Source organism: Kogia breviceps, chromosome X (assembly GCF_026419965.1).
Source record: "Kogia breviceps isolate mKogBre1 chromosome X, mKogBre1 haplotype 1, whole genome shotgun sequence".
In the NCBI taxonomy this organism is placed as follows: domain Eukaryota; kingdom Metazoa; phylum Chordata; class Mammalia; order Artiodactyla; family Physeteridae; genus Kogia; species Kogia breviceps.
The window spans coordinates 36,398,245-36,541,056 of record NC_081330.1 but is presented as its reverse complement, the minus strand read 5'-3'; the positions used below and the strand labels follow the sequence as shown (position 1 = coordinate 36,541,056).

The following is a 142,812-nucleotide window of genomic DNA, read 5'->3' as shown; positions in this document are numbered from 1 at the left end:
CTGTGGGACATCTATAGCCAAGCACAAAATCTCTTTCCCAAGATGGAGTTTAGGAGACCTTGTGAGTATAAAATGGGAGCCCAAAGAAATATGGGTCTCATATTAGATGTTTTGGAGTTAGTCACCCAGGCTATGGGCTCTGTGGGTCATGAAGAAGATCCTTAAGTCCTCGAATAACTCCCCATTGAATTATGTCACCAGGCTCTATTTTGGGGGGTTAAGCATGTGCCTGTCTGTCTCTCTGTGTCTCTGTCTCTCTCTCTGTCTCTGTCTCTGTCTCATGTTGGGGGAAGTGCTCTTTTAAAAATATATAGCTAGAACAAGAAGGGAGTAAGTGGGAGTGCTGGAAGCTTGGAAGAGAGCCAGAAAATGTAAGTTTGGGCTGATGAGATCAAATCTACCAACTCTAGGAAGGGCTGGCTTAGAGCTTGTTTGCTTGCTCTCTGTACTCAGCGTGAGGGCTTAGGACAGGGAGCATCTATCAAACCCAAAGGAGGCATAGAACCACAAATGCCCTTATATTTGTCTCTTCAGGATGAAGTTGAAAATGTGTTAAGCAGGAAACAGCTTGGTGCATAGAAAGAAGTAATTTGGGACTCCTCTTACAGAAGAAGAAAAGACCTGGGTAAGCTATGGTCTCCTGCTGGCCTGAACTGCAAGTATCTTCGGGCTTTTAGCACTGTGAAAGGGGGCAGCTCCTGGCAGGAGAGTGAGGGAAAGGAGTGGAGATCATATGTTGTTAATTAGAAAAGAAGGAATGAGAAGAATGTCACGCTTTAGCTTAAGCTCTCCTTGTAGGTTGATGACAAGCCACATATAAAGTTTAAGATGGGTATTTTTGAACTCATCTTTCTGCCCCACTGGAGCAGCTCCAGCTGTATGGTAAAGAAACAGATCTGGGGCTTCCCTGGTGGCGCAGTGGTTGAGAGTCCGCCTGCCAACTCAGGGGACACGGGTTCGTGCCCCGGTCTGAGAAGATCCCACGTGCCGCGGAGCGGCTGGGCCCGTGGGCCGTGGCCGCTGCGCCTGCGCATCTGGAGCCTGTGCTCTGCAACGGGAGAGGCCACAACAGTGAGAGGCCCGCGTACCGCAAAAAAAAAAAAAAAAAAAAAAAAAAAAAAAAAAAAAAAAAAAAAAAAAGGAACAGATGTGGCAAAAGAACAGGATGTTTCAGGCTTTGGGTTTCAAAGGGCCACATGGAAGTGGAGATCTGGTCCTTTGGTCTTCTGAACACTGAAGATTGAAGGGTTTGTGGCTCTCTGGGGCTGTATTTCTCAGCCTGAGTAAGGGCCCTGTTTTTTCAGGTGTGACTATAGGACAGGAAAAAAAAAAAAAAGAGAGAAATCAGGTTGAGTAGGCCCTGTGAGGGGAGAATATGGGCTTTCTCAGGTACAAAGGCAGAGATAAGTGGCCATTCCTGGGTCTGCCAAGAATCCTTGGGTAGCTCACTGAAATAGTCACTCAAGATTCCCAAATGGGACAATCTGCAAGTCTTCAAACAGAGAGAAGGTATTTCCCTGTATTGAAGGCTGCTAGATTCCTAGATCTCCTCTGGATAGAAGGAAGAGGGAAGACGCTTGACTGGGTATGCCTTTGCCTGGGGAGAATATATGGAATTTTAATGACTTCCCGTGTAAAGTCTTCAGGGGCCTTGTGTAGCCAGTATAAACAGGAGGCATTTCAGTTGATTGGATTTATGTTTCTGAAATCAGGAAACAGGCCAACATGGGCCTCTGTTTAACTCCATTCCATGGGATTTTAAGTTGGAATGCAAGGAGATGCCACCTCAGATTTCATCCTATAATCAGTGGCTACTCTGTCTACTTAGTTTTTATCTCAGCTACTTAAAAATATGTATGTGTGTGGGTGTGTGGGTACATATGTGTATATGTATATGTATTTACAAACTATGTATCAATCTATATAGTTGCCTCCATTCTCAGGGAGGTTGGGGACTGTAAGAGGGTCTGGCTTCCATGGTTGGACTGACTGAGTCACAAAAGGATCTCCTTCAAGCCTGAGACAATATTTCTGTAAGGTGCAGGAATTGGACCAAATGGTCTTGAACAACCATTTCAGAAGATCCCTTGTATAAGAAGCACAAAGGGCATTCAGGAGATTCTGTACTCCAATTGCTAGCCAAATCTCTAGAGTTTAGGCCACTTTATCTCACACTCATTTCTACCTTGTCTTGTGCAAAGAATTTGTCACTTAAAGTTAGCTCTGGATTCCATGTCGGGCTTTGCCACCAGCTAGCTGTATAAACTAAACAATTCACTAAATAATGAATTGATTGATTGAATGCTTACTTACTACGTCAGCCCTATGCTAAGTGCCTTACATAGATGATCACATTTCATCCTCACAATAACCCTAGGAGGTAGAAACTATTATTATCCTCAGTTGAGGAGGATATTGTTCCTCTGTTGAGAAAACTGAAGTTTAGCGATTAACTCAAGGTCAATAGCTAATCAGCAGAAAGTCCAAATTGGAATCCAGAACTATCTCCAAAGCCCATGCTCCTGAATACTCTGGTAGACTTCTTCCACCCCCATACACACTGTACTCTTTGTGTCCTGGGTCCTTGTAAAATAGGAGTAACACCTTGATTAATACCTTGTCTGCCTTTTTACAAGGATGTTTCAAGGATAAAATGAGAGGTTAGCTATTCCATTCCATGAACATTTATTGAGTGTTATGGGTGAGGCGTTGTTCTAGGGTTTGGGTATTCAAAAGTAAATAAGATGGGGTTCCTTCACTCCAAGAGATTATTATCTGATACGAAACTGCCTCGAAAAACATAAAGCATTATACAAGTGCCAGTTTCCTATGGTATAGTTTTATTGCATGTACAGTGAAGGGAAACTAATAGCCATAGGTACAGAACAAGCTAGGGTAAAAATCCCACATGGCTTTCAGCTGCTCCCTACAAAACTTGGCAACTAGCTGTTGCCAATCCCCATTGAGAACGAAAGGAGAGGAAACAGGCAATAATTTGAAATACAACCATAATGTAATATGGCTGCTGCTTTTTCACAAGCCTATTAGAACGTGCACATCCAAAAGAGTGGTGTTCCCTTCAGACTAGCACCTTGGGAGGCTAAATCCCTGTACACTTAGTGCAATGAGGTTGCCATTGCTCAAAACATTTTTTGGAACTCCTCTTTAGTAATTGAGTTCAGAGCCTGCACCACATTCTTTTGAATATCCTCAGTGGTGATAAATCTTTGTCCTTTGAGGGTGGATTTGATTTTAGCGAACAGCCAAAAGTCACACAGAGCCAGGTCTAGAGAATAAGGTGGGTGATCAAGCTCAGTGATCGAGTTTTTAATTTAAAAACAACCCACTCCCTCTCTTCACCATTCCTTTCCCCAACTTACTACATTCTACCTGCCCCTCTCTCCCTCTCTCCTGCCCTTCCTTCCAAGTATAACTGTGAACCATTAAGACCATTTTTCTTGCATGGTTCATAACCTAGTGCAAACAGAGATTAAATGACTTCTGCCAAGGTCACAAGTTTAGGTAAGAAGTGAGCTAGGACTAAACCCTATGTCTCCTGCAAATCATAGCATGAAAAACGTCAGCTAACAGAGAAACTTGATGATGACAAAGGGGTCTAATTAATGGAAATGGATGAGCACAGGACCATAGGCTCTCCATTGCTAAAGGTCTTTCCAAATCCCTCACAGAGAACGTAAATATAATGCTGCTTGATGGCAGCAGGACTGCCCTGTGATTTGATGCTTCTCTTCATGCAAATTCAACTGGGGATAAGCCAACATCTCTGAAAACTGACTTTCCAAATAAGGTATAATTAGAAGGAGGTAAGAACTCTCTACTTCCTTATCCACTCTGGAAACAAAACAACAACAAGAAGACTAGAAAATCCAGGGCTCTCCCTGAGTAAGATTGTAAGGCAGGAAAATATGCATCCTTGGCAACCACTTTTCCAAATCTGTACCCTTCCCCCATCACTTTCTCCCTATTTCTCTATCCTCCAGTTAGGGAGAAGTATGTCTGATTAGTGCATTCACACAAAGGGGTTACACAGATCATCTGTGTTTTAGAAAATGACATTGGAGCTGTAACTATCCCAAAGGAAGGGAGACCAGACTAAGCAGAGGCTCTTGATACATCAATGAGGGGATACCTTTAGGCAAGGCAAGGGTATGCCAAATCACCCCAGTGAAACAAACTCCACTCCTCCTGTGCATGAAGTTATCCCTGGAGTGAGCTTTCTCATAGGCTGCTTTCCCTCAAGTGTTGGCCACTGCCTAAAGAGCTGGACTTTGAATCACAGAATTTCAGAGCTGCCAAAGCTCTTAGAGAGGAGGCTGTTCCCTCATTTTGAAAATTGGGGCCCAGGGTAAATGGGAATAACTAAACAGGGGGAAGAGTGGCCTGCTCCCAGATCACACAAGGAATTCATGGCTCCACTGGGGCTAGAGCCCAGGTCCCTAGCTTCCCACCACACCAGAGGTCTCTTCAGTAAACGCCTGACCTTTCCCAGGCCTCCTCTGGCCAGCAGTTGTTGGCAGAAATGCCCAGCTTCTCATTCAGTGTACCCTGAAGGCTTTTTGAAGTAGATCATGGTTCCCATGCTAGCTTCCCCTTGCTATTTTTTTTTAACATCTTTATTGGAGTATAATTGCTTTACAAAGGTGTGTTAGTTTCTGCTTTACAACAAAGTGAATCAGTTATACATATACATATGTTCCCATATCTCTTCCCTCTTGCGTCTCCCTCCCTTCCACCCTCCCTATCCCATTCCTCTAGGTGGTCACAAAGCACTGAGCTGGTCTCCCTGTGCCACGTGGCTGCTTCCCACTAGCTATCCACCCTATGTTTGGTAGTGTATATATATGTCCATGCCACTCTCTCACTTCATTACAGCGTACCCTTCCCTCTCCCCCTATCCTCAAGGCCATGCTCTAGTAGGTCTGTGTTTTATTCCCATCCTACCCCTAGGCTCCTCATGACATTTTTTTCTTAGATTCCATATATATGTGTTAGCATATGGTATTTGTTTTTCTCTTTCTGACTTACTTCACTCCGTATGACAGACTCTAGGTCCATCCATCTCACTACAAATAACTCAGTTTCGTTCCTTTATATGGCCGAGTAATATTCCATTGTATATATGTGCCACATCTTCTTTATCCATTCATGTGTTGATGGATACTTAGGTTGCTTCCATGTGCTGGCTATTGTAAACAGTGCTGCAATGAACATTGTGGTACATGACTCTTTTTGAATTATGGTTTTCTCTGGGTATATGCCCATTAGTGGGATTCCTGGGTCGTATAGTAGTTCTATTTGTAGTTTTTTAAGGACCCTCCATACTGTTCTCCACAGTGGCTGTATCAATTTACAATCCCACCAACAGTGCAGGAGGGTTCCCCTTTCTCCACACCCTCTCCAGCATTTATTGTTTCTAGATATTGATAAAAGAAGCTCTTGTGTTTCTCAGGGGAGGAGAGAGTGAGAGAAACGTCAGAATCCTGTGCCCTTTCCAGAGGCACAACAGCTTCTTTCTTTTGAGAACAAGGAATCCCCTCGGGAGCCCAGGTGCCTTGCTTTTGAGCCCAGGCAGCCAGCATCCCTTCCTCAGCACCTTGAGTTTGTATTTGCTGTTGAATCCCCAAGCTGAACTATTGGAGAAAGTACTCCACCAATTATGTTTCCGTGGGGCCCAGAGCACATGGTCTTGATTAGAACGAGCCAGAGCACAGCAGATTTCCCCCTGTGATGGTCTGAAAGCAACTTGAAATCCAGCCAATGTTGTTTGAGCAGCCAATGCCTGCCTTCCAGCTGCTGCTTGGTGAATTTTCCAAGTTCAAGGATATGATACCTGGAGGGGTAGCTGGAGGTGCAGAAGGCCAAGCTAGGGAGGAAGAGAACCACAGGAGGACTGCAGTTAGAAGAGTTCTAGGTTATGGCTCCCCACCCCCCACCCCTCTGTCCCTACTCCAAACCCCAATACACCCAGGCAGAGCTGATCGCCAATCCATTGCAGTATGGGGCTCGATGGTGAGTCTCACTGGATACTAGGTCAATTCCCACGTCCTATACAAAGTCTTCCCAAGCTCTTCTAGCTCACCCGGAAGCTTCCATGCCCTCTCGGCTCTTTCAGCAAGAAGGAGGTTACTGGCAATTGTCTCTCCACCACTATATCCAGTTTTTCAGTCTCCAGTGAGTATGTTAACCTCTTCCTCCTCAGCTCTGTTGTGAGATTCCTGAGCTCAGAACCTGTCTCCTCCTTCTTTGCACAACCCATAGTGAAGGCGCCACAGGTGACTGATGGCAGAGGAGAGTCCAGACAGGGCACAGAAGCATGAACAGCCCTCTCAGCTTTTGCTGACTTTTTCCATCCAGGTTGCCACTCTGACCTGCACAGCTATGCTGGCCAGGAGAACTGGAGGAGAGGCCAGCCTCTGGAGGAGCCACCAGACAGAAGGCAGGTGGAGGACAGGTGAGTGCTTTAGTGGGATGTGGCAGTGAGGCCAAGCAAGTTGGGCACAGGGCATGGAGAATATTAAGAAGAGGAACCTAACAGCCCTATTTTTATCTAGGGATGACCTTGCCTGGAGGAACATCTGTGGGAGAGGAGAAGACTCTAACTTCCTTAATCCTGATGCTTGTTATTCCAGATACGAGCCCTATAGCTCTTATTTGGGTACATCTGGGAGGTCAAGCTTTGCTTCCATGGCTGTTTATGTGTGTGTGTATGGGAGGGGTGCTATGGAGGGGAGGTTAGAAAAGCCCAGAACCTTGTGGATGGGTGTATGTGTGTGCATGTTTCTATATATTTGCACTTTCTTTTATTTTTCATACTGTGTCCCAGCTTGGATGCTGCTTGACAAACTAATGCTTCTGTCACACCTCCTCTGAAATGTCACTAACAGGTCTCAATCCACACAGCTTCCACCACCAATAAGATGGCATGAGAATAATAGTTGACTGCCACATGCTAAGTGGAAACACGTGGCCTATCATTCAAACAAGAATCCATATTTCCTCTAAGATGCAGAGCATTAATAGAAAGGGAGCCCCAAGCTACGTGCAGAGAACTGAAAACAACCCTTCTACACACAAGCTGGAGAGAGAAGCTGCTTTCTTGACTGGTTTTCTTTAGTTGGGCCAGGAATCTCTGAAGTACCCAGGAAACAAAGAAGTGCTCTGACTCTTTTGTTTTTAAACATCTTTATTGGAGTATAACTGTTTTACAATGGTGTGTTAGTTTCTGCTTTACAACAAAGTGAATCAGTTATACATATACATATGTTCCCATATCCCTTCCCTCTTGCGTCTCCCTCCCACCCTCCCTATCCCACCCCTCTAGGTGGTCACAAAGCACCGAGCTGATCTCCCTGTGCTATGTGGCTGCTTCCCACTAGCTATCTACCCTAGTTTGGTAGTGTATATATGTCCATGCCACTCTCTTACTTCGTCACAGCTTACCCTTCCCCCTCCCCATGTCCTCAAGTCCATTCTCTAATAAGTCTGTGTTTTATTCCCGTCCTACCCCTAGTCTCTTCATGACTTTTTTTTTCTTAGATTCCATATATATGTGTTAGCATACAGTATTTGTTTTTCCCCTTCTGACTTACTTCACTCTGTATGACAGACTCCAGGTCTATCCACCTCACTACAAATAACTCAATTTCCTTTCTTTTTATGGCTGAGTAAAATTCCATTGTATATATGTGCCACATCTTCTTTATCTATTCATCTGTTGATGGACACTTAGGTTGATTCCATGTCCTGGCTATTGTAAATAGAGCTGCAATGAACATTTTGGTACATGACTCTTTTTGAACTATGGTTTTCTCAGGGTATATGCCCGGTAGTGGGATTGCTGGATCATATGGTAGTTCTATTTGTAGTTTTTTAAGGAACCTCCATACTGTTCTCCATAGTGGCTGTATCAATTTGCATTCCCACCAACAGAGCAAGAGTGTTCCCTTTTCTCCACACCCTCTCCAGCATTTATTGTTTCTAGATTTTTTGATGATGGCCATTCTGACGGGTGTGAAATGATATGTCATTGTAGTTTTGATTTGCATTTCTCTAATGATTACTGATGTTGAGCATTCTTTCATGTGTTTACTCTCAATCTGTATATCTTCTTTGGAGAAATGTCTATTTAGGTCTTCTGCCCATTTTTGGATTGGGTTGTTTGTTTTTTTGTTATTGAGCTGCATGAGCTGCTTGTAAATTTTGCAGGTTAATCCTTTGTCAGTTGATTCGTTTGCAACTATTTTCTCCCATTCTGAGGATTCTCTTTTTGTCTTGTTTATGGCTTCCTTTGCTGTGCAAAAGCTTTTAAGTTTCATTAGGTCCCATTTGTTTATTTTTGGTTTCTTTTCCATTTCTCTAGGAGGTGGGTCAAAAAGGATCTTGCTGTGATTTATGTCATAGAGTGTTCTGCTTATGTTTTCCTCTAAGAGTTTGACTCTTGAGGACTCCTGTAGGACTACTCAGTAATAGTGAGAGCGAAGACGGTTCTGAACATTTCTTGGGCAAGTGTCACACATCTCAGTGGGATCCGCTTGCTGGTTCTTGTTAGCCTGGCCTGTCATTCCCTCAGACTGAGGCTCTGAGCTGTCCAAACTGCCCCCAGATTCTCATATTAAGCAGAGAGGGTGACCACATCTTGGAGGATTTCCTCCTTTGTATACGCCATGGTGCCTCACCCAGGACAGCCGACTCATTACTACGTACATCATCACCCACAAACCGAGAAGTAAGTAGCACAGGAATAGAAGTCAACCAAAAGGGAGCACTTACAAACAATAATTAAGGGAATTTGTCAAGAAATTTTAAAACTAGGGGTGCTGTGGCATCTGTCTGGGGTGGTTTAAATGTGACTCTATTTCTCAGTCCCTTCTTACGCCTAGACCTTGTCACCTCAATGCCCTCCTTCTTAAAGACCCAGAGGAAAACCAACTTTAATCTAAGAGGGGCAATGCCCTACATCTCATTGCCCTCTTTCCTTCAGGTCATTTTGCTTACTTGCTTATTTCAACACCTTTCAGCCCTGATGGCTTTGTTGACAGTGCTTCTAAAAGGTGGAAGGCAACATAAAGAGCAATTTCAAGTGTGTGCTGGGGGGTACACTGGCTTCAGGAATCCTTAGAGTTCGAGCCTATCTAAGCGTGTGGGTTGAGGGTGATTGAGATGGGGGGGACCTTTAGGTGGGTCTCTATAACTCTTCAGGAATCTTTTGTCTTTGGAAAGAAATAGACACACACTTATAGAGACATGAGCACGTGCACATGCATGCATGTGTGCGTGCGTGTGTGCGTGCGTGCGTGCACACACACACACACATTCATGCACACACAGCATTCTCAAACAGGCTGACTACTACAGGGAAGCTGAACAGAACTATGCCCTTATCATGGAGGGCAAGAGTTCAAGGAAGCCAAGTTTAAACTTTTCTAAATAAAAGTTTTTAAATGATAGTACTAATTACAGGATTCTGGAACTGAAAGAGATCTAGAAGAAAAAAAAATCACATCTGTTCCAGCACCCCTGCCCTCAGGTCTTCAGAGAATGTGCTTATTTCATCTCTATCCATTGAAGATGTACCTGCTACTTCCTTTCAGTGACACCAGAAACAACACAGTTCCTCATAATGTAGGCCTTAAAGTCTCCCCTGCTGTATTGAGTGTAATGGATACTGGGTTGCTGGTGTCTGGTGTTTCTCCAGCAACCTTAATGAGGTGTCAGAGCTCCACAAAGCTGCTGCCAGAGGAAGACTATGGCTGACTCCAAGGTGGAGCCAGATAGCAGTTTGAGCCAATAGGAAAAACAGTGGGACTTAAGAAATCCAGTGGTCCATACCCGGGTTGGGGTGCTAAGTTGCATGAGGGAAATTATCTAAGCACTTCTGTACATCCATCTGGACTCTATTACGTTACATCTGCTACGCTTTCTTGGAATTGTCCTAAAGTCCTTTTGGGTCTGTTTAGATAGCAGGAGAAGGCACACTAGGACAGGGAGGGCCTCCTGGTTCTTAAGTTCCTGCCATAATTCCAGAGCTCGGAATTTACCAGGCACACACATTCTGGTTGTCTAGCTATGTGCAGATATAATCTCAACACGGCTCATTGTCATGGCCCAGAAACACTCAGAGGCAAGGTTTGCTTCCTTTTATTTCATTTCCCCTTTCCCCCCTTCCTACCGCCCTCTCTCATCCTTTCATCCTTTCTTTATATTTCATTTCAGTACCTCTTTTAGGATCAGAAACTAAAGGCAGTTCTTGGAAGTCTGCACTGCATTCAGCATGGCTGCGTGGAAGCCAGTGTGCTCGCTTGGCTGCAGTGACTCCTGCATGGCACACAACTGACTGGCCTGAGGACTGGCCACCTGACTTGTCAGGTCAGGGAAGCCCTGCCGTTCTTGCACTCTGCCCTCCGTTGCTCTGGCTCAGCTCGAGGCAGAGCTCAGTGGCTGGCCTTGTGTACTTTGGCAAGGCAGCACTGTTGTAATAGGCCAGGATGAGGTTTTCCTCAAGCCACTCTACAGTCCCCTGGGAGACTGTGGATGGCCCAACCTAGCTGAGAATTCACTTCCTCTTCAGACTTCATCAAGAAGTTGTAAAATCTTCAATGACTTCCATAGACATTGGAAGCAATACAGCTGCTGTCAGGCTCGGAATACTCACCAAGGGAGGCTTTCCAAAAAGGGAAGTTTTCCTAGGTTAATGAAAGGCAGTTAACTCAGCATCCTAGGGGAGAAGCTAAGCTGGGTGGAGGCAATTAGCCAGAATGGGTAATAGGCATTCCCCATTTCTACTGACAACAGCATGAAAGGAAATGCTCTTAAACTGTAGCATGTGGGCTTTAGGGGAACTTTAAAGCAACAGCCTGGATTGCTAGCAGGCAATGGCCCAGGCTTAGAGGAAGACACGGACAGCTGCTCCAGCATAGATCTTTGGCAGGTCAGGGGCTAGATGTGCATACCTGGCATGGCATGTAGAGACCACTCTCCAGTGTAACATTTGGGGCCTCTGATCAAGAGGACAACCTGAATGGATTGGCCCATGGTACCCAGCCAGATGAGACTTCTTTTTGTCTATTCTTAGGACATAAAACAGGAAAATTCCCTTCTTCTAAGGAAGATTTAAGGGAAAATACACTAAATGATCTGCAAAATGGCTTTTAGCTCAAGGGGTTACTGAATATCAGCATCTGCTCAACCATGATGCGATTAACATGTGAGCCTAATCTAAGATATTGTGAATGTTCTCTCCCAGCATTGCTTTGTCTTTCTGGATGGGGGAGCAGCTTCAGCAAGAGCTGAAGATAAGGTTTCTTCTTACCTGAAACAGGAAGCTTAGAGGGCTAGGCATCCTCAGGTTGTTTTGATCTTCACAAACCCCCTGCACTGGCTCCTCAACCTTTGTTACTCCCATCCATGTTGTCATTCATCTATTCCCCCATGCGTGACAGGCCAAACCATTTCCCCTGTCATCTCTTTCTTTACCTACTCTTTTGAGTATGCATATACTTCTAACTATATATGACTGATATATACATTAGTCAGGATAAGATCAGCTACGCGACAATAACAAATAGACTCTTACATCTCAGTGACTTGGCACAACTAAAGTTTATTTCACGTGGACATAAAATCTGATGAGAGTAATCAGGGGCTCTCCTCCAACTTGGGCAACGTGGGGATCCAAGCTCTTTCCATCTCAACATGGGGCTCCAAGCTCTTTGCAGCAGGGGAAGAGAGGGCTGAAGGTTCCTGTGAAATATTTTAAGGGCCAGCCTAGGGAGTAGTTTACATCACTTCTTCCACATACCTCTGACCAAAACACATTCACATGGGTCCCATCTAACTGCAAGGAAGGATGGGAAATGTAACCTTCCTGTGAGCCCAGAAAGAGGAAAATTAAACAGGACTTGGTGAACATATAAGATTGTCTTTCCCCGTGTTTATGTCTGTGGTTTTGTGCCTCCTTTTTCATCTTGGTGTTTGGCCTCTAGGGAAGTACCTTATCTCCTAACCCACACACACAGAAGGATGGATGTAACTAGCTAGCTGTGGACATGAACCTTACCTCAAAGCTGACATAATAGGTAGAGCATGGCATAACCAAGGCCACAGTAACATATGAAACTAATCTGTGCCTCTTTCTCTAATGGTAAAGTGCGGATGTAATGCTTATCTTACAGTGCTGTCAGGATTAAAAATACCATATGCCGTATTTGAAAGTTGCTAAGAGAGTAGATCTTAAAAGTTCTCATCACAAGAAAAAGAAAATTCTGTAACTATGTATGGTGATGGATGGTAACTAGACTTATTGTGGTGATCATTTCATAATACATACAAATACTGAATCATTATGATTATGTTGTATACCTGAAACTGATATAATGTTGTATGTCAATTAAACCTCAATGTAAAATTAATTAATTTTTAAAACACTATATGCCAGACATAGATAGGAAATAGATACCCTTTCAATCTTCACTTTGCCCTAGTAAAGATTCGTGATCCCCGAAATGGTTCCAGAAGCGTTCAGTCTGACCTCCCCAGGATGTAGTGAGGCCTAGAGCATCTTACAGTGAGCTCTTCTCTGATACGTAGGCTGAAGATGGTTCCCTGCCTGTCACCGTCAGCCTGGGTGTATATATTCTCACCTCTCTGAAGAGACTGACCTGTTTTCTGATAAGCATGCCTAGCTAGGGAGACTAGCCAGCTCTGTGCAGCAGGGCAGTAGGGGTTTCATTAAATAGCAATAGAGAGCTCCACAGAGCTGCTTTAAGGAATTGCAAGAACTACCATTTATTGAGTGCTACTTTATATGTATATTCTCGTCTAATCTGTATAAACATCCTCCCAACTTTACAATTGTGGGAAACTGAAGCTCAGAGGGGTTAAGAAAATTTCCCCGAGATCATGCAACTAATAAGTGACAGAGCTGGGGTGAAAATTCAGGTATGTCAGTGCCCCTTGGTGGGAGTATAGCGTGAGGGGGAAAATAACACTTGGAAGAGTGGACCCTTCTGCTTCAACCACATTTTTTCCTTCCTCTTTCCTCTGTTTGAACCCCCCCTTTCTCTACTCCTTTTGGTCTTGATAGCACAGCTCCAGCAATATCTAATGGAGGACAGCAATTAGGTTTAGAAGCAGCCTCCGGATCATAGAGTCATCCACTCTAAAAGGGTTTCTGGACCAAAGGCAATCTTGTCTATCACAAATGGACAAATTGGCCTATTAGAGAAAAAGCATATAGCCAGAGAGCCATGGACAATTAGTGAAGTGACCTTGGGTTCTCAGCTAATAGACCCCAGCATGAAGCACTCTTTGGTGATATAATGCACAGCAGTAGGGGAAACGCAGTCCTGAGCCGACCTTGCTGAACTGGTAATGGGACAGGAGAAGAGTAAGAACAGGGTGAGGAGCCTCCACCACCAATCCAGCAGGGACCAGATAATAAACTTTCTGGTAAAAGAGGGATGAGCTACCAGGAAAGACTCCACCAACCCCACATGAAGCAGCGGCCATGGAATAAACAGAGACCAGCCTGGGTTAGGGGTGGGGTAGTGTGGGGAGAATGACAGAGTTACATGGGCCTATAGACATGTCTAGTCCAACTCCCTCATTATCCCCGTGAGGAAATCAAGGCTCAGGGAGAGGAGGGAACTTGCCAGAAATCACACAGCTGACTAGTATTAGAACCAGGACTGGAATTTGAGTGCTTGGACTCTAAGTAGAAGGCTCTTTCACCCTATCAATACATAATGCAGGCAGCCAGTATTTGGAAAAGAGGGGGCCTCCTAAGTGTGTGTACATTTGGAGGGGTGGGTAAAAGACCATGCTGTGGGAAGTCTGCTTGTGCTACCTTGCTGTATCCAGGAACTATACCAGTTTGTTACTGGAAAACCCTCGATTTGTCTACCCTTAGGACATTCCTGCTTTTAGCACACCCTCATGCCCCAGAAGGATAGTGAAAAGAACCATCCTTCCATCTTCCTGCCTTTTTTGGCCCAGAACTTTCCTACCCTTCCTCATACCTGTCTGTTCTTCTGGAAAACTAACCAGTGTCACTCCAGACCAGCAAGTAGGTGCCTCCATAAGGCTGAGATTGTTAGCTCTCATAGAGACCAGAACTGTCCAAAAGCCAATGTGTGGACCTGTTCTAGTCTATAACTGTGTTTCTACTGGTCTGTGTTGAAATTAGATGAATCAGGACAATGCAGGGGTTTTTTTATGAATTAAATTTACTCTCAATTTATTCTGTCCTTCCTACCTTTTTGGAGTTAAAGTGTCATTGATTAATGAAGTGGTGGAAATTTTTGCTTATAGAGGTTTTTCTTTTTTAACAAAATAAAAGCTGACCACCCTATGCCATTCCCAAATTAAATGATCTGTACTCTTCCATGAAATTCTAAATTCTGGGGAGCACTGATGTAAGCTACCCATCCGGTTTCCAGTAATATATCTAGCCCCTCACTCGCCTTATTTTCTCTGCTTGCTGCTTATTTTCTCGACTTTGCTTCCTGCCCTGAAAGGGCAGATGCCAGGAACACAGCCAGTGTCAGGTATTAGTGACGTTAATGCTAATCACTGCTCTATCAAACGCTTAACGAGATGCCTCCGGGAAGGCACACACACCAGGCGTGTTTGTTAATGGAACTGAAGGTAGCCACAGTATTATTAATAAATTAATTGCCTCGTGATGTGAACCTCACACACCCTTAGGCTCATCTTCCTAGCAACTGGCAAGATTAAAAGAAATAATATATTCCACCGGGGACACCCCAAAGGGGAATTTGATGATAGCAAAGGGTGCGGTTAGAAAGTTGCTCAGGGTTTTTACGACCATTATCATCCTCCCAGCTCAATGTTCTAGTCTGAATAAAAGTAATTTCTTCTCATGATAGAGCTGGGAAGGAAGACAAATACAAAGCTCCTACACGAGAGGAAGAGAGAGGTCCTCTGCTGCTGGGGAGTCCTTGCCCCAACTCCGTTCTCCAACACACTTGAGAATCTCCCGACCTCCACCCGGTTTCCATCCCAGACCCCCTGAGAAAGGGGAAGAGGAGGGGCTTAGGGAGCCCTACCTTTGTCATGTACCATCAGTAAAGTACACTGTACCCAGGAAAAAAAAAAAAAAAAAAAAAAAGCTCCTTGAGCAATGGAAACCTGAAAGCTGCAAGGCAAGAGAAGGACACTTTCTAATGAGTCAAAGCCCTCTGATCTCTGATAGGCCAGTGGTAGCCACAGGAGGGGATGGATGACATGTCTGTGGTCTGATGAGACCCTGTGCCTTGGTGTGCCTTGGTGTGCCTTGGTGTTCCCAGGTCTAGGGTAAAATTAGGGAGATTATATTATGTTTGGCCCCTTCCAGCTCTGCGGTTTTGTGGATCTATACATTATCAGCTGCAAACTGCAGTGATCTTTAGACCTTCTGATTAGACTAGGACCTACCTGAACAAGGCAACATATTTCTTAAAACAGTGAGTTTTCTAACCTCCTGAGCTTTACAGACCCTAAGCCCAACCCTACCGGGCTGCTTGGCAGCTATCCACATTGGAGAAAGAGGCATCACTTCCCATTGTGCAGCACTTTTAATGTAAGATAGAACAGCTGAGATTCTTAACTTCCTCATGTCCTTGGTAAAATGAAGTGGGGAGTGAACAAGTGAACACTTACAAGCAAGCTGAAAATCTGACTCTACTGAACATAGTTCTGAGAAGCAGACATCAGGATGTGCAACTCTAGGCTTCCACTAGTTCTTTATCCCATTGCTGGGGTTTCTGTAGTCCTTATCACAGGTTAAGTACCTGACCTCCACCCTTGCCCTGCTTCTTCACTGGTGACTCAAAGAGGACAACAGCTTATGACATCTGTGAGGCTGTGAGGAGGTGGCAGGGAAAAGTGTTTAATGGTGAAAGACTGGAGGGTGCTCTGAATGAAGTACTAAATGTAAAGATCTTAGACATTCCAAAACTCTCTGACACACGCATCTTCATCCCTTCCAAAGTAAACTGGCTTGGTTAACTCCTAACCATGAACCCATCATGTATGTATGTCACTTTTCTTGGTTGCATCTGAGGTTCTTCTACTAAGAGCTTTCCATTGACTAACTTGACTAAGTTGACTAAGGCTTTTTGTTTCTGGGAGAGGGGCCAGAGCAGAGCAAGTAGCATTGTAAGAGGCACCCATTTAAAAAATCAATATTCCTGGGCTTCCCTGGTGGCGCAGTGGTTGGGAGTCAGCCTGCCAATGCGGGGGACACGGGTTCGTGCCCTGGCCCGGGAAGATTCCACATGCCGCGGAGCGGCTGGGCTCGTGAGCCATGGCCGCTGAGCCTGCGCGTCCGAAGCCTGTGCTCCGCAATGGGAGAGGCCACAACAGTGAGAGGCCCGCATACCGCAAAAAAAAAAAAAAAAAAAAAAAAATCAATATTTCACCTTTACCAAGAAGACATCTTATCTCTCAGACTGGCATGGATGTTTGGCTTCAACCACAGCCCAGAGTTTGCTGGGCAAGCTAAGAATGCTCAGCCTAGGTTCTAGGCTGCTTCAGTACAGCTTCCTGAGGTATAGGTGTCCCACGTATGTCTCAGAAAGCACCCCATTAATGGACAGCCAACTAGTTATCCAACACATGCATTGCCACCCACCAGCAGGGGTCTCAAAGAGCCATGCCATGCTACCCAGGACCTTTTCACCTTCCCTGATTATCCTGTGGTCTGTAGCATCTGGCATTACCAGAATTCAAAATTGAATTTCCCTGGAAATTTTAATGATCTGCTTGAATTGCCTGAACATAGAGTACATAGAAAATTGTCTGGAACTAAATGTACCAAGCCACTTATGGCATTTAGCCCTGGGGTGGAAATTGGGGGATTAAAGGGGATCTTTTCCATTCTAGTTTATACACATTGGTATTGGTTGAAAATTTGTCAACAAGTATGTTTGTCTTTTGTAATTTAAAATATTTAAAGTAACTTAATCTGTGAATGTAATTTTGGTGCCAATTTAAACTGGTTGAAGAAGGAGGGCAGGCTTAGGCCATAAGACACCTGCGAGGGAGAGGTGCCAAGAGTACTTAGATCACTGAGCCAGGGATGGGTGTGGTCAGCTGGAAGCAAAGCAATGAGGGCCCCTCCCAGGCTGGGCAGGGGCTACGAGTTGCAGTTGAGGGCTACTAATGGACTTGTTTCATCATCACCACCCTACTCCCACCACCCCCAGAAACAAAAGACCAAAGGGATGAGTGGCTGAGGCAGAGCTGGAATGCGGTGGGTTGTGAGCAGGGAAAATAAGGAAGTCTATTTCCTGTCCCCTTTCCTATCTCAGAATCTACCCTTAAGTTATCTTAGACTCAGAGGCCTTAGGGATCAGAAAACTCTTTAGATGTGCCTTTTTTCTCTTTTATTCACAAGGCAACCTCAACTTTTACCCACTCTGTCCACTCCACCGCCTTCAAAATCTCTTGCAGCATGAAGTAGTAAGTCTCATTTGGGGTATTAGCTAATGGCTGTGCAGTCGATTCATTTGAAACTTTGGGGGAAAGCAGATTTGTTTTCGTACTTCATCAAAGTAGCCATGCCAGCCTGCGATCCCTAAAGGCATGCCCAGGTGATGGATGGAAAATGAATAAGAATCTTTGTATGTACAGACTATAGCACCTTTCACATAGATTTAATTCAGAGACTTCATCAACAGCTTGTTGTTTAGCTGTATTGGATTTGGGCTTGGAGCCGGTGAATACCTGCCAGAACACCAAGATACCTGGTGACTTCTGATGACTTGTTCAGTGTACGTCCGTGGCAAGCCAGAGGAGGGCAGAACAGGATGCCAGGAAAGAAGTCAACTGCTTACTTCCTTGCGCCTGGTTGTCCTAGGCCATTTGAAAGACTGACGATTGACTGAATCCTGAAGGATTAAGGGGCCTCCAGCCTGGCACATGAGGTCGCTGAACCAAATAGGTCATTGCTCTGAGTCCCTGTTTCAAATGTGCAGCTCATTCCCAGGACCAGCGCAAGTTTTGGCAAAGAGAATCAGTTTGGATTCTGGCTTCAGTTAGACTGGCCTTTTGGCCTTTAGGCACACTCTGCCAAGGAGTAAGGCTGGCCAGGCCCACTGACTAGTAGCTTATTTGCTTTTTGTCCCCTGGAACTTACCTTAGTTTAGGAATATAAGAAGACAAAATGACAACTGCCAGAGTTTAAACAAGTGAAAATGGCTTCTTGCAGAAGACCTGACCTTAACAGTCTGAAGGGAAACATACACAAGTCTAGTACCCTCTGCTTTTCCAAGGACTTCCATCTATATCATTTCTTTTGAATCTCACAACAGCCCCATGAACTAGGTAAAAAAGAATCAAATAGTCCCACTCCACCAGAGAGGAAACATGATTTGTCCCAAACCACAAGTTAATGACAGAGCTTGGACTATATCTGAGGTCTTCTGACTCCCAGAGTTATGTTCATTGGACTATGCCATATTATCTTCTGTCATATTTTTCTTTTTTCCCCAAATGTTTATTGAACATCTACCACCTTCTAGGCACTATTCAAAGAACTGGGGATAGGGCAGTGAACAAAACACTCTTTGTTCTCAAGGAGCTTACATTCTAGTGGTGGGAGAGAATAAACAACTAAAAATAAAAGTATAATTTTTCAAGTAGTGTTGGATGCTATAAAAAAAAAGATGAAGAAGAAAAGTATGATGGGTGCTATTTTTGATGAGGTAATCATAGAAAGCATTATCCATTAAGGTCACATTTGAGTAGAGACCTGAAAAAAAGGAGAGAGCAAAGTATGTGGGGGTAAAGTCTTCCAGGCGTGTGCAAAGACTGAGGCAAGAGTACACACGGTGTGTTTAAGAAACAGCCCTGTGTGTTCATATCTTACAGTGACATTCACATGCATCTTATTGTGTTTGAAAGCAGACAATTCCACTTTATTCTATTGCTTATGCTCTCTCAGAACGTGGGTGAGTTTAGGGGTAATGTGACACAGGGGTCTTGACCGAGTTGCTCAGTCAAAGCAGAGCTGAGCTCTCTAAATACAGAGTAGGGCTCTAACTCTAGGATCTCAGTGGCATCATCAGTCAAGGACTGAAACTGACTGGACTAACATGTATACCAATTAAATTCAGGTTTAATATTAAGATTATGTACTTTGAAGTTCGATGTTAGTTTGGGTTCAATCACTTCAGAATATATACAGCATTGGTTCCAATTTGAATAAATTTACTGTTTGTTAAGAAAAGAAAAACAATAACAACAAACTTTGGTTCAGGTCACAGTTCAGTGAGAATATTTGGCTTCAGTTGGTGAAGTATGGCTTAGCAAATGAGTGTGGCTAGTCCTGGCATTTGGTTCCTGGTTTGATTTCATCCAAATTCCAGTATTCAGTATCTATCAGAGGCCCCTTCTGTAAGCAAAGGTAGACCGTCTTGAAGCATTGATGGTTTTAGTGATATAAAACTTTTTAAAAATTTTGATTCAGTAGATTGTTTTTCTTCTGACTAATGCTTTAAAACAAAACCTCTCTAACAGGCTGAAATTTCAGTTAAGAGCAATGTGATTTAATGGTTTGTGTTTGCTTATTTTGTTTCACATTCTGAAGGAACTCATTTCTACCTACCCAGCCAGGCAAAACACAGGGAACACACACTCTACCTCTGGTTGCTGAATATGCTTGCCCCCCCACCCTTATGTGTTCTCCAGTAGCTGCCTCATCCATCAAGTATCTGTCGAACCACGTCTCAAAGCTAGGAAACTCTTCCCTCGAGTGGGAAATAAATTCCTAGAATTCAGAATTCCAAATAGTCCACTGCCTTGCAAAGTCTGCAGTGAAAATGTTATTTTGGTCTCCTTGGATAATTTTGCCTCATTTGAGTATAGTAGAATGTGAATCTGGTTTTGATTCCACTTGCCACTTACCACCTTTGTGGCCTTGGGCATTTGTTTACCCCCTCTGAGCCTGTTTCTTCATTTGAAAGTCGGAGTTAATAATAGCACCTGCCTCCCAGGACTGTTGTGAGGATCAGGAGAGATCACGTGTGTACAGTTTCTGCCACATAGTAGGTACACAGTGATAGCGCTTTTGAATATGATGAGATTTTCTGCTAAAAGGAATAGATTAGCAATTTCCTGATCTGAAAATGACAGGTTATCTGACTCTTCAGAAAGCTAATGATGCCTGGAGTTAATATCCACAGTTGATGTTTACTCCAAGGATGATGAGCTAAAGCAGAAATACACTTTGGAAATTCCATAGTTACTTGATTGTTCATAAACTGACAATCCAGATCACTTCAGCACCCTTACCACAAACAAAAATCCACTTTGGAGACCATTTATCTGGTTTGGCTGCTTCTGAAGACCTGATGAACAGAGTATTTTCCCAGATCTCTTTGCCATATGTGTCATCCTTGCATTGATTCCTTGGCTCAGAGATGGGATTGGAAAAAAAAGCGGAAAAGAAACACCAACTATTGCCCATTTGCCAGTACCTCTTTGACACTATGATAAAAGAAAAAAAATGACTGGAGAAACTTCCAAGCACATTCTCAGGGTTACCAGGCTGTATGAATATCCAGCTGATCTCACAGGATGCAGATTAACCAATGAGTTACTTTAACAAGTAACACCTTGGACAGAATCTAGACAACTGCCTATTCCAAATTGTTCTATTGCAGTCAGGTAAGTGAATGGTATATTAGACCTCTGGGTAATAGTCTATTTACTGGTTAATATTCAATATATTAAATCATGCTTCTGGAAGTTAAGTTTATATTTATAAGGGACAAGAAGGACAGGTCAGAACTGCAGTTCCATTGAAGTTACTGTCGCCTTTGCCTACAACTGACTTCGAATACATTCAATTCTCTCTTTCCCAGGATAGATAATACCACTCTGGTGAGTGTCATAATTAAATGAATTAGAACTCACTGGCATAAATACAAGGTGGAATTTTAAAATCAGGTAACCTAATATCATGAAGGTATTATTTTAACAAGTTAGTCTGAAAAACTGTTATGTGGGAGATCTGGCAGCTCTTAGCAGATTCTTGTTCTAGTTGTAACCTTTCACAGTCAGAAGATTTGGGTTAGTGGATTTGGAAACTAATTGGTTGATATGTGATCCTAAACTGATCCATAGATTGGCAAATTCAAGCCTCTCTCCCATGGGAGAGGAGAACACTGAATAAATACATTATTCACATAAGTATGATTTACTTCCTTGTAAGGTCTAAAGACTAAGTCCATTTAGAAAGTATAAGTCAGGAAATTCTTAAGAGTGTAGACTAAATAATCAAAAGTTGAGGCCTTTCCTTTCTACTGATGTGATATAACTAACCAACTGAGCTCGTCCAAAAAATAGTTTGTGTAGCTTTTTCAATCGGTGCCAAAGACGAAGGGAGAAAATGCAAGATCATGGAGCAGGCTAGAAATGATAGTGCCATATGAAGACCTAATTAATCACTAATGATTCGTCTGCTTCATAATGGAAAGGGGTCAGAATATATTGAAGTGAAGTGCAGAAGTTATTGAGGACACTTAGTGCGTTTTCAATAGTGGATATTTTGCCGACCGCTAGTGTTTGAATTTAACAGTAACTGTGCACCTGAAACAAGGAGAAAGGAAGTACTAGTCCCAGCTCTGCCACTAACCAGCTGTGCAAACTAAGAGAGGGTACTTTCTTCTCTGGGAATAGTTTACCAGTCTGTGAAATAAGAAGTTGAACTAAATGATCTTTGAGGTCCCTTCCACCTTTGAAGTTATATGAATCTATTTATTGGCACCATAAAAAACACAAGGTATGAAAACTGAATATTGGGGGGTCTGTAGGTGAGATATTTGGGTAGATGATTAAGGATAGATATCATTTTCATCACCGTTAAGCTTGACCTGCTTTTTCATTAATACATGCCAAAGCCTTTGCTAAGTGCTTTAGACATTGTGCCAATACTGATATGAAATCAGAATGCATATCCCATCTGGTATCAGCATCCCATGACTTACATGGAATAGCAAGGTTAGAGTGACTACTAAAGTGATTTACATTGTTAATCTGGGAAGAATCTTGAAGAAATCTGTACATAGTGTATACTTCTTTACCTTTCTAAAATGTACAGAAGCTGGCATTTCTTTAACTCTATAGCCAGTGTTTTAGAGCCATAAATGAGAGGATGAAGATGTTTTCTCCACACCTTTAAGGTGCTTTCAACTCAATTTTCTTTCTCTTAGCCAGAATCTTTGCCAATAGGGAAGAATGACTGGTGCAATCAGTTACCAAAATATTTACATTTGGCTTTAGAATTTAGCGTTGGATTTTTGTTTGAAGAGGTGTTCCTAATGCTTGGGGATTGCATACCACAAGTCAAATATTGAAGCTGCACTACAAAGGGAATACATAGGAAACATTAGGAAGTTTAGCCAACTCCTCCTTGCTCCTTCTACCTGCTGAAGATGACATCTCTTAGAATGATGTATACAACCAGTCCAAGAGGAACCCCAGCCTTTCCACCAGGCTTGCTACCTTTTCTCACCTCATCCACAAGAAGGTTTTGTGATAATCAACTATTGTTTCCAAAGGTCTTTGTTTCCAACTCTTGTGGGGAAATCTATTCTACAAGTTGGAGTGAAAAACAAGAGAAATTGAGTTAATAACAAAAGAGAGTTAAAATGAGTTATTCTGATGACCCATCTGTCCATAATGAAGATCTGACTAAATCTCCATGTCATGGTGTGATGGAGTGAAAAATTATTCATGTGTATATGTTAACAATCTTCTCCCTCTCCAAGTGCATCAAGGAGAAGTTGAGTTTTATTTTCTCGGATTCTCGCCATTCCAACCTCTCCCTCCTATGTTTAACAAAATTGATCTTTGGCCTTTTGTTATACACAATCAAGAAGAGAGAGCAAGAATACAGGAGAGGCAGGGGAAAAGGATTTAGGCTGCATTCTAAACCAATATACATAATAAAGTGCTTGGACAGAGGAAAATATTGAGAAAAGAGAATAACCGTGCCTGGAGGTCCAGGGAAAGTTGGGAGTGGGGTGGATAAATTGAAGCGAGAGACACTGGAGACCTGTGGAATATGATGAAAAAAAAAAAAAAAAACCACACACACACAGGAGAGAAAGGGGAATTTAATGAGTTGTTCTGAATCTCCTTCATGGTTTTTGATTAGCACAAGAATTTGAATTGTTTTGAAATTACTTTTGGTTGCTAGACTATGTCTTTGAATAAGACCTACTCTGATACTGGACAACAAGGGTCCTTACTCTATCAAAGTTTCATTAATTTCACAAAATCGTCTTTCTGTGAGGTTGAATGTCTTGCCCCTGTTGATATGCAATGATGCTTCATAGCAGATCTCACAAATTGGCTTTTCCCAGTAGCTAACTACCAAATCCCTGCCAGAGGCCTAGGCCCTAGTGAGATGCAGTCTGGTGGCAATAGCACTATACCTCATCCCTGACATTTGGTTAGATATTGTAACTTTCCCCAGTGCTTTGACATCAATATTCTCTTCTTGTATCCTCACGGCATCCCTACTGCGTAGGTAGGACCAGGATGCATATCTCTATTGTCCTTTGACAGCAAGTAATTGGCAAAGACCACAAATCTTTAGGTTCCTAATCTCAATCCTCCTTGAGAGACCCCTCAGAGAATTCAACAATGAATTGTCTGTGATCCAAAGGATCACTTGATACAGGAGACACTTGAGAACAGATAAGGATCGTGTCAACTGTCCATTCTTCTAGGTTCTCTGTTCTGGGTCTCCATATTGAGGCACATCAACAGAAAGCAACCTACCTTAACCATAATACCTTAGTGTTCCAACAGAAAAAGGCTCTTACCGGCTTAAGATTTGACAGTTTACACAGATCCCCTTTTTTCGAAGTGGAAGAAAAGACATTTCCATTTGAAGATTATATCTGTATCTTTTGTAAAACCACATTGTCCATTATAATAAACACTACCTACTATACAAGGAATTACATGATAAATTCCTCTTAGAATTCAGTGGCAGGAAAAAAAATCTGGACAGATGAACTCACAGGCATTTTTTTTTTTCTCGACAGAGAACTATGTGACTCAATTTTGTTGTTTTCTTCCATTTTTACCTTAACTGCCAAGAAACTCAGAGTAAAACTTAGTGGTCAAAGACAGTGATTTATCATAGGGCTGTCTGAACTTTCTAGTTCTATTTCCTGTAACTTTTTCTTCTGTTTTTAATTTGAATTGATCTGTTTGTATATGTTCTTAAAATTTGAAAACCGCCTGTCTATTTTAAGTAGGCATATTAGGGAATCATAGACCAAGAGACTCTCAAAGTAGGAAGAGATCTTCAAAGATCATTTATTGCAACCCCCCTACAATCCTAGAAATATCATCTACTCTCTCCCCACCACATGGCCATTCAGCCTCTATCTGAATACCCCTAATAACAGATAGCTCACTGTCTTTGAGAACCAAACATTCATTTTTGGACTTCTCTGATTCCTAGGAAATTCTTCCTTATATTGACCTTATGTTTCTAGCTTCCATCATTTGATTCAGATTCTGTCTCCTGAGACCACCTAAAACAAAGTGAAATCCTGCTCTTCATTGTAGCCTTTCACATATATCAAGACAGCTATCATGCCCCCCCTTAGTTCTTTAGTCTCCACTTTTCTTGGTTGAGTATTATAATTCCTAAAATTGGCTCCTCTCAATGCCTTAAGAGAAAACGATAGTAAACAATAATTTGATTCTTTTCAATGCATGAATGGAGACCATTTTTGCTATCAAAAGACAGTGGCTATCAAGATAAAAAAAGGTTAAGCAACAATGGCATAATAGAAATGTGACTTAATTTACCTCTTGGAAATTTTATGAGGGGAATATAAAAACACTAGTGCTTTTCAAATGAAAAGCAAGATATTTAACCTCAACTTAATAAACACAACAAATGCAAAATATATTTTTTATAATGGTTAACTAAATTATATATATATATGTATAAATTTATATAGAGATACAGATAGGGAAGGGTGGTGAGAGATAGACAGATGGATGGAAACACCGGAAAAACATTAAATAAAAAGGAAAAGAGATGAAAATACACAGAGTAAAGATATACAGAGAGGCATAGAAACATTCATTTATTCATTCAACAGATATTTACTGAGTGCCTTTTATATCAGGCACTGTGCAGAGTACAAAGATGAATTGAACATGGTTCCTGCCTTCAAGAAGCTTGTAACATTTATTTTTTTCTCTCTAGAATGAAGTATAGTAGAGACAACAAGACAAACACAAACAGCTAGAAAACAAGTTAATATTATATAACCATTAAAGAAGTATAGGTACAGTTATTACAGGACTTCAGAAATAGGGACATATCACTAGTGGGAAAAATGAAGGCTTTTTGGAGAAAGTGATATTTGACTAGACTTTGAAGGATTGGCCTCCTATGGTGGTATTCAGAGGGAATTTCAGGTAGAGGGAAAAACATGAATAAAGGCATGGAATCAGAAAAGGTCAGGGGAAAGAGCAAGCGCTAGGTTTGGGCTAGAGCGTAAACTGTAGAAAGAGGATAGAGAAGATTATAAGATCTGATTTTTAATCCCAGAAAGGTACACTGAAATATAGATAGAGATATACACAGAGAGGGAAAAAATTTACTTCTCTGGAGTAACATAACCATCTTTTGACATCCTTTTGGAACACTGTCACTACAAACCATTAAAGTAGTGTTGCACTTTATAGGCATAAATAAGGATATTTCATGTTAATATTTGTCCTTTGGGGACAAGAGACCAAGTCAACCCAAGACTGACCTATGAGACAGGTTCTGCAGACTCACAACCATCCCAGTGAATTTAATCTGACCCTAGATTGCTCCTGGACCAAGGGATACCCAAAAGAACAAGCAGGTCTTGCTTGTTAACTTAATTGGGACATCAAATATGTCCCAGTTACGTTAATATACTGCCACTTATAAGGAACCTACCTCCATCAGCTAGTCCCCTAGAGGATTCTAAGCATTTGCTTGGAGCAATTGCTTTTCCTTTGACTTCTCATTCCAAAAAAGCATGGTCATGAGAAATTCACCTGAGACTACTTCCCATGCTGGGCTCAATCACCCTGAGGTAGCTGGAGCCAGTGAGTGCAGAGGCAAAGTCCCTCCCTGGCCAGACTATTCCCACTGGGTACAGAACTGTACCCACAACTCAGATTTCATGGCTCTGGAGGAGAAAGGTGTTGTCAACAATAGTAATCAGAATTGGTTCTTATCTCGCTTTGAATTTTGCAGGCTTGGTTCTCCTCTGACTTCCCTCCGCTTATACTGGAGCTCTTATTTGGACGATGGGCAGAGTGAAAATATTCCTAAGATGTCCTCTGAAGTCAGGCCTCTTCTCAGGTATTTCTGATACTTTAATTCTATAAATAGGACTAATACCATGTGCTTTCAACTAACAAATGAATCCATAAGGCTGGGCAGAATTGGAGGTTTGTTTTTCACCCACTTCGGCCAAATCAGCATAGGAACATGTATGGCTCTGGATGAGAGCCTGTCTGCATGAGAAAGGTGATTTAGTGACCAAGGAATCTGCAATTATTTTTCTCTCTCGCTCTCTCTGGACTGTGATGTCAATACAGTCACCTAGCTCAAAACACCCCAAACCAAAGTATTCCTTCCAAGTTTATGCCCATACGTACACTTAGAGGTCTTTCCCCAGGATCTCTAAGGAGTGTTTCTAAGGGTCAAGGGTTGTCCTTGATAACTCAGATCTCTTTTTGACTTGGTAAGAGCAGTTCCTCTTTTACTGACTAGATGGTGACTTTAGGAAGATAGCTTCTCCTCTCTGGACCCTAATTTACTTTTCCACACTTCAACATGGTTGATGGTCTCCAGGGCCCTGCCAGGTCTATAACTCTATGTGTGCACATTCATTTGCTTAGAATTAGGTCACCTTTGAAAAATCTTTAGTGGCATCTGGAGCCACTCTAATTTGCAGTGAGCCAAAGTTAGAATATAGATTAATAGTCACCTCTGCTCTCAGTGCCTCTTTGAAAGAGATCCACTATTGCTTGTCCTGCAGCAAATCCAAACTGGAAAGGAGGTAAGATAGCACAGTTTTTACAAACGACTCCAGAGAAACCCAAACAACATACAAATAACAGATGTATTGTAGGTTTTTAAAAGGTACCTTGTGTCTATGTCTGTGGTCTACCTATCAGTCATCTTGAGCTGAGAAGACGGCATGGACCAGAGAAGGGATAAGAGAGAATCGTATTGCACAGATTCCATTATTTTAATGGGCTAGGGGTAACCAGCCAGGTGGGAAATGTGCTTGATTAAGTCGACTAGCTTTGGCTGAAGAGGAGGCTAAAATAAAAGGGCCAATCCATGGTGGCCTTTTGTCTAATTAATGCTTACTTGATTCAACTGAGTTTTCAAGTTACATCCAATTGTTTGATGTCACATAGATGTGACCACCCAGTGTACGAAGTATTACCATTTGGCCGTGTGCCACCTCCCACTCCTTGCAAGTTGATTCCACTTGGCTTAAGGACAAGAATGTGATGAGATGAGTAGCTTGGTAATAAAGTTGTTTATACTAAGTCTAAGACAAGGTAGGCAGAATGGGAGTCCTTAGAACAATACTTTTTGGTAGAGTAGTTTTGTGTAGTAAACCAAGTTACAGATGAGGTAGATAGCCATCTGCTATCTCCTCCTGCTTAGCTACATCGAGTGAAATAAAGAATAAGTGGATCACTGAAAGCTGCCCGTAATCTAAACAGATTCAGCCTCCACCACCAGACATATGAGTAACACTGCCAGCAATAAAATAAAATAAAAGCAAAGTGGACTAATTTGAGAATCAGGCTGACTTCAGGTATTCTTTGGCTGGATGGATGTTATAATGACATGCAATAATCTATGAAGTGAGCCCAAACAGGAAGGATAAAATAGAATAAATGTTCTAAAGGGATTTTGAGCAATTTCAATTTCCTTTGTGCCTTTCTGTGTTTTCTAAATTTTCTACAATGAACATGTATTGCTATTGAGATCAGTAAGAAAAAAAAAATCTAAAGAGATTTAAATAATCCCCCGTGGGATGACCATTCTGTTACGTTACGTTTGTAGAGTACAGTCAAACCTCAAGTAAGCAGAACCCAGCTTGAAGTTCATCAGCATTTGGCTTTCTTTTTCCAATAATCCATTTTGAGTAGAGGCAAATCACAAGAAAACAAGCAGATATAAGGGATGTGGTGAAACTGATTTAAATAGCTATTTGAAAACATTGTTTTCTAAATATTTTGTTTTGCACAAAGAATATAGTTTACTTAGGAAAACATCATTTTGAAAAAATCATTTTGGTCCCTCTTAACCACCAACTCAAGCTCCTGTGTTATTAGTGACAGATGAATAGAGAAGTATAAGAATCAGGCTATACTCCACTAAATAAATCAAGTGGTACATGAAAGTAGAGAGTGTTTTTCTTCTCCATAAATAATTAAAACACTAAGGCAAATTGAAGAAAGCTTAGTTTTGGTCAATGCAGAAGGCCTTAATGGAAAAGAATCCAAGAAAAGATGGATTATTTTAGATAGAGGTTCGTGATAGAATCAAGCAAAGGAAGATGTGATCATGACCAAGACAGGACTAGCAGGCTCAGAGGGCAGTACCACCTCCTCTAGGAGAAGTAAAGTCATGTTTTAAGTTGGTACCTTTCTTTGAAACTTCCCTCAGGCTTTGCCTCTTTCTAGAAGTCTTAAAAGTTCAGCTTTTGACTGAACCTTGCCACCAGTAGAAGATGATATTTCATGTCTCCTCCTCCACTGCCATGTCTAGAAAAAGGGATTAGAAACTCAGTTCAAGGAGATTGAAAGGCAACTTGAGCCTTTTCTGCATCCTCTTGAACAGCTTTCGTATAGTAAATAGACCACCCTGAGGCTGAGAGAAGTGAGCTTCTGTGAAGAGAGTAGTCCAAGGGCGCTTTGACTGAAGACTGAGGGAAAAATGCTGGGAAGAGCTTGTGACTCTAAGCTCAGATTCAGGGTGAGCTGATAATGGAAAAATTAAATATTAGTGGGAAAGGTATCAAATTATACCTTAGGCATTTCTTTCTTTAAAAAGGCTTGTTCTAAAAGAATTAACTGCTTTACTGGCTGATATGTTTGGGTTCAGCTGTTTTAATAAAGAGATTATTTTTTTATAATAAAAGAGAGGAAAAGCTTGCTTAACTATTTTAAACATGCCTGTGACTTAAGCCTTATTGCTTCGGTCCATGTGACTGTGGCAGTCCACTGCCAATAACCCCTTGAAAGTAGGAAAACTAAAAGAATAAAGTAAAAGCAAATGTTCAAAGGGATTTAGTTTAAGGGCAGGGGTAGGGGCTTGAAAGGCAGGGTGGACAGGGGAAGGGAGGGAAAGTGCCAGACTAAGGGAATTGCTAAGTCAATCTACAACCGCTGTATCTTTTACCCTAACAATATGTCTTACATCTCTTCCATCATGTTCAGAATGTGACCCTGAGTCCCAGTGAGATACTCACCTAGCAAGGACAATTCAATTGTGTTGCCTAGATTCTCCTTACTTAGACAAGAAAAGACACCATGACAGTTTTGGAAAGATTTTGAGTAATAAGCAATCAGAAAACAAAGGAACTTCTTCTTAGCCCTCAGTTATCCAAACAACACAGTTAACCAGACTCTTCTCCCCCCTCCTCTTCCCTATGCATTCCAGCCAACTGAGGTCACAGTGCACTGGGATTCAGATGTATGTTTGCTGGAAGATGTTTTTTCCTGGCACTAATCTCACAGTATCTGAGTTATAAATTTGCTCATTAAATACTTTCTAGAGATTCAAACGAAATGAAAAAGAAAACAAAGTGCCTCCTACTTTTTTTCTGTGAAAATAGAGAGCTTCTTATCTTAGTCCAAGTAGGGTCTGCTCTTTTAGAATGACTAAACTTGGAGGTGGTTCTCTGCCCTTCCTTAGGGTTCACATCCATTGTAGTATACATTCAAATGGCCTTTTGGTGATAGCTGTGTAGTGAGCGAAGCTTATTAAAGTTACTTCCCAGGGGCCCCCTTACAGTGGAATTAGGCTTGAATAACCCTAGACATTGGTCATCATCCTCAGAGGTATAGTCATTCGCTAATTTCTTGCCCAGGCAGAACAATTTGTTGAACTGGAGTGAGCTTTTCCATTGCCTCACCAAGAGAAGATGCCAATCTTGGAGCCCTTTGCTCCTGGGTGGGAGAAAGAGAAAACAGTAAGTAGACCTTCTCCATCCTAGGCCTTTCACAGGATTTCAGTATGAATGATTCCAAGCCCTGCAACATCATGCTACTCTGCCAGCAGTTTGCAAATTGCTAAACCTTCCTGGGTCATTGAACAAGTAAACATTATTACATTTGTCAGGATTCCATAATTACAATTGCTTAATGTTGCTATTTACAAGGTTTTTACAGATTTAATGAAAAAAGGGGGGACACATTAATACATAGGTAATTCTCAACTTACTAATGAGATGTGTCCTAAACATTTATAAGTCGATGACTTGGAGTTTGGAATGCCTTGCTGCATAGAAACTGTGTTACATATGTGGTGGTCAGGTTTCTAGGCCAGTACACAAAGGCTGCTCTAACCCACATGAAGCAGAGTTATATTAGCCCTCTGGCTGAGATCCTAGGTCCTGAGAGAAGGAAAAGCATTCTTTCTTCCCATTCTTTGGGTCCAAGGAAAACCCAAAGCAAAAGTTTTAAAGTAGAGGAATCTAAACTGACTTTTCCACCCTCATATTCGTTTCACCCTTCACACATCTAGGGATCCATTGCTCGTGTCTTGCCCCAAGCCTTTCACTATAATCCTTCATTCTTCAAAACTGCCAACTTCTTCATTTCTCCTAGTCCTGATGAAAATGGAACTTCCCAGTCCTCCTGAGCATCTAGCTCAATTCACCTTCATTATGATATTAGTGATGAATTGCCCCTTACCCTCCAAACTGTATATCCATGGTTGGAAGAGGAGGCTTGTCAACCCCAAATGAACCCCAGTTGGTGAAATTTAAGGGAAAGTAACAACCTCTAGGAAGTTTTAGGAAGTGGTAGATATTGGAGGACAGGAGGAAGGAACTAAGCAGGGTGCAGCCTGAAAGGCAAGCCCTGCAGTCACTTTGCCAAAGCTATACCCCCTTTCACAGCATCTTTCCTTCCTCTCTGGCTGACACCACAATGTTCTCTCAAGGTTTCAAGTGTCTCCTCAATGGCTCCCATGGTAGTGGCAGTGCGTGTAAGGCATTCATAGATCTTGTGGGTATTTTATAAGTTGAGTCTATCTCACTCAGAGTCAGCCTGAAAGTTCATAGAAAGTTGGAAACATTCTGGAATAGGTGGTGTTACTCAGTGGCATCAACATAAGACATTTAATGCAAGGTAAGTGAGATGTCTGGGAGCTCTTGGATTTAGGTCAAGCCTTCTGAAATTTGTTAAGGGGGCTCTTTTTGAAGACCTTTGTGATTTTTACAGCCTGCCAAGGCCATTGTGGTCAATTAACATGATGGTTAAAGCACGAATCAGAGGTCAAATCCACTTTGGGGCCAATTGGCTTCAATCCGTTCCAAAGATGCACAGCCCACAGACTCTTGCCTTCTATCAAGGGGAACCAGATGAGTGAGTGTAAATGGCCTCAGCTACATCCATCTCCAGTGCTGGGGAAGTGTTACCAAGCACACAGCCAATGACGGCGAGTCAGCTGCAGTGTTTTCTGCTGCAAACTCCAACACATTCTTAGGAATGGATAGGTTCTTGTGCAGTACCTCCAATGCCTGTGTCACCCTGCCACAGGGAAAACCCTTCAAGAGCTTACAAACCCTTTCCTGCTGTGAGAGAGAGACAGAGACAGAGGCAGAGACCGAGACTGACTGTGTACTGTGTGTCTTGGGTCTTTCCTTCCCCACAGGAAAGAATGTCTTGGAGATTGGATGAATGTGTGTCCCAGTTGATTATCTGCTTGTAGTGGTTAGGAGGGAAGAACAGAGCCGGGTCCCAGGTGGCAGGGTGGCAGAAGGTGGTGCAGGGGGCCACAGGGCAACCACATGCTCAGTACAGAAGCTTTCTGAAGCATAAATGTTATGACACATAGAGGGTACCTGTGATAGTCACAGAAATGAGGATGCATTGGGTTTTTGTAGGAGAAAAGCAGTCATCGAGCGCCAACAAAGTCAACAAAGGCTAGTGGAAATATAGGAAGAATGTGATGCCTTTGGTAGCTGCTGTTGGAATTGTGATTATTCTGGAACATGTTAAAAAGACAAGGGAGCAGGAGTGTGTGGAGATGCCCTAATGTTTCCTTTAGAATCGTATGATTTCCAAGGATATGTGGAGAGAACAATGGGTCTGAGGGTCAGTGTCTCCATGAAAGAGAGAATAAGAAAGCAAGATAACGAAGAGAAAAGATACTGACAGGAGCCCAATAAAGCAATGGTTTCCTCAGAGATAAATACATAGGGAGAACTCTTAATAATTAGGCTGCTGTTGTTGCTTCGGAATGATACCCTTCTAGTAGGGGAGGAAGGATGAGGGAAATTGTCCTGAATTCAAGCCAGGCAGTCAAGGAGTTGCCAGTCTTATTTTGGTTGGCAATACCAACCTCAGAAGCAATTGGGCAGGGCCTGCAGAGGAAATGACGTAAGCATCCCCTCGAAGATGATCTTGCCAATAGATCCTGGGAAAAGGGGGCCGTTGCAAAATTGCTGTGTGGCTTAAATAGAGGTGAGTCTCTAAGACCAGAGGTGGCTCACTGTGAGGCCCAAGTGCTCGACAATGAGACAGATGGGTGCACCTACCTGATAACTGGATAACAAGGCCAGCCTCATTAACATTCAAATACGTCATCAGTGAGGAGGAGATCTCTCTAAGGCCGGGGCAGCTGACCTCCCTCAGATGCAGCTTGCTCTGCAATAGGTCTCCCCACAAGGTTTTTGCACAACTCAGTGGAGCTTGGAAATTCACCAACTCCATCACACTCTGCCAACAGAATGTAGGCTGAGACTGGCACCCATGTCAAAGGGAGCCCCCGTTTTGAATATTTGGCCAGTTCCTGGGCTCTGTTTTCCTGCTGGCCATTACCTTACGGCTTGTTTCTCACCAGCTGCTTTTCTGCTTTTCTTCTCTGGAAGGCTGCGATCTCCACTGGTTGCAGGCCATGGCCCACTTGCCTGCGGGGCAGGAGAGACACAAAAATAGTTAACAAAGAGAGTGTGGCAGAGAGGGGCATGGGAAGATGCTAACTAAATGTGATCTCCACTTACCCATCTTTGCCCACTGGTGGTGGCACGGGGAGGGGCTTCGTGAAGCCTTTTTTTCCGACCAGCCAGAAGGTCTCTTCTGTGCCTTTGCCCTTATTATAGAAAATACGGAAAATCTTAAATGTGCTATAACCAGTTTTCCTAAAGAAGTCCTTCTGGTCAATAGGGTGCAAACATTCCCTTTGGCTCAGGAACTGCCTCTGCTTTCCCCTTATCACCACTCCCTGGAGTCTTCCTTCCTACACGGCTTCTTTGCCATATATACCTAAGGTTCAGACAAGCTCCATAAGCTGCCACAGTGGCAAGATGAAAAGCGAACAGCATTTCAAGCTGTCATCCAGATGTTTTGTCTACCCGCTGCCACGCAGCTCCACCTTTGGGAATACATGGATGTTTCGCTTCATAGCAACCAAACATCTGTATGTTCAATCAAAGATTCCGTTTGTCATTTTTGCCATGATCTTTTGGAATTAGGCAGCCCATTGTCTTTTGTATCTAGAGTACATACGTTCAGAGTCCACCTCCATCCCCAACACTCCACCATCCAATGGCTCTCACAAAACCCAAAAAGGGAATAGAAATGGAAAGCACGCCATGCAACTTTGATCTTAAGCCCAGGGCATCCTGGCTGCTTTGAGAAGTCTGCATTTCTGCAATGTTCTTTTCTTCCTGCCAAGGGAGTCTTACAGAGAGAGACCCCAGGGAGGCCTCCACCTACAGCCCCATTAGTTGACTGTCAAGAACCACAGGTCTGAGAAGAGGAAGGGAATGTAAACTCAAGTTCATTGCCCCAGAGCCTGAGTGATGACCTCAGAAGAGCCAAATTTTCTGCCTCTGCCCTGTCCTCCCCTCTTTCCAATCGACCCTCCTCAACAATGTGGTTCTCTCTCCTCCTTTCAATTCTCTTTTCTCTGTCCCCTCATTTTCCCCAATCCGTAAGGAAAAAATGTGTTTACTAAGACTGAGAAAAGTAATGGGATGTGTTTCCAACTCATTAATCTGAAATATGGTCTCATTCTCAGCAGATCTCATTTGGAACAGTTCTAAATAGTTTAACTTAGAAATTCCAATTAGGTTTGCCCCCTTTAAATACCAAATCCATTATTCTCCATTTTACATCACATATATCCATCCCTTAACAATCACGACGACAACCATAATAATAATTAGCACATTTAATTGGAGAATCTCAAAGCATTTTGCAAATATTTGGTTCAAGGCTCTGAACGAGCCCTCCATGAGGCGAGTAGGAAGAGAATACCACAACAGCCTAACCTCCATGAACAGGCAACCAACCCACCCTAAACCTAAACCTCAAATAATTGGACTGTTTGGAGCCACTCTGTTTTCAGAAGAAGTAAGCAACCTGAAAATATGCTCCCATCTCTCATTCTTACATTTATTCCACCCTCGTTGTGTCAGGGCTGGGAATACAGAGATGGCTCTGTCCTTAAGAAGCTCACAGTGCAATTAAATAAAAACAATTATCAGGCCATGTCTTGGGCCCTAAACAGAAGCTCAACTCTTCTGCCTCCTCAGCTCTTTATTTTCCTCACAGAACCTACTACAGTGTCTCGTATAGAACAGGTGCTCAGTAAATAGACTGTTCCATTAACTTTCACTCTCATTCCTTGAGTACTTGGAATACTCAAGGTGTTGTTGGACCTCATTTTGGTAAAACATACTCTCAAAACTTGACCCCAACCCCCAACCATAGTTGACTGCTTTTCTTGAGCTCTAGGGGCTATCAGGACAGCATGCCAATCGCCAAGGGAGATTTTCAGATGCCAGGATTGTCTAGATATTTGGGTGAGTCCTGGGACATACTGGCATGCCAAAACTAATGGTTGCAAAATAGGATGGAAGTGTTATGGACTCAGGCAAGCTTCCAAATCAAAGAGTACGCTGGGGAGCTCCAGGGGCTCTCTGAGGTTTTGGAGCCCATCCAGGAGAATTCTTAGAATCCTAGCTCTCTGTTTACCCACCCTACTTTCAAAAGTCTGCTGAAGGGAGTGGGGGGACGGGAAAACAAGTATGCAACAACTGAAGCCTAAAGCGAACTCTCTGACTCAGTATCAATCCCTAGGCAGTCCCAGAGACCTCCCAAATAATAGCACCTTACTTTTGCCTGACACTTTTAAGATACTTTGGCACCTTCTGTCTTATTTAATCCTCACAAAATCTGTGGAAAGTAGGTTTATTGTTAACCTCATTCTGAAAATGGGGTCCCTGAGGTTTATGGTAATAAAATGACTTGTCAATAAGCAGGCATAGCTGGGACTTGAACCCAACCCTACTAGACTACAAATTTTATTTATTTATTTTTACTATGACTTTGCTATATTTTACTGAGGTATAATTGACATACAACATTATATTAGTTTCATGTGTACAACATAATGATTCGATATTTGTATATATTGTGAAATGATCACAATAAGAAGTCTAGTTAACATCTTAGACTCCAAATTTTAAGTGTTCTTCCCTCTACACCATATAGCTTTTCCAACACACTGGAGTCAAGGGGCAGGTCTAGAGGCCAAAAAGCAACTGCAGGGAATTTTAAAGCTTGTGATTAATGATCTGCCTGATAATCACAGGTCAGAAGAGGCCTCCATGTTGAGAAATGGAAGCACAGAGAAGATGAAGTTACTTGTCCAATGTCACACATTGAGTCATTGATGGGACAAGAATTATGGACCAGACCTTCTGACCTTCATGACTCTGTCAGTACAACCTCATTACTTCTTAGCTCAGTTGCTGGTGTGTAAATGTCCACCTCTGGCAAGGACAACAGAAACCAGCTAAGAACAACCATTTGGGAAAATATTTTCAGAATGTAAACCTACCTAAGAGGCCCTGGCAAATATATGTGATAAGCCTAGATATATACAAAGTCTCAGCAAGGAGCTTCAAACATGTTAGGAAAACAGTAACTGAAACAGGACTCATTCATGTAAGAGAAGAGGTAATAAGATGACTTATCACCAGGCCATTAGGAGAAAAATATTGAAAAAAGCAGAAATGGCCAGTTAAGCACTGATGATTCTATACCAGTATAGTACAAGAGGAGGTTGGAGTGCGCAGGGGAACAGCTTCCCAGAGAGTATGAGCTTTTTATCTCTAAATGTGTCCTCCTCTAAGCTTCCTCATTTTAGTCTCTTTCTTTGTACTCCCCTCCCACCCAATTACTCAACTTCTCTGTGTTCTCTTCTCTCAGCCAATCCAATCCACATCTTTGATCCCACTAAAAGAAACAACTTAAAGCGTCATCACTCCAGTGAAGGAAATGGGATGGGGGGTAGAGGCGGGAAGAGTGTTGTTGTTACTGGATCCAAGCCTTGAGCTGAAGAGAAGAGGCTCTGATGGAGGAATTTTAAGCATCAGCCAGCTGGAAGGAGAGGATGTTTTTGGCCATCAGCTTTGAAATCACACCTGGCTGGCCATCAAATGTAGTCCTTCTGACCCAGGCACTAGAGCGATTCTTGCTTTCCAGCAGCACACTGTGGATGTGGGGGGTGGGGGTGGGGATACGGGTGGTGGTGGAAATGTTGAATCAGAATTTCTAAAGTGTGCTGCTAATGTGGTCTTATTGGGGATATATTGCATGCCCTCAAGGGACAAGGAATCTTCTGTCCCCAAGTCCCTACTAGGTAATAGCCAATACCTGCCTCTGGTGGGGAGGTAGAGGTACAGAGACAGAAAAGATCTCCCCATCCTCTCCCTTCCTTTCTGTGGGTCTTACTTCCTATCCTTATCCTTCTTTTCATTGGCCCTTCCTTTCCCCTGGGGCGCCCTCTCTTCTTCTCTCTCAGTATCTCCCTCTCAATCTCTCTTCCTCAGGAGGCCCCTGCCACCCCAATAACCAAGGTCTGACATGGCCTTAGGGGAAGCCTCTCCCAGCCTCTTCCCCCAGATTCCATGGGGTAGGGGGAACTGTGAAGTTGCAAAGGGCTCTTTTGAAGTAGTCCTGCTTTTGTATGTGAACCACCCAAAGATGTGATTGCTCTTGACTGGTATTTGGGGGGTAATAAAAACCATGGGGATGGGGGTATATTTTTCCTTTTCAGTTTCAAAAGTGGCACCTCTTCAGCTCTTAAATTCTCTCTCTTTTTTTGCGGTATGCGGGCCTCTCACTGTTGTGGCCTCTCCCGTTGCGGAGCACAGGCTCCGGACACGCAGGCTCAGCGGCCATGGCTCACGGGCCCAGCCGCTCCGCGGCATGTGGGATCTTCCCGGACCGGGGCACGAACCTGTGTCCTCTGCATTGGCAGGCAGGCTCTCAACCACTGCGCCACCAGGGAAGCCCTTAAATTCTCTCTTAAATGAGGGAATCTGTGTCTAGTAGTACAGGCAGGCAAGTGCTTCAGGAAACCAAGCCACCTTTGTCCTCTTCTGCTGAGAAATGACCAAATATATAGAGGAATCACAAACGCCTCGGGTGATTTGATTCATTGCCTAAGTAATATTGTCACCCACATCTTGTCTTTGCATTCTCTGCAGAGGTGGGAAAGAAACCTCTGTCCCCTAATAAGTGACCCATCCCCCCTGCTAGAAGATATTAAGGATCTATTGGAAGGGACAACCTAAGACTAGCCATAAAGGTAATTAATTGATCAACCAGAACCAGGCCTTCCAACCTTTGACTTCTGAAATCCTTTTATATGTAAATTGCCACTATTTGGGGTAGGCAAGCAAATGACAGAAACAAATTGTGCATCACTCAGTGCCCGGATTTTGCTTTGCCCAAGAATAATCACTGAGGAAATAATTGTCATGGACAATGGTATCATAGAAAGACTACTGAATGGGAAGTCAGGCTTCCTGGGTTATGGCTTGACTCTGCTATCAACTGACTATATGGCCCTGATCAAATTACTTCACCTTTTGGAGCCTTGGCCCTTCATCTGAAAATGGATTTAGATTATCAAATCTCTAGAGTCTCTTACAGTTGGGACAACCAGGGGCCCTGGGGTACCCAGAGGAAGATGAAAAGAATCCAGTGGAAATGGTGAAAAAAGAAAAAGGAATATTACTATAATTCTGAATCCCAGATTCAGTGATAGTCCTAACAGAGAAAAGGCAGTATAAAATGTTTGTCTTTCATCAGAACTGACTGGTCCTTGGGGAAAGACAGAAGGCCTCTCTGTAAACAGGGGGTCAATGTTGTGGATGAAAAATCAGAAAGGAGAGCCACCAAGCAGATGGACAGAAAACCCAAACTCCCCAATACTGTAGCACTGCCACATACCAAATGAAATGGAAGTTAGAAAATGTAAATAATAGTGCTGCTCACTGAAATGCCAAATTCTGGGCAATTTTTTAAGAGAGAAAAATGCAACTCCTAGTCAGAAAAAAATGCAGAGGGATCTTAACAATCCTTCTCACTGTAGCCATATTTTAAAGGAATGAAAAGTGAGGCAGAAAGGAACAATCTTTTGGGAACCGGAAATGGAGCTGGAAATTCTGCCCAAATTATAGTCAGACACTCAGGTAAACTCTTTCAGCAGACCATGACCTCTCCAGGAGCAGGTGTGTCCAAGTGGTTTGACTCAAAAAACAAAAGGACATTATACCTTGAGCTCTGTCCTTCCTCGAAGCTCCACTTCGTAGCCTTCACTCAGGGTCCGAAGAATTGTCACCGTGCTGTGACTGACGTGAATGCGATAAGCTGTAAAAGCAAGAGAGGCATGACTTTGGATCTTTTCAGGTAAAATCAGTGAGAAAAATATTAATGTAATAAATGCCCCCACTTCTAAATGAACTGGACCCTAAGCAAAGTGTCTGAGAGAGAGAGAGCTTTAGTTAGAGTTTCACAGGAGGAGGGGAGGGAGATGGATGGCCTTCCCCCCCAGGCCAAACACCAAATAAAACATTAGCTGTAGCACCTATCAGCCTCCTAGACACTATCTCAGATGAAATACCATGCAATAGAAAGGTGCTCACTCAACTTGAGGTCTGAGATGAAGAAAAAAGCAACCACTACTTTGCTCTCAGCTGAAGCATGACCTCCTCTGAGGGAAGTTAAGCTTCAGCAGCCACTCTCACAGGCTGCTGCTGGATCTGAACCCCCAAGGTTTGCACATCCTACTTAAGAGGCAAAAGGGTGTCTCTTCCATATACATCCATCCAACTGTCTTTCAGGATTGCTGAACTTAAAATAAAACATCAGTGAGAAATGTCCCAAGACCTCTGCCAACCTTCTGTGGTGACTACATCTATAGCTGTCCTTTGGGTGGGTGCCTCTAGCTGTGTACACACATGAATGGATCATTTTCCAACTAATAATCCCAAATTGGGATGAGAGCTTTATATGAGGAACTATGACTAAAACTTCTTTTTAGTAATTAAGTGTAATTCTTTGGTGAAGAACAAGCATTTAACTGAGGTAGGATCCTTAACTGTCCTGAAAACTGTCATCCTATGAAGTAAGACCTTGTTCGAGTTGTGTTCAATGAAAGTCCAAGACAGTCTCACACACACTTGAGAAAGTAATTCTTTTAGAATCTGAGTACAATCTGAGTAGCAAGTCATGGCTGAAAAGAACTGCAGAGGGCTTCCCTGGTGGCGCAGTGGTTGAGAGTCCGCCTGCCGATGCAGGGGACACGGGTTCGTGCCCCGGTCCGGGAGGATCCCACGTGCCGCAGAGCGGCTGGGCTCGTGAGCTATGGCCGCTGAGCCTGCGCGTCCGGAGCCTGTGCTCCGCAGCGGGAGAGGCCGCAGCGGTGAGAGGCCCGCGTACCACAGAAAAAAAAAAAAAAAAAAAAAAAAAAGAACTGCAAGAAATTTCTGCTGTGTTCTACAATGACTTTCCTTCTCCTGACAGCCCAGTATTGTTTGTATCTTCCTCACTACCTCATGGTCACCCAAAACCTCTGCTCCAAAAAGGTTGTCCCATCCTTAAAATTCACCTAGTGTGTCCCTAGCCAGCCCTATGTGTGATCTTCCACTAGCCTCTTGTTGTGAGGGAACATTTCAGTAGAATAATCCTACTGATGGGGAACACACAGCTCAATACAGAGAGATGGTTCATTCCAACCACCATCCAGTTCTGTGGCAAGGAAGATCACTCCAGGGCTGGGTTACTAGTCACTTCCACTCCAGAATCAGTAGATTCAACTGAGCATAAAGGAGGTTTTGATGAAATAGATTTTTTTTTAAAAATAGACCTATGACACGTCCTAGTCTCATATCCAACATGAAATTAGTCTACCTCTTTACAGATCTTCACTCAGGAGTGGCGCTTAATGTCGTATTTCAGTCACAGTCATTAACTTCCAGAAAAGCACTCTAACCAGTTCCTGTAGTGCAGAGACCACATATGTATGCTTCTTTGTATCCCTCACAATGCCTTCCTTGCGTAGTCAGTGCTTAATATACACTGCTGTGCATGATTCACTCCATTTTCTCCTTCCTAGCTGATCGCTGGACAAGGTGCTGCCTGAATCTGAAAATTCACTTTCTGCTCTCAACTCTGTATTTCCATCGTGAAATGTGTGGAGTGAGTTTCCCTGGTGCAGACCAGAATATGACTTCAGTGTTCTACAAGCTTACATCAGTCCAGAATACTGTGCCCAATCTGCATTGTGTTTCCATGATCAATTTCACTTCATCTTGGGTTGCACTCCCAGAGCAAAGTTATACGCGTGCAGCAGTTCCTGGATGACTCCTTCCATGGCCTCTGCCATATCTGTGGAGTTCGAAGACTTTCCCAGATGTCAGAAAATTTATTCTGACAACAGCTTCTAAGTTCCATTCTGCCTCCTTAATCATGACTGCACAGGCTAGATTGACTAAGACTGGACCCATTGTGCAAGGCTGTTTCCACACATGAGTGATGAGGAGGGGGGGTCAGACAGGGCACCACCCACTGTGATATAGGCCACCATCATCAGGGACTTGTTTATGTATATTGCTGAAGTTTGAGAAGAGCTTGTCTTGCTTAGTAGCTGCCAGAGCCAGGGCTGCTAAGGGCTTAAGTGGGTTTTTTTTTAATGTAAAATCCATGAAAACTATATATAGAATCTATTGTGGTTCTTGATGCTTTTTTAATACTAGCTTGAACAAATCGCTTTGCTCAACCATAATATAGGTAAAGCACATTTGGATTCTGACATTGCCTTAATAGTAGCAGGAAATAACCAAGGAAGAGTTGCCAGCAGCGCACAAATGACTTAATGGTTTGCACAGTTTTCTTCTCATAGAAGTAGGGAGAAATGGTATCTTTGATACCATGCCTGTTTGAGTAGAAGCTAAGAGTTTTATATACAGGCAAGTTGAAATTAATTATTTCAGAATTCCAAGCTCCTTAGATTGAGGGATTATTGCTAGCTAAATTTGAGGGCGCTATTTGATGAAGCCAGAACTCCTGGGGTCGCAACGAGTTCAAAAAGAGGACTAGAGCAGCAAACAGCAACTGGCTGGGAGACAGCTGGCTCTGGGTGTGTCTCCACAAACTAGCTGAAAAACTGAAAAATGTCAGTCCCTTACCTATTTTCTTTTTCAATATGACGTTCCCAAACCCACCGGGTTGGCCAATTTGTTCCTTTACTCAAAGGATTTTTTTTTGAGTTGTTTTGATCAAATTGTCTGGCTGTTTCAGCGTCACCTAGCTACAGCTTCACGTCTAGAACAACATCATGTTCAATCCAACATCACCCCCTGCTGGTTTGCCTTTAGAGACCAAAATAATGTGTGTTAAATCTTCATCTTCTCAAGTTATCTTTGATTTTTCTTTGAAACATTAAAACATCTCTCAGTTCTCTTTCCCCTCTCTTTTTTAAGAAAATATTTATTATTTTTTTTTTTTTACTTAGCTGTGCCGGGTCTTAGTTGTGGCTTGGGCAGTTTTTAGTTGTGGCACGTGGGATCTTTAGTTGCAGCACATGGGATCTTTAGTTGCAGCACATGGGATCTAGCTCCCTGGCCAGGGATCGAACCCGGGCCCCCTGCATTGGGAGCGTGGAGTCTTAATCACTGGACCACCAGGGAAGTCCCTCTTTCTCCTCTCTTGAGGAAGAATCACTTTGTCAGTAGCAGGAGGTTACCATCCCATCCATCCCTCTAGAAGTACTCACGTAACCCTGTTGATTCCATTCGAGAAGCTGTGTTCACAGTGTCTCCAAATAAGCAGTATCTGGGCATGGTGAGGCCCACCACTCCAGCAGCAACTGGCCCTATAGAGTAGCAGGCAATTGGGAGTATAGTCAACAGGTATGCATCCAGTGCTAATAGAGGAACACTGCCAAGGGAAGAAATGCAGCTGCATAAAAGAATAAAGTTGCCACTAAATAACTCTGGGCATCTGAAGGAAGTCTTACAGTGAGTAATGAACTCTTTGCCCTACCAGAAGGCAAATTTATAATGATGAAGAAATGATTACCCTTTTGATTTATACCTTTGTTCCAAGTAACAGTTATACCCAAGATGCTTATATCTGTCAACAGGGACAAATAAGCATTAAACCCAATCAGAGAAGCCTGGACAGGGATTCAGGATCCAAACATGTTTGTTGCAAGGGATAAAATGTGACTCTTTCTTGTGCCTTAGGGTTGGAAAGAGGGATCTCATAAGGCTGTCTCCCAAATTGTGTCTATAGAGAGAATTATTGCTAAGACAGTTGGAAAATCTGAAAAGAAGTAGAGTTGACATTCGATCATTTGTGTTAGGGGCATGGAGGAGTAGTATATAAAGATAATCTGAGAATATTTTCTATTTGCCCTTAGAATAGTTTTTGTTCTTACATTTTAATACGATCATGTCAAGTGTTCAGAGAGTGAACATTACTTGAAAAAAATCTCAGCAACCATACTGAAAACCTAGTTCAAGATGATCTAGAAATTTCTCCACCTTCACCTTTCTGGTCTCTGTTCTGTTTCTATGTGAAAAGTATTCAGCATTATCTTTTTCCTCTTTCCTGAATTAGAGAAATAATTAAGTGTTTTTGCTTCAAAAAGTTCTTTCTGAGCATTAATTTTTAAGAATAAATGTTCAGAAACATAAAACGTTTCTCATTTTAATTTCTCACCCATTAAGAAGCATTCATTAAGCCCTGAGCTAGGCACCAAGGGGAATAAAAAATGTAGCACATGGTCTCAGTTCTCCAGGAGTTTATAATCTAATTGAAGAAAAGAGACTACCAAACTGGCAGCAATTAAGCAACAACCCAAGACAATGTATGGCTGAGGCAAGATAAATGGCACAGGCAGAAGTGCTCTAATAGTTTAGAAAATGGGGGAGGGGTTGCTTATTAAGACCTGGTTCAGTCAAAAATGGCCCAATGGAGAAGGTAAGATTTGATTTGAATCTTGATGGGGGTAGGATTTGAGTAGGAGAAAGGGGACATAAATCAAAGGTTTGTGGTTGGGACTGAGCATGGAATTTTGGGAAGCTCTTAGAGAAAGCAGTCTGCTTAGTTCAGGTGCCTAAGGAGAAACTAGAGACAAGGTTGGCTATTGGGTTGTACAAGATGGCAGACCTTGAATCATTAGAGAAGTTTGAGCAGGGAATTACATGATGAAAATCCTTTTTCTTTTCTTTTTCCTCAGGTCAGTGTATAGAACACATCAAAAGGGGAGAAAGTAAAACCAGGGAAAACAGTTAAGTGTAATAGCAGTAATTCAAGCACAAGGTTGTAAGTACTGGGAAGGAGGTGATGATGGACGGAGGGCAAAAAGGAGTGATAAAAGAGAGACATTATCAAAAGAGAAGTGTTGACGGTCTGATTGACAACCATGAGGAAATTGGCATGGGCTTATGAACTTACACTGGTTTGTGGGAAAAGATGACTTGAAGCTTTAGATATGCTGAATTTGAAGTAAGGGTGAATCATCCAAGAAGAGATGTGCTGAGAGGGGTTGCTGACGTAAACCTGAAGCACAAATAGGAGATGAAGGCTTTTCTTTAAAAGAAAAATACTGAAAACCTGCTATGTGCTAAGCATTCAGGATACAAAAATGAGTAAGATCTGGTTCCTGCCATCAAGGAGCTTACAGTCTAATGGAAGGTCAGGCAAGCAAACACAGATATGATGATTACTATGAGAAGGATAGATAGAAAGAAGCAAGAGTGAAAGCGAGAAGATGCTATTGCAGTGATCCAGTCAAGAGATGCTGGTGGCCTAGACTTAAGTGGTGAGAGTTAAGAAGAGAAAGACAGAATCAAGAAATACTGAAAAAGTAAAACGTTTAAGACTTAGTAATTGGTTGAATGGTGAAGGTCAAGGTGAGGGAGGAGTCAAGGAGGGCAACTCTCAAGACTAACTGGAATAACTCGGTGAATGGTGGTGACACTAACTGAAATAGAAAATAAGTACAGGAAGAGGAGGCTGTTTATGTGGGAAGAAAATCATTCTGTTTTGGATCTGTTGAGTCTGAGGTCTGTGTGGAACATTCAAGTGGAAATGTCAGTAGCAAGTCTGATATATAGGGCTGAAGCTTAAGGGAGAAGACCGGTGCTGAAGTTGTAGAACTGGAAATCATCAGCGCAAGAGTGGTAGTTAGACTATAGACATGGATGAGATGACCCAGAAGAACATATAAGGGGAGAGAAACAGTGGATGAAAGACAGAACCCTGAGGCATATCAATATTTAAGGGACAGATAAAGACAGAAGAGATTATCAGACAATGGTAGAAATGAAAGCCAGGTTGGAGTGGGTTGAGAAATGAATTCGAGGTCAGGACATACAGAGAGGAAGGAGATCACAGCTCAGAGCTTTGCAGAAAATGTGGGAGCAGTTAGAGAGCAGGGATTGCTAAGAGAGCCAGTAAATGAAATGGAGAAGAAGAATTCAGGGAGTGAGGAGGAGGTCATAAAAGCCAATTGAGGGAGAATCGTCAAGAATATCAAATGCTGCAGAGATAAGGGCAGACTAGGACTGGGAAAAGTGGTAGGGCTAAAGCCAGATTGCAAAGGGGCTAAAGAGGCAATGGATAGTGAAGAAATGGCATGATAAATATCAATCATTCTTCTACAAAATTTGGTAGGAAAGGGATGAAAATGATGGGAGAAGAAAAGGAACCTAGAAAAACAAAGCAAAGATAAAGAGGAGGGGAGTAAAGAGGGGAGCAAGAGGCTAGTAGGTGGGAGACCTGTGAAGATACCTGTGAATGTGAAAATAGATGGAAAGGGTACAATGAAGGGGAGTCCTGAAGATGTTCAAGCAAGTGAAGAGGCGTGTGTGAGAAAAATACTCCAGGAGTTGAGATTTTAACGAATTAAAGGAATTATCCTAAATACCACATGTGCAGGTTGGTCTTGTATCATAGTCAAACATGGAACTGTTGGCTCTAACAGGAAAGGTAGACTGGAAGGGTTTGGTACCTAGAACAAGGGCTGCTGCCCACTGGGGTAGGGCAGGTGCTGGGAAGAGAGTAAACTTGGGGAGACATAAAGGAATGATGTAGCACTAGACACCTGGATAATCCAGCTGCCAATAATCAGGGGAGAGCTACCCTCTTCCTCCCGTTTCTAGCCTTCCCTTGAGGTGCATGGGAATGTCTTCTCTTGCTTTAGCTGCTGGTTGTTACCTGAGTGCAGGCCTATTCGAATCCGGACTGGCACCTCTGGCATGTGCCGCATCTTGAAGGTACCCACGGAGCTGAGGATATCTAGGGACATGTTTGCAATCTCGGCTGCATGCCTCATGTCATTCCTCTTTGGGAGGCCTGAGGCCACCATGTAAGCATCTCCAATGGTCTCTACCTGGAAATCAGGGGAAATCGAATTAGCAAGTAAATAACGTGTGTGTGTGTGTGTGTGTGTGTGTGTGTGTTTTCACAGAGCTTAAAGGGTATGATGGAGGCCAAGTGTACTTCTTGTAAAGTGAGGAAGACAGGGAGAGGCTGTCAGTGCTTCCCAGGCCTGCCTGTACATTAGAATCACTTAAGGAGCTTCACTTAAAAAAATACTGATGTCTAGGTCCCCTACCTGTAGATTCTGCAAGCTACTTCTCAGGTTCCTGTCTGACCCTAGAGAATTATCAGGCTCCAAATAATTCATCCTAGGAGAAGGTGCTTTCCCAGCAAGCATTTCTCCAGACAATTTCGGGTCAATAAGCTAGAACAGCCTTAAGGAAAGTATAGGGAAAAGGAAAGGAAGGAGGTGAAAGATTCTGTTCCTTCTGTTTTGCCTAGCTAATATGATGGAGTTAGCTTTGCAGTGTCCTTGGGTGTGAGAACTCAGTCTTTTCCCACCAGGTCCCTCCCCCTGTCCTAGTGCTACCTCAATTGCTTTGCAGGGGCGGTTAGAGCTGGACACCTGTAAATAAAGGCGAATGGATCTGTGCTCCTCGTCTTCCCCACAGAAGCGTACTCACTCTTTTAGGTGATTAGTAAGGTGAAACTTTTCAGGTAAATCCAAAAGATAAGTAAGCTGAAGGGACTTCTCTGAAATGTGCCTGTCAGACTCTGCTAGTGCAAGTTTGGATCCAGTTAAAATCTATGCTCTCCTAAAGAACTGAACTCACAGATTGCCATAGTTAAGAGCATGAAATTCTGAAGTCATACAGCCTCGTTTAGAATTCCAGATGCACCATTACATGTGGCTTTAGTCACATAATTTAACCTCTCTGTGCTTCAGTATCCTTACCTGTAAAACAGAGATGATGACAGCACCTACCTCCTAGAATTTTCTAAGTACTAAATAATATATGTTAAAGTACTTAAAACCTGTCTGGGGGATAATAAGTGCAAGCCATGAGCACCACCGCCATCATTATCACCACATCATCATTGTCAAACTGACGTGTCGTGAAACAAGTCATAGGATTGTGCCTATGACTCAGCTCCAGAGAAAATTTCGTAATTGGCAATAGGCCCCTCATCATGACTTCCTATGTAGCCAATAACAGCGATCCTTTGCACCTGTGGTACTTTGTACCTCAGGATGCTTCCACTCAGGGCCTCCTATACCTGGTGCAATTTGAGAAAAGGATCCCTGCTCTCAGATAAGCATGCCTGCCTGCACAGAGGAAGGCAACAGTACAATGCAAATACCATATGGGAGGGAGAAACTCACTGGCTGGCCATTATCATTGACTGGTGGTTGACACTTGAGCGTTAATGAGTCGGTCATCCAGGAGCCCCCAGGAATATGGATGAGAAAGTTAGAAAGGCAGGGAACATGGGCACTGCTTGGCCTTGGTGTGAGACTGCTGTGGGGAATGGTGGGTTGTAGAAACCAGCATAAGGACACAGAAAGGGAAGAGGAGGTATAGAAAGGTGTCTGGTTGAGACGGAGTGGTAGTAGAAGAACTGAAACTGAAAACAAATCACTAACTTCATAATTTTGCAGCAGCCATTTCAGATTATCAAGTGCTAGGGGGGGTGATTTCAATTTTACAGGTAAGGAAAATGAAAACACAAACGGTTTTGGTAACTCGCTGCTGGTCCAAGTTTTATTTCCTTTGCATTGTGTTGTTTTTATTAAAAATGACTGAAAACGTAGATTCCATTTTTGGATTTATATAGCCCTACTCTGTCCTGAAAACAGCCCACTAGCTTCTTACTGCAGCCGTGAAGTATCAAAACACCTAACAACTTCATTCCCAAGACCCCCAACAATTGTTTGAACAGTATCAGCTGGATTGATTAAACCAGTAGCTGTGTTACTGCCCACACTGAGTCATCTTTGATTTTAGTTTCAACTGAATTAGCTTTCAGTGATTTGTTTTTCTCTTCAGGCTGCTTGAGTTCAACAAGTTAAGACAGGTAGTCTGATTCCATGGATTTTTCCTCCACCGTGGTTTCCATGTGTGCTTCTTGATTAGTTTGCAGCTCCTGCTGATTGACAGGTATGATGTCTATTTCTGAGCCCTATTTAGGCAGCTTGGCCTAGCCCCGAGGCTCTCTACTTGACCTGAAAGGGCCCTGTCTAATCTGAGATAAACACACTGCCCTGTGTGTGATTTGAGAGTTGGAACATTTCAGACTACTGTGAAGGATCCAATGAATGGAGCTACTCATTCTCCAGCTCTACCTGGGTTCCTGGGACAGAGGAGCTGTCTAAAGTGTGGGATGCCTGGGGCATCTTTCTCCATCAATAAAACAAGTAACCAAGTTGCAGACGTGGAAATGTTCCTATGTAGCTATGAGATTTTTAGTCATTTTCTGCCTAGAGACAGGACAACACATACAATCAAGGGTAAAGAAGCATGGCACCGAAATGAGTGAATGTAGGCATCTGTTCTGTACTCATCTTCTGCAACCTTTGAAAGGAAGAGTGGAAATTGACAGGCTGGAGGGGTGGGGGGAAGTGGAAGCAGTGGGTTGCAACCTCACAATTAATCACTTCCCAAGACCTCAGACCACTAGGTGGGCTTTAGGTTACCCTATAGCAATCCCAGAGAGCCTCAGGTCCAATAGCTCTTTGACATGTATAATGCCAGAGTTCCCTCCTGTATAAAAACGGTACCTAAGGGAGGAAACCAAGTTTTAGCAGCATGTATTAGATGTACACAAACTTTACCAGGATGAGCTCTGTCATAGTCATCAACTATGGGCCAGACACCAGTACTTTCTGTGTCTGCACTGTGGGTACTTAGAAACTGAAGTGCAATAATGCTTTTTGGCCCCAACCTCTTCTTAGTCCCAGTTCTAGAAAATAGCTCGAAAGAGATCTGACCGGCAATCTCTTGCCAGGTTGAGATTGTTGTTTTGGAAAGTGTGAAATTCTACACATTCTATTTGGCCTTCATTTCCAGTGGGAGACCAATGGAAGTAGTGTACTATTTACATTTTAATTCCTAAATAACAGCATTCAATACAATTGCATCCTTCCTTCCATTTTGGAGTACACATAGGTGAGCCTCATATCAAAATTTCTCTCTGGAATATATTGCTCTGCTAAGTAACGTACCTTGTAGACATCATGACTGCCAATGATGGCATCAAAGAGTGTGTACAGGTCATTGAGAAGATCCACCACCTCGATGGGCTCACTCATGGCTGAGATGGTGGTGAAGCCCACAATATCGCTGAAGTACAAGGTGACCAAGTCAAAGCCCTCAGGTTCAACCGTGGAGCCTTTTTTGAGGGATTCAGCAACTGATCTGAAAACAGACACAGCTATTCCTCAGAGGACACAGGTCTCCCTCCAGGCCACACAAAACATCTGCTAGAACACAACTTCTCCAAAAATCACTACCAAGTAAGTGATAAGGAAGAAAATGTCACCTGGATGCAAACACTCATTCTTTCACCTATTTTACAAATAGATATTGAGTGCTTATAATGTGCCAGGCACTGTGCCAGGTGCTGGAATGCATCATTGAGCAGAGAGCCCTGATCTGTACCTTTGTGGAGTTTTTTTCAACTCTCTATCCTTCCTCAGTCCCCCACCCCAGCTCTACCCCACCTGAGGGGGAAATGTTCCCAGTCAGCTGCCTTTGCATGAGACTAGCTTCCCCAATTATCTCCTAGAAGATCATGTTACAACATGATAAGGTGCCTTGGAAATTTTGGAAATTGTAGCAACACATAAGGCTTTCACCTAAGGAAAGAAAAACGTAGAAAAACAACCCTGCTACTTTCCTCTAGGAGCTAAAAAATCTGCCTCCTTTTAATTGGTCAACTTCCAGGCAAAGTCATGAAGTGACACATAGAAAAGCCGAGGCATCAAAAACTTAAATGACTAGCATGATACACAAGCAGTGGAAAATTAGGAAGTGTGCTCTGCTCCCTTGGCTTTCCAATTCTTCTTTGATTTGAAGGTGTGACTCAAACCTACTGGGAGTAGAGAGTGTACAGGACGGGGGAGGGAGCAGTTAGTTGATGGGTAATTTTTTTCTATTTTTAATAGAACACATTGTTACAAGCATTCACACTCCTCAGGTGTTCACACATACGGTGGTAGCATCTGTGTTAGAAGCTTTTCCGTTTTCTGTTTTTCAATTTCCAGCTCTTCAGTCCGCTCCAAGATCAAATCTTCCAGGTTGCTAGAATATTGCTCCAGCATCCGAAGCATAGAGTCAATAATATTAGTCTTCTTCCCTTTATTGAAAGTTTTAAACTGGAAGTAAACAGAAAGAGGAGCCAGGGAATTCTTACTTCTTAAACTTAGAGATGATGGAACAGGACCCCCTTTATCATAAATCCCTTCCTCTACTATGAAAAGGCAGGAGAGGTGACCCCAAGTATAAATAGGAAAAGTCACTACCCACCCTTATTGTCACCCTGGCCCAATCACAGGGCTCTTTTTCCCTGAGTAGTTCTTCCCCTACCCTTCTGGTTCTTTCAAGTCTAAGCAAAGGTGCTCTCCAGGCAGGATCCTTCAGTTCTGAGATGCTAGCACATGAAAAGGTAGCCACTTCAAAGGCAGCAGGATTGGGTCTTGAGCTCAGGCCAGTTGTGAGTGGGGTCAGGGGAAGAGTGCAGGGAGTACTCTTTTACTCTTCTAGATCATCAACCTATAAAATCATCCTTATCTTCTAATGCTACCATGTTGCCAGTTCATGGACAGTGGGAGGTTCTTTGACCTCTTAAATATGACCCAAGATCGACATAGTAAGATCTACCCCTATTTCTTACCATGGGGTCCAAGATAATGGTGTCTACTAGCACTTGGCCTTCATGTCAGTCAGGGTCATGTAAAAATTCAACTGGTCTTGCCCCTGGTCCTTTAGAGGTGGCTGCATGCCACAGATTTTCAATAAGCCCTCCTGGGACCCTGTTCATTTACAGAGACAAGGAGCTTGGCATAGCGTTGGAATCACGAGGGGTAACCCCCTCCTTATTGCTGTATTCAGCATGCAAAATGCTGGGTTGACAACAAGGGAAGACTGGTGGTAATTTTGCTCAGCACATGCCTAGGAATCTGTCCCAATGCACCCTTTTATACAGCTGAGCCACACGTGCTCTATGTAGCACTCAATGCCCCAAGGCTAACACTAGGAGTTTCCTTCTGAGCCTGGTCCACATCTATGTGTCCACCAAGGTCCTACAGTAGCCAGCTCAGATGCTTTGGGCTCCCCCTATTGTCTAACCCAGGGAGTCTCCCTCTCTTCGTCTTCCCATTTCAGTTTTATTAGCTGCAGGGAGTTGGGAGGCTACCCTTGTCTTTCAGACAGTCCAAACTTCCACTGAAGCATTTCAGTGAGGGCAGCTCCAAGCAATCTTGTTTGAAGGTCGTATGATGTGCACTCCTTCTATCTATCACCGGCTTCTCTGCTGCCTTCTGAAATAACATCTCTAGCATCAACACCAGGGCAAATGCTTTTTCTCTGGCCTCATGGTAAGTTTTCAGAAATTTGACCTTCATGGTCCTTTGCCTTTTCCATACTATTGAATACCTGTTTGAGTGTCCTCAAAAAACTCAGCCAGGCTAATGGAGGCATTGTTACCTGGGGACACGGATGACTTCATATTCAGGGCCCCTCAGGCTTTCAATCCAAGTCTTTCTTTTTTCCGCCTCAGATACCTGCCACTCACAAAGCATCTCAGTGCTGTACCCTAGCCAGGCTCAAAAGCCCCTCCGCCAGAGCTGACACAGCACTCCCAGAGAGAACCCTCAGCTTCGGTATCCTGTAGTTTGAACAAATCCCTCAACAGCATGCTCCAACAGAGGAACCACACCCTAGCAGGGCTCCCTTAGCAGGGCTCTCTCTGTCTGCTCCCCATTTTCCCCTTTTAATCCCCAACTCTAGGGAAAGCATCAACCTCTTTAGAAACTCAGTATCTTAAGGAGAGGGCTTATCAATTTTCATGCACTCCATTGCCTCAAGTCGTTCCCTAGAAACCTAAGGGATCCCCTGCTTTTGTATTCCACATCTGCATTTCCTTCCATCTGGAACACCGTTTCAAACATCCCATATTTTCCCTGACCCTCCAAAAACAATCTGGCTTCACTTAAATGGGATACTCATCAGAGTTCTCTGGAATTTCCAAAGCAAAGGGGGCTCTACGAGGATCCCCACCTAGTCCAGAATACATCTATTCCATCTTCTAATGGTCTCAATGCCATTGCCTTGCAAGTGCCTAGTGGTTCAAATCCATGTTTGAAAGGTTAGTTAGATCGGATTGTGGATGGTCTGGAACAGAGGTTCAGATAAAGAGCACAAAAACCTATCCTTGGGCTTCCCTGGTGGCGTAGTGGTTGAGAGTCCGCCTGCCGATGCAGGGGACACGGGTTCGTGCCCCGGTCCTGGAGGATCCCACATGCCGCAGGGCCACTGGGCCCGTGAGCCATGACCGCTGAGCCTGTGCGTCCGGAGCCTGTGCTCCGCAACGGGAGAGGCCACAGCAGTGAGAGGCCCGCGTACCGCAAAACAAACAAACAAACAAAAAACCTATCCTTGTGCTCTTGGAGGATGTGCTGGGGATGCTCCAGCACCAAAGGCCTTCAAATAGCCAATTCCATGCTTCTTCCCCAAGACAAATGTCTTTTTCTCTTGCAAGAGGTTCCACAGTACAATGAAAACCCAAGGAGTTCATTTTAGGTAGGCTGGCTTCAGGATGGCTTCTGGGCTGTGAGCGTTAGGATTCACGGAGTCCTTACCTGGTTAAATATTTCATCGAAAGTTGGTCGCTGTTCTGCAGCCTCAGCCCAGCACTGCTTCATCAGCTGGAGACATTCTGGAGGGGCGTGCTCAGGAGGAACCACTGGTCTGTAGACAGGAGGAGGCTTCTTAAGTCTTTCTACGATTTCTGTGCAGAAGCAGGAAGAAAAAGGTCTACAGATTGTGGGGAAAGCACCAAGATTTGGCAAAGATAATTGAGTTTTAGCCAAGAATAGGGTTGGTCGGGAGAAATTACAAAAAGGCCATGTCTTTTGCTTTCTCCTTAGGTGGCCTGAATATAAATTGTATCTGAACAAAGCCTACATCAATCAATTGAGGAAGGACTGAGAAATTAATCAATTGAGCTATTGGTATCATTTAAGCACAGCTTTATTCTGCTTCTGCTAGATATTATTTATGTTTTCATTGAAGTATAGTTGATTTACAATGTGTTAATTTCTGTTGTACGGCAAAATGATTCAGTTTATATATGTGTGTATATATATATATATTCTTTTTCATATTCTTTTAAATTATGGTTTATTACAGGATATTTAATATAGTTCCCTGTGCTGTACATTAGGACCTTGTTGTTTATCCATTGTTTCAATGATCTGGCTCCTTTCACCCATCCCCAAATCATATAAGCCTCTCAATCCCTACAGTAAACACACTTAGCCCCCACTGAAGGCCCAGGCCCAGCCCAGTTCCAGGCTATGGGTCCTGCCTGGTCCCTAAGGTAAGGGAATTAAGAACTCCAGTAAAGGGACTTCCCTGGTGGTGCAGTGGTTAAGAATCCACCTGCCAACACAGGGCACATGGGTTCGATCCCTGGTCCAGGAAGATCCCACATTCCGCGGAGCAACTAAGCCCACATGCACCACAGCTACTGAAGCCAGTGCACCTAGAGCCCATGCTCCACAACAAGAGAAGCCACTGCAATGAGAAGCCCGCGCACCATAACAAAGAGTAGCCCCCGCTCGCCACAACTAGAGAAAGCCTGCGCACAGCAATGAAGACCCAACTCAGCCAAAAATAAATAAATACATAAATACATAAATAAATAAAACAAAACTCCAGTAAATAGTTCAGGTCCTCATTGGGATCCTTCTGGCTGCTGGTACTTGAACCCCACTTTCAGTGGAACATTAACTGTGTATCAGACTATAGGCTGAGCACTTTGCATGGTCTCTCTGCTTCCAGCCTCGCCTTCAACAAACCATTCTGATAACATGGATTTGGCCGTGTCACTTTTTTGCTTAAAATCCCTTCATGGATTTTTATTACCCACAAGATAAAATCCAAGCCCTGACTATCTCTTCGGCTTATTTCTTTTTTTTTTTTTTGGTTGAAGAAAGATTTTACTGCACATGGAAGTTGGAGCTTCCATTTTCAAATTTAATGTTCCACATTTCTCAGAATAGCTTTATTATTTATTAATTTTTACTGGTGTATAGTTGCTTCAGCTCATTTCTTATCCCTAGTCCCCTCTCCACACCCTTGACTTTAACATCCTCATCATGAACCAAACCTTGCTTGCACCATCAGTGTGCCTTTCCCACCCCTGGTTTGGCTGTAACACTCCAACAGTACTGCTTTATACCATTATAAGTGTCCCCTTGCCTCCATGAGATAATTTCAGTTGTTGCCTCTGACTTCTCAGCTCCTTGTGACACCACACCTTCTGCTCTGTTAACCCAGGTTGCCCCATACCAGTAATGGTTTCTCCATCACATCTCTCACCCTGCCCCCAGTGCAATAGATTCCATGGAAGTCAACCCCTTGGAGTGCAACTGCCCCATCCAACTCTCTGGTAGAGGGAGTCCCTTTCTGAGAACACTAACGAGTGAAATAGGTCACCTCTCTGCTTAGGCCCAGCCTGATTTATGTCCTCGAGGAGCTCACAGTTCAATTGGGAAGATAAACAATGACCAGCAATATAAGTGCTCTAGCAGATATATGCACAGGAAAGCACAGAGGGGACACCTGACCCACACTGAAAAGGTCAGAGAAAGTGTCCCAGTGGAGGTGACATGAGTTGGATGAGGCAAGGTGGGGAGAAGGTAGGGGCAACACGTGCAGACGCACAGAGGTGGGAGGGACTGTGGTGATTTCAGGGCGCTGCCTGTCACGTGGCTTAGCTGGAGTATGGGAGGTGACAGAAGATAAGCCTAGAGAGGTGGCTAGGGACCAGATTGTGAAGGGCCTTGTACCTCATGTGAGGAGACTGGGCTTCATTTAACTTGTGATGAGGAACTGTTGGGGGGTTTTAAGTAGAGGAGTGAACTAAAACTCCGAGTGGGGCAAGAGACAACTAAGTATTTTAGGTTTGGTTTGGTTTGATTTTGTATTTTTTAAATCTTTTATTTTGAAATAAATTTAGACTTCCAGAAAAGTTGTAAAAATAGTACAATAATTGCCTATATATCCTTCAGTCGGTTTCCCCCTAATGTTAGCAACTTATTATTATCTTTTTCTTTGTTGGCCATGCCATGCGGCACGTGGGATCTTAATTCCCCGACCAGGGACTGAACCCATGCCCCCCTGCAGTGGAAGCGCGGAGTCTTAACCACTGGACCGCCAGGGATGTCCCCAAATATTAGCAACTTATAAAACTGCAGTACAAAGGAAGTTAATATTGGTACAATACTATTACTAATCTAGAGTCTTTATTTGAATTTCATCAATTTCCCCCTAATGTCCTTTTTCTGTTTCACAATCCAATTCAAGATCCCATATCGTACTTAATTGTTATGTCTCAATATCCTCCAATCTGTGATGGTTCCTCATTCCTTCCCTGTCTTTTAGGACTTTGACACTTTTGATGAGTACTGGCCAGTTATTTTGCAGAATGCCTCTCAGTTAGGGTGTCTCTGATGTTTTCTCATGGTTAGATTGAGGTTATACGTTTTGGGTCAAGAATACCACCAGGGTGGTATTGAGCCCTTCTCAGTGCATCATGGCAGGGATACATGATGTTGATGTACCTTGATCACTTGGTTAAGGTGGTGTCTGCAGTATCCTCCACTAATAAACTTACTCTTTTTCCATTTGTAATTAGTACATATCTAGTGATTTCATACTTTTAGAATCCATAAATGTCCTGCTTCCCCTCAAATTTTGCCTGGTGGCCGAAGATTCTGATGGGAGATAAGGATGAAAGACTATGGCGTGTCACAGGGAAAGAATGGGAGGACTTTGACATCCAGGAGCATCATTGAGGGGGCACTGAAATATCTGGCAGGGGGTGTCTCAAAGGAGTAGTAGGGGGCTGCTAAAAAAAAGGACTAACATAAGTCCTGTAGGCCCTTGGCTTATGTCACAGTTTGGAAATGGTTCAGCTTCTTGGGTGAGAGTTATTTCTTCCAAATGCCTAAAGCTGTCCGGCTCCAAGTCCCACCTGCACACAACACGGGCTGCTTGCAGACCAGGGGGCAGTTAGCACAAACACGGAATCGTGTTCACTCTTCTGGCAAATCACAGCAGCCTGGGTTGGCCTGATGATCTAGGTCATGGTGGGCTCCTGGTACCCTTTTCTCACCTCTCGCTTACCTTTGGCAGGCAGATCCATCATGCAGAATGGGGTGCCCCGGACCATCACTTCTTGCATGATGATGGCAAAGCTATAGACGTCTCCTGCAAAAGAACGTAACCTGCTGCCCCTTGGGGCTCTCAACAGTTCAGGGGCCATCCATAGCAACTCTGAAAAGAAAGCATTGTGCAATGAATACAGGGAGGATTAACTGACAGCATTTGCAATGCCCTCGAGGGCTCCAAGGGTGCTGTTTCATTGACTGCTTTATATTTTTATTAAGACAGACTGGCATGCTAGTGCCTCCGCGCCCCCCCTCCCCCTGGAGTCTGAATTTATGAATCTAAGGAATTACTCTCAGAGAAAGCATACTACTTTCCCCACACCAGGACCATGCAGGCAGACACAGCGGAGGTGTGGGGAAGGGCAGAGAAGCTCGAAATAAAAAAAACTATCATCTGGTGCTGACTTTCTTGCTCTCTTGAGCCTGCAAGTAGCAGTTGGCAGGCTTCCAGGGAAAGGAGAGTGCACTGCCCGACTGGTTGCCATGGATTTGCTGTGTGCTGAGATCTATATGTGTCTGATAATTTGACTGTGCTGGGGCTCGAGGAGTCACAAGTTGCTTTCTCCAGGTCTTCTCTAAGAGGATTAGAGGATCCCCAAGTCTCCTCTGTTCCTTACAGAGCAAAGGGTGCAGCAATTCCTTCAACTCAGTTCTGTAAATATTTATTGAGGATTTACTATGTACCAGGCACTGTGCTAGGGACAGGGGCAGTGCCAGAGATGAATTAGACCTTGCCTTTGCCCTTGCAGAGTTCACAGACCAGTGGGCAAGACACACACGTGTACCCCTAACTGCAATGCAACAGAGATAGTGATGAGGGCCACTATAGAGTGTAAGGAAATGAATCTATTAAAAGCCAATATTGAGCACCCACTGTGTGCTCTGCTGCATTTCAGCCCCGAACAGGGAAAAAAAGATATCTCTGCTTTCAGAGAGTTATGGCAGAGACTCAGAAATTTGGGGCGAGGGCCCCTTAAGCAATATATAAAGAAATACCAGTTAATAATATAAATTGAGTAGTCAAAAGTTGGAGGGAATGCTTCATATTAAACCATACGAAATTCCATTTCTGTAGATCAAAAATTGTTCAATATTGGCAATTCCATGAAGTTCAAGCTAATAAAAAAAAAACTGAGCTGATCAAATTAATCCAGGAAGTCTTCCCGGAAAAGTTAAATCTTAAAGGAGCTTGTTAAGAAGGTCAAGGATGCAGTTTCCTAGAGCCGACGACAGGGTAAGGGCTTTGCAGGGAGAAAGAACAGTATGTGCAAAAGAACAAGAGGTAGAAAGGAGCAAATTGCGGATGGGGGTGCTGGTAAGCAGATTAGCTTGGCTGAAGAGAAGGGCTCTGTTAAGGAATAATGAGAAATGAGAAATGGGGTTGATGAAGTGGGGGAGGGAGGGTGGCTGGAAGAATGAGGGCAGAAGGTGAGAGGCCCTGAGAGCCAAATGAAGGCATTTGGAGCAAATACAAAAGGCAGTAGGGGTGCTGGAGCTGGAGAGGGATTTGATGAAAGCCGTATTCGGCAAGATTAATCTGGCAACCTGCACAAACTGGATTGAAGAAGGAGAGAGGCTGGAATCAGGGAGACCAGCTAGGAAGTTATTACAGTAAGAGCCAGAGGCAAGGTGAAAGGGGCCTGAATGGGGGCAGGGGCGACAGCAGCAGGATGGGGAACGTGTTACATAGGTAGGCTACAATGGACAGGGAAGGGACAGGGCTGGGGGATAGGCTCAATATGCTCTTCCGAGGGGAGAGAGGTGGAGTAAACAGCAGGTTGATGTCCAGATAGGGAGGCTGGAAAAGAGTGCCTCCTGAGGGTGAAGGTGGCATGGGGAAAGCGCTGGCTAACTTTTCATCTTGTCAAATTTGGGGTATTGGGAAGGGAGCCCAAAGGACAAGGTCCTGTGAAGCAGGAAGGAGGATAAAAGGTCAGAGATGATTTTAGTTTGTTAGTGAAACCCACGAAAGAGAAACTCACCCTGGAAATTCTTACTTTGAGCCAACTCTGATCAAAATGGTGGAACAGGGAATTCTAGCCTCACCGCCAATCACACACTCATCTCTCTTTGTCCTCCAGGTGTCCCCAGGCTTTGTCCCCCAACTCGCCTGCCCCACCACCCCTGTGAGAGTCTCTGATACGCTCACTATAGTGGTTTTGCCCTTCTGTCTCCTCACCTAGGAGAACTGATATTTGCAAATAAAGCCAAAAAGATTGAATAATACTTCAGTCAAAGGAATACATTTCTGACCATGGGATTTCAGGCATACGGTTTTGGGGGGAAGGAAAATGGTATGCAGCTGCTTCTTCCTGGCATCCTCTCTCCCTGCACATTTAAAAGCACAAGAAGGGGGGAAAAAAGCACAAGAAGGGAAAAGAGGACATGACTCTCTGGTAAAAAGCTGGGTTATTAAATACAATCACTACCAAACAGTATTTTCAGAGAGCACTTACATGTATGTTGTTAATGGCTAAAATGAGGCTTTATCTGCACTATACTTATGTAATTGAGAGTGGGCAGTAATGAATACACTTACAACCTGCCCCCATTTCCCATTCCCACTCCAGAGCCAAGTAAGAGCCACTACCTACCATTAGACTTGAACTCTCAGGAAAAAAAAAAAAAAACTAGAAAAATCACTTTGGCTTGTTTTGTGTTTGCTGGAGCTACTACTAACTCTTGAGCCCTGCTATGGTGATAAATCAACCTTGGAGAGCCAGTGTGGTGTGGTACAAGAGAACACAAGGTGGAAGTCAAGAGACCTGGGTTCACAATCTCAACTCGGTCACTAATCAGCTCACCTTTCTGAACCTCAGCTTCCCCATCTGTAAAATGGAAATTGAGCCAGATGATCTCCAAGGGCCTTCTAATTATAAGATTCTATTAGCCCTGTCATCTAAGGTAGAGAGCAGCAAGTTTCTTTATTTTATTTTATTTCATCCATTCATTGATTCAACAAACATTTACTCCACCAACTATTGTGAAAGGCACCGAGGGAGGCAAACCTGTTTCTCACCTTCACAAAACTTACAGTTTGGGGAGGGAGAGAAGACAGCTAATAAAACATGTAATACCAACAAAATGTGGTATTACAACAAAGTTCAAAGCCTTAAAGGATCATAAAGAGGAGAATTTTGCCAAGCCTAAGGGGTCATGGAAAGTCTCTTGAATAGTGGTATTTAAGTTGAGCCCTGTGGGAGGAGGAGAATTTAGCCAGACTCAGATGAGTGGGTAACAGAGTAGGAAGGGAAGAGTGTCCCAAGCAATGGGCACAGCATGTGTGAAGTTCTGGAAGTAAGAGAGAGCCTGGTGCAAATAAATAACTGGAAGGCAGTCAGCATTGCTGGAGCAAAGAGACAGAGGAGGGAGTGGTTAAGCACAAGAGGTCCTCATGGCCCACACCATGAAGGGCTTGTAAGCCACGTAAGGGAGTTTGAACTTTATCCTAAGAGCAAGGGGAAGCCATTCAATGAATTTTGGCACAGTTGTAACATGATCAGATTTGCAGTTTAGGAAACTCCCTCTGGCTGCACGTGTGAAGAATGGATTGAGCATCCAGACTGCCCTTGCAATTTGGAGAATGGAATGAAATGTTAAGAGGGAGAAACAGGGAAAGAGATAGACACTGTCCACCAAAAATAAAATAAAATAAAAATTAAAAACACCCACTGCAGCTATCCTTTCCTCACTCTAAAACCAGAGTTTCTTAAGTTTGAAAGTAGCCAACCTGTGAATTCAATGGAATTCTGGGAATTCCATTGTGTTTTATCTTTTATAGATGAGTAATTTTGACAGGAAGCTAAGTACTTCCCACTCTACAGCAGTCGTCCCAACATCCTAGCGCTAACACCAGGCAACTACTCCAAGCTTTCAAATTGGGATTAGCCAAATAATAACCATACGACTAAGTTGTCAACAAGAACAGCTGCACAGAGAGAAAGAGGAAGAGAGACAGAGACGGAGAGAGAGAGACAGAGAAACAGAGACACAGAGGAAGACAATAGCACATGTTTCTCTTGTGATTGCCAGGAGCTTCAAGTCCTTCAAAGCATGGATGGGTAGAGAAAGAGGAAATCGTTATTAAATGTTTTAATTTAGCTGGGTGTAGGAGCTAGTCTTCAGAAGATCGGAACTGAATTCCTGGAACTGCTTGCTGCTAAGTAGCTGCACGATTTGGGCAAATCTTGAGACTCAGGTGTCTCATCTGTTAAATGAGCAAGTTGGACCAGATGACTCCCTAAAATTTCATATTCCACTAGCTTTGTAAAGCTCAAAGATGATGCCACTGATGACTGGATTGTCTCTCTATCCGTGCATGTGTCTCTCTGTGTCCTCCACTCTTTATTTCTCCTATAAAGTCAGCACTTTTAAAACTGATAACACCAAAGATCATTTTAAGAATATGAGTATATGTTGTCATTTTGCATCTCTCCCTCTCTGTGTCTCTTCTGGGTTGTCTGTTTCTCTGTGTTTTTGTGTCATTATTTCTCTTCTTCCCCCTTGCAATACCGGTTAAAACTTTTAATGTGCAAATTTCCTATATGTATTTAACCCTATTCATTTTCTCTCCTTCTTACTCTTTCTTTCTTCCTCCCTCCCTTCCATCAATTCATTCCCTCATAGTTCTCAATCACCCACTCCCAAGCCTCATCTCAGATTTCTATTTCTTTGATCTGTCATGACCTCTACAGGCATTGTTTGGTGTTGCCACAGGTGCACTAAATAGAAGACAAAAACACAAAGTGCACATTACAGGCATGCCTACTGATTTACTAGAAGGCCATAATTCGGTCTGAAGCCATCCCACACAACCCACAGAGGATTTACTTGCTGGCGACCCCCGCTCCTTGCTTCTTTCTCTCTGACAGAGACAGTGAGGGTAGGCTCTAGTGACATCCCATTCCAGAATGGGCTTTGTGGGAGTCCAGCTACCAAATTACCTTCCATTCAATCTGACAAGTATTTATTGAGCACCTACTGTGTGCCTAGCGCTCAGCAAGTTCCTCCAGGGACACCTGGGGTCTCCACACAATATAACCTAATCCTGCCACAGCAGGAACTCAACATTATTGCACTGGCTTTGTTCAGAAGGCTTGGCTGCGCTGAGATTACAGCCTGCAGACTTCATTCAACTCCTTTGGCTTGGAAATGAGGTTGCTTTTCAACAAAAGTGGGGAGTTGAATCAGCCTGAGGCTTTAATTCAGGGCATGTTCTCATTTGAACTTTGGAGTTACCTTGTGTGCATCAGAAGGGTACAATACATCGCTTACCTTCCGCAGAAGGTTCCTCTTGGGAGAGTCTTAGCGTTTCCAAGATGTCATTAAAGCCATAATCTGTCACTTTGAGTACAAAACGCCCATCTACCACACAGTTCCGAGACTTCAGCCTCCCATGAGCAAACTCTCTGTGATGTAAGTACTTCATGCCCTGCAGATGATACAAACAGGATTTATTTAGCAACTTATTTAACTATTTTGTGCTTTTAGAGCCACTTTCTGAGATTGTTAATGGCATGAGCTATTATGATCTAGAATTGAGCCTTTTCTCTTACACGTAGGCAAAGCAAAACTTTGACAACAAGAATCGTTTCCAGGTCCCTTCCAGCGCTAAAATTTTATGTTTTGATGAAGAATCATATCTTGTGGGCATAAAGAACTGTGTGTTATTGGAAGATTTACTGACATTTCAAACACAGGATAGACCTATACATATATAATTGCCAAGAATTTGAAGATTCTGATTTTCCCGCAAAAGGTCTAGCCAAACTCTCATCTACTACTGGCAGGAATGGAAATTGGTACAGCCTTTTGGGTGGGTAATTTGGAAATAGCTATCAAAATTGAAAGTATGCCTACCCTGTGACCTAGGGATTCTACTTCTCCAAAGATGCTTGCACATGTGCACATACCCAAGAATGCTCCTTGCAGCTCTGCTTTATATTATATAATTGGATGCATAATAAATATCTATCAAGAAGGGACGTCCAAATTGTGGTACATCCAACCTATGGAATATTCTGCACCAATTAAAAATAATAAGATCAATTTGTATGTACTGATAGGGAACCATATCTAAGCCATAAAGTAAGTGAAAAGGAGTAAGTTGCAGAACTATGTGACAGTATGTATTTTAAACAACAAACAAAATCTATAATGTATGTAAATACACAAAAAATGAATTGCAAGGCTAATCACCAAATTGTCAACAGTGATTAATTTGGGGGAGAGATATGAAGGATTGAGTAATTGTCAGTATTTTCCCAATATATTTATATCACTTGATTTCTAAATTTAATTGAATGCATTATTTTTATAATTAGAAATGTCTTATTTTTATAATTTATATAAAATATATTAAAATTATATAAAATATATACAATTTATTTTTTATATATTTTTAATTAAAAATAGACAATAAAAAAGAAAGCTGAAAGCAAGAAAGCTGATATTGACTGCTACAGTTTGCTTGGCAACCTTATATGACATTCAAATGTGATCGACCAGGACTTTACCAGATGGGTTTAATCATTCACTTATAAATACATCCATTTTCTAGTTCATTCATCTCGGGACTGTTTATGCTGAGTCCTTTTAAGTATCTGGCTCTATTTTGCCGCCTGACACCCCTTTGTATTTGTATGCTTTACATCGTGCACCCTAGGAAATTCTGTAGTCCCCAGTACTTCCAGAGTCTATAGTGGGGGAGATTTCTCCCTAGATGTCTAATGCTTGGGTTTCATTCATCACGGGTCTGAGAGGACTCATTTAGAGGACTCTCCCTTAACTCACGGGACTTTGCTTACAGAGTGAGTGGAAAGAGTATTAGAATAGGAATTAGGGGATTTAGATTCTATTATTAGCTCTGCCACTTAATAGCCAGCTGGTAAATGTTTACTGAGTATCCACTATGTGTGGTAGACACTATATAACAAAAACCTCAGTTAGTTTCTCTGAGCCTCTGTAAAAGAAGGATAATCACACTTCTTTTATGGAAAATTGGAATGAGATAATGTCTATAAAGCTACCTTGAAAAGAGTTAGGCCAGAATACAAGGGTCAAGACTGTGATTAATATACAGGAAGCTCAATGACTATTGGCTATCCAAATCAGTCCACTATAAGTGCACATAGACACAATTTTCATAACACTCTAGGGAGTTCATAGACTCCACTGAAGCCCATCCATGGACCCATCTGTGAACCCCGTTGGCTGTTAATCGTCCTTGCCTCTGAGAATGGAGGTGCTGCCTGATAGAACCGACGGTCTCTTGGCTTTCTGGTCATGCTGAGTTCCATATCTATACCTATGGTATAGACCTATGCAAAGACCCATCACCTAGTTCTAGACTGAACCACCTTTTAGAACGTGAAAGCCAGGAAATGGGGCTAAGCAGAACCAAAGAGCCTGGGAATGAGCACGTTCCCACATCCAGAAGGCAGATAAATGGGATGGAAGAAAGGATTGCTTAAGGCAGAAGAGTGCTCAATAGCTATAAGAAGTAAAGACAAATCTGGCCCTCAAACGGGGGAAGCAGGTGAGGAGCAAGCAAATTCTTTCTGTATCAGGACCTTATAACAGATATGGACAAAGGGGCTATGAGAAGAAGTGAGGGAAGACACAGGGAAGGGAGGTGGAGGAGTGACAGCATCACAATGGCCCAAGGAAAGTGAAACATCCCCACATACTGAAGTTCTAATCTACAGGGAAAATCTTGGATTTTCAGTCTTTCCATTAACCTTGATGAGATCCAGCAGGAGTGATGATTTAAACATCCAATCTAGTTTCACATCCTGATTTGTCAGTATGTCTTCCAGGCTCCTTCGGGAACAGAATTCTGTCACAATGGCAAACATCCCCGAATCATAGAAGAAGCTCACTAAAGGGTTAATATTCTCATGACGTAGGTCCTTCATCTGGAAACAGGGAGAGAAGAGAGTCACAGCTGTTCTGTCTCAATGGGAGCTGGGGCCTTCTTCCTGATTCTTTAGGGACACTGTGGAGCGGAGCTCAGTGACCCAGGAATACCAAAGAGGTTAGTACTGTAAGAGGTGGAATAGATTGTCTTTCCGTGAATATTCATCTATGCAGCATCTATTAAAATAAATAGCTTACATAAACATCAGGCTAAAGCTTACAAAATTTGTTTCAGAAGAAACACTTCGAATTTTGACTACATTTTACCTTTGTATCCATTCATTTTTTTTCCACTAATGTGAGAAGCATTTAGTGGGTCTCAACAATGTCCAAGGCATTGGACTGCATGCCAGTGATATAGAGATAAACAAAATGAAATCAATATCCTGAAAGAGCTCACATTTAAAGAAGGGTGATTGGGCTTCCCTGGTGGCGCAGTGGTTGAGAGTCCGCCTGCCGATGCAGGGGACACGGGTTCGTGCCCCGGTCTGGGAGGATCCCGCATGCTGCGGAGCGGCTGGGCCCGTGGGCCATGGCCGCTGAGCCTGTGCGTCCGGAGCCTGCGCTCCGCAAGGGGAGAGGCCGCGACGGTGAGAGGCCCGTGTACCACAAAAAAAATAAATAAAAAAAAATAAAAAAAAAATAAAAATAAAAATAAAGAAGGGTGATAGACAACAAACAAACTGAGAGCTGTATTTCCCTGTGAAATAGTTTCTTATGGGAGAATGGGTGTTTCTTATGGGAGAACAGGATGCCGGTAGAGTTCAGATGGTAAGTATCTAATTCAGCCTGGGAGATCTGGCTTCCCTGAGGAGGTAATGTCTAGACCATCATGAAGCACAAGTAAGAGCTGACCATGTGAAGGTGACATAGTGGGAGGGGTTGAGAGTGAGAGCATGTTATGCTGAGGAAATTGCAACAGGTTTAGGGTGGCCAGAAAACAGTGCAAAGGAAAGAATATGAGACACAAGGCTGGAGAGATAGGCTTCCCTGGTGGCGCAGTGGTTAAGAATCCGCCTGCCAATGCAGGAGACATGGGTTCGAGCCCTGGTCGGGGAAGATTCCACATGCCATGGAGCAACTATGCCAGTGAGCCACAACTACTAAGCCTGCACTCTAGAGCCCACGTGCCACAACTATCGAGCCCACGTGCCACAACTACTGAAACCCATGCACCTAGAGTCGGTGCTCTGCAACAAGAGAAGCCACCACAATGAGAAGTCTGCGCACCACAACAAAGAGTAGCCCCCGCTCAACACAACTAAAGAAAGCCCATGTGCAGCAACGAAGACCCAATGCAGCCAAAAATAAATAAATTTATAAAAGGCTGGAGAGTTAGACAGGAGCCACATCTTGTGCAGCTTTGAGAACCATGCTATAGAATTTGAAATTAATATTATGGTCACTCAATAATTGTTATCTGTTATTATTACTTTTTAATGGGGGATGAGAGAGAAAAGGGCTCCATTATTGCTTCTGAATTTCTACTTGAATTCCTGGGTAGATGGCAGTGATATACATCAATATAAGAAATTCAGGGATGTTTTAGTAGTGGATATGTTGGTGCCCCACCTATATCCCCTTTACAGTGCATCCTGTAGCTGCTGTAAATGTTGGCTGGTAACTCACAGTTGCTCCATTCTCTGGAAAATTGTCCTAGAGGCTAGGACAAAGGGGAGCTATCTTACTTGAAAGGTTAGGGCCCACCCACAGACCTCAGCTAATGATTGACTGACTGGGAAATGTACAAAAGTTCAACTCCCTCACCTCAAAGTAGAACTCATGGTTTAACTTGGGATCCAGTATTTCTCCCATAAAATCATACTGAAGCTAGTCTTAAGCTGAGATCACATACTTGCCGAGCTTTTACTTCTGCCTTATCCTGCATCCTCACTCCTTTTCTCTTGAGAGCATTCTCTCAATGAGTACTTTGAACAAGAATCTCCATCTCAGGCTCAGCTTTTAGAGAATCTGACCTAAGACAGTGGGAAAGCAAATTTTGGGTGATGGGGACAGCTGATTAATTCAGTTTGAGACACATTAAGAATGAGGTGCCTGTGGAACATCAAGGTGGAACTATTCCAAGGAGACAGTGTGTTCTAGATAAATAGACTTGGGAATTGTAAACATGTAAATGGTAGATGAAATTAATGGGAGTAGATGAAATAACCCAAGGGAAGCATATCAAATAAAAAGAAAAGGGGGGAATATCAACATTTAAAAAATGGGAAAAGGAAGAACATCCTGCATAAAGACTTAGAAATGAGGCTAGAGAAGTGGAGAAAGGCTTATTTAGAACAACATTATGAACACCACAGGAAGAGTTTCAGGGAAGTGAGATAAATGCCAGAAGGAATTTCAAGAAAATGTGATAAATACTAGAGAGGTCAGGCAAGATGAAGACAACTACACCTAGACACATCATAATTAAACTCCTAAAATCTAAAGATAATTATTCAAGCAGTCAGAGAATATAGAAAAACCTTTTCATGATTAAAAAAAAATCACAGAAAATCAGAAGTCAAAGGGACATGTGTGAAAAAACCTTCAGGTAACATCAAACCCAAGAGTAAAACATTAAATTCTTTTCCTCCAGAGTCAAGAGCAAGACAAGGATGTCTTCCTTCACCATTTCGACTCAGTATTGTATAATAGCATCAAAACATTGATGAGAAAAGTTAAGGAAAACTTAAATAAATGAAGATCTATACCACATTGATGGACTGGAAGATTCAGTATTGTTAAGATGTCCATTTTCCCTAAATTGATTTATAAATTCATATAACCCCCTATGAAAAATTCCAGAAGGCTTTATTGAAGTAATGGACAAGTTTATTCAAGGACTTATTGAAATTTAAAATGAACTACCCTATCCAAAACAATCTTGAAAAAGAACAATTTGCGGGAGCTTACACCACTTAACTATAGGAGTTACTCTGGAGCTGTGATAATCAAGATAGTGTGATATTGGCAGTAGGGTACACTAATGAGTTAGTGAAATAGAGTAGAGAGTCTAAAAATATATCCACACATATATAGTCAGTTAATTTTTCACCAAGTTGAAAAGTTAATTAAGTGGAGAGAAAGGAAAGCCTTTTTAAAATAATTGTTACTGGAATACTGGATATCGCTATGGAAAAAAAAAATTAACCATGACCACTATCTCAGTCCATACACAAAAACTAATTCAAAATGGATCATAATCCTAAATCTAAAATTCTGGAATTGGCAAAGATTTTCAAGCCACAAAATAAAATCATAAATTGGATTTCCTCAAAATTAAAAATTTTGCTCATCAAAACCATTAAATACACAATCCACAAACTGAGAAAACATATTGTAAAACATATACCTGACCAAAGGAGGGTTATATAAAGAACATCTACATTTCAACAATTAAAAGGCAAAACTCTCAATTTTTTTAAATGGGCAAAAATATGAACAGACAGTTCACAAAAGAAGATATACAAATGAATTATAAACACATGAAAAGATGCTCAATAACATTAGTCATCAAGAAAATGCAAATTAAAACCACAATAAGATAACATTTTATACACCGTAGAAAGGCAAATATCAAAAGGACAAATGTTGCTGAGAATTTAAAGCAACTGGAATGTTTGTACATTTCTGACAGAAGTGTAAAATATTGTAACCAATTTGGAGACCTGTTTAGATGTTTCATATAAAGTTATACGTACATCTACTCTATGATTCAGTTTGTCTATTCTTAAGCATTTACTGAAGAGAAGTGAAAATATATATTCACAAAAATATCAATACTTGGACAAAAATGTTTATAGTTGCCTATGAAGAAATACTCAACATACTAATCATCAGAGAAATGCAAATCAAAATTACAATTTGATATCTCCCACCCATTAGGGTGGTTACTATAAATTAAAAAAAAAAAATAACCAGATAATAACAAGTGTTGGCAAGGACGTGGAGAAATTAGAACTCTTGTGTACTGTTGGTAGGATTGTAAAATGATGCAACTGCTATGGAAAACAGTATGGAACTTCCTCATAAAATTAAAAATAGAACTACAATATGATCCAGAAATTCCACTCCTGGGTATATATCCAAAGAATTGAAAGCAGGATCTCAGAGAGATATTTGCACAGCCATATTCATAGCAACCCAAATGTCCATCAAGAAATGAATGAATAACATAAAATGGAATATTATTCAGCCTTTAAAAGGAAAGAAATCTATTCACACTTTACCACATGGATGAAGCTTGAAGACATTATGCTAAGTGAAATATGCCAGTCAGAAAAAGACAAATACTATATTATTCCATTTATATAAGGTGTCTAAAGTAGTCATATTCATGGAAACAAAAAGTAGAATGGTGGTTAACCCAGAATAGGGGGAGGGGGAAAAAGTGAGCTGCTATTTAATGGGTACAGAGTTTTATATTTGCAAATTGAAAAAGTTCTGGCAGTGTGTTTAACAACAATTCAAGTATATTTAACACTGCTGAATTGTACATTTAAAAATAAAGATGGTAAATTTTATGTTATGTGTTTTTTCATAATTAAACAAATATTTATAGTTGTCTTATTCATAACGCAAAAAAAACTGGAAACCCAGCCAAATGTTCATCAGCAGGAAAATTATAAACAAATTGTGATATATTCATAAAATTAAATACTACTCAGAAATTTTTTTAAATGAACTGATACCTGCAAAAACGTGGATTTAATCTTAAAAATACTATGTTGAGAGAAGAAAGTCAGGCACAAAAGAGTATATAGTCTATCATTCCACTTATACGAAATCCAAGAACAGAAAAAATATTAATTCATGATGATAGATATCAGAACAACGATTGCCTCTGGGATAAAAGAAATGACTGAGAAGGGAAACAAGAGAACTTTCTGGGGTGATAGACATATTCTGTATCTTGTTTGGGGGAGTGGTTACACAGGTATATGCAATATATGCAATTATCAAAATTCACTGAACAGATAATTCATTCATCAAATTATACGTAAACAAAAAATGTCTTTTCGAAACACAATGAGACATTATACTAAGTGAAATACACCAGTGACAAAAAGAGGTATCTAAAGTAGTCAAATTCATAGAAACAGAAAATAAAATGGTGGTTATCAGGCATTGAGGGTGAGTGGGGAAAAGGAGAGTTTTGTTTAATGGGTACAGAGTTTCAGCTTTGCAAGAGAAAAGCTGTGACAATCTGTTGCCAAAAAACGTGAATATACTCAACACTTAGAGATGGTAATTTCTGTCATTTTATCATAATTTAAAATTTAAAAAACACAATGAGATATCCATAGAAACTCACTAGAATACTAAAACCAAAAAGACTGACAAGATTACATCATTGGTGATGATGTAAACGGAGCTCTCATAACTTGTGTGTAGGAAATTAAAACAGGAAAAGCTTGATAGTGTCTTATAAAGTTAAACATATACTAAATTTTAACATAGAAATTCCACTCAGGTATTTACCCAAGAGAAAATAAAATATGTGTCCATAAAAAGACATAAAAAGCATACTCATATCAGTTTTATTCACAATAGCCAAAATTGGAACCAGCCTAAATGCCCATCAGCAGGAAAATAGATAATTACATTGTGTTATATTCATGCAATTGACTACTACTCAGCAATGAAAATAACAAGCTATTTATACACACAATAACACGAATGAATCAGTCAGTATGCTGTATGATTCCACTTATATGAGGTTATAGGATAAGCAAAATTAATGCAAGATAGACCAAAAACCCAGAACAGTGGCTTTCTTTGGTTGGGGGGGTGATGCAATAATTTACTAATGAACACAAGGGAACTTTCTTGAGAGAAAGAAATGTTTTATATCAGGGGTCAGCAATCCTCTTCTGTACATATAGTAAATATTTTAGGCTTTGCCGATCATGTATAGTTTCTGTTGCATAATCTTTGTTTTCTTTTTTTACAACCCTTAAAATATGTAAAAAACATTCTTAGCTCCCAGGATGTAAAAAACAGGCCAGGATGTAAAAACTTTGCCAACCCCTATTCTATATCATAATAGAAGTCTAGATTATATGGGCATGTCTCTTCATCAAAATTATATATCTATGATATGATCATTTCAATGCATGCAATTGTACCTCAGAAATACAGAACTGCAAAATAACAACAACAATAATAACCAAGTTAGAGATGCGAGAAGTGGGTGGAGGTAGAGATGAAATAATAATGGTAGAATGTTGATAATTGTTGAAGTTGGGTGACGGGCATATGGAGTTTGTTTATATCATTCTGTTTATTTTGTATGTGTTTGTTATTTTCTATAATAAAAGTTTTTTAAAAGAAAAGAAAAACTTCCAGGATGTAGCTGAAGCAGTACTTAAAGGGAGTTTTCTAGCTTTAAGTGACTGTATTGGAAAGTAAGAAAGATTAAAAATCAACTATAAAAACTTCCAGCTCAAAAAACTAGAAAAAGAACAACACATTAAAGCAAAGAAATTAGAAGGAAAGAAATAACCAGAATACAAATCAATGAAATAGAAAGCAGACATACAATAGAGAAAAATCAACAGTCAAAAGTTGATTTCTGGAAAGGATTAATAAAATTGATAATCTTCCAGCAAAACTGATCAAGAAAGAGAAAACACAAATTATCAATATCAGAAATGAAAATGGGAGCATCACTACAGATCCTAAGGCTACTTAAAAGATTGCATGAGCATATTATGTACAACTTTATGCCAGTAAGTTCGACAACATATATGGAATGGACAACTTCCTTTTAAGCCATAACTTACTGAAACAGGTATAAGAAGAAATAGAAAGTTTGAATAGTCCAATATCTATTCAAGAAATTGAATCTGTAATTTAAAATCTCCACACAAAGAGAACAATAGTAATCTAATTAAAGAGATTCAAGCAGACAGCTGACAAGATCAGGTTTGATTTTGATTCAGATTGCAATGTGGAGAAAATATTTGACAGTGATAAAAGTGGATATGTGTAAAGACAATTGCCAGTGGTTGCCAGGATTTAGGGGGAGGAAGGTGTGAATAGGCAGAGCATAGAGGATTTTTAGGGTATTGAAACTATTCTGTATGTTACTATAATGGTAGATGCATCATTATGCATTTGTCAAAATGCATAGGATGTACTACCCTCTGAACCCTAATGTAAGCTATGGATTTTGGGTGATAATGATGTGTCAATGTGTGCTCATGGATTATAACAAATGTACCACTCTGGTTCAGGATGTTGATAGTGGGGGAGGCTCAATTTTTCTGTGAACCTAAAACTGCTCTAAAAACGAAACTGTCTCTTTAATCTTTCTTCTTTTTTTTTTTTTGCGGTACGCGGGTCTCTCACTGCTATGGCCTCTCCTGCTGCGGACCACAGCCCAGCCGCTCCGTGGCATGTGGGATCCTCCCGGACTGGGGCACAAACTCGTGCCCCCTGCATCGGCAGGCGGACTCTCAACCACTGCGCCACCAAGGAAGCCCTAAACTGTCTCTTAAAAAAACAAAACAAAACAAAAAAAAAAACAGACAATTGCAGTAGCTCTAGTGGGTGATGATGGTGGCTTGGACCAGGATGGTAACAGTAAAAATAGAGGAAGAGAACATTGGACTTTTAAGGAAAATGGAGAAGCTCTGAAATACAGGTTGTAGAAAGTGAATTAACTAATGAAGTATTATAATGGACTTAAAGGATAATTTTAAGGGACATTTTAAGATGGAAACAATATACCCTGTTGCATGACTTTCTGCCATAATACTCAGCTGTTCAGATGCAGGCACAAAGAAAGTTAAGATTTAGGGTCATGCTGAATATGAGTTTTATAAGTGTGTCCAAAGAGACAGAAATAAGAATGTGTTCAAACAGTCAATTATGAAATCTAAGGTGGGCATGAAAGAAGATAAAAGAAGGGCTTGTGGGATGGGAGAAAGTAGAGGTCAGTAGACAGGAAGACCCAGTGTAAAATATAGGCACAGTTGAAAGAAGAGAAGGCTATAGCCAGAGAGTGTGATGTTTGAATCTATGATTTTGGAAGTGAAGCATTTTCAGTAGCAATTATAGATAATGACAAACCCCAAGGTGTAATGATAGTAGTGGATGGCCAAAGTGAAATGGAAGAGAAGATGATTAGAGATTATATGGCAAGGAACTAAATAGCCAACGTATTAGAAGGTACAAGGAGTATGCCACTCAGTTCCAGATGATGGGAAAGAACATGAGACTGGGAGATGGATACAGCCTGATTTTCCTGCATACATCTTCGCAGAAGTTGGGACCCTAAAAGATGTTGGAAGTCATCAGTCCTTTGGCCTTCTGACTCCAGCTGTTTCTCTTTAAGGAATATCTATCTGACTGTACACGACTCCCTTCTATATCTGGCTCACCAAGATGTGTTTTCCAGTCTGGCGCCTGATACTCAGTCCCAAATTTTAAAATCATGAAAGCACATAGTAGTCAAAGCAGTGCTGGATTCACAGTGATAGCATCGTCAGATCCACTTTCTGCTTCATAAAAGTACTAGAAAGGAATTAGGGCCTTTCACATGGTAAATTCTGGAAAATTGGCCTTCACCCTAGAATTGAGTTACTATCTGCACCTGACATAGTAACACAAGTTGGTAAGGGGACACAAAAAGATGTCATGAGGATAATGGGAGCCAGTTTTCTAACTGTTGGAGAAAGGGGTTACAAATACGGAAAGGGAAAGGATAGAATGAACTCTGTGTCATTCAATTATTATTGGAGGTATTAGATGGATGATAGATAGAAGATAGATAGACAGGTGATAGATAGATAGATATAAATGATAGATAATTGAATAAAATTAAAGCCACTGGTATAAATGTATGAATAAATAAATAAACGGTAGAGAAAGTAAGGCTCTTTCTTACAATACAGAGCCAACAAATAAACATAGAAAGAATGCTAGAGTTAGAGAATCATCAATGGATGCTAAAATTAGTAGGTAAAAATTTGATAAAAAAACAGGAGAGGGCTTCCCTGGTGGCGCAGTGGTTGGGAGTCCGCCTGCCGATGCAGGAGACACGGGTTCGTGCCCTGGTCCGGGAGGATCCCACGTGCCGCGGAGCGGCTGGGCCCGTGAGCCATGGCCGCCGGGCCTGCGCGTCAGGAGCCTGTGCTCCGCAACGGGAGAGGCCACAGCAGTGAGAGGCCCGCATATCGCAAAAAAAAAAAACCAGGAGATTTATACAGACTCATAGTATCTCTCTACAAATTATGTATTAATTACAATGAGGAAAAAATAACAGTAGCTCTACAGTGGCTAAATCTGGTAGACACCACCTAAACCAAGCGATAAGAGTTAATATCACTAATAATGGGACAATCAACATTATTTGCTTCCTAATACAAAGCACTGAAAAGTACATGCATCACTTCTGTAGCATTCTGGCTGAAGATGCATAACCTAAATCTAACCATGAAGAACATGGAAAAAACCCAAATTGAGGGACCATCTACAAAATAACTCAGCTGAATTCTTCAAAAAATATCAAGATAAAGAAAAGCAACAACAACAAAATGCTGAGACTGTGTTTCAGATTAAAGGCAACTAAAAAGACATGACAACCAACTACAATGTGTGAACTTGGATTGGAAACTGGCCCAGGGAAAAATTAGCTATAATGTATTATGAATAATGATAAAATTGAAATATGAGCAGTAGTTTAGATAATATTACTGTATCAATGCTAAATTTTCTGATTTTGATGATTATACCATAGTTATATACAAGAATGTCTTTGTTTTTAGGAAATAAACACTGAAGTATTTAGAGGTAAAATGGCACGATGTCTACACCTTACTCTCAAATGGTTGAGAAAAAAAGAATATATAGTCATCCCTCAGTATCCACTGGGGATTGATTCCAAACCCCTGAGGATACCAAAATCCATGGACGTTGAAGTCCCTTATATAAAATGATACAGCAGTACTTTGAATTCTCCCTTGAAGTGGTTGTAATATCTTCCTGATTCCCTTATACATTTAATGATTTAAACAAAACTTTTTTTTTTTTTTTTTTTTTGCGGTACGCGGGCCTCTTACTGCTGTGGCCTCTCCCTTTGCGGAGCACAGGCTCTGGACGCGCAGGCCCAGCAGCCATGGCTCACAGGCCCAGCCACTCTGCGGCATGTGGGATCTTCCCGGACCGGGGCACGAACCCGTGTCCCCTGCATCAGTAGGCGGACTCTCAACCACTGCACCACCAGGGAAGCCCAAAAAGGCAGAAGCTACAGTATTTGTTTTGTTTTTGTTTTTTTTTTGTGTGTGTGTGTGTGTGGTACGCAGGCCTCTCACTGCTGTGGCCTCTCCCGTTGCGGAGCACAGGCTCGGGACGCGCAGGCTCAGCGGCCATGGCTCACGGGCCCAGCCGCTCCGCGGCATGTGGGATCTTCCCGAGCCGGAGCATGAACCCGTGTCCCCTGCATTGGCAGGCGGACTCTCAACCACTGCACCACCAGGGAAACTTTTGACATGTATTCATTTTGTATTTGTGCGAGAATCATGATTTTATCCTGTAAAAAAATAATAGTTAACACATAATATTGGTTGTTATTGAACAATGTAATACTTGTCAACTTAAAAAAAACTAAACTAAAATAAAATAGTACAGTGGGCCCGCCCTCCATATCCGTGCATTCTGCACCTGCAGGTTCAACCAATCTGAAGTTGGTTAAATCAAGGAGTGCAGAACACATGGATTCTGAAGGCCAACTGTACATAAATTTATAAATAGAGAATGAAAAGCACCAGGCAAAATGTAAACAATTGCTGAATCTGGGTAGGATATACAGTAGTTCCTTGAGTTATTCTTGCAGCTTTGCTTCAAGTTTGAAATTATGTCAAAATTTTAAATTACCCCAAAAAAGGTATCATGGACACACTCTACCTTGGGTCTTCTTATTTCCATACTTCTAGTTTATCAGCTCCCCCAGGTTTGGCCTTGTTTGGCTCCATACTTTGGATCGAGCTCTCTGTTTAGCATCCCAGATCATCAAACCAGTGTGGAACAGCTTATTCTAGCTCTGACCTTAGTCCTCCTTCTGGATTCATCTCTCATTATTTTTCTTTCAGCTTCAGGCATCAAAACCACATGTAAGGGAAATACCAAATCATAACATCTCATTTTGATCCATGGGGCACATTGGGTCCCTCATGGGCTGTACCTCTTCCATTTCCCCATAACCCTTGTTTTCTCACTTGTACAGCAGTCTGGATGTAGCAGGTGTCTCATTCAAACCTATTGGATTGATTTGAACTTGCCTGCTTCATAAATGTGAAGAAATATATCATTATCTTCTAGAAATCCCACTTTCATGAGTCTGAAGGAACCAGAGACAGTCTCCATAAATCTTTTATGAACTCAAAGTTCAAGGAGGAGTCAATTTTAAATGGTTTGAGAGGAAACATCATCATCTCTGCCTTATGTACAGACTGCTTCCTTAAACAAACTATCCAAGGACTTTTTAAATATAATTGGTGGGATTGGGAAATCACCATTTTTCTTATGTAAATAGAAATTACCAGATGACTTTTCCAGGCCTGGCAAACGGAGATTTTTAACGATTATGGGATATGTACTTAATAATAATCAGATACCTACCATTTTACAAAGAAGCTATATGTCAGGAAATATGCAAGATGCTTTACATGTATTATCTCAACCCTGGGAAGTAGACATTAATATACTCCTTTTACAAATAAGGAAAGTAAAGCTCAGGGAGTTTAGGTGACTTTCCCAAGTTAATATATCTCTTAAGTGGTAGAGCTGAGAAGTGAATCCTTCATGTCTTTCTGACTCCAGAGTCCATACCTTTGCCATTGCATCATACAGTCGTAACGAGTCAGTAGCTACCCTATAGTTTCCCTGAACTGATCTGTTAAAGGATCTTCCTAACAGCTGGTATTAGTTACTTTGGAGAAAGGATTGGTGGTTTCAGGGGGAATATATATAAGAGACGGTTTTTCATACCATTTCAAACATATCACTTGCACTTGATTTGATGGATTTAATGTCTCCAAAATCTCCAGAGGGGAACTTTTTCAGCCACACCCAATCACCCTAGAAAGAAAAGGTAAAGATTGTTGGTGAGCCTTAGTTGCCAGCAGCTTTAGAGCAATGTCCTTTCCACATGAAGAGTTTATAGTTAGACCATCAACCTAAACAAGCGTTGTTCCTGCTCTCTCACCCTCCACCCCATAGACATTCTGTATTCGGAGCTAAAAAGGAGGTCACACAGAGAAGTTAAAGTTTAAAATTCCAATTAACTAAAAGCAGGGAAACAATTGCAGGGATGCAGAGGCCATAAAAGGAATGATACTGCTCTCTGCAATGACTTCCTTAACTAACTGCAGAAAGTGCCGGGTCATTTCACTCATTCATAGCTAAGTGATGTAGCACCAGGTTTCCTGTGATTAATGGTGATGGTTAGTGGTTGCAATTCTCACTGCCTTGAGGCATCTATGTCGAGAGATGTAGGGCAGGAGATGTAGTGCAGCAAATGTTTCCTGCATTTACCTTGATCCATTTTTCTCTTGTGGGACAGGCCATTTTGGGGGCCTATTATGATTTAATCATAAACTGATTGGCTTAAACATCGATTAAACATTTTTTATTTGGATGTACAAATGTACTACCATAGTAATAGAGTAATCTAGACTCTTTCAGAAGTCTATTTCTGACTTCTTAAGCACAAAACAGCTATTGCTAAGGCTGCTGTCAAGTCAAAAACAACAATTATTTTACTGTCTTCACTTTAACACCAGTGCCTGATAGATGATTTTCTTCTACGTGCATAGCCTCAAGGATTCATCAGTCACCAAGCCCTATTTAGTTTCTGTGCAGCCCAAATCTGAAAAAAGCAATACATAGATTCCTTTTTCTCTGTAATAATAATAATAATGCCTTACATTTGCACAGCGCTCTCTCCTCTTCAAAGTGCTTTCATGTCTATTACCTATAGCCTGGAGATTCCATTTCAGGCTGCACCAATTTGTCATCAAGTAGAGATAATAAAGCAGAGAGCTCTGTACAGTCAAATTCCGAGAATAAGAGAGTGTAGCCACTCTCTTATTATGGAATATATCCAGCTGTGGCACTACATCTGGAGACCAGCCGGAGGCAAAGGCTAATGATGGGAGCTGCAGGCATCTGAGTTACTCGCCGTACTGTGTTTTAGAGGGTATCTTCTGGCCAAGAAGCTCAAAACCCTTTAACTAGGAAATGGATTCTAGAGACCTTCAGCAGCCGAACAAAACTGTGCCAGCCAGGCTCACACCCACAAAATTCAGAAAGGTAGTCCAGGACCAGTGCCTGCCTGTAGCAGAATGGTCAAAGTACCAAAGGCAGCTTTCCTGGTCTCTTGCCCAGCAATTCCCTGAGTGTGGCCCTAGACCAGTTACATCAGAGTCACTTAGGAACTGGTTAGAAAGGCCCATTGTAAGGCCCCACAAAATCTAAAGGATTTTGCCCTTTAGAGGGATCAAAGGCTGAGGTTTAATCTGAAAGAATAAACTCTAACTGGGAATTTACAAAGTCAGCCCATGTGTGCGTTATACACTGATGTGCATATAGTGAAGCCTTCCCAGCACCTTTGCAATTATATTACTTGGACCATGGTCACCGCTAGCCTTTATGGCACCTTTGTGCTAATTAGCAAAGGGTGCTTTCCCTCAAGTAAAAAAATAATGTGAGAATATTATTTTGCAGCCTGTGGCAGCCCTGTGATGTTGGGCAGCAGCCCCAACTGTATATATCTGTGCATGTATCACACTCTCGTTGACTCATACATCCTCCAGACACCAGGGAAAACACTCCACTAGCAGCTTCAGTATTCTGCATACCACCAAGCCCTGCCTGCCAGGTAAGGCCTCTCTGTCAGGTCTGCCACCTCATTCCAGAACTAGGCTGAGAGGCCAGAATCTCTTTGCTCACTCCTGCACCACTCTCATATAAGTTACTATATGTCTACAATGTGAATAGTACCCTCTTAGAAGTGGTTCCCTTGTGCAGTGTACATCCTGAATATCAGTACTGGCAGCCCTGACTCTGCCTATAGCCAGTGCCTAATACTTTCTTCCTGGAGTCCACCCTATTGCAGATATGGGTCCGCTTTCTCTCTTGCTTATTAACTTTTACAAGTAGTTAAGGAGAGCTTTTTTTCCTCCCAAATCACCAAATTTGAGGGCTTCATATTTAAAGAAATGGAAGCCTGAAGAGATTAAATGACTTGCCCAAGGTCAGAAGGTTAGGTAGTAACAGAACCAAGGTCTTCCATCTCCCACTTTGTTGCCCTTTCCTCCCATGGGCTTTCTTTGGTTTGGGAGATTTGTGTGTGTTTGTTTAAAGATTTAAACAATTCTCATGAACTTTATAAGCAAATGTTTATTAAGTCTGTGTGTATCCTACTTTATGAGTAATGAGGAAAAGGGAGGATATGGGCAGGTTTTATCTTTACCGTGCATGCACTATTTGTTTTGCTTTTTTCTTTTAAGAGAAAGAATGATAAAATACTTCACTCATCATTCACTTTTAAATTAAGGGGAAGAAACATCAAACTCTGTCCACTAAAGTTTTTAGAAGTAAATTAAAGTCCATCAGTTTTGCACTAAGGTCATGTTGTATTAACTAAGAGTCAAGAGAATTAAGTTCTAGATCTGGCTTAGCCTCAAATTCAGGGGTGGTCTTAGGGTAGCTACCTCATTGGCCTGAGCTTCAGTTTCCTCACTGATAGAGCTGGACAACTTAGATGATTTCTAAGGTCCTTTTCAGCTTTGATGATCCAATTCTGTGATGAGAGAGAAAAGATGGTTGGTGCAAAGGAGAGGAGTGGAGAGAGAGCTATACGGGATATAGAAGGTGGGAAGATAGAAAAAAAAGGCTCTGGAAAAGAGAGATGAATGGGGAGGGTGTGCGGGGTAGAGACAGAAAAGAGACAAAGAGAAAAACACAGGGAGAGGTTGAGGGATAGAAGGAGTCAGAGAATAAAGAGGGAGGATCAGTTCAGTGGGTTCCCTCTGAGTGTGTCAGGGTTGCACTACTGCCCACCTCACCCCCTCTCTCCTGGACTGTGGCTATTAGAACAGATCCTGACATGTCCCCATTGCATCGGCCAGTCATTGCTCTTTCTCCCCATCAGTCTGCTCAGCTGGCTTTCCTTTTACATCTCACAGAGTATCTCTGAGATAAGGGCTGATTTTTCCTGTACAGTTCCAAAGACTATGCATCTGTATGTCCCATCAAAATGTGAATCTGTGTCAGTGTATTACAATGTTATGGCATGTCCTAAAGAAGCCTGTCCTCTGTTATTAGGTATCTGCTACTCCAGGTACATTGTCTGAACTTCCACACCTTCCAGTAAAAATTCTTATGAAAATTCGGTTTATTCTAAACAGAAACTAGATAATGAATCTTTAAAACACTCCTAATAGAGGGCTATTTCAGAAGGCACACTGGACCTCTTTGTTTGGTCTGTTGATTCGATTGACTGCCGCTCTCTCCCGGAGTCCTCTTTAGCTCTAGCTAGGCAGTTTTCTAGCTTCAACTGTCTTCCTTTGCACCCTGCTATCAGCCTAATCTTGACCTCATGGTGTGGTATTATTCTCACCAACTCCTTCCTTTTGTGCAGATAAAGTCCCCCTTTGGCCTACACAATTCAGAAACACCCATGATCTGACTGACCAACAACAGTCATTATGGGAACTAACTCAACTGTCTGCTTCCTTCCAAAATGAGGAAATATCTGACAAATTCTTAAAGGCCAATTATATACAGATGCTGATTTTCTCCCTTCTTAATTCTACACTATCACCTTCCAGCTCCACCAAATAAAACATACCACAATTAAACACATAAATTCTTCCGCAGAATCAGAGAATCATAGCATATCTGAGCCAGAAGAGGCCTTACTCTTAGTTCAGCAATTCTCAACCCTGGCTGCACATATAGGGGAACTTTTAAAAGAAATACCAATGCCTGGGCCCACCCCATACCAAATGAATCAGAGTTACTATGCCTGGGCATAGGTATTTTTTTAAGTTTCCCACAGAGATTCTAATGAACAGCAAGATTGAGAATTTAGTTCAACCCCTCAATTTACAGATGAAAAACCAAGAGACTGCCTTAGGTATTGAGATTTACTTCAGAATCTTAGAGATGTCAATATATTTGTAAAGCCATCAGCCTCATTCCATTTGACATTCAGAAGATTATCTTGAGATTATCTTGCCTTTGGTCTTTGAGAGAGTAGAACTGTCAATTCCCCAATACCTCAAGTTTACATTTGAATCAAATCTCCTCTTTGATTAAATTAAGTTCAAGGCAAGATCCAGAGGTTTCCTGCTCCAAATTTAAGTCAACACACTTCAGGTACACTGAGAAAATATATGCCATGCTAATCTTGGCATTTTTATGTAGCTATAAATTATTTATCCAATGAAGGAGAGCATTCACTTGGAAAATCCAATGGTGGACAACCTAAAAACTCATTCTGGCCTGTTTTGGACTTTCTTTGTAGTTACTATTGAAGTTGAGGGTGTTTGCTGCTTTTGGGAGTATCTTCAAACAAAACAAGGAAACCATACTGGGAAGGCCTTACTTAGGAGGGACAGAAAGGCAGTCTAGTTTCCCTTTTACCCCCTGCTTAACTCTTTCCTGCTGAGAAGAAACAGTTTGTCTCTCTAACTGATGCAAGATTTGTTCTGGTTGCCAAATTCCAGTATCTTAGAACAAGGGGTTGGGGGTGGTCTCTTAAAGCTTGAAAGACAGAAATTTAAGTGAAATAAAAAGGATTTCTATTTTAGACATCAGAAGGTAACCTTTTACTGCAAGAGGAAGTACAGGCTGAGAAAAGGAAAGAAATGAATAAATTTTTAAAGATTTCAGTAATATCAGAGAATAACAGGTAAAGGAAGAACAAGCAGTATTTGAAGGGAAGAGCTTGCCCCAAGCCTTACTCTATATAAGCATGTCTCTAGACATCCCATCACAAACAGTTCACTCAGGAAGTCATTTCTTCTATTATTATATCTATGTCTTCTGGAATGAGTGACATGGTTAAGTGTTTGGGCCTCATGAACTTTGCTCCACATTCATAGAAAATACATGGTGTTGAAAGATCAATGAAGTTGGAAGTAAGTTGATTAGTTGCGGAGGAAAATCATCATCAAAAATGTCAACCAAACAAGTCCGTAAGGGGATAATGGACAAAAAAACTTATCAAAAGGAAAGACTTACCAAAAGCCTCAATATTTTGGCACAAAGACTAAGTAAGTCCTACGTGACTGCCTCATTTTAAAACCCAAGAAGGCAGCAGATTAGATAGCTGTTGGATATCCTACCTCATAAATCGCTATGTTGGAGTTTTCATAGGTAGCTGGAGTTAGACTCCCTGAAGAAAAGGAAAGCCTTGGGGACCTTCCACTTTGGACCTCCGAAGTGATCTGGAAGCTTACACTGGCACGACTTCCTCTCTGTGAAAGGATTAGAAAAGAAAGTTTATGAACAAAATTATCATGATTAAGGACAGAGAGCATTGAGCTATGGTATAGACACTGTGCTTACATAGTATTTTTTTCTTTTTTAATTCCTAAGAGAGTAACTCTATGAGTTGAGCTCTGTAAACATGAGATTGATTAATTTTTCCTATCCCCAGCATTATTTTATGCTATGATTGGTTCGGTGCTTCACCTCCGTATACCACAATTCACCTCCACATACCACAAAAGAAAGGCAAAGCTTTGCAGATATTTCCATCTCCTACAGAAGATTAGAGCCATGGATTTTTGGGGACAAGAAAGAATGCCTGTCATAATTTAATTAGGGACCCTCATTTTATAGACGAAAATGAGAAAAAGATGAGAATCTAACATTTTGAAAAAATCAATAGAAAAATTAGGACAGAATCTCACTGTTCTGGCTCTTAGGCCTAGATCTTTATTTTATACCATCTTGAATGGCATCCTTTTTTGTGCAGGCAAGATTAATGGCAAAAGATATCTCAGAAAGCTATAAGATGGTAGAGAGTGAGAAGATCATCTGCCCATGATTTATAAGTCTGATGTTTAAATAGGCCAAATTTCTTATTCCTTTATTTGTTAATTGGTACACATAAGTCTGATAAGAGAGGGCTAGGAAGTGTACAGTTGAATGACAAAAGGAAGGATTATCTCCAATCTGTGTTAACTTTTAAAATTGAACATCTTCAACTGAACTTAATATCTTCAACTGAACCAGCAGACGTACTTCAAATGAAGAAATAATAAGTCAACAAGTTCCTCATATCCTTCTCCACGTCTCTAAATATGCCTTTCTTAAAATTATAGCAATTCAGAGTTAGCAGTTGCATTTGGTATTGTCTAGGCCATTCCCCACCACCAACTCCAACACTCTCATTTTACAATGAAGAAACAGAGACCTAGAGAGGGACTTAGGGACTGGAAGAGGAATGTAAATGTTATATTTCTGGTCTTGTGTTCTTTGTACCACATCATGCTTTGTTTCACTCTTGCTTGCCAATAAAAATTAATCTTAAGTAGTTTCACACACTCTGCCCTTAACAGTCTTTGATAAACTGAAGATCACCAGTTGATTTAGCCCTGAGTTCAGTTCATTCTACCAAGACAAGACTACCACAAAGCTCCAAGGCAATAGTAAACTATACTTAGCTCCTAATGTGTTGAAGTCCCAACAGCTCAAGATTCAGACAAGGTGGAAAACTTGACTCTTCACATAACCTTTGCATCAACCCGAACTCTCCTCAACAGAGCAAGGCCAGAGAGGAATCCATTTCCCTTTCATTATTTATTTTCATATCTCAGCAGGATCACCTAGATCTGTATATTGAGATATAAACATCTCCATGAAGGGCAAAGGAGAAAGGAAGAGAATCTGCCAAAATCCACATATATTTGGGCTTCAGCTTCATTTTCTTCTAAAAACTTCCTTTCCTGACCTGACTTCTACTGACCTGCCAATTTTTCTAGACTGAATTAATTTTTTATTCACCAAGAGTTTACACTTTCAGACATTCCATTTGGATGAAATTCTTGGCTAGGCTTCTTGACTGATTAGACACAGCCAGCTGCAAGTTTGTGACTACACAGCAGTTAAGGAAAATATATGCTCCCCTTATCTTCTTCCATCAGAACCCATGATATAAGCCAAGTGCCAAAAAGGATCTAGAGGCCATGGGCTATGTTCTTCTAGGTAATGCCATCCCTTTCCACCTGGGACAATATAGTAAAGAAAAAAAGAGAAGAAAGAAGAAGAAGAAGGAGGAGGAGGAGGAGGAGAAGGAGAAGCCCTGTAAGGCTATCTATCCCTGTTCCTATTCATTTTTATCATTCATATGGTGAGAAGTGGTGATGATTGTTTTTTTTTAACTCTCATTATATCAGAATTTATGCACAAGTGAAAGAAAAGATCTATTACCATGAACAAGATTTTAAAACCTTAGGCACTTTGCTCATCTGAAGGTAGCACTATTCTGCTATGTATGGTGATTTTGTGAGAACTGGTATGAAACCCAAATATATTTTGTGTCTCAGTAGGAAGGAGAGAAGGCATAGGTGGAGGAGATTTTATATTTACTGGACTACTGCAAGGCCTATAAAAAGGAGAGGCTAATTCAGTCCAAAATTGAGCTATATTTATTGTTTTGACACTTTAGACCCAAAACATCTAGTTATATTGAATATGAAAAATCCAGACAAATTCCACCACTTGAGTTCCAGTGTCCTCTGGTGGCTTCAAAAATAGAGACTAACATCAATAAGTTTTGATGGCATAAGGGCAGAATGTAGCTTTCAGCCACAGTGATCATTTTGGCATTCAGCAATACATTTCCAGGAACATGATATCAACCTTACAAAAGGATCTGGTGATTTAAACAAGTAAGAGTTAGGGTTGTAATTGAGACTTAAAGCAAACAGCTAAACTTTTCATTTGATTCCAAATGCACAGGGTATTATCATGTAAATCCACTCTCACCCAGCCAACTAGTTAAAGCATACCTTTTAGTGTCACATTTAGGCAAGTGATCAGTTCTGTCACAGAGATAATTAATTATCAGATCTGGTATGCTGGTGTAGCAAAAGTAAATAGCACATAAGAACAATGTGAGGTGTGGGAATCCTCTCCCTACACCCTGCCTCCACCATACTAGAATTTGCAAAGACTTATGTCTTTATTTTGACCACATATACTGGGCACAAAGGGGCATAGTCTCCTACTACTAGCTGCATTGGACAAAACTCTTCCCTACACATTTTCTTTTCCAAGCTTTTGTTTGTGCTGTTTTCTCTGCCTAGGAGGCCTATAGGGGCGAGGCAGGTAATATAAATTGATGAAATAAGTTGAGTATAAGACAATAGAGAATGATGGGAACTGTGTCAAACTGCAGACACCGTTTTTGCAAATTCTTCACAAAATGGCAACTACTGAAGAGTTTCAGTCAGTTGCCACAATGATACCCAAAGTTGAGAGATCTTCCAACCTATAAAGAACATCCAGAAATCCAGGTTTTTATGTATAATCTCACAATTCCAAATTCTGGCTACAATTTTTTAAAACCATAAAGGTCAGACAAAAGTGGTTACCAGTTTGTGACCTGGGGCGTAGACAAGTCCTCTCCCGCCTTCTTTAACACCCAGATTCGGTGCTGGGTCTCTAAGAAGCCTTCCTCCACTGATCTATCTCCTCTTAAGTTCTACCATATTTCTAGTGTCCTTTGTGCAATATGGCATCTACCGACTCGTATGGTATCATTTGTCTCTCTGACTTGACTGTAATCTCCATGAAGGCAGGGACTACATTGCCATCTCTTACAAAGCCTAGCCCAAGGCCAGGACATAGTGGCAGGCACTCAGTGAAAATGGCCAATTACAACACAATCACAATCAGAAGAGAACCCCTGGTGACACTTAACTTTCTTTCACTAGTTGATTCATTCACCACTTTTAAGAGCACCTATTACACTATCAGCACCACATCAGGTGCTATGGGCTAACATTAAGACAAAAAAGATGTACCTCCACCGTTCAGGAGCTAGCAATCACATGTTGAGTCCAAATGTACAAAAAAGGGCTATATGAAGTCAAAGCTACACTATTGCTCAAAGTGTGCTGCATCACTTTCTCAAAACTAAGACAGCACTATCCGATAGAAATGTAACATGACCCACATATGTACTTTTAAGTTTTCTAGTAGTCACATTAAAACACCTAAAAAGAAACGGGTGAGGTTAATTTTAGTAATATACTTTATTTAACCCAATATATCTAAAGTATTATCATTTTGACATGTCATTAATATATTTTAAAATTTTAATGAGATATTTTACATTTATACTGTCTTCTAAGTGCAACGTGTGTTTTACTCTTACAGCACATCTCAGTTCAGGCTAGCTACATGCCAAGTGCCCAATAGTCACTTGTGGCGTGTGGATACCAGCTTGGGCCGTGCAATAAGAGAAAGGAATGCTCCTTACCTTACTGCCAAAGTGGGGATTGATAAACGTCACATCCTCCAAAGTCAGTAGAATTCTGTCGGGTCCTTTAATCAACTGGATTTTATTTATACGACGTCTGAAACAAGCATACAATCAGAAGGTCACAGGGGGCTGGATGTTTTGCAAACCAGGGGTAAATTTGCCCTATGATAGAAGTTTAAAAATATACAAGATAATTGAGAGAATAACCACACATAGATGTTTACCACAGTATCCACAGCAAAGAGACAGAACGAGCCTGGTCCTCATAACTTGCAATGTTACAAAGACCAAAAGAGAAAAGTGAAAATGCTATTAAAGAGGTATCAAAAGGGAAAGTGCTGCACGGGGATGGTATCTCAGACTAATAAAACAGTGATTCCACATCAAGGGTACATTCAAAAAAACACCTCTGAATACTTTTAAAGAACTCAACACCTTTTCTCATATGCCATAGTATATATTCTGATAATACCAAGGCCAAGAATCATTAATCTCCATTTTATAAATACAAAAAACACATTAAAGCAACAAAACAAAATTAAGCAAATTATGTGAGATCCCATAGCCTGAGGCAGAGCTGGGACTTGAATCCTTGGTGTCTGGCTGTGGGCCCAGATTTCTGCCCACAAGACCACTTGTCTTGCAAAGTTGCATCTGTACATTGCCAAAGCAACAGGTTGAAAAGTGGAAAAATTCAATCAGTTGGTTGCTTTGTCTACATGATTCCAAACAAGTGGGCTGACTGAGTTTTTTTTCCTTTGACTGAATTGGTCTCTTGTTTAAAGAGTCTTGTCTCACAGTTTAAACCTGATTCTCTCCAAACATGCCCATTAATTTGCGGTGAATGCAATTATTTCTTACAAATCAATTACTAGACACATAGGAGTTTATGATGTCTACCCACACAGCCAGGTGGGTCCTCAGTTGGGCTAACTGAGCAACCTGAGGGCCTGAAGGGACCCTTGGATTAGTCCGTGTGGTTGTTTTGTTCTGTTTTGTCTTGGGGGCTCTGATAGCTACAGTTTGGCTTCACTTTTTCCATAACCCCTTAATGGTCACCCTGTGGAATGTATTAAAGCCGACAGCCAGAATGGGGAAAACAACCACTGAATGAAAAATGCTTTGTCAAGTTGCTCTAAGAAGTCTACAGTGTCACTGTAGCTTTAAGTACCGGCAACCCAGACAGTTTTTCTCAGTGATTCTACTGATTTGTAAACAAACAATTAATGTGTTTCTAATTGTCTGCCAACAAATATGTCCCTTATCACTGTGGGAGCTGCTGCCCTGCAGAGAAAATTAAAAGAGCCCTGTAGTGAATTCTTGGGTAGAGCACATGAATCTTTTGGCAAAGTAAAGCATCACTCCCTAACTTATCTATTTCATATGTGCAGTAAATTGTCTTAAAACAGGCACACCTGTAAAAATAATCATGCTACAGAATACACTCTAGTAGAAAAAAAACTGGACTCTCAATCCAGGGACCTGGGGTGTAGTGCAGATTCTGTCATTAATTAGCCAGATTACCTTGGATAAATAATTTAACCTCTTCATGCCCCAGTGTCCTCATCTACCTAGCCAGATAATAGTCCTTGCATTACTCGCTTTATAGAGTTGTTTTGAAAATCAAATGAGATAATATATGTGAAAGTGCTCCGAAAAGCGCGAAGCACTATGAAAGTATAAGAGCTCATTATTTTCATTATCATCATTAGTATTACAGAGCACGGGAGAGCTTTATAGAAAGGCGAGGCAATCTGGTTCAGAGTAGGGAGAAAGGAGGAGTTCAAAGAATCCTTTGTTTTGGGGTGGTTGGGTTCTTTGCACGTCTTTCTTTCTGAAGAAAAGAAAAAACTTAAACAATCAAAACAGAGAAAAGGAAGGAACAGAGAGCCACTCTCCTGCAAGTAATCACCATCTATTACAGAAACTCATCAGCCGCTCAGCTCTTCTGATTGCAACCTCGGTGGGCAGAGAGAGGGAGGAAGGCAGCAGAGAGAGGGCATCTTTTGTGCTTTGTTAACTGAAGAACCAAGGCCCAAGTGACTCTGGGAAATGATGTGCCTCTCTCCCATCTCTGAGTTTTCTGTGACCACTTGAAGTACCAATTGTCTCAAACTCATTTTCCTCTCCAATAATTTTCCTCTCCAGTCTTCTTTGCCCTTCAGCCCACAAGGTCCAAACAAACCCCCCCCCCATGACATTTTTTTCTTTTTTTTCCTTCCTTTCCTGAGAATTGAATTTGGGGCTCACTCTAAGCCCAAAAAACCCAGTCCATTCCATGGGAATGACCAGTGAGATCAGTCATTTGGGGGAGAGTTGGGGGGGGATTGACCAATAAACAGCTAAGTGACTCCATTTTCCACCTTGCCATGGCATCTTTTGGCATTGGGGAGCCAGAGCCTATTACTCTTCAAATCTCCCTAGAGGGGGAAGATTTTGATTGGAGGGTATCTATTTTCACTAAGTATCTCATGATGGTAATTAAATACTTTATTCTTTGGCAGCAGCTAAAGACATTAAATTTCTGTTCTGAGCAGAGATATGTCACAGTCATAGAAATTGAAAGAAAAACTTCCTTTGAACTACACTATTGTCTTTATCAAGTGTGCTTTAACAATGCATAAGCTACCTACTATTTTGTGTGGCTTTATGAAGTTTCTAATACTGGAGAGATGGATAATAGTGGTTTTTCACAGCGATGCTAACATTCTAACACTAAGAGTAACATCTGTTACAGTTTCAATCCAGGATTTTGCAGATTCATTAGAACATCAGAGCTGGAAGGGCTCTTAAAGATCATCTAATCCAATTCCTTCATTTTACAAATGAGAAAATTCTGGCCAAGAGAGATTTAGTGCCTTGTCCAAAGTTACACAGCTCTTTAATACACTCTAGAAATATTTTTTCTTGGAATTTTCCAAAATAGCTCCACTCCATTCCCTACCAAGTTCTTGTCGTATTGTTGTTAGGACCACCCACAAAGAGATAACAAAGGTGTGGTTTGCAGGGTGGAAAGGGTAAAGTGGGAGGGGTATGGCTGGTTTCATTTTTCATTTATCCCAAATCATCCTAATGTGGGGAGGATCCAACTGTTAAAATGCAAACATTATAAGAAAGGGGTGTCATATTAAGCCATCTTCAGCCATTTATCCCTGATCCTGAATTAGTTCATCAGAGTAGTTGGTCATGTATTAAATGATCTGAGGGAGGAAAACAAGGACTTGATGATGTTGATGATCAGCTAGGATAGTTTTTGTCCAAGGAAGAAGGACAGTAAAAATCTGGAATATGATACCCTGGGCAAAATAGATGACTGTCAAAGTGAGGATCCTGGGCTCCCAACAATCAGCAGGAGAGTCCCACGTGCTTGGGAAGGAGAGGAGATTTACCATTTCTTGAGCACCTACTTGGAGTCAGGTATTGTTCTAGGTACAATACTTGCTTCAGTTTATTTAATTCCCACTACAGCCCTGTGAATTAATACCATTATTCCTAAATCTTAGATTCTAGCCAAAGTCTGCCTAATTCTTGGAACTTGTTCAAAGATCCCAGTCCATACCTACCAGTCCATACCATTTGAGGAAGGAAGTGGTTATAGGAGACTCTGCCAGTGGAAAAGGGAGCACAGCTAGGGAGTAGGCAGGCCCTAAAGTACTAGTTCTCTTATTTCACGATAGTGTTGAGAGCCAGATCTACTCACAGGCGACAACACTGACAACACAGCTGAGGAAGTTATTCTTGGCATCATGAAAACACTTCACTCTAAATGGGGCCGGTAGGGATGGTAAATCACTACAGAAAAAAGAAAATCAGTGGGTCATGTAATGAGGCAATTGTACTGAAACATGACTTCCCAGAAATCAATATTAATAAGGCTATAATGGGCTTATGTTTTTATATACAAAAAGAAAAAAGTGTACCTTATAAAGTAAGCAAATCCATTAATAGACAGCAGGGCTATAAGCAAGGCAAGGCAGACCATCACAGCAAAGGCAGGGTCGATGCCTGCAGAGAGGAAGAGGAAGAGGAAGAATGGCATCAGAAAGAGGCTGTAAATAAAGGGCACCACTGAGTGACTCCTCGTGCTTTCTGGTGACTCTAAAATCAAGCTACATCTACCTAACTTAATTCTATTTTTCTCCAGCACAGTCTGTCTTGTTGACTTTATGGACACAGAAAGCAATTTCACTGTTCTGAAGCAAAACCACTCACCACTCTGACAATAACAAATCACATGAATTAAGGCTGACCCGGGTGTTTCTTTGGAGAAAAAAAGTCCACGAATGGAAAACTTTGAGTACTTTAATTTAAGTTGGACAGCAATAGAGTTCTTGAGAATAAATATGTTATCTCACCTGCGAAGGGTATTATGTTGGCTTCATAAAATAAAAGACCTTTTTAATTCACCTGAGCCCATAGACCTCGTGAATTATAGATGAAAAACGTAACACTTGTCCTTCAAGGGTGAGTCTGGTTTTGATAATTAGTGTTTTCACTAGGATGTAAATTGTCCTCTGTAAAATCTAAGTATTTGGATAGATTACTAAGATTTCAGAGGGAAATATATGATGAGGCAAGTCAAGAGGTAGCTGGGTATGTCATGCTAAAACAAAATAGAAGTTGAAGTCTATTTCAAATAGATGCATTTGGTTTTAGAAGGGTGTGGGGTACACTTGCATAGGAATAGTATAGATCCTTCCAAATTTCCCCTCTGGCTCTCAGAGATTGGATGGAGTTTCCCCTCTTCCACAAACTAGAGGAGTTCCATCAGTCAATCAAATGCAAGTATTCATGGGATGCCAACTGTGTTGGGTGGTTGGAGGGTATAAGAATTATTAGCTCTGGTCCCTGCCCTCAAGGAGCAGTCCATTTGGGAGGAAGAGATACAATCAATACACAAGAAACAACTGAAAAGCAATTTTGTGCTAAGCTGTGAGGTACAGACGTTTAGTTCAATGGGAGTTCAGAGAGGAGGGGGTGGAAAATGGTATTTCTGTGGTGGAACCTGATTGAAAGGATTTGGATACATCAAGGGAAGGACAGGTGAATTTTCTAGCAGGGGGAACAGTCACAGATCACAGCCTACAAAAAAACAAGAAAAAGCATCATGCCTTCCTCTTATTAGAAAAACCTCTTTGGGAGTGGGATCCTTTTAAAAACAGGTAGGGGTGGCTTTTACATTGTGGATGGTTATTCAAGGCTGCAAAGTACCTATCATTGCCCTTATTATTTTAAATTAACTATGTAAAGTGCCAAGATGTTTATGTCACCTAAATGCAAATGATTGATTCTATGAGTGTCCCAATATTAAAATATGCCTTCTCCTAAAGAGGTTCCCTGTAACCCAAGCTGAGCCAAATTGACTACCATTGATTTTCCATTCCTTACCTCCTTGGCAGATCTTCCCTTCTGCAAACCAGCATTGTGCATCTGCTTGAGGGGGCCTGCCACCAGGGAAGTGAATTGGGGTCTCTCTGAATCGTAGGAGCTCTGTTTCCATGTCCACAGCGTAAGTACTGTGGAGCTCCCATTCTTTCCAGTTGGTGTCCAGGATTACATATTCTGAAATTCCATTTCCATTTGAATCTGTCCTTATCAACTGGTTGAATCCATAGAACTGCATGTTTCTGGAATGCTGAACCAGGCTGGCAGCACTAGCCCATCCATTCTCTTTCATAGCATTATTCATGGCTTGTGCGATAAAGTAAATTGAATTGTAGATGGTTCCAAACAACGGTGAAACCTATTTTTAAAAATTACAATTATCTTGAGCCCTAGTCACCCTAGAGCAATCTCAGAGTGAATTCCAAGCCCGTGTTCATTATTAAGGGCTGCACGTCTGAGTGGAGGTGAGCTATGAAGACCCAGAGGAAAAAACAAAACAAAACAATTGTTTCTCAGGACTTGCTTGGCTTCTCCCCTGAATTTTTCTGTTTTTCTCCCCCAGGCCTTCACATCTTTAAATATATCAAATATGACAATTTTATGAGCAAACCAAGTCATACACAATACATTTTTATGCTCCTAAACTAAGATAGTGATTTAGAGTTATAAAGGGCACTAAAAGAAAAGTATGAAATAGACAAGAGGCGCAAAGGAAATTGACCGGGTTAATTACGAGTGCATTATGCATGGTAAAATCATTTGGTTGGCACTACTAGAGTGGTAGGTGTATGTGGTAAGACTACAAATAATGTGTCTCCACAGTGCAGGTCTTGTGTCCCAACTTAGTTCAAAACGGCTATTCTCTTAGACACGTGCTCCCCAGAGAAAGTGAACACTAGAATACAGTTTTAAACATATACCCCAACTCATATACACGCAGACATGCACACTGACACACACACGCACAAATACAGAGCCAAATGTTGTTGTGTATGGAGAAAGTAGGTTTTAATCAAGAAATCCCATATCCTATTGCTATGCAAAGTGGCAAAGCTTTGGTGAGAAGCCACTGTAAAGCAACAAGGCTGCTACAATGGACAGCATGACTCTTCCTCTCACATAAATATGGTAAAAGCAACAGCATTTGTGTCCTGTGTCTGATACCCTGCTCATTAACCTTGTAAGTTTATTTTTGGAACAAACCTTGTATCCTTTTTCCAAAAAGGTGGGGAAGAAGAGCAAATGATCCCTCCATGCTTCCTCCCACACTGGCCATGGCTTCGTGGCTTTTCACAACATTTCACTTCTAGGATGGAGTTCAAGAAAGCTATGGTCATGCCATTTTACTGAGCTTCAGGGAAAGCTGATACTTGCTACTTTGGTTTCACAAGGTCTAGAAAGCTATCCTCCTGTAACAATCTGCATCTGAATAAAAGGGTTTAAAATTGAGTGAATCATTTTTGTGTTAGAAATACAAGTCAAGATGCAGAGTGGTGTAGCAGCTAGCAAAACACTGCCATGCCTTGTAAATGTAGAGCAGAGGGTTTTCAACCCTGGCTGCACATTAGAATTACATGAGGAATGTCAAAAATACTAATACCAAACACACCCCAGCCAGCAAAATGAGACACTTTAGGTTAGGAACCCAGTAATCAGTATTATGAAAAGCTCCCCAGGGATTCTAATACTCATACAGGGTTCAAGACCAACAGTATAGAAGAAGACACATGGGCCTGGGGTCTTTTCCTAATGCCAGTATGTTGGGAGAGTTACTTATTCCCTCTCTCTGGACTTCAGTTTCTTCCTCTCTAAAATGAGGATATAGAATCATGAATGTCTAAACCTTGGGAGTCATCTGGTCTAGCTATCTTACTTCCTAGATATGAAAGAGAGACCCAAAGAAGTTAAGTGATTTGTCAAGGTCGATTAGCAAACACTTGGTCCTGTCCAAAATAGTCATAAGATTTTGGTCCATGCCAAAATGTCCTTGAGATGTGGTCATATTTAGTCCTATCCAAAATGTCCATAAGACATTTGGTCCACACCAAAAGGTCCTGGAAATTTGTTCCTACCCAAAATGTCCATGAGCATATTTGGTCCATGCCAAATGGTTTTGGAGAGGACCAAATATCAAGGACCTTTTGGCATGGGCCAAATGTCTTATGGACCAAATGTTGATGGACGTTTTGGTCAAGACCAAATATCAAGGACTTTTTGGTGTGGACCAAATATCTTATGGATATTTGGGACAGAATCAGATAGATGTCCTGCAGTGGCCATGGTCACTCACCTAGGCATAAAATCAGGACTAGAACCCAAGTCTCTTGGTTCTTCGTTTATTTTAGCATTCTTGATTGAAATAGATGTTCTCTGTGGTCTCTTCTAGTTCTAAACTCCTGTGAATCTTCCCAAATCTTGATCTAGTCCAGGGAGAAAATTTAGCTTGCAGACTTTTTTGTTTGGTTTGTTTATAGTTTCTTCTTAATTTCTCTGATCTTTTAACATTGGCATGCTGCACAGCTCAGTCCTTGGTCCTCCCCTCTATCTACACTCACCCCCTTGGTGATCTCTTCTGCTCTCATGGCATTAAATACCACTCTATGCCATAAATGTCAGGTTTACACTTCCAGGTAAGACCTGTTTCCTAAATTCCAGAGTCATATAGTCAACTGCTTACTTGGTATCTCTACTTAAACATGAAGTTTCAGTGTACCCAAACTCAAACTCCTGATCTTTACCCCAAATCTTCATGCTCCATTTATGAGTCTTTCCAATTTTTGTTAAAAGCTACTCCATTCTTCCAGTTGTTCAGGTCAAAGAGCTTTCCCCAGTAACAGAGCATCTAATAGCAGAGCAGAAATCAACATCTCAGTCTCCTGAGTTTTATTCCAATGATCTCCCTTCACCACCCTGTTTTAACACACACTACAGATATAGGCATGGTGAATGGATGACACGTGCTGCCACCAAGGCATCCACACTTAGTTGCCTAGCACACACTGAGGTCCCTTCAGGGGTTTTTACTAACTCCCCCTCCTGACATTCTCAGATGATCCATTTAATTGTATTTAGGATTGCTGCAAGGGTCTGCCTGTTTTCTGGGGCTTTGGTAGGTTATGACAATAAGTGAAGGCTGGAAGGTAGAGTATAAAATCAATACTAGTAAAACAAATGAGTGAGAAACCACAGGGCAGCAAGACCCTGAGAGCAGGGAGAATGCTAGTATTCTGTTTTGAAAGGCACAGATCCTTCTGGGAAAGGGACTGCATCTAACCTACAATGAAAAGCAAAGATTAAAACTCTTAAAAACATCATCCTCACCTCTGAGCTGACCCATCGCACAGAGTCTTCAGCTGGCCAGCCTATGCTGCCCTTGGTGCTCTCGGATTGATCCCTGTTAGAGCTGACTGACAGCAACTCCCCAAGATGAACGAAAACTGAAGCTTGTTCTTCAGGATTCTCCAGCCTCCGCCACATACCACACACATACTCACACAGGCACGTGTACACACACACACACACATGCACACGTGCGCAGAGCCACAAAAATATGGTAGGGGGACTTGAAGCTAGGAAAGAACATAGCTGTAGCAACAGCATTTGGTTGCAAAAGAGGGGCTGTCACTGTGCCCCACTCTTGCTGTGAGGCCTTAGATTTGTGTTCTAGCTGGTTTGCGTTGCCATTTTACCTGCTGTGCCTTTCAGCAATGGTAATTGCCCCTTCCCATAAGCCAAAGGCATACTCTGTTAGCGTTAGTAACAAAAGCTCTGTAGTTGCAACTGCTGCAAATAATGAGAAAAAGAAGAGACAGGATGGGACAATGAAAGTAAGGACACTCTTTACAACCCTCTGTCTTGGCTTCCGACTATAGTTCTAAAGAAGCAAGACAGGATTGGCAAGACCTTCTATCAGGCAGATGGCCTTGTTATATCACAGGCCGGAATGGTGAAACCACTGATGACTCAGTCTATTGGTTTGGAGTGCTGTATAGACCTGAGCCTGAATGAATGAATGAATTGTGAATAAATGAATGATAATTGAAACTTATCTTTCATTGTTATTCAGTGACTTTAGCTAGCTCTACCCTAGGCTTTTTTGGAGCTTGTATCCAGGAGAACAAGGTCTGGGTCAGGAGCAGTGATATTTGAATTTGTTCAGTTTAATGGTTCATGGTGTCATCAAGTTGACTATCATCAGTTCAGATTTACTGTGCTTAAAAGACACAAAGTGGGTTACCAAAGAATTTTGTCCTTGGAAGTGTACATTAAAACACCTGGCTTGGAAAGCACCACTTGAGGGACAAAATGGCAACATCACCTTTGAACAAAAAGCCAGGTGCATACAAAAACCAAGAAACCAAAGGGTAATTGAATTCTTGTTATTAAAGGTGGTACCTCCAATAATGCATGATCTCAACCCTTGGACTTAGCCAAAAAAATGTCTAATAGCCTAATCTGTTTGATATGATACTCATGAAGATAACACTATTATTTTATATAGAATGCAGTTCAAAGACAATTGTAGCCACTGTGAGCTGCAGGCAAGCTTTTCTGACAACCTGTCTAGTGGGCCCCATCCTGGAATGTTCCAGTCCTAACCACATTGCCTTCGGCCTAGCACCCCCCTGCCAAGCACCCATATTTATGGTAATGGAAAACAATAGGTGTAGGAGCATAAGGTCCCCTGTGCTGACTGAGAAATCCAGAGGATTTCTTTTGCTTAGCCAAATAAGGCCACATTTGGAAAAAATATCCAAAATGTGTGTTCTAGAAATATGCATTTGTAGCCAATAGAATTTCATTGAAAACAAGTATTGGGAATACAATGAAAGAGAAGAATGCAGAAACTAAAACCTTATTTCAGAAGTCTTTTTGTGCCAGTATATAAAGGTACAAAGTGATAATCCTTGCCCAATCGTGCTGAGACCAAATTAGGAAGTTTTTCACTGATGTCCCACCTCCCCAATCTCTCCATTCTGATTTATTTTTCTCTTTTCACAGGTCCTCATAAATCCCTATCACCTCCTATATCAGAGGAAAACAATCCGGTCAAATCAAATACCCATTCAAATCAAATAGCCATTCAAATCAAAGTATTAGTCACTTAGCAATGTTACTTTGAGTAAAGCACTAGACATGGGACATGATGTATTTTTTTTTTAAGGCTAATGTGTGGTTAAATGGTCAGGTTGTATTACTTCAGGTAGTAGACTTGGGTTGGAATCCCAGCTCTGCTACTTGCCAGCTGTATGACCTTGGACAAGTTACCTTGAGCCTCAGTTTCATCATCCATAAAATTGAGTTGATAATACCTAATTTGTAGGTTTGGTCTGAGGATTCAATGGAATCATTTACGTAAACTACCTGGTGCAGAATAATCACTGACTACATGATAGCTGCTATTGTTTGCATTTAAGAAGAGGAACACGGGGCTCTGGTAATATCATCATGGAAGTTAGTGTTCAAGACTCAGTGTTCAAGTCTCAGTCTTGAATTTGTCACAAATATGTAATAGGGTGTCAGTTTTGGACCCAGTGGCCTTAGCACCCTGAAATGGTAAAACTGTTCCCCTTCACTGGAGGAAAGATCTTGCTTCTATTTTGTTTTCCATTATATCACCAGCAGAATGCCAAGGCCATCATAATAATAAAAATAACAACATTAACAATAATAATGAAAAACATTTATTGAGGAATCATTAGTGCCAGGCAAGCTCTTTATGTGTATGAACTTACTTAACCCTCACAACAACTCTATGAGGTAGGTACTATTATTATTCCCAATCTAAAAATAATGAAAAGAAGATACAGAGAGCTTAAGTAAGTTTACAGCAGTCTGCCTTCAGAGTCCATGCTCTTAACTACCATGTTATATCTGAGCTTAATATAGAAATGCTAAGTTAATTCATGGATTGTCATTAAACCTAGCAATAAAAATATATCATATATACCTTTTGTAACTTCTTTTTTTTTCTTTCATAACTTCCTGATTAAAGATAGCAAAATCAAGATATTTTTCCTTCACTCTCTTCCTCCTCTCAAACATCACTCCCAAACAACAAGGAGAACAAGAAACAGAAACAATAAACCTCCGTATCTAATGGCACTAGAAGACAAGTATGATCTTGACCACAGAATATGAAGATAGAAAGCTGCTATAGGAGCAGTAAATGATTTAGCAGAGTGGAGGGTGATTAAATCTAAGTATCTGAAGAGAGGAATATTGGTAAGCAACAAGCAGATTTGCTCTCTGTGAATCCTGGAAAGGCTTAGGAATTAGAAGCACTATGTACAGAAGTGGAGGTTAGGCAGGGCATGAAAAGAGGGATAGCTTTGAATGTCTGTGTAAGGAACAGTTAGACTTCTGCCATCCCACTTCTACGAAGGAGAAACAGATCTCTGCAGGAAACAGGTTAAACTGATTCAGAGCAGCTCCAGAGCTGGGACACTTGACCCAAATGACAGTGAGAGTGAGGTGGGCCATAAAAAGAGAGTGATGAAGTTAAAGTCTTCAGACTTAATGATGAGAATCCCAGTCTACTTCCCCCAACATGGCTCCTAGAATAGTGACAGCCAGGATTACAACTCCCAGGAAGGAGATTGAAACATTCTTCTCTGAAGAAAGTGACTAGCTCAAGAGGCAAGATCTACAGGTATTGGGGAAAAAAAAGAAAAAAACAGCTGGCCAGCCAATTGCCCTATACTGAAGCCTACAGGTCAACATAACCACCATGTACATACACTTTCAAATACTCCTTTTAAAGCTTCACTCTTAAAAACATACAGATAGCCAGGATCATCAGGCATTTAAGGAAAGCTTCCAAGATTAAATAGAAAGACCAAAACAAAGAAGCATGAAAAATTAGGAACTGAGGAAAACACAAAGAGCAGAAGAAAACTTCAAAGAAATTATAATGAATATCTTCAGAAAAATATGAGAAAATACTGTATTCAAAAACAGGATGCTATAAAAATAGAATAATCAAACAACCAGAATCAATTTGGGGAACTTAAAAATATGATAGCAAAAAAAAATTTTAATCAGTAAAAGACTCAGAACACAAAATTGAGGAATTCTTCGAGGAAGAAAAGCTAAAAACAAAGATATGGGTGATACAAGAGAACTAATAATACAATTAAAAAATCAACCCAGGCAATCTTATATCCAACTAATAATATTTTCAGAAAGAGCAAAGACAATGTTGTTGAGGAAATTATCAAAAAAAAATAACATAAGAAAATTTTCTAGGCAGAATGAGCTTCTAGATTGAAAGGTCCCACCAAATATACAGCATAATACATGTCAAAGACCCAGACATAATCATGAAATTTCATTACTTCAGGAATAAAGAGTTAACCTTAAAAGTTTCCGGGAGAGATAAGGAGGAGTGAAAACAGGTTGCTTCAAAGGATCAGGAATAAGACTGACGTTGGAGTTCTCAACACCTATGGTAGAAATAAGACAATGTGCCATGTCTTCAAAGTGCTAATAGAAAATAATTTTTAACCTAGATTTATATATTTAATCAAACAATCAATAATGAAGCTAGAATAAAGACTCTCAGTGCAAAATTTCAAAAGTTTACCTCCTGTATACCTTTTTCAGAAGCTACTAAGGATGCACTCAACGAAAATGAGAGAGTAAACAAGAAAATGGGAGTCATGAGAGTCATGAATAGTGAATCCGGCACAGGAGAAAGAGAAAGCAAATTTCCAGGGTGATGAAAAGAGAGATCCTACCATAACAGCTGTACAGCAGCCTTAGGGAACAACAAGTTTAGATTGGAATAGGAGGACAGAGAGCCTCAGGAAAAACAAATGAAATTGATAAGGGATTTAACAGATTTTACTGTGTATAAAATTGTTTTGAGAGGATTCTACAGCTTTATCAGACAGTACACTTAGAAATCTAAATTAAGGTAAACAAATTAAAAAAAATAAAGCAATTATTAACTCCAGTAAAAATCAAAAGTTATACTTGAAATGAATTATTACCATAGTATACCTCATGGATCATCTATGAATGATATTTAGACAGGTATAATGTTAAAAACACAAAATATGAATTTAACTAAAAATTGTGACATAACTATATTGAGGGTCTGAAGGAAGGTAAGGAAGTATATAAGTGCTAACAATCCTCAACTATAATGGGAAGTCAACAAATAATGTCCAAAACTGAGTAATCAAGAAACCAGTAACAGTATGGTATTTAGAAATATTAATACCACAATAAAGAACTAAAAGACACGAAAGTGGTTGTTTCTTATGAAGAGTGGGAAGAAGGCCTAGGAACTGCTTTGTTGTTGATACAAAACATTTTAGCATTTCTTGACTTTTAAAATCGTGTGCATGCATCACTTTGATGGTTTTTTGTGTTTTATAATTTTTGAATGGGCAAGTGTATAAACTAAAAGAGGATGCAACCCACTTCTATAAGCAATATAGCCTATATATAGAAATTTCAATTCCACTGGAAGTTATTGGGCAAGGGAGAAATACAGCTATCTTTCTCATACATGTGTTTACTCATTTACAATCTCTCTTTCATTAGAATTTAAGTCCCATAAGAGCAGGAACAAGTGATATGCTAGTAAATGTTGGCAACAGCTCTATGAAAAGGACAAACACTCTTATTTGTAGCATTTACCAACTTCTGTGGTGTAAATACTCTCAATTCCTGATTCAAGCTACCAACATGATGCCACTGAACACAGTGTTTGCCAAAGAGGCACACAATTGGCTTTTACGAACTGACTCCAACACACTACTGACAAAAATCCTGTCTTGTTTACTGTTCTATCTGAAGCTCAGCATAGTGCATGGCACATGGCAGGTGCTTAATACATAGTTGTTGATCTGTTGACTGAACAGGAAAAAACAACAGGAGCCAAGGGATAAGCAAACATTGAGCTACATAATTTGATCTGAGAAAATAGCATTTGGAATTCTGAAAGTGAGATAATTTTGAAAGCTGAAACTATTGAGCGATTCTGTGCCAGTAATCTTAAAACTTCAAGAGAGGGCTTCCCTGGTGGCGCAGTGGTTGAGAGCCCGCCTGCGGATGCAGGGGATACGGGTTCGTGTCCCGGTCCGGGAAGATCCCACATGCCGCGGAGCGGCTGGGCCCGTGAGCCATGGCCGCTGAGCCTGCGCGTCCGGAGCCTGTGTTCCGCAACGGGAGAGGCCACAACAGTGAGAGGCCCGCATACCGCAAAAAAAAAAAAAAAAAAAAAAAAAAAAAAAAAAAAAAAAAAAAAAAAACCTTCAAGAGAGTAGGAAGTTGAGGTCAGACTGTAACTTAGATGCTAGGTCACCATCAACCAATAAGGTCATCCTGGCCCCAAAAAGAAAAGGTGGAAAGGAAGTAGCTATAAGCCAGGCACTCTGCTAGTCACTTCACACGTATCAGTTTGTTTAATCTCCACAATAATCCTAGAAGCTGTAGATCACTAACACACTTTACAGATGGTAAAATTGGGACTCAGAAATCTAAGTAACTTGCCCAAGGACACGCAGCTAGTAAGAGTGAGAGCTGAGATTTAAACCCGAGTTTGTCTAACTCCTTATCATATGTTCTTTCTGCTATACTAGCTCCCTTCAAAAATACCTTTTAGCAAGGTAATTTAGGAAAAAAGGGGGTTTTGTTTATCAGAGATGTGAAAATAATTGTCTCACTCTTCTGTCATTCTTTGGTTATGAAAGTAAAGCCAAGGTACATGCAAAGTGGGGGTGGAAATGTATCCAAAAAAGCTTTTTTAAAAAAATAAGCTTTAGAGTCTTTGTTTTCACTTTCTCTATTTCCTTGTCTAAAGTAGCGTACAGGCTGCCTAGCAACCACACTAATGGCGTCTATTTTTTACCTTAATTACGTTATGTTTTCCACAGGTGCAAAGAGATTGGATCAAACATTAAGAGCAGAAGGTCTGAATTTTTTGTCTCAAAATATCTGCTCATACATATGATACACACACACACACACCTTTCTATTTCCCTCAATCCTGTGATTAAAGTAAAAAGATGACTTAGTCTTGTATCTATGTGATGCCATATCATTGTATAAAAAGTACAAAAATTCACCATATGATTGCTTGCCTATAAATACACCAAACAACTGGTTTGAGCAATTATTCTTAGCAGTTTGAGGGATTCTTGCCTTTCTTGACCAAATCAATGAATTGTTTTCAATTAAACATGTGTGTGTCTCCTAAAAGGAAGATTTATTACAAACATATCTGTGGCAATAAAGTTTAAATCCAACACTGTCAATATCTCTGCTGGTCACTTTTTTTTATTAGAACAAGAATCTGCAAAATCTTTGCTATCAATACTCAGGACAGAAAGAGATAAGAAAACCTAAGTTTCATCTGAATAATTTATTCAGATAGAGAGGCAGTGCACAGGATAAAGGAATAAATAGTATACAAAAAGGAGAAGATCATGGAGAATGTGAGTGTTGGGCACAACCAGCAGCCTACCTGATAGCCTTCTGCCTTTTGCTAATGGAACTTCCATTTTTTGTACACTTTTCCAGCAGCCATAGGGTCAGTCATGATGGTCTCATTCCTCTTTCTAAATTATTAGTTTGGGTATGGGTATGGGACACGATTGTGACCAGTAAAGTGTGGGGAGAAGTCTGCTTGAGGAGCATTTGGGCAAGATTTCCTCACTCTTAAAAAGAGACACAAGAGAGGGACATTCCCCATTTTTGTCTGTAGACAGTTGCACTTGGACGTGATGTCTGGAACTGTAGCAGTCATCTTGGGACCAGGAGAAGAACCAGATCGTGAGGGCAATCTAGCATGCTATGATTATAAAATGGAAAGATGAAAAGAACCTGGTTCACTGATAACATCACTGAGCAGCTGAATTAACTGACCCTAAAGCCCCCAAATCTTCCAGTTTTGAAAAAAAAACAATGACTTGGGCCATTTTGTGTTGAGCTGTCTCTTAGTTACAGCCAGAGCGTTATAACTAATACATTATAATTAATGTATTAGTTATAACAGAGCATTATAACTAATACAATATGTTAGCAAATGCTAGAATTTTTAAATTTATTGATGGGCCATTCTGAAAATGACTGCCTTCTACATCTGGCCTCTAACCTATAAAAACCCCCTCTGTATTTTTTCTAATCTAACTATCTTTGGCCTTCCCCTCTTCGTCTCATATTCCTTGTCTCTTTTGTATTCTTCCCTCTTTGTTTTTGTCTTTTGTCCATTTTTGGTCCATTTTATTTTTGTCCATTCATTTCCTTGCTTTCATCCTGTCCCCACTGCTTTATGATTTGATCTGAAATATGTTTATACATATATTCATCTATACATACATAAATATTATTTCTTGTATATTATTAGGGAGGAATTCTTCCCCATTCCAAATGACTCCTTTCATATAGAGATAGCTCTACTAACAAAAAACACCTGACCTCTTCAACCCCTTACTCATTCCTTCCCACAAAGGAGTGACTTAATCTGACTGGTTAGTTTGGAAGGTGAACAAAACATGTGTAGCCCAAGCCCTCCTAACTTCTTTCTCTTGGGAGTAAGCTCCACTATGCTCTTTCAGGCTGTACATTTTACAAAAGGCATGTCCTCACGGGGCAGAAATATAGGGGTCCAGCAATGCTGGTAACTAGATGGAGAAGTCTGATCAACGCTCAGATTCAATACTGGGAAACTCAAATGCATATAGACAGAAGCCGCATTCTCCAGTACCAGCTTTATCAATAATAATGGTAATATCTTCCTATATACCAGCTCTCCTATTGTTGAATTGGTTCCAAACTTGGGTCAGAAACAAAGTTTCTTTTTACTAGGCACCCTTGAACGGCACTAGTATATATTAAGGTTTTGTTTCCCTGTTCTTAAACACATTTTATTTCTTCTACATGGCTGTATATGTTATCACTGCAGGTTGCTTGAAGATTAAAAAAAAAACCAAAAAACAAAAAACCTCTTGCCGCACAGCACAGGGAGATCAGCTCAGTGCTTTGTGACCACCTAGATGGGTGGGATAGGGAGGGTGGGAGGGAGGGAGATGCAAGAGGGAAGAGATATGGGAACATATGTATATGTATAACTGATTCACTTTGTTATAAAGCAGAAACTAACACATCATTGTAAAGCAATTACATTCCAATAAAGATGTTAAAAAAAAAAACCAAAAGTCAAAAAATGTGAACTATAGACCAATCAGGTAATGATTTTCCTATGAAAAAAAACAACAACAAAAACAAACAAAAAAACCCTCCAATAATGTATCTTTGTTTTATAAATGTTTTCTGCAAACAAAAGGTGTTTTTAATTTGTGTGTGGTGGCCTGCTATTGACTGAGTTTCCTATGGAATAGAGGCACTTGATAGGAAAAATATTTACCTTCCTGATTTTTGAGGTTTTCTGTTCATGATTAACTTGTGAATCTGCACTTACTTGATCTGACTCCAGCTTCTCAGGAATTTCACCTCTAGCTGCTGCCTCCATAAAGGCCTGATAGAAGGTCTTTTCTTGGGACTCCACTGTAATGGTCAACACAGCATCATAGGCTTCCCGGAGTTTTGGATTGTTCCTTAGAACCTGGTAGGGGGTATGCTTATAAGGTAAACTGTAGAGCAGGGCATCATAGGGAACAAAGACATAGGTTCCATCAGTCATTTTCAGATCGTGAGCCCATTCCAAGAGATGTGTCTGAGTCTCTCCCCCAATCAAGGTCGAATGCATACACATGATGATTACTGAAACCGACAAAGCAGGGAGGTTATGATGGCAATATGTTAGTAAAATATAGTACCCAAAACTACAGACTGGGAGAAACAAATAATGGTATTATTACCAATTTGTAAATGATATCTATCTTATGTCTTTAAGATGAACAAGATGTTGAAACCCTGAGTTGAGGCTGAGGTATTTCAGGGACTCTGATTAGACAATAGGGAACAATCAGACATGTCTACAGGCTGCAGAGACTGGTACTAGACTGGAATAAACAAATATAGCAAGTGGGAGGTAGCATAATGAAGAGGCTCTGGAGTTGGAAAACCTAGGTTTATATCCTAATATCACCAGTTACTAGCTGTATACCCTTAGGTAAATTACTTAACCTCTCTCTGCCTCATTCATAAAATGGAGATAGTAAATATGTACTTCATGGGGTGGTAGTGAAGACTGAAGGGGCAATACATACAATGGGCTTAGCACACAGCGCTCAATAAATGGTAGCTATTATTATACCTAAGAATAAGAAGGCTAGAGGGAGAAGATGGGTGATATTCCCATAGCCACTGTTGCTTTTTATTGCCTACCTCCTACAGACATACATTCTAACAGATGTTGACCAACTCACCCTTACCAAGGCCATTATAGACAATGAATGGTACTAACTCACACTCTGCTATACATGCTACTAATATTACGGGTGATATGTTCAATTTTTAAAAATCCAACTTCCCTGTAATTGGAATTACTTTACACTCACTTTAATTCTTCCTAGACTTATGAAACTATGTTGCTTGGCAAGGCTATGCTAGAATAGAGTGGATTAGTGGAGGCCACGGTTGAAGAATGGCAGCTAGATCATGAGACTGAAAGTCTTATATCCAATTTCGCCCTTGGCATGCTAAATGAGTTTAGTTTAAGCCCACTTGTGCTTCAGTGCCCACATCTTTAAAATGTAGATTCCAATGCATTTCACAGGTACATTGAGTAGTTTAATTAGATAATGCCTGGCAAGTATTCTGAGCTCCTTGAAGAAAGGCAAAGACCTACTGCCTTTGGTAAATATTAATTATACATGCTTACATGGAACCTTTAATCTCAGGAACTGAGTATGCTTAAACTACGTTCAGTGACTGGTCTTTGGTATTTACGTATTGCTTCACCTATTTTCAAAAACCTTCTTTGCACTTGTTAGATACCCTCAAAAAATTTCCCCTTTGAGCCAGAGATGGTACCCTTTATTTTTTAAGGTGTACCTAGTAAGTTCTGAAGTTGATTTAGATACTAAACACAGACACACACACACACACACACACACCATAACTTGAATTTTCAAATGACCGTTATCTCCTTCAATATAATTACCCTGAGAGGTTCTACATGTATTCTGATGCACAAACCTTCCTTTGAATACTCTAGGGATACCTTTGGAGCTAGTTCTTGAGCCACACAAGGAATTCAGCCTCCCTTGTTCATAATCACACATTGTATGATGGGAAAATGGAGTGACAGAGAGGTCCAACAAGGCAATGATTGGATTTAGAAAGAGAAACTAGAACCTAAGGCCCCTAACTCCCTAAGTTTGGCTACACCATTAAACATGAATCACTGTGGTCAAAGTCATTCAGTAACATGTCCATTGAGGGGAAAAACTGAGTTTAGTCAGGTGCTTCGGGTAGCTGGTCAGTTCTTCCAACAGTATCCTTGGCAAGCGGGTCAGTATTGGGATCTTCTGCAAAAACAGAGATTAGATTATGAGACCAAGGTTACCCAATAGAGATAAAATTCATTTAATTAACTTAAAGGAATAGTAAAATTACTTCCCTGGATGGAAAATGTTAAATAGAACTAAGTGCTTTGTGTTGGTTGAAATACAGCAAATATTTTGACATGTACTATGTGTATTGGGCGCTGTGGTGTGCCAGCCAGATGCAGCACTCAGGAATGAAGCATTCATTCTCCTAGCTGCTGGGAATGTTTGGAGATAATAGCCTATACCTCTCAGGGAATTGCCCTCAGCTGAGGAGAACCACCGTAGTGTGCTGGGAGCTGGCTTGGGCTGGTTCACAAGAGACCATGGTTAAATTTTCAGGACTATTATGAACTAGTTAATGTCATGTTGGTAACTTGAAATTGGCCATGGTGGGTGTTACAACACCATGGAAATTAGCAAATGCTACAAATCAGGTCTTTCCCCTCCTCCCCCGATAAACTGGCTATTAAACAATTATTATCCCATTGCACCCCTTTCTCTGTATCTGCCTGTACCCAATGACTGGTCAATATGGAGGCATAAAGGCCAACACTCGTTAATTCTGGACAATACTGAAGGGCCACCCCAGCTCCAGAGCTCCCACTGGGACTGGCTGGGACCTTTGTTGTGACAGTTTCATTTTTCTCTTTTGCCAATTCTACTGCTGCCTCTCCTTCACAGGTGTTGTCCTTGAAAGCATTCCCCCAATAAGCTTCCTGCACACAGATCTTCATCTGCTATTCTTTTCACTCGGGTACCAACTTGTGACACTGGTTTAGAGTCCCATTGTACCCTGAACTGACTTCTGTCATGGCAGTTACAAGATTCATCACCCTTATTTATTTATGTCAGCCTCTACTATGAACATGAGTTCCTTGAAGTCAAAAACTGTATTTTGGGCTTCCCTGGTGGCGTAGTGGTTGAGAAACTGCCTGCCAATGCAGGGGACAAGGGTTCGAGCCCTGGTCTGGGAAGATCCCACATGCTGCAGAGCAACTTGGCCCATGAGCCACAACTACTGAGCCTGCGCATCCGGAGCCTGTGCTCCGCCACAAGAGAGGCCACAGCAGTGAGAGGCCCGCGCACCATGATGAAGAGTGGCCCCCGCTTGCCGCAACTAGAGAAAGCCCTCGCACAGAAACGAAGACCCAACACAGCACAAATAAATTAATTAATTAATAAACTCCTATCCCCAACATCTTCTTTTAAAAAAAAACACAAAAAACTGTATTTTATTTCTGTATCCTGGTACATATTATATACCCAATGAACAATGAATGTTTGAAACAATTTCAGAAAGAGAAGTTTTGTATCTGGGTATCTTTTGTGGGTTCCTTGAGGTGCGAGACATGGGCATTTTGGATTGTTAGTATGGAGGAACAATTCGAAGGGACATTTGCTGGGCAGGTAGATAATAACATGCCTGTGTTTAATGTTTAATGTCATTAACTGTGCTCAAGACCTTACCCTCCCCTTAATTTTCCTTTCATTGGCCCACACAGAGGACATTTTGGGCAGAATCAGAATTTTTATTACTGGAAAGACCCTTTGAGACCATCTAGCCTGTCTTACTCCCCCATTATTTTACAGATGATGAAATGGAAGCCTCAAGAGGGAATGATCACAAGCTACTCTATTTTTTGCAAGGTAAGACTTTGCCATCAAACACGATTAAAACAGAAAGCATAAATACTGAATTCAAACAGCACCATCTTAATTTAATAGATTGAGTGCTTTGTCAATAGGGATTTGTAGATGCATCTGTTCTACATGATTATTTTACTAAATAGCTTTATTATCTCAAAATGACATTCATTAAAATGGGATTTTACCTGTAAGTTGTCAGGAAAGGATTAGTGGACAGAAACCTTAAATCCTTGACAAGACCCGGGTCAACAGGTGATCACTGAGTAATATTAACTTGTAAGTTTCCATCCTGATTGTTAACAGTCAAGCCACTCTATAGCCTAAACAAGGACCAGGAGATACATCCTCCTGAGATCCCATCTTACTAGGATATGATATTAGCGCTTTCTCTGAGCCACCTGAGCCCCACTTGAGTTGTCTAGTAGCTATGTCTTCATACTGTGGTACCCACTATGCTAGGCTGCTCAGGACCCTCTCTTTCACCCTCAATGCTAGCAGCAGGAAATGTCTAACTCTAGGAGAAGCCAATTCCCAAGTCACTCAACTCCTACCTCTCTTCCTATATTGAAATACTCGATCCAGTACTTCCTCCAGGTAGAGGAACTGTGTTTCGCCAAAAGCAAATTTTATTTCTCCCAGATTACTGGCTATGGAGTGCTTGGTGGAGGAAGCTGAGCGCAATCTCATACCTTGCGAGATGAAAATGGTTTCACTAGCTTTTGCTGACGAAGTTCTTAGGAGTCATATTCATATTGTGAGCCCACAATACTGCTCCCAATCCACAGAAACCCTCCATTCTATTGTCCTTAATTTTCATTTTAATCCTTTTGTGACATTTCCTACCACTAGCCTTCATTTTAACCTATTTTGTGTTAACAAGTGTTGAAAGATGGGAGAGTAAGCAGGCCAGAGGAGGAGGGGGGCATACAGTGTGATTTACCCGAGGTCTCACATTCCCCCAGGATTTAGCCCCATCTGGCCTCACTCTGAAACAAGTAGAGTCACACCTTCCTCCCCTCAGTTCTCCCCCATGCACTCCATAAAATGGATACATAAAAAGAGGGTGGGAGGCTCTGGAATCTGCATGTTTCCCAACCACAGCCCAAAGTGTGATTCAGTGCAGGAGGCCCTCAAACCACACTTTAAGAACACTGTAGTACACGATGTGTGGCTATTTCTATCGACTGAGGACACTGCACACATTTTTGGCCTTAAGTCCTGAGACCACCACTTACTTACCTGCCACCAGTGCCAAACTGGTCCAAGTAGCTCAGCATGCTGTCAGACACATATTACATTTAATGGCCATTCTGTCTGCATCAGATCGTGTTTTTTCATACCCAAGTAAAACCGTTATTACAAGTACTTTTATTGCCTTCACATTGCTGCCCAGCTTATGTTTTTAATATTTCTCCATACTTTGCAACGTATGTTTTCTTCAGCTTTTCCTAAACTGCTGTGCAGGTAAGGCCTCTTAAACACAGGAAGCCTAGATGTTTAGAGATTTCATCCTGGGCTGGGTCTTCAATAATTATATCATTACTGATAGCGGACCTGTTCAAGAGAGCAAGTTGTCCTTTCACCATTTGCATTACTTACATTTATCTATACCAAACTGTATACCAAATTCCCTATCAGCACTAAGGCTCTTGGCCATAGTATTACAGTATCACTATTCTTATTACTGTAGGAAAACTGGGGCGATACTTGTTACCTTGAGGCACTTAAAAGAATTTCATCAGTGGGCCCAAAAGTTAAGAGAGAAAAATGGAAGGGCTAAATTATACACCATGGAACACAGGATGTCAAGTGAGTAAGCTTTAGGGGCACCCCTCCAGTGGACAGGAGGCAGGAGAGCATAAGTCTTTCATTAAACCAGTGATTCTCAAAGTATGATCCCTGGACCAGCAACATCAACACCACCTTGAATTGGTTAGAAATGCAGATTCTGGTACCCTATCCCAGCCCTCCTGAGTCAGAAACTCTGGAGGAAGGAGGCAAGCCCCCAGGCGATTCTGGTCACACTTAGGTTTGAGAGGCACTGCTTTAGATCAACCTGAATACATATCCTAGTTTTCCCACTCACTAGCTGTGTGACATTAAGCAAGTTATTTAACCTCTCTCTGCCTCCAAAGTCTCATTTGTGAAGTGCATTAAATAGTAATTGGCCTTACTTTATAGGGAGGTTGCAAGAATTGAATGAGATGGTCCCTATAAAACCCTTGCAAAATGACTAGCATATAATAAATTCTCAATAAATATTAGCTATTATCATTATTGGTATTTTTTTTTTAATGTCAAGAATCTTCAATAGATGGAAAAGGCCAGCCAGGTCCCTGACAATGAGGTAGTAATAAAGTATCTGACTTCGGAAGATCAAGAGAAGGACATTCTGACTGTGTCCTAGTTATCGAACATCATACTGTAATGAAGCATTCCCAATTTGGAAGGATTTAAAGGAATCCCCAAATGGTTCAACAACCTTGTAAACCCAAATTGAAAGGATTTCACAATCAGCCAAGCATTGATAGGCAAAAAGGTGAGGAGAAGGGAGGAGGGTTCGAAATAGCCATTTGAAAAGTACTCTAAAGAGCTTTTTAGCGGGGCCTGCCGCTAGTCTTTGTGAGAATTAGCAAAAGAACTTCTGGGTAATTGCAATCCCCCGGGTGCTCTGCCTGGTGAGTGATATGCTCTTCGTGCCATTGGATCAAAATCTCCAACAGGACTCATGGTTTAAGGAGCAGAGAGTGAACCGAATGTTGGCCCTCATGCCCACTCAGCTAGATTCCCTTGGGCAGGGAAAACCACATACAGCAACCCTGCCTGTAAGCTGAGGCCTTTGTCCTTGATTAATATCTCTCCTATATGACTTTGTCAGAAACAAAGATAATTGGTAATTGCCTCTGAAGCTTAAAAGGAGTGAGCTGACAATCTTGGAGAGGCTGAATCCGGAATTCCTCCTTCCCTGGGACTTCGTTTACCCCATTCTTTGGTGTTAATAACGCATACCCCTAGCTACTTGTTATGTGAGATTCACAGCTGTTGTAAAACTTGGAAGAAAATACCTTGCTCCTGGATAACCCTGAGGATTAAATGACATTATCTATATGCAAATACCCTGTAAACTGTAGAGAGCTGTTCACATGTAAAGTGGTATTATGGTTGCTTTCATTGTCTCAGTGGCAGCCTCTAGTAACACCCCTGCTGTTTCCCTTTCCAAGAGCCCATAACTATTATTATTGTTATGATCATCTTTACTATTAAATTTTATCATTGTCTTGCTGTTGTGTAAGCAAAATTTAGACCAGTTTCTGAGAAAGACATTCCTTCTGTCTCCAGTAACGTGCCAGTGATCATTGGAAATATAACTTTACAGTGGCCGCCACCACTGCCACTGCCACGTGGGGCTTTGGTCACTGTTATCGTGAGGAGGTCAGACAAAACCAGTCTTCCAGCTATTTCCATTACTTCCAAAGGGATCCCTTTCCACTATATTTTGTACATCACAACAGGTCCTTCTCTGAAGGTTTACTTGGGGGGGTCAGTCCTACCAGTTGAAAGCGGCCAGAAAATCAGCTGGAGCTTTGATCTAGTGGATGCTCGATCTGGTGTATGGTAACCGTCCTCACTGCTCAGGTGGCCCAATCCATACTCGTTAACTTCTATCTCAGTTTCTCACCAGATCTCCCATTCTCTGATTGGGCTGGAGATGTGCCCTGAACCCTAGGCCTCGTGGCTAAAGTCCTGATACCGTATTTATATTCATACTCTGAACCCCGCTTCTCACGCTCCTATTGGCTGGGGCACTAGTCTCAATGGATGATCAAGTGGACAACAAGCTTACCTTTTACTTTAAGACTCACTCCCCTTCTGCAAGTCCTCCTGTCATATCCCACCCATCACCTGGAGTGCCCTCAGATACCAAAAAACGAGCTGTGCCAAGTGTGAGTACCACACACGCGTTTGGACAGTGCACACTCAGGTACCCGAGGTCCTACTCGGACCGCAGCTCAGCCAATGGCTCAGTTTCCCTGCATCTGCCCCAACCTACCCACGTTCTGATTCAAGACGCTGAGTTCCCAGCACGCCTCACCTGAGTCTGCCTATGTTTGGTCAGAAACCCCGGGGCAAAATCTGGGAGAGCAGAGCTTTGTCTTCACTCCCTTTTATCTCCCTTTCTGAGCCCCTACTGCACTTTCTGCTGCTTTTCTCCCTACCCAGGGTCTTTCTTTGCTGCATAACCACATACCTCCCTCTCTAGGCTTCCAGGCTCCTACCCCCTTACCCCCATCTTAAAATTTTCATTCCCTTAGCGAGCTGATCCACACTGCTAGACAGAAAGCAATCTGATTAAACAAAGTCATATTAAGACAAAAAATTGTCTGGTAACTTAAAGTAGGGAACATTTATTTGCCTTTTCTTGAACTTGAAGCAGTGGTTCTTGACTCTGGCTACATTTTACAAGCACCTGGGAAGCTCTTTAAAATACCTTTGCTGGGGCCTCACCACAGACCATCAGAATGTCTGGAGGTGGTACTCTGGCCCCAATCATTTTGAAAAGATGTCCAGGCATTTCCAGTGTGCGGCCAGAGTAAGAACGATTGACCTAAAGGAATGCATCTCTAATAGTATGGCGATAATATGTACATTTGCTACCTCCCTGCCTGAAAAGAATTGTGGGTGGTAAACACAATCCTAACTTCTCTCAGTCTGACAACCCAAAGAGCTCCGGGGCCTGGATTTATTTAACATTTCAAGGTAGAGGCCAAAATGTCATTTCAAAGAGTATACTATTTAGAATGGGTGGGATGTGAAACACTCATGGAATGTAAACTTGCAGGAGACACTGGGCTTCATGAAGATTTGTAACATATTATAAAGTTATGATATTAAATATGTTAACCTGTTTCTGGCATGATTCCTCCTTGGAAATGGTTTTATATCTTTAAAAATAATTCTGTGCTCTGCTTTGAAAGTATCAAGCTCTATTATGAAGTAATCAGAGCCACACTGATTGCTTAACATTTATAGGATCTTGTAGACTGGAGCTGGAAGCAGACTACTATAGTTCCTGGAACTAAAAATTCTTGCCCTCATCCTCCCATAATGATCATAATTAAGGTCCAATACTGGAGACACTTGAAACTTAAAATGGGCTTCTGGGTATAGGCCAGCCCTAAGCTGGACCATTCTCTAACAAGTCCATTGTTATGTTAAGGAAATGACTGGGACCAGGACTAATCCTAGAAGTAATCAGTTTGACAAGTAGTTTCTGAGCTATCTGTCCTAAAGCAATGGAGTGACTGCAATAGAGGATGACCAGTGTTCCCACAAATCACTGCTACTTTCCAGAAAAAAAGTAAAGTGGAGATTTAAAAATTAGAATAGAAAAACAATCAAAACCAAGTGTTACCAAAACAAACAAACAAACAAAAAACCCAAGTGTCACAAAGGCTTGCAGTATGTATATGTAAAAGACTTCCATCTGATTTAAGAGGACCAGGAAGAGCCCTCCCCTTTCCCAAAATGCACCCAACTTGCCCTGGGTCAGTGGGTTAGTCCTTTGCTTTACACTTGGTCCATGGTCTCAGCAAGAATCATCTTTGTGTTTTGGGTTTTTTTTTTTTTTAAGAAACATCTTTGAACATAAAACTTCTCTTGGGAGGAGAAAGGGTACGATTTAGGCAGGCTTCTCATTTTAATATGCTTTTATTTATCAGCTAGCTCCCTCCATATCAGCTCATTGTGTGCTGCAGAGAGAGAAGCCCTGCTTTCAGGGAGTGGAAAGTGAGAAGGGGTGGGTGTGCATTTTTGAGTCCAGAGAAGAAAGGTTCTAAGTGAGACGTGATGACACAAGGGCACTGGGCACCTATGAGGGAAAGTAGCCAGAAGGGAATCAAAGGTAAATCTCCCTTCAGTGACTAGACCAGACAAAAATAGAGCTCTAAGAACACCGCTTCTTGGCTGATCTGAGACTGCTGTGGTCCTAAGGGCATGGAGGGTGTGTGACCACAGTTGCTCCTGACGCCCAGGTGCTGAAAGCAGAGGCACTGGCACCCAAGGGCATTGTAACCACAGAGGTCTTTGTACTTTTATTCAGTTCATAAAATAGGTTCTGTTGAAGCAGGATAGTCTTGGGGCCCGAGCGTGATTGAAAGGGGGCAAATGCATGAAGAACTGGAGAGTGATGTGCTATCCTAGGGTGTGAGGATAGGAAACTTTGGGACATTGTCATATCCTTTCACTGAAGCCACATTGAAAGCTGAGCCAGGAGAAAGCACTCACTGAGAATTCTGTCTGCCTGGCGAATCCGCTGTAGAGCTTTCTGGATGCTTTGGCTGTCTTGTCCTGTGGTCAGGACGACCCCTACAGGTAGGCCGCGGCTCCGAAGAGCACTTGCAACTCGATGGGCTGTATGCACCCAAATGTCTTCATCTGAGGAAATGACTCCAGCGTGAGCCCACTGGAAATATCTCATGACGGTTACCAGCACCCGAATGGGAGAAGGGAGTGTCCGAGAAAAGGTCGGGTGCCTATTTTTATTGTCTAATTCATAATTCACACAGGCCCAAGAGAAAATCCCTTTGTCCCAGCTGTTTCCCAGGAGTGAGGCTGCCTCGCAGTAGCCAGGGTTGGCAGGTCCAATAAATCCTGAGGCCATCTGGTGGTGGGAAATGAAACTGGATAGAGCCCCGGAAGCCTGGCAATCTTCATTAAGAATCACGTATTCAAAAGAGTAACCCAGGTCCAACGATGGGTCCTTGTTGATTCGCTCAATGGCTAACCGAGCGGCGACCTCGGGCAGGGCCTTTGAGAACAACGGATCACAACTCCAAGGACCCACCACCCCTATCTTGTAGGGGGGTGCCCATATCCGCTGTGGGAGGGACGTAAGGGCCAGGAGGCACAAACACCCCAGGAGCTTGAAGGATGCAAGGCCATGGTGCCCTCGCTGTCTTCTGGGAGCCGCGAACCAGAGCATAAGGTGAGAGAAAGGTCAGGGTCCCAAGAACAGAGCCCTCCTGCTTCCAGCAGGCTAATGAAGAAATACTGGAAGGTGAGCCTGCTGTCCCAAGATGGACACTGTTGTTTCCAAATGCCTGTCAATCAGAAGAAAAGGTACATTACTCACATTATTCCTGAAACTTCTGGAAATAACAGTTACGAAAGAATGGCAAAGGAATGGCAGTCCCTAAACTAAAAGATTCTCTCCCCTACCCTGACCAAAACGCCTCCTCTTCCTCTACTTCCTGTAATCCTTATCTCAGGAGATGGCGCCCCCATCTACCCTTCACCTACTTGCTCCGGTCAGAAACCTGGTACTCAGCTGAGACTTCCTTCTTCTCTGCCCCTTATTCACTCCATCACCAAGTACTGTGGATTCAACTTCAGTAATAGTTGCTCATCTCACAGTGTTGTCAGGATTACATGGATCAACATACAGCAAACACTTTTAACAGGGTTTGGCAGGTCATTAACTTTATATTAGTGATATGTTTTATCATTATTATAGTTTCAAATATGTCCATTTTTCTCCACCACATTGCCCTCTTGGGGACAGACACAGATGTAAATAGATAATGGCAAAGCAGAGTAAGAAGTGCTATGATTGAAGTAGCCCAGACAGAGGAAAACAGAGAGGATCACCCAAATGCAAATTTCAGGGGAGGAGAAGAGGCAGGAGGAGGGACGTCTCTCTGAGTTAAGTATTGAGAGAAAAGTGAGCCAGGTGAATGGGGCTGCAAAGGGGTTGTGGCTAAGAGCTTTCTAGGCAGAAGGAACAATATACAGTAACGCCCAGAGGTTAAAAAAGGAAAAGGATATATTAGATTCTCACAGTTCCAAGGCATTTGTTCTGCTCAGGTCTGTGATGTCAACCAAGGCAGGGGCCAGGTCACCAAGAGTCCTATATGCCATTCATAAGTTTTTAGATTTAATCCTGTAGATAATAGTTTTAAGCAGAGAAATGATATAATAAGATTTTCATTTTCTAAAGACTACTCAAGTAGCAGTGTGGAGAATGGGTTGGAAGGGGGCAAGACTGGAGGCAGGGAGACCAGTTTGGAGGTTGTTGTAGTAATCCATATGAGAAATGATGGCAGACCAAGAGAGTGGTAGTAAAGACGTAGAGGAATGGAGATGAATTCCACCAAGATTAAAAACATCAAAGAGATTAAGAAGGTTAAGCCAATAATAACTTAGTGACTGACAAGATGTAGAAGGTAAGGGGAAAAAAGGAGGACTCCAAGATGATTTGGGGCTAGGCAACTGGTTAGAAAATGATATAAGTCTCTGAGATAGGGAACACTAAAGGAAGGGTTGGGAAATATAATGTATTCTATTAGACACGTTGAACTGATGATGTCTGTAGAATATCCAAGTAGCAAGATCCAGCTGACCATTTGACATACTGGATCTTGTAACAGAAAGCTGAGCCAGAGATAGAAATTTGAACGTAATCAATCGAGAGAGGGTAATTGAAGACATGGCAGTGTACAAGATCAACAAAAGAGAGTTGCAAAGTAGAGAAAGAAGTCAGAGGACCAAATCCTGAAAACCCACAACAATTAAAGGTCAGGCAGAGAGAAAGGAGGTTATAATGAAAACTTCCATGAAAAGTCCAGAGAAACAGCAAAATCAAGGAGAAAGTGGTATCTTACAACACAAGGAAGATGACACTTTGAGGATGAAGATTGTTTATCACATCTCACACTCTGTTGAGAAGTCAGGTGAGCTAAATATAGAAAGGTCTCTGTCCATTAGATTTGGATTCAGAGAGTAAGGTTGCAAGTGGAAGGACCCACAATGAGTCAAAAATGAATGGGGATGAATGAAGTAGAGTCAGTAAATGTGGAGAGCTCTTTCAAGACGGTGCATGCAAAGCCTTTCTCCACTTGGCCCTAGTCTTTCTCTATACGCCCCATCTCCCTGTTTTCATCTGATGCTATAGTAAATTTTTTGCAGTTCTATAGACATATGTCACATAGTCTGCCAAGCATAGGATTTGGAAAATGCCATTCCTTCTGCCTGGAATGTCCTCCTCCTTCCTCCCATACTCCACTTCCAGATTCTCCTGATGAACTCTACCTTCAAGACCCAGATAAAGTGTTCCCTCCTCTGTGCAGCCTTAATTAACACCCCCAGGTTGAGTTCATTGCTTTTCCACCTGTGCTTCATACTTATACCCATTAGGAAAGGCGTTCCTCTGATTTATAAACTGTTCCTATTTCTGGTCTGTGTTGTGACAAAGCTACCGAACTGTTTGCTATCTCTGTATTTACAGGACCTCATACTTTGAACTACAAGGGGTAGGCAATGAGGGCAACTCTCCATGGGGAACAGAGCCCACTGTACTGGGATTTCCTAAGGATCTTCTTCATCGCACTAATGCCTAGTCAACACATAGCAGGTACCAGATAAATGTTTGTGAAATGAATTAATAAAACACTTAAGTTGCTCCAAGGCCAATAATAACCTCACTAGATATAATAAGAATTAACTGCTTGGGGGAGATAGTAATGAGGAAAATCCTTAGTGAATTTTTAATTCCAACCAAAGATCAAAATAATGGCATGGCTCTCTTCAGGGTTAATAATTGGATCTTGTGTGACTGGGCTTGTCAGCAGTATTTCTGTCTGGGCCGGGTCTGTTGGTTATCACCTTGACTTTCACCCCTAATTTTATGAGAAAGCTTGACTCTTCAAGAAACCAGTCAGGGGCACATCTGCTGGATCTTACAGACTTACCACAATAGTTTGTCCCATCATTTGTACACAAGTTAAAATAGAGCACTACTCAGCCATAAAAAAGAACAAAATAATGCCATCTGCAGCAACATGGATGCAACTAGAGGTTGTCATACGAAGCAAAGTAAGTCAGAAAGAAAAGGACAAATACCATATGATATCACTTATATGTGGAATCTAAAATATGGCACAAATGAACCTATCTGCAAAACAGAAACAGACTCACAGACATAGAGAACAGATTTGTGGTTGCCGAGGGGGAGGGGGAGGGGGGAGGGAAGGACTGGGAGTTTGGGATTAGTAGATGAAAGCTATTATATATAGGATGGATAAAAAACAAGGTCCTACTGTATAGCACACAGAACTATATTCAGTCTCCTATGGTAAACCATAATGGAAAATAATATAAAAAAAGAATATCTATATGTGTATAACTGAGTCACTTTGCTGTACAGCAGAGATTGGTACAACACTGTAAATCAACTATACTTCAATAAAAAAAGAAAAGAAAAGAAACTAATGATAGTAATAACTAAGTAAAATAAATAAAATCGACTCATTGCAGCCCTTTGAGGTAGATACTATTATTACCCTCATTTACAGATGATGAAACTGAGGCTCAGAAAAGGTAAGTAATTTGCCTGAGGGCACATAGTAGCAGGATGGGGATTTGTATCCCAGTTGATCAAGCACTGCCTGCCAACAGCCCCTAATCTATGAAGTCACTGAGACCATCCTTATTATACCTTCTATGCTACCCAGATAGAGCTTGAATGATTCATTGGTGGTTTTTTAAAAATCCCTGTGTTCCCCATGAAATAATAAATTAAGTAATGAGGGGGAGGGATGGAGTAAACTAGGAGGAACAAACAGAAATTTATTATCCAACGAGAAGAAATTTGCCACCAGTGTTCCAGCCAAACCTGGGGACCCCTCACTGAGGGTGCAGTATTGCACAGCTAGGGGTCCGGGCCTCCAATCACATTGTACTCTATATGAAGCTAATCCTAGTCTTTGAGGGCAGCAGTCTTGGGAGTACGACCTTTGGCACGTTAGTTCTGCTTCTTAACTGCTTCATCTGCAAGATGGAGGTAAATTTAATTTAACGCTTTTGAGGTAAGGGGTTAAATAAGATAGAATGCTGAGCACACAGTTGTCCTTCAGTAAACACTAGTTCTTCCTTGCTGTTTGGAAAGAGGACTGCTTTGGGAATCGGAAGGCCTGGATCTTGAACCCAGATCTGCCACTGACTCACCATGTGACCCTGAAGATATTGTTCCCCCTTCTAGGTCTCTCTTTTTTTCTCCCTCAGCTGAGCTAGAGGATCTTCAAGTCCCTTTCTTCTCTAACGTACATTGATCCTGGGATTCTGCACTTCTTCCAAGCAGTGCCTTTTCTAAACCTCTGCGCTATGAAACTGCTTTCTGAATTCATTCAACATTCCCTAGGCTCTGCTGTTCTAATTAGATTTTGCTGGAGTGGTTTGCACTTACTTCCGTCTGGCAGATCCAGTTCCTGATCATTTTAAATTTTGGTCTAGAATCCTCTATCAAGTACCTACAATGTGAAGTGCCACCCCCATGCTGTAGTTATACTGTACTGAAAATCTGGATTCCTAAAACCATTCACTATCTTATCATTATGAGCAAGGATACATTGAGAACCTGGTCTGTGCTAGGCCTGTAGCTACAAAATAAAAAGTGGGGGGACTATAGGGCCTGGCCAAGAAATCTTACCAGGAAAAGAAACCATGTACATCAGGAGGAAGAGAGCAATAATATCCACCAACATGGCTCATATGTAAAAGGTCAAATTTGTAAGTTCCCTGGTTGATTTTGCTCACCGTGGTATCTCCAGGGCCCTGCACCGTGCCTGAAACTTAATAGGTACTCAGCAAGTGTTTGTTGAATAAATAGTGAAGAGGAGACATGGAGCACACGTGAAAGGTTTTATTACTATGTTCTTGAACAGGCTTTTGTTTTAGGCCTTGCAAACTCTTAATGGAAATGTAAAATGGTGTGGCAGCTATGGAAAACAGTATGGAAATTCCTCGAAACATTAAGAATAGAACTACCATATAATCTAGTCATCTAACTTCTGGATATACGTATCTACAAGAATTGAAATCAGGCTCTCAAAGAGATAGCTGCACTCCCATGTTCACTGCAGCATTATTCATGATAGCCAAGATATAGAAACAACATAAATGTCTGTTGATGGATGAATGGAAAAGAAAATGTGGTAAATACATAAAATGGAATATTATTAAGCCTTTGAAAAGAAGAAAATCCTGCCATATGCAATTACATGGATGAACCTGGAGGATATCATGCGAAGTGAAAAAGCCAGGACAAATATTGTGTCATTCTGCTTATATGAGATGTCTAACATAGTCAAATGCATTGAAGCAGAGAATAGAATAGTGGCTGCTGAGGGCTATGGAGAGAGGGAAATGGCAAGTTCAATGAGCATAGAGTTTTAGTTCAGCAAGCTGAAAAAGATCTAGAGATTTACTGTACAACATAGTGCCTATAGTTAACAATATTGTATTGTGCACTTAAAAATTTGTTAAGAGAGCAAATCTCATGTTAACTGTTCTTATAATAAAACATTCAAATTCAAATTTTGCTCCTTTTGTGTAGCATTTTTCAAGTTTACACATTTACAGCATGGGTCCTTCCTCAAGCCACACGTCAGAGAGTGCCTCTTGCTATTTGTCTAGGTTGTTGTTGCCCTTTGTTAAACAACTCCCAAGCTGAAGATTTGTCTCTCCATTCTTCCTGGGCTCTATTTCATGCATTGGGTGGTGTTTCTAACTCTGCTAGGACTCCCTTGAGAACCAGAAAGTTCTGTGTTGCTCTAGAATGTAGTCTTGATCCCTGATCCCAGGATTTTGCAGAAGGAAACTTAGTCTGAAAAAAAAAAGTAAGGAGACAGAGAAGAGAGGAAGACGAAGGAAGGAAGGAAGGAAGGAAGGAAGGAAGGAAGGAAGGAAGGGAGGAAGGAAGAAAGGAAGGAAGAAGGGAGGGAGGGAGGGAGGGAGGGAAGGGGGAGAGAGTATGCCCTAAGCCTTCTTTTTTCCTGCTGATTTGGGTTTAAAACGAAATTATAAAGCTCTTTTGTAAAAGACACTGTCTTCGCAACAAGCCTGCTGAAGCCTTCTTTGGGATTAATGGGAAATGTGGACATAACTAGAAGTTTGAAGGTATGAAATTTTGAAAATAGAATACTACTGAACCACAGCTCTTCTGGGGCCGTTGCCTAGGTAACTCAGGTTTGAACACCTGCATGGAATCGGGCTTCCATGGAAAGGAGCATAGGGATGCATCATTTTATTTCAGGTAGCTTTCACAATGTGATGCGAAGCCTGATTTCACAAGGGAAACGACTGTTCTTTAAACATGTACAAAGAAAGACTATGACAAATAGCTCTGAGGAAAATGGTTCCTCATCCTAGCTTGTCAAGCTGAGGACTTCTATGGATGATAGATCTTTGCAGTTACAGCCTGAATCAAGTTAACAGCTTGTGTAAGACAACATCAGGATGAAATAAAAAGAATCACGAGAGAAACTAAATTAAAGCTTGGATGAGAGTCTTTGAGCCCAAATCTTTATTTAAAGTGTCTTGAAAGCTCTTTTTTCCCCCCTTTCTCTCATTCTTTCTTTCTCTCTTTCATTTTTTATTTTGTTTCTTTTTTCCCCGCCACATATTGCAGTAAAACTGATATATCTCGGTCAGAAGATTGAGCTCCCAAGTGGGCTATGTTTTTTCCCCACTACAATCTTTCTAATAAACAAGAGCTATCAACTACTCACCATGTAATTCACCGCTCAAATGTCTTCAATTTACCATCTGCGCATGCAAATCTCTGGCATGGCTAACCCCGTGTGTCCATTTCAGGGCATCCTCTATGCGTTCATAATCCTGTCAAGGACTCCAGTCTGTTGATAAGTTCCATTAATGGGGTAAATAATTGAGAGGGAGAGTAAACCTTTTTTAAAATCACTCTTCAGCATCCCCAGCCCAAGACCAGGATTAGGATTTAGAGAGACACTTCTAATCCTTTAAATTGATCCCACCTGTAGCAGAGTTAGTGCTGACCTAAATGCATTGACCCAGAGATTAATAGAGTCCTCTGGATAAATGCATCCTCCACAGACTACTGCCTACTTCTACCTTTCAAAGTTGGACTCACACACCCTCGGATTTTGCCTCTGTGTTCTTCCTTTTCCTCTTCTGTCCAATAATCACACATCACCCTTTTTCCAGGATGGCTTTAAATGCCAGAACATTCATCAGTTGTGATTCCAGTCCGGGATATGAAAGATGATCCAGGCTGACTCCCTGCAAAATTCGAAGTAGGTGAAGTTTGTCTCCTTCTGTTCTCCTTAAATGCTTCATTGTCTTTCCTTCCAAGAGATACCCCCCAACTCCCTCCCCCCAACTCTGCACACACGCCCATACTTTAAATCTATCCCCTCCCCCTTAGCAATCCTCTTTGTCGCGAGCATCATTCATTCAGGGACCTGTTCTGTATTCCTAAGGTAAGTACTGAGGGGTTGGTGGCTAAAAATGATTTCTGTTAAATTATGGCTACCATATGGCAGACATTTAAAAAGCTAACAGCTTTATTGAGACATAATTCACATACCATAAAATTCACTCTTTTAAAGTGTACAATTTGGTGGGTTTTGATATATGTAATCACAAGGTTGTATAACCATTGCTACTATCCAATTCCAGAGCATTTTTATGACCTGCCACAAAGAAATCCTGTATCCATTTAGCTGTCATTCCCTATTCTTCCCCTCCTTCCAGCCCTTGTCATCCACCAATCTACTTTCTGAACATTTCATATAAATGCCCACGTACAATACGTAGTCATCTGTGACTTAGCACGTTTTCAAAGGTCATGTATCTTGTAGCATGCATCACTACTTCATTCCTTTTTATGGCCGAATAATCTTCTGCTTTATTGCATATATCACACTTTGTTCACTCACTTATGAATGGATAGACATTTGGGTAATTTCCACTTTTTAGCTATTATGAATAACGCTTCTATGAACATTGTGTACAAGTTTTTGTGTGGACATACGTTTTCAATTCTTCGGGGTATATACCTAAACGTGGAATTGCTGGGACATGTGATAACTCTGTTTAGCTTTTTGAGGAATTGTCAAACTGTTTTCCAAAGAGGCTGTACCGTTTTACATTCCCACCTTCAATATGCGAGAGTTCTTGTTTCTCCACATGTTCTTGCCAACGGTCATTATTTGGCTGCCTTTTTTTTAGTATGGTAGGCATTTTTACATGTACATTATCTCATTTTATATTCACAACAACCATGAAAGTAACTATTATTCCCCTCATTTTGTAAATGAGGATACCAAGACTCAGATATGTTAGGCAATAGTAATATCTTTTGAGTACTGATGAAATGGTAGGCATTCTTGGAATCCCTATATCTCCTTTAATATGCACAATGATCCCATAAGGTAGGTACTGTTTGAATTGCAGAAGTAAAGAGAGGTTAAAGTGACTGACCCAAAGTCACACAGCCACTAATCAGTGGATCCAGGATTCCGAATAAGTGGTGGAGTCAGATTTCAAAACCAAGGCCATTTGGCTCCAACAAAGCTCATTCTTATCCTTGCCACGTTCCACTAATGCATCTCTTGTGCTATATGTCCAAGGCTGCTTGCATTTTAACAGGGGGTCCAGGAAATCCTGGTGACTACCCAAAGGAAACAATCCCCAGTTGTGGAATGTTAGGTGATGTGATAGAAATATTCATGCAAGTGAGGGCCCTCTAGCCTTCTCTACCTACGGGGACAGCAGATTCTTCACAGGAGAGGTCTGATAAGGGCTAGGATGCTCAAGAGGTCACATTCAAGGAATGCTCCAAAATCCTGAATAGACATGAGATTCCAAATTTATAGGTAGGAGTAGCTGGCAATTAACATATAAATAAAACTTCTAAAGTGATATTTTTTTATTGAGTTCCACAAACACTTGTCTCTCTCTCTATGTTAATAATTATAGCAAACAGTTATTGAAGGTTCACTATGTGTTAGTCACTGCTCTATGGGCTTTACATATACTAAATTGTTGAATCATCACAATAGTCCTATAGGGTTTGTATTATTATCATCCACATTTTATAGATGAGGAAACGGAGGCAGAGAAAAGTCAAGTAACTTGCCCAAGGATACACAACTAGTATGTGGTGGAGCCAGACTGTGAAAACAAATGGTCTAGTTTTAGAGTCAAGGTCCTTAATGACTGCCTCTTACAAGAAATTGTAGGGCTTCCCTGGTGGCGCAGTGGTTGAGAATCTGCCTGCCAATGCAGGGGACACGGGTTCGTGCCCCGGTCTGGGAGGATCCCACATGCTGTGGAGCAACTAAGCCCACGCAGAGCTACTAAGCCTGTGCTCTAGAGCCCGCGAGCCACAACTACTGGGCCCAAGTGTTGCAACTGCTGAAGCCTGTGTGCCTGGAGCCCGTGCTTCGCGGTAGGAGAGGCCACCACGGTGAGGGGCCGGTGCACCACGGCGAGGAGAGGGCCCGTGCGCAGCAATGAAGACCCAACGCAGCCAAAATTAAATAAATTGATTATTTTTTTAAAAAGAGAAATTGTAGGGTGGGGCTATTGGATTTATCTATAGGCTCAAAAATACTCATTGGATCTCTAGACCTCAATGACAGTGTAATTAATGATGATAAATGATAATGAGTCGAAACCACTAGGGTTCCTTGTGAGGCTAAAAATGTACAAAAACCTTAAGTTCATTCACGAGTACAATCTTAGGGATCATTCCTATGGACCTTTTAGAATCGCTGTGTCAGAAATATCAGCTACACTGTCTGGTTAAATATTGTCCCTCAGGGATCTTGTTGGAGAATATTAGTGGGATTCTACTGGATTTTATTGAAACTTATATCAGTTCCCATTCTATGTTCCCTATATCGAAGCCTAACAATTTATAGAATTCAAGCATCTCTGGATGATCTTTACTTCCTAAGGTGCCATGGAATAAGGATCCAAAATGGCACCTTCTCTCCCCACAAGACTGATTGTGAAGCCAGACACGTGTCCAGGTTCCCTCTTAACTTTAGCTGCAAAGACAGAAACACAGCCCTGTAATATTTAATAATTTTTTTTTACTACTAAACAGTACAGAAAACCCCCAGTTATATATATCATGGGAAAGTGGAAAAGGATTTCCATGACATTAGCCTGGGATCTATGTATTATTTTTGAGACTGAGGCACAGGATGAATAATTCTGCAGGGCTGGGTCCTGGGCTTTAAAAATAGGTCCAGAATGGTGTGTTCCTAGTTAATCTCCCACACTCTCTGTCATCTTCCCCCACCTCCCTTGCTCCCTAGGTTCTCACATGACTTCCTGACTGCAAACGTCCACATTTTGCCACAAGGGCTGCCATGTCACATATAACCCTGCTGAAGATAAGGAGGAAAATAAAATGTAACAGTTGCTGTGAGCTCTACACGCCAGTCACTGTGCTACAAGCATGAAAGGCACTCTCTTGTTTCAATCATCACAAAAACTCTATGACGCATGTAATATTATTTTCTCCATCTTTGACAAATGAGGCTTAGACAGGGCAGGTACCTTGCAGGCTTAAGCCTGATTCAAAGCCAGATCTGCCTGATTCCCGTGCAAGCTCTGAAGTGCAATTTTCCACCTCTCATTAAATGTTTCATATAAACCCTAACCCACTGAAAGTTCTTTTGTGAATTCAGTAGCAATAACAAAGTTCTCTCTGCTTATGATGCTCAACAAGATACATATTCGTTCTTAAAGGAAGGATAGATTTGGGTAGCAGGCAATATAATAATAATCAATTATTAAGCACCCCCCAACTAACACTATACGTGTATTATTTCATTTATTTCTCTCAGAACCCTAAGATGTGGGTGACAATTCTTATCCTCACTTCAGAGATGGAGAAAAAGATAAGTCCAGAGAAGTTATGTGACCTGGCCAAGATCACATAGCTAGGAAATGGTGGAGTCAGGCCTCAAATTCAGGTAGCATGGCTCCAGGGCTGCAAGCTTAATAACTTTACTATATTGCTTCAGGATACAGAGAAGCTATTAGAGGGTGTTTCATTTATCTATTTATTTATCCATCTATCTATTTCTTTATGAGTCAGTGGCAGCTCCGCTTCTTGTGGTCTTCTCTCCAGGACCCAGCTGGTGGAGCGGCCTCTCTGGAATATGCCAGATAAAGGCATTAGTGACCTTTTTCCTGCTGTGGACTCCTGACAATTTTGTGAAGCTTACAGACCCTTCCCAAAATAACATTTTTAAATATAATAAAATTACATTAAACTATATTTAAGTACAATTGCCAAAAAATGACATTATAAATGGGTTTATTTTTCTCCAGTTTTGAGAGGAAAGGTAGAATCCTGACCTAGTTTTCGGCCACATTCAGCCCAGAAATCTTGACCAGAATGAAGCTCAGTGCTGCCCTCTAGTAGTCAGGTCCCAAACTGAAATTAAAGCTGAGACTGTAATGAACCCACACATAGCCACAGGATGTCACTATTATACAAGTATTCTCAAACTCTTCAACTTTTTTTTTTAAATTAAAGTGTTGCATGACTTGTGAACATATTTTAGAAAATGCAGAACAGTAAAAATCAGAAAAATTTTTTTTTTAAATTTTTTTTTGTGATATGCGGGCCTCTCACCGCTGTGGCCTCTCCTGCTGCGAAGCCCAGGCCCCGGACGCGCAGGCTCAGCGGCCATGGCTCACGGGCCCACCCGCTCCGCAGCACGTGGGATCCTCCCGGACCAGGGCACGAACCCGCGTCCCCTGCCTCGGCAGGCGGACTCTCAACCACTGCGCCACCAGGGAAGCCCCGAAAAATTTTGTTTTTAATGAATACCGTATTTTTTTCTAAAAATCACAATCAAACCACATATACAATTTTGTAAGCTCCTTAAAAAAAAAAAAAAATTGAGGGCTTCCCTGGTGGTGCAGTGGTTGAGAATCCGCCTGCCGATGCAGGGGACACGGGTTCGTGCCCCGGTCCGGGAAGATCCCACATGCCGCGGAGTGGCTGGGCCCGTGAGCCATGACCGCTGAGCCTGCGCGTCCGGAGCCTGTGCTCTGCAACAGGAGAGGCCACCACAGTGAGAGGCCCGTGAACCACAAAAAAAAAAAAATTGATACCATAACATACATAAATTTAAGGGCTCAGGATTTGGACTCAAGCTAACCTGTCTTCAAATTCCATCTCTGACTTTCCTAGCCATGTGACCTTGGGCTACTTGTATAAGTTCCCTAAAGCCTAGGTTTCCTCCTATGAAAGAAACGATGATTAAACAGAGCTACAACTCAGCAGTGCTGTGGGGATTAAAGATGATGCATATAAAGTGCCTGGAACACAGTGGGTACTCAAAACATGGCATTTCTTAGGCAGAGCATTTTAAGACCATGCGAAACCCCGTGTACTCTTGTTTTAGGTGGCCTCACCCAAATCTTTCCATTTATACTTTAACATGTACCCACATCCTACATTAAATATATTTTTTGCTAAATTGAAGTAATTTTTTAAATTTTGCTTTTGAAATGTATTAGTTATGACTTCTTAGCAGAGATTATATATACTCAGGAACTCTTACAAACTGATGCAATCTAACCAACAATTTTTCCAATGTATTGAAATGTTTCTGAATAAGAAAAGAAGTAATTTATAAAATCGATGCATTACATTTTTTTGACATTTACTTAAACATTTATTGACTTTAATTTTGCATTTACCTACATATTTTGAAGCCAATAATATTCATCACGTGTCAAACACCTTTGCAGTTCTTAGAAAAGGTCATAGACCTTAGACATTGTGCCTATATTGCTTGATGGATTAAAATAAAAGTTTCTGGCTAACATTATTATCATTACACTTACACATTATTTTATGGCTGTGGAATACTTAATTTTGTGTACGATCCAAAATTCACTCAACCATTCCCCTATTATTATATATTTAGGTTGTTTCCAATTTTTTTCTATTATAAGTGATGTTATAATGAATATCTTATAATATAAACTTCTTTTCAGTATATTAGGTTTATTACCTTAGAATAGATTCCCTGAAGTGAAATTACTGGGTCAGAGTATATGAATATCAGTAATGATTTTTGACATGTATGGTATTCATTTTCCAAAATAGTTGGGCCAATTTATGCTCTTTCTAACAGTGAATAAAATAAAAGTGTCCTTTTTATCACTCTGCCATCAGCTCCAGCTCGTCTCAAATTTATATTTGTTAATTACACAGGCCAAAACAAAAATCTAGTTTTAGTATGCATTTTTGGATTACTGGTGAGTTGTTTAAACATTCTTTTGCCATAATTTTGTAAGTCATATGCATTTCCTGTTTTGTAAAGTGTCTCTTTGTATCTTCCCCCACTTCTAAGGTCCAGTGGTAGACAGAGAGTAGCCCAAATTGGTGTCTTGCCCAGCATTATGCAGAATTGGGTAGTTAGTAATGCTATATAATAACTACAGACTGTGGCTAACAGTATGCATTGGTTTACTCCACTTGCATTCCACCCCAGAGTCCCATCCAGCTAGGGCTTTGCATGTGGATTAGATATCACCCAGTAGATGCACTTATGTGAAAGTCTGGCAGATGGAAATCGGCTGACAAGCTAGAAATTGCAGTCCTGCCTGTAGAAATGATTTTCTGCAGTGTTTCTTCTCCAGTTTCCTGGGTATCAAGAGGAACAGAGGGGTTACCCCCAGCAAAGGCAGTAACAGCAGTTTCTTGATGTGGTTTCTAATCACTGGATCGCAGTTATGGATGCTCTTCGTCTAGCTCCCTGGGTATTCAGAGAGAGCTGCAGCAGCTGCAGAGGTGACAATGGCAAGTCCTTGATTCTGGCAGGGCTCTAGAGGTGACATCAGAAGTAAGAGCTCACTTGAGGTTTCAGTTCAGTATTTTTTTGTAACTATTCTTTTAAATCCAGCCTACTCCCCACTCCTTTAGACCTTGCAGCAATTTTGTTAAGTACTCAATTCTCTGTTTTAAATTCGTTGCTGTAAATTGTTATGAACTTTCTGGAATGTAGTCTAACTATCTATTATAGTTTTAAAATATTTGTGCCCTTTGACCCAGCAGTCTTATTTGGAAAATTCTATTGTACAGAAATAAGAGCATCAGGGTCCATTGCCACAAAGACATTTATTGCAGTGTTATTTTTAGTGGCAAAGAAAGAAAAATCCTGGTGACAACCTGAATTTCCATCAATAGGGAAATGGCTAAATTCATACAGTACATCTCACTATGAGATACTTTAGATCAAACTGAAAAAAATGTTGTATGTGTATTGACATGTGTATGTATGTCATGATATATGATGTATTTAATAAAACAGACTGTATAATTCTATTTTTGTAATAAAGAGATAGGGGCATCTCTTCCTGCTTAAACTTCTTAGAGTGGCTTCTGTTTCCTGCACTAAAATCTGACTGATACACACACTATAACATTGTCACCATCATTAAACATTACATATTTAAGGTGTTGTAAACATCTGGTTTCCAATTCAGTTATGGGACACGTAAATGAGATAAATATACAAGAAATTTCTTGGAGGCCCAATACTTATTAAAATATTGTACCATACAAGGGACTTCTGCTTCAAGATGGAGTAACTTGTAGCAGACCAATGTTGTTTCTCAGAGTAACTCGAAAAATCAGGTAAAATTCCAAAAAACAAAATCCTTTTTGAAAATATCAGAGAACCAGGACTTGAGAAGGGAGATTCCAGAAAGAAGGGAAACTCATCAAAGCAAGTCCAACTTCCTACATGTTGTTTTTTCCCTTAGGCTATTTGTCAATTCTTCGCCCAGACACTGGGTAGAGGGTGACTCTGAAGAGGCAGAGAGGCCACCAGAGCTTTAGGTAATATCACAGGACTGAAGCGACAAAAATTGGAGTTTAAGTTCTGCCAAAGCTAACTAGGATTTGAGTTGCCACAATCTGGAGGGAGGAGAAGCACAGAAAAGTGAGCGTGACACTCAGCCTAGGTTTTTCCTTTCAGGAAATTGCCAATTAAGTTGCACAGTGCAAAAAATTAGAAGTCAAGCAGAGTGGCCAAAAAGTAGAGTGGAGTTTGGGGAAGTTTCAGAGAGCTGAGGAGATAAAGGTCGGAGTCCAGGACTTCTCACGGAGGAAGGTCCCTAGGAAACATCCATCCACCCCCGGCTCTCATTTGGGACCCTGTAAAGAGCTATATCCTTGGAATGGGGCAAACTAGAGGTAGGCTGAGTCCAGCAAACGCTGTAAAACAGCCTCAAGTCACTTCAGTGGCTGATTGGATTAAGGTAATTTGCCCTTCTGCTACCTCACAGAAAATGGGGTGAAACCTCTTCGGAGGGACACACGATCATCTAGAGCCTGTATACCTTTGCAGGCACAAAGTCTTGCAGTCAGTAAAAAGTTAACTGACATACCAAGAAATGAGACCAAGAAGAGCCAAAAAAACCAAGGAATAGAAACAGACTCATAGTGATCCAGTTATTGCAGTTGTATGACAGGGACTATAAGTACTCAAGAAAATAAATGACAACACAGTGAATTTCACCTGAAAGCTAGAATCTGTAAAAAATAATCAAATGAAAAATCTGAAATTGAAAAATACAATAAATGAAATTAAGAATTCTCCATGGACCACATAAAGACTAATGTTTACTGCTACTTTTCAGGACATTACAAGCTCCAGCTATGTTATTCCCTTTGGAAGACTCCCTTCCCCCATTGTGTGTAGCATTTGAAGGACGGCCAACCAATATATCCTGCGCTTCCCTGGTCAAGAGGTGGGCATGAGGTCCAAGCCAAATCAATTGGCTCCTCCTAGGAATTTAAATTTTGAGCTAAGCAATGCAAAGATGGGAAAGAGTTGGAGCTGATTCATAGTGCCAATGATGCCTAGAAAAGTGGTCCATTAGTTCCCTCTATCTAGATCCTGAAAGATGCCTTGTTTCTGAGACCTGGTTGTTTACTTTTTCCTTCTGTGAGCTAAATCATTGCCTTCCAGGTATATTCCTTGATTAGCCAGTATATTCATGTGGGTAAGTAATAAACAAACTCCTAAATCTTTGTGGCTTAAAAAAATGTATATTTCTTATTCATGTCCAATCCAAAGTGGGTTAGCAGGAGGAATATTCTCCATGCTACTCAGGGACCTAGGCTCCTTCCATTCTTTGGTTCCGCTCTTCTCTAGGTCTTAGGAGTTGCTATGACTGAATTGTTGTGTCTCCCCCAAAAATCATGTGTTGAAGCCCTAATCCTCAATGTGATGGTATTTGGAGTTGGGACCTTTGGGAGGTAATTAGGTCATGAAGGCGGAACCCTCATGAATGGGATTAGTGCCCTTATAAGAAGAGACACAAAAGAGATGATCTCTCTCCACCATGTGAGAATACAGCAAGAAGGTGGCCATCTGCAGACCAGGAAGAGGGACCTCACCAGGAACTGAATCAGGCAGCACCTTGATCTTGGACTTCCCAGCTCCAGAACTGTGAGAAATAAATTTCTGTTGTTTACATCACTCAGTTTATGGTATTTTGTTATAGCAGCTTGAGTTGACTAAAATAGGCATCCTCTGCATTCAGCTGGCAGGATCAAATGTGGGAGGTTTTTATGGAAAATAGCACTTGTCAATTCTGTTCATATTCCGTTGGCCAGAACTCAGTTACATGGCCACACTTAACTGCAAGGTGGTCTGGGAAATGTATTCTAGATGGGCATCCAGAAAGAAAAGAACACTGATATTGATGAGCACCTGCAGTCTATATCACAGCCAAAGTTAGTTCTAATGCTTGCAAAGGACCCTAATCAATACAGATACATAGGACTTTAACAGACAGAGCTTGAAGAGGGGGGCAATTAAGATAGAGGAACTAGTGTAAACAAAGAGAACAGAGCATCATCTGATTTGGCTGGAGTGTTAAATGGATGATTGGTGTTGGAGGAGGTCATGGAGAGGATGTGACCACCAGTTGACCTGCAAGCTGGACTCGGGCAACTGGAGGCTCCTCACCCCCGCCCCTATCCTTGAAATGTGCATTCTGCTTGCTTTCCCCATGCTACAAGCTATCCCAAGGACACAGCCTTGAGATAGTAATGTGTTGAGACCATCTGGAGCGTATACGTGACTAAACCCAGTTAAGGCCTGTATATAAACTTTTAAGATTCTGGAGGATAGATGCAGAGATCTACTCATCTTGCGGCCCACCCCCACCAAAGATAAGCCTAGTATGTAAGTTCCCTTGCTCATCAAATCTGTCACCTACCAATCTGGAGTGTTCTGCCGCTTTTTTGATGTCTTTTTGCCCTCTGTGTACAGGGGTCAGTCTGGGAACCAACAACAGAGCAAGTGGGAGGCAAGGTTGAAAGAGACAGGTAGGGACCTGAATGCCAAATTCATTCTGTAGGCCAAGGGTTGACAAACTCTGGCCTGTGGGCCAAATCTAGCCCTCCCCAGGCTTGGCTTTGTAAGTAAAATTGTATTGAAACACATCCACGCACATTGTATTATGTACTTTCTATGAATGCTTTCACTATACAATGGCCAGGGTAAGTAGTGGCAATGGAGAACGCATAGCCCACAAAGCCTAAGAATACTTACTATCTGGCCTTTTACATAAAACATTAGCCTACCCCTGCTGTAAGTCCAAATACCAGTTTTACCAATTTGCTTTCTATATGACCTTGGGCAAATTACTTAACTTCTCTGTGCCTCAGTTTGCTCTTTAGTAAAATGATGGTGAGATCAAAAGGATACCCTCTAGGATTCTGGCAAGGATTGAATGGATTACTGTACATAATGCACTTAGGACAGTGCCTGGCATTTAGTAAAGACCATAAACAAATTTGCTCTTCTTTTGGCAAATCTCCAAATCTTGGCATGCCCCAGAGCTTAGTCCAAGAGCCTCTTCTCTTTTCTAGCCACACTTCCCTTATGACTCTAAGATTTCTTCCTCCTATGACACTTATTTTCCATTACCCTGTTTTGTTTTCATCAGGGTACAATCTGAAATTATCTTTTGTATTGTTTTGTTCATGTATTTACGATCTGCCTCCCACACTGGAATATAAGCTTCAGAAAAGCAGGAGTTAGTCTTGTTCATTGCTGAATCCCTAGGATCTAGAACAGTACCTGGCACAGTCAATGCTCAGTAAATATTTACTGAATGAGGGAATGAACTCATCCAAGAAAGTGGCAGATATAGAATTCAAACCCAGGTCTGACTAAGGCCAATGTCCATGCTCTTCATCACCGTGCTGCACACTCTAATAGCCAGGAGACTAGAGAGGGGAGAGTGGATGCAAGAAACATTTACGAGGTAAAATAGATGTAATAGCAACTGATTTGGTAGCAGTGGAGGTAGGAGTGGGACAGAGTTGTGAGTCAGATATGACTTTGAGATTGAGGCCTGGATGACACTGAGCTGTAGATTTGGGTGTCATCTGCTTACAGGAAATAGCTGAAATTATAGTAAATACCTACAATTAAGGGAATTGGAGAAGGAAAAGGACAAGACAGAGAGAGGGAGGAAACAAGGAGAAGGGACATATTAGGGTCCCAATACGAAATGGATGACACACTCAAAATAGGAAAATTCAAGGAGGGTTTAATAAAGGGTTTGTTTACAAAGATAGAGGCAAGGGTGTAGCAAAACCACAAGGGATAACATTATATGTTGGAGCTGTTAAAACCTCTAGGTTGGAAGGAATGAGGGAACTGATTGCCAGAACTCAAAAAGATTCATGTAGAAGGACCACTCTGAAAAGAACTGTGACCTTTGGTAGACTGAAAGAACCAGCTCTAGGCGATCCTACAGGAAGGAGCTGGGAGTAATAAATAGCCTAACCTCACTCCTCCGTCTCTTTATGATATCCTGCCATGGACTTCCAATGTACATATCTAACTAGAAATTAACTAAAGGACGGGGATCCTGTTGATGTAATCCATAAAGGTCAGCCTCCCAGGGATTAGAAGAGAATGAAGAAAAGTAGAGAGGTTGGGCTTCCCTGATGGCGCAGTGGTTGAGAGTCCGCCTGCCGATGCAGGGGACGCGGGTTCGTGCCCCGGTCCGGGAAGATCCCACGTGCCGCGGAGCGGCTGGGCCCGTGAGCCATGGCCGCTGAGCCTGCGCGTCCGGAGCCTGTGCTCCGCAACGGGAGAGGCCACAACAGTGAGAGGCCCGCGTACCGCAAAATAAATAAATAAATAATTAAAAAATGAAAATAAATTTAAAAAGGAAAAGTAGAGGAGTGGACCTGGAGGAGCAAGTGGAAGCTATCCAGCACAGTCCACTCCTCATGACCCCAGTATCCACTCATCATCCTTCATCTAGGTGAAGATTTTGTTTCACAAGCACAGGATCAGACAAAGTTCCACCAGCTACTGGTATGACCACAGGGTGATGTGAATCCAGTCAAATTTCCACCTGAAACCTAAAACAATGGTCACCACTACTGCTTTTCACATAAGGTAGTGGGGATCAAAATAGGGTTAAAAAAAGCAACATAAAACATAGCAGCTGCAATCTCTGTTTTTTGTAGTTTGCTTAAGGTAATAATCAAAGCTGCCTTCTTCCACCACCCATTCTATAACTTTATTAAATATGCTTGTTAACATTTCTAGGTAACCACTAAAAGAATAAAAACATAGCATATAACTTCCAAATAGAAAGAGAAAAAGTAGTTGAGATAAACAGACACATTTTAAAATATCAATCCAAATGGAAGCAAGAAGTAAGGTAGCGGAAGAGAAACAAGAGTAGCCGGACAATGAGAAATATCAAAGTAAGAGGTTAGAATGTATAATTAAATCCCAATATATCAGTAGCCGTAATAAACATAATAGACTAACCTCTTCAGCTGAAGTCAAAAGCTGGATGGGAAAAAGTCTTCCAGTTACAACAGTAAGGGGGTAGCTTTTAGCAGACTAACTTTCCCACTGGAAATAATTATAAAAATTACACAAAATACATTATTTTTAAAAGTGCTTGGAGATGTTGACAAGCAAACAATGCAAGCAGGACCTTATATACTACACTCCTTAAATACGGGGTGCACATATGGTTGAGACAAAACATACCAAAACTTACAGGGATGCAGCAAAAGCAGAGCTACAACATGGATGAACCTCAAAAACGTTATACTGAGTGAAAGAGTCAGACACAAAAAGTCCTGTATAGTATTATATGATTTTATTTATACGAAATATCCAGAATAGGTAAATCCATAGAGACAGAAAGCAGACTGGTGGTTACTTGGGGCTAGGAACAGGGGGAAATTAGGAGTAACTACTTAATGGGTACAAGGTTTCTTTTGGGAGTGATGAAAATGTTTTGAAATCTGATAGAAGTGGTGGTTGCACAACATCGTGAATATACTAAATGCCACTGAATTGTTCACTTTTCCCCTCAGCTTTATTGAGATATATTGACATATTACATTGCATAAGTTTACGGTGTACAAGGTGATGACTCAATACAGGTGTATATTGTGAAATGTTTACCACAATAAGGTGAGGAAACACATCCTTTACTTCATGTAATTACTACTTTGTTGTGGTGGTGTTGGTGGTGAAAACATTAAAGCTCTCCCCTCATAGCAACTTTTAAGAATATAATACTGTATTGTTAACACTAGTGACCATACTGCTCACTTTTAAATGGTTAAGTTTATGTTAAAAGCATTTCACCTCAATAAAAAAGAGAGCTTTTCAAATAAAAGTTGATTTTCTGCCAGCAGATGCACACTACAAGAAATATGAAAGGAGACACTGCAGGTGGAACTAAAATGGTCACAGATGGAAGCATGAAACTTAAGGAAGGTGCAAAGAGCACGAACTGTTTAAAACAATGATAATAATGTCCTGTAGGGAGTTTTGTATTGTGATAAAATATACATAATGTAAAAATTAACTCACATAGGGTTTTTACATACATAGAAATGAAATATATAACAAAGAAAGCACAAAGGATGAGAGGCCAGTAAATGGAGTGAAACTGTTATGTGGTTCTTACATGTTCAGCAGGTGGTAAAAATACTAATTTAAGATGGACTGGAATAAGTCAAGGATGCATATTATAATCTGCAGAGCAACCACGAAAGGAATTATAAAAGAATATACAACTAAAAAGTAATAAAGGATAAAATAGGGTAATAAAAATATTTTAATAATAAAAAGGCAAGAAAGAAAAACTAAAGAATAGATAGAACAAATAAAAAACAAATAGCATGATAGTAGCTATAAGCCCAACTATCTTCAATAATTACTTTAAATGTAAATAGACTAAACACTTCAATTAAAATTCAAAGATTATCAGACTGCTTTTTCTTTTATAGAAAAAATGCACCTACATGCTGCTTAAAAGAGACTCAGATTAAATAACAGACACAGAAAAGTTAAAAGTAAAAAGGGTGGGAATATATGCAATACAAACAGCAAAAGAGAAAGCCAAAGCAGTTGTATTTAATGAGGCCAGCAGAACACTGATACCAAAACCTAACAAGGATACAACAAGAAAGGAAAAATGCAGGCCAATATCTGTCATGAAGATAGATGCAAAAATCCTAAACAAAATATTAACAAAAGGAATCCAGCAATGTATGAAATGAATCATGACTAAGTGAGGTGTATCTCAATAATGAATCTTGCTTAAGTATTTGAAAGTCAACCAATGCAATTTATTATATTAGCTGAATAAAAGAGAAAGCTGCCAAAACTTGCAGGACAGGTATTTGATAAAACTCAACACCTGATCATTATTTTAAGAAAAAAAAAAACATACACACAAAACTAGGAATAGAAAGGGACTTCTCTAAATCAGGGGCATTTTTTAAAATCTAGCGTGTTATTTAATGATGAAATATTGAACTCTTTTCCCCTCAGATCAGTTTACTTGTCCATTCTCCCATTGATTGACATTTGTGTTGTTTCCATTTTGAAGCTCTTATAAATAACGAATGAACTACCACTAAAATGCAAGAACGTGGATGCTCTCACACTAATGTTGAGTGAAAGAAGCCAGATGCTAAAGAATACATGCTATATAAATCAATTTATATGAAGTTAGCTAACTGAAAAATGATCTATAATCATAAAACTCATTACAGTGGTTACCTTTGGGGAATATTGACTGAGAGGGGACAGAAAGGAGCCTTCTGGGACACTGGAAATATTCTGTTTTGATGTAGATAGTGGTTAGTTATATGGGTGGATACTTTTGTAAAATCCATTAAGCAGTACACTTAAACTTTATGAACATTACCGTAGGTAAATTATACATCATTTTACTTTTATTTATTTATTTATTTTTTGTTTGTAGATTTTTTTAACATCTTTACTGGAGTATAATTGCTTTACAATGGTGTGTTAGTTTCTGCTTTATAACAAAGTGAATCAGTTATACATATACATATGTTCCCATATCTCTTCCCTCTTGTGTCTCCCTCCCTCCCACCCTCCCTATCCCACCCCCTAGGTGGTCACAAACCACCGAGCTGATCTGCCTGTGCTGTGCGGCTGCTTCCCACTAGCTATCTATTTTACATTTGGTAGTGGACTTGAGGATATGGGGAGGGGGAAGGGTAAGCTGTGACAAAGTGAGAGAGTGGCATGGACATATACATCATTTTAAAAGACAGATCATCAAGCCAAAAAAAATCCAGCTATATGCAATTTACAAAAGACACACCTCAACATAAGGACTCAAAAGGTTGAAAAGAAAATGATGAGAAAAAGTTTTGTTAAGCAAATACTAACAAAAATGTCTGTAGATCTGTGTTGATATCAGGAAAACATAAAGGTAAAAAGAATAGAGAAAAATTGAGTGACTACATTAAGCCCCTAGCAACATTCTCTTTCCTTCCCTTTTTCCTGCGGCAGGGGGAGAACTTTTTGTTTTATTTTTACTGAATACATGGGAGCAGAAAAAAGGTTGGAACTAGATGGGAGGGAGAAGGTAAGAAAAAAAAACATAGGTGTTTAGTATGAAGGAGACTTCTCAGATAGAGCCAAGTAAGATAAGAAAACTTGCAGATCTTGGTTTCTCATCTTGTTAATTAAACGTATACCCCTGTCTGAAGCTTACATTATGATGTCTTGACAATGATAATTCACATTTTTCTAAGAAATTTTCAGACTGGTTGAGCCTGAATGATAGTGGGACTTCCCAGAACCTGAGAACTCAACCAATACAAAAGCCTTATTGTACGATTTGCTTCTGAAAATAGTTACTTGAAGGAAAAGAAGTTTCCAGCAGAGTTGAAAGACTTGTTCTCTCCTGAAGATAAGACTTGTGAATATCCCATAAAGGAGGCAACTGAAAAGTAATGAGATGAAAATGGATTATTCTCTCACTTCTATCATGACAGGAAGAAAAAGTTCCCTTTATAAGAAATTAGGTCACGTCTTCACTTCCTTCAGAATGGACTCAGAATGGGGATAAAAAGGGATGAAATTTCATTTTGTCCTTCACGTTTTACCACCTACTCCATGTAAGGTTTTTACTCAACACCAGTGGTATGAGTGAGGGTTTAATGTATGAGGAACACATAAGGTTAGCCACAGGAACTTAAAACCTTGTAAAGAATATAAATATATAAATAATACAAGGCAGACTTTTATTATTTATTTATTTATTATTTCTTATTAATGTCTTCAAAAAGATATGCATAAGAGCTATCTAGGCTATTATCTAGGCAGGTTTTCTGGAATGGCAGTGTGAGGACCTCTGTAAACCCACCCCTCCATAAAAACAATAAAAACACTAGCAAAAATTGTCCAAATTAATTTTTCAGAACTCTAGAAATTAAGCAAACACTTGCAAAATCTGAGGAATACTTATTCAAGAAAACCTGCTGAACATCCATAAAGACAGCAGGGTTTGTAGTGTTATAACTTGACCATCTCACCTATTCCCATACCCCTCTCTACAGCTCCACAGTAGTGAAAAGACAATCCACAGAATGAGAAAAAATACTTGCAAATCGTATATATGATCAGGGACTTGTATCTAGAATATATAAAGATATTTAAAACTCAATAATAAAAAGACAAATAACCTAATTTTTAAAATAGACAAAGGATCTGAATGTACAGATTCCAAAGAAGATATACTAATGACCAATAAGCTCATGAAAAGATGCTCAGCATCATTAGGCATCAGGGAGATGCAAGTCAAAACCACAGTGAGATACCACTTCGAACTCACTAGGATGTCTATAATTAAAAAGATAGAAAATAACAAGTGTTGGTGAGGAGGTGGAGAAATTAGAACCCTCATGCGTTACTGGCAGGATTGTAAAGTGATTCAGCCACTGTGGAAAACAATCTGGCAGTTCCTTAAAACGCTAAACATATGTTTAAAGATGAGACAACAGGACCAAAAGGGAGTTGCTTATGCTAAGCCTCATGTCACCGAACCAAGATTTAATTACAGTTTGGGCTCTCCCAAAAATGGAAAGTTAAACCAATCAATCAAGAATCACCTGATCATCACTAGTTAGGTAATCTTGCCTGATAGACCTCTACCATCCCCTAAAGGAAAGTAACCTTGCAATAACCAACTCGTTTTCTTGCCTAGTATAACTTCCTTATTCCTGCTCCCTTCCAACTATAAAAGTCTTTCATTTCATATAGCTCTTCAGAATTTGTTTCTATCTGCTAGACTGGATGCTGCACAATTCATGAATTGTTGAATAAAGTGAGCAAGATCTTCCAAATTTTACTCAGTTGAATTTAGTTTTCTAACATATAAATTACAAGATGATCCAGAAAGTCCACTCCTAGGTATATACCCAAGAGAATTGAAAACATGTCCACACAAAATGTTTATGGAAGAATTATTCATAATATCCAAAAAATGGAAACCACCCAAATGTCCATCAATGGATTAATGAATAAATAAAATATGTTATAGCCAAACAGTGGAATATTATTCTGCAATTAAAAGGAATGTAATACTGATACATGCTACAACATGGATGAATTTTGAAGACATTATGCTGAGACACAAAGAACCACATATTGTATGATTCCATTTATAAGAAATGTCCAGAATAGGCAAATCTATTGAAGTAAAAAGTACATTAGTGGTGCCAGGAGCTAGGGTGAAAGAGGAATGGGAAGTGACTGCTAATGGGAAAGTGATTTCTTTTCAGGGCATTAAAAATGTTCTAAAATTTCATGGCGATGCTTGTACAATTCTGTGAATATACTAAAACCCACCAAATTCTACACCTTAAATGGTCGATATGCATTGTATCTTGATAAAGTTGTTTTTAAAAGCACTATTTAATGTGAACAGGCCAAAGGTACCTGGCTAACTTAGTCGGTAGAGCAGGAGACTTAATGTGAACAGTCTGGTTGCCAGTTAGAGGCCTGAGAAGAGACTGACTGCTCAGTTCACTTCCCTGATTGGTCTAGACTAGTCCTTCTCAAGTCAAGAGCAAGGCAAAGGTTGAGATAGGGATATTGGTAACTCCAAAGAGGTTTATTTCCATTAGGTCTACACTTGACCCAGAGAAATGGCTGCACAGAATAGCCACAGCAATCCTAATCAACTCAATTTATTGCTCCTACAGTCTGCTATTCCAGACCCCCCAACCATCTCCTGAACTGTACTGATGCCTCTCAACACACCAAAATTTATCCAATCTGTCCCAGCTTCATACTCTCAAATTGGGGGCTGGCTGTATAATCTCTGCCATGGGTAGGAAAATAATATTCCTCAAGCAGGGACTGTACACCAGGCACTGACTCATCTAATTCTCACAACAATGTTATGAAATATGTATTAATATTATTATTTCCATTTTATAGATTGGGAGACTGAGGTTAAGTACTTTGGCCAAGGTCACAGAGCTGCTCAGTGGCATGGCCAGGATCTAAACCCAACTGGTGCCAACAACAGTTTATTTAACCAAGATGCCATTCTATGTTCCAAGAAAAGCCCTTTCACACCCTTCCTAATCACTCTCCCCACTTTTTGCACATGTGCAGTTATTTAGTGAAGACCAATTCTATGTCTTATTCACCTGGTTCCCATTTGTCCCCCCAAACATAGTTTTCATATGGTTTAAATTCATTGCTCTGACCAACCAGAGACCAACAGTGCGTTTTGTGTTTGTTACCAAACCAAACATGGGTCCATTTGCCCGACATGCATCAAAGTCAATCTACTGACACCGGGTTGTGGTGAAGGAAAGTACAGTGTTTACTGCAGGGTCAAGCAGGAATGGGTAGCTCATGCTCAAAAGACCTGAACTGCCCTGATAGCGTTCAAGGAAGGGTTTTTAAAGGCAAGGTAAGGGAGAGGGTCTCAGGATTCCTGATCAGCTCATGGATGTTATTCTGATCGGTTGGTGGTGAGGTAACTCGGTGGTATTTTGGAAGTCAACACCAACATCATCAAACTTCTGGTTCCAACTGGTCTGGGGTCTACATGTTGGTGGTCAGCAGTTAACTTCTTCTACCTGATGGGGGTTTTAGTATCTGCAAAACAACTCAGGATATTATCTATAGCCCCTAAGGAGGGACTAAAGGTCTTTGACTTTATTTTACGGCTACATTCTTATTATTTTGTCTTACTTGACTATTTTCCTTTGTTTCTTTACTCCTCTGATTAAATTTGCTCTTTAGAACACAGGGAAGGTGGACTTCCCTGGTGGTCCAGTGGTAAAGAATCCGCCTTCCAATGCAGGGGACGCAGATTCGATCCCTGGTCGGGGAACTAAGATCCCACGTGCTGCAGGGCAACTAAGCCCATGAGCCACAAATAGTGAGCTCATACACCTCAGCGAGAGAGCCTGCCTGCCACAAACTACAGAGCCCACGCACTCTGGAGCCCATGTGCCACAACTACAGAGCCCACATGCCCTGGAGCCCGCACGTCACAACTAGAGTGAGAAAACCCACATGCCACAACTAGAGAGAGAAGCCCACGTGCCGCAATTAAGACCCGATGCGGCCAAATAAATATATATTATATATATATATATATATATATATATATATATAATATATATTTATTTATTTATTTATTTTTTTTGGCGGTACACAGGCCTCCCACTGTTGTGGCCTCTCCTGTTGCGGAGCACATGCTCCGGATGTGCAGGGTTAGTGGCCATGGCTCTCAGGCCCAGCCGCTCTGCAGCATGTGGGATCTTCCTGGACTGGGGCATGAACCCGTGTCCCCTGCATCGGCAGGCGGACCCTCAACCACTGTGCCACCAGGAAAGCCCATAAATAAATATTTTTTAAAAAATAACTCAGGGAAGGCCTAGGATGCTAAAGCTTTTCTACAAACAAGAGGCAGGAGACATAGGATGTTCTGTCTCCCTGAAAGCCCCTCAGGGCCCTGCTTGGTTTCATGTTATCAGTTTACCCAACCTCCCATCCTTGTAGCACATCAATAAAAGTGCACAAAATTCTGTGCAAACATTTAGTGCAAACCTCTAAGCCTTCCCTTTACCTTTAGCTCAGTTGTCCCTTTTCAGTGCCCCCAATGCTCCTCTAGTCCCCAGCACTATTGCCCCACACCTATAGCCACTCCTCATAGCCAAAGGACAGGTCACATCTTCTGGGGTTCTGGGGACATGAAATGAGGGAAGGCTTCATGGAGGAGGCTGTACCTGCCCTGGTCCCTGAAAGGCAGTTGTAAATGGAAGGAATAAACATTCCAAAGTAATCATAGTATAAGCAAATGCATGAATGGCAAAGTGTCTAAGAACAAAGATTCTGGGATCAGACAGTTGTGAGTTAAAATCCCACCTCCACTAGCTGCGTCATCTTGGCCAACTTACTTAACCTCTGTGAACTTCAGTTTAAATTCTTAAAAACGTAGATAATATTTCCCTCTCCGGGGGTTGTGAGGATTGAATGAAATCATAATAAATCCAGACACATTCTGAGCTCTCAATCAAGAAAGGCAATCACCTATAAATCAGTAAACATGAGTCACTTTTGGTAAACAGTAGTTTAACAGCAGTTAACTTTGCCAATGTTGGTGAATAATGCGAGAGAAGTCTGGAAGGGTAAACTGAGACCAGACCAAGATAGGTCTTTATAAGATTAGGAGAATTTTGGAAAAATGAGAATAGAGCAATCAAAGTCAAAGTTTGTGTGTAGAGGAGAGAGAGAAAGAGGGGAGTGAGAGAGAGAGAGTTTCTTTAAAGAATGGGCAGAATTGGGCAAGTTACTTTGAACTCCTCTGTAATTCATTGTTTTGTTTATTGTCTATGACTCCCAATTACATTGTGAGCTTCATGAGGGTATAGATCATGTCTATTTTGCTCACCACTGTATATCCAGAACCTTGCACAATGCCTGGCCCATAGTATGCGTTCAATAAATATTTGTTGAATGAAGGAATGAATTATGATGATGGGGGGAAGACACCAAAAAAAATATTCCAAAAATTCAAGCATAGATGACTGAAAGAATACAGAAGATTGGAAGTGCAGAGGAAATAATGTGTTTAAATTTTGGACTCCCTGAGTCTGAGAAGCCTGTAGTGCATTCCGTGTTCATGCTCATGGAAATTCAACACTTAGAATTGGAGCCCAGAGAAGAGGTGGAGGGCGGTGCTGGTGATGTATCGAGACTCAGTAACAAACAAGTAGCGATTGAGACCACCTCAGAGGAGTGAGGTTTTAAGTTCGAGACACCACC

At 41.3% G+C, this 142,812-nt stretch overlaps 1 protein-coding gene across 1 annotated transcript; it reads right to left on the bottom strand.

Annotated features, from left to right (window-relative positions):
- Positions 1-33,127: 33,127 nt before the first annotated feature.
- GUCY2F (guanylate cyclase 2F, retinal) lies at positions 33,128-114,607 on the bottom strand. Its single transcript, XM_059050150.1, is given in 19 exon segments — positions 33,128-33,215; positions 33,309-33,397; positions 38,882-38,976; positions 42,383-42,481; positions 45,835-46,009; positions 49,163-49,355; positions 50,151-50,314; positions 52,799-52,947; positions 56,352-56,501; positions 61,670-61,826; positions 64,135-64,311; positions 76,307-76,396; positions 81,673-81,804; positions 85,821-85,917; positions 89,744-89,828; positions 91,212-91,566; positions 103,642-103,943; positions 113,609-114,359; positions 114,542-114,607. Coding segments are annotated over 19 exon segments (3,414 nt in total).
- Positions 114,608-142,812: the final 28,205 nt, after the last annotated feature.